The following is a 129,519-nucleotide window of genomic DNA, read 5'->3' as shown; positions in this document are numbered from 1 at the left end:
AGTAACTATGTTGCTTTTGAAATCAAAAGAAAAAAATCCTGAGTTAGATAACTAATGTTACTCGTGTTCATTAAAATAAAAACCTACCAGCAAAGTGAATAGTATGTTTAGAACAACGTCTGTTAAACAGCCAAGCCAAATGTGCGCAGCAACAAGAAAGAAGTATTTAAATCTATATTTAACATATGCATAATTAATCATTCAGTAGAAATGTGTGAGGAAATAATTGCTAATTAGGCCACCCCTGAGCGATTCTTTTACAGTTACGGGTTTTCAGTTCAGAAAAAGAGTCTGGTTTCAGATGCAAGTTGTGATGAATGTAGGGTTTTAGCCTCTTTCTAAAGGTAACATAGCAAAGTATGAATCTGTATTTAGTCTGCATGAATCTGTGATGATGGTCTGCAATTCTTATAGTCCGAAAATGATTTCAATGTAAGAGGCAGTCGATTAGTTAAGTTGGGCCTTTCTTCATTAAACTTTGGGACCTGTTTACAACAAAAAAATGTAATATGGCTTAGTGTCCATGAAAACTTTCTCAGCTGTTTTAAGGATGGTTTATTTCTATTGTTTAAAAAAAAAAAGAAAAGAAAAATGTTGGAGACCTTTAATTCATGTTTTATTGTGAGCACTTTGATCCTCATCTGAGCACCTGCCATTTAGTACTATGCCTCTTTCAAGAAGAGACTGCCAACTGTGTCAAATTGGGTAGTGTTTTATGGTCCCTATTATCTGAGTGATGTGGTATACAGATGGGTCTACTGACAGATCTCTTTTAATGCGGCCCAGGTACGCCTACTACAGACAAGAAGAGGTTTATTACAGGTGGTTTTGCGATCTGGACTAATGTACAGGGGGGCAAAGTTGAGACCATGTGACAAATTTCTTTAACTTATCCTCTGCAGAGGTGAAAGCCTTAAATTACAGTTGAGAAAGGGTTCAAGAATATCAGACCTCTTTTAATCACTAAAACAGTCTTTAAGTAAAATGATAGTGTTCTAAATGGTGAAAAAGGTAAAGATCAACCTTACCTTGGAATGTAAAGTAAAGGAAAGCGCACGGGTGACATTATAAAGCTATGTTAATACAAATGTTGTAAAAAAAAAAAAAAAAAAAAAAAAGATGATATTGTATAATAGGTTCAAATTACTAGATTATATCCCTATAAAATGACACCTCATTTTAGATAAATGTATTGTACCAAACAGCCTTAAACCAGATTTATGAAAAAAAATACTTATGAATGTACAGTCCCTAAAGCTGGGGGTGGGGGGATAGACAATGTTTATTTAGATTTTTGAAAGACCTCAAATTCAAGATCCTGTTGTCCTTGTTTGTGAACTAGAAAGCTCTTGTGTTATAAAAAGTACCTCAGGCTGCTTGAACAATTGTGTACAGTATCCAGAGCCTAGCTACACTACTTACAGAACTGTTCTCTGTTTCTGGTGTTAGTTTTAATACAAATCATATTGTAATTACATTTTAACAGGAATTTCTCCTCAAAAAATAAAATAAAAATAAAAGATACCAAGTTCAACAAAAAAAAAGAAAACCAGAGTCAGAAAAAAAAACAGTAAGAGTTAGATTTGCCATCAACCATTGTGGAACTGGGGTAGCTAGACTCTTAGGTGAAAAGTTTATTTAAGGTTTATTTAAAAAAATATTATTTTAAAGAAATATGGGACTGGATAGAATGTTAATTTCAAGATCATAGTTTTCTATGTTTCCATTTACTGAAAATACACCTATTATTAAGCTCTGCCTTGTGTAAGCACTTATTACTATAAGCTGAATAAGACATATTAACCCTTACAACAAACTGTAACACTGCTGAAGGCATTAGCCTATATGTGTGTCTACTTGAATTGAGTTTCCTATAGTTTTATCTTGTAATAAACTGTCCACATGTAGACAGTCTTTGGAGCCTTGTAAAGGTTGCATTATTATAAATGAACTGACTAGATTGCAGAGTTCACATGGAACCTCTTTACTATATTCAGTTTACATCAGTGGTAAGAATGACCTTGCTAGTGTTTTTTTTTTTTTTTTTTTTTTTATCACATTCGATTGATTACATTTTTTATTTGTTTTATTTTATTGTTTATTTACTTACTGATGTATGATCGTGCCATATTTATTTGTAAAAAGGAGATGCAGTATGTCTCGTGTTAATGTATTTTGCACAGCCGGCTCAAATTACAGTATCTTTGGAAGAGGTTTGCCATCCAGTAAATATTAATACCAGGTATTCTCTGATTCAATTTAAAAAAATCTTTAACGTGTTTAATTTACTTACAGACTTATTTAGCTGCCTTACCTGAAATTTATATTCATATTCTGCTTTTTAATAGTATATAACAGAGACTGCCAAACTGATCTAATGTTATCAGTATTAATATAACTGCCTCAAGTGCAATAAAGTACAGGTGTCTGTACTGCGGACAGGTCTTTGTGGGTAACGTATAACAGTGCAATCAATGCCAACCTAAACACAGCAGAGCACATTGCAATGCCAATGTATACACACACACACACACACACACACACACACACATACATATATATATATATATATATATATATATATACACACACACACACACACACACACACTGTGCAACACACTTACTGCTGTGCAAAAGTCTTATATATATATATATATATATATATATATATATATATATATATATATATATATATATAGATAGATAGATAGATAGATAGATATTATGAGCATCAACAATTTACTAGCCTCCACTAGCGTTTTCCACTATTATAACAACTTTGACGGTTATTAATACAGCTTAGTTTGGTTGAGAAGAAACCAAGCCTGTCTTTAGCAATCTTTAATTTAAAATAAATGAATCCAAAAAAATTAAGTGAAACGTGTTTTTATTTGATTTAAAATGTATACTTGACATGACTTTATGTAGATGGTGTGGGTTGATTCTATGGTAGTATAACAACCCCCCCCACCCCCAAATGTGCTAAATGTCTAAGACTTTTGCACAGCAGTATATATGTGTGTGTGTGTGTGTGTGTGTGTGTTATTCATTTATTTATTTTAAATCTGTTTTTAGGCATGCTAAATCGGTGCTCAATATTTTTGTTACACAGACAAGCTCCATACCCCAAATCCTCATTATATATTAAGACTTTTATTTAGGTAGTGAGAATCATTTTTTTAAATGTTAACAGTGTGTGTACAGGAGGTTTTTTGTTTAGGAAAGTGAGGCAGACCCTATCAGGAGGATTGCTTATGGACCTTAAAAATACACAGTAATTTATGCCCTGTTTTTATAAAGCAAGGTGCTATTATTAGGGCAGTAGTAGTTTTGAAAAACAATGCATGGCAAACGCTTTTTAAATGGAGTACCCTGATTGGCTGGGGGTGTTCTGACGAATAATACCTGTACTCTCCATGCAGGGGTGGGCCTAGCAATATGACTTGAGAAATGACTTGCATAAAACTCCCATCAGGGATTGGTTGAAAAATCAAATCTTATTTCAAATGTGAAAAATGAAACAGCATCACTCTGATCTAAAAATTCACAGTGTATTGTTAAACAATACGATAACAATTGATTTGAATTAGTATATATATATATATATATATATATATATATATATATATATATATATATATATATATATATATCTTCCTGATCTGACTGGACAGGACTGTCAAATTGTAAAACTTTGGAGCAAGCCTAAAAAACTTTTAAAAGTTTTGGGTAAAGTGTCACACTTTTACAATGTTAAAAATTTTTTATTATAATAAAATTATAAAATATATATATATATACATATAACACACACACACACACACACACACAGAGAAACACATAATGATTTCAGATGTTAATCGTCTTATATATGTAAATATGAAAAATTATTTAAATTATAAACAGAGCCAACACTGTTCATGACTAGTCTATACCTTTATTTAAATAAATAAAAATGTATTTCACTCTTGTATCACTTGGAAGATGACATCCTTAGAATAACAGATTGCACCATTAAACCGTGTCTGGTAATATACTTTGCTGTTAACAGTTGGGCTACACTGAAAAACTATCTTAGCATTTGGCAAGAGGATACAATTGTGATTATGGTACAGGCTTAACTCTATTGTAGTAAATGTATATAGACCTCTCTTTCATCTACTTTCTTTCCAGTTCCATTGTCAACCATTTTTCCCCGCACCAAATCCTACGTATTGTGCCAAGGTATCTTCTGCTATCTCCATAACAAACTGTTCAGTTTTACCATTTCAAGGTAAAGTTGCAAGAATCCTTCAATGTTCAATGCCAATGTAAAATATGCATATTTTTCCACTAAAATGTATTATTTTCTTATTCCTCCTTACTATCAAGTTTTCTTCTCAATGTAAATGTTAACACAGCTTAAGTGTGATTCAAATCTTTTGAAACCGGTTTGTATTATATATATATATATATATCTATATATATCTATATATATATAATATATATATATATATATATATATATATATATATAAAACATGTACATGTAAACTTCAAGTTAATATACATTTCTAAAGTTTTTGGTAAAACCATTTTTTTAAAAAAAAAATTCATGTCTGTTATGTGCCAGATACACGGTCTTAGAATCAAGTCTTACAATGCCATCGGTGGATTTAGCAATCAGAAAAAAGATAGTTGTTTATTATAATTATTTTGAAATCTTAAATATCATATCAATAATGAGGATGAATATAATACCAAATATTCATTATTTGTAAAATTATATATATAAATATATAAATATATGCTTCATTAAATGGAACTATTTTCTGCTCTCCTTCATGCTTTTCTGGGTTCTTTTGATAAAGTCTTATTATGGCATGCAGGATACTACTACTGATGTATAGTATGTTGTTTCATTGCTTTTTGGTATTGCCTTCTTCTACAGATTGATTCTTGGATTACTTTTTTAAATAGTTAATATTTTCTGCTTGCACTATTTTTTAGGATTTTATTCATCTTCTGCTGATTATAAAAGAAACGTGCTTTGGTATTTTGCCCCATCTCTCTTTTTACAATGCTGCTTATTTAAATAGTTTATGTATTGCTGATGTTCATCTGTTGTAAATAATTCTGCAATTAAAACTTTTGGAGAAAATGGAATAAGGGGTGTTTTGTGTGCTTTTAAAGGCATTTGAGAAACCAATCATCAATTAAAGCAGAACTTTGTGCATAGTTACTGTCTATAAAAAGGCCTTTTATGGATAATGTCAATAACAAGTGGTAGCCATGGTGTATGTGTCCTGAGCAAGACTATCACTAATAATAATAACTACATGGGAGGTATAATAATGCTATATTTTTTTGAACACCGCTACTTACTCTTTAAATCTATCTGCCTAACACTAGCACTACTTTTTCTACATTTGTTGAATTATGTATTTTGTACAGCACTCTGTACACCCACAGATATATAGTATGTCCTAAAATGTATCAGTAAATTGAAGGGGAAACAAGTAGGGAGAGGCTAGGCCAAAAAGCCTCTGGTGAAGATACTGCTGCTTGTTATTTATAATAATAATAATAATAATAATAATAATAATAATAATAATAATAATAATAATAATAATGCCATCAAAAGACAAATAAAACTTTTCCTTACTGCTGCTTGTTTACTGTTTAAAGACTAGATTGACAAGCTAGACAAACAGCTTAGTTGTAAGGGAGAGCGTTTATTTGGGTACACCACCAAACATCTGATGTTTACCCAAGATGCACTCTAGGTTTCTGAAAATAATGTGGGGACATGACACATTTTGGGGACATGACACTTGTTTATTGATCCAGAATGTGTGAATAAAAAAGCACTTGTGCTGAAAGAGAAACTGCAGGGGCATGTACATTGCAGGAGGTAGCCATGGTAAGCGATGGGCTTGACCTAAGCACTGCAGGGTGTTCTGTTTTAATAATTGAATAACACAAATGACCATTAATTAACCTCAACCTTAATATATATATATATATATATATATATATATATATATACACACACACACACACACACACACAATATTTTGAGGCCAACCCTGCCTAGGGTTAAATGTCCTTGCAAAGGAAATGTTCTGCAGGAATTTTTTGCAACAATGCCTGTAAGGATGTCCTGCGGGTTTGTCATGCATGTGCTCCTGCACAGACGCCGTCAGTCAATCAATCATTTTCAATCAATCTCTTTATTTTACAGGGTGCCTTTTCATGGTAATCATTAAGCATCATCTCAAAGTGCATTACAAAGTCATGCTAATGAAGGGCAGTGTAAAAATACAGTGGAACAATAAAGAATCAAGGTCCACAAGATTCAGGACAATAATCTGAACATTTACACAAAGGTTATAACATTTTAGGACAAGCTGGGAAGTTATGGGAACAAATATCACATCGGTAATAATAAAGGTAAAGGTTATAGAAAAGCCAGAGAGAACATGTAGTCAGTTTTCTGCATTACAGCGTCCAGATATTTCTGTTAGGTTAAAAAGCGATGGTAAATAATAACTTGACTCGTGTTACTTTGGTCAGTGCTTTCTGCTCACAAAGGGTATTTTCAGGGTTTAGCTGAAAAGGCAGTAGCCAAATTTCTCATTTTTCTGGCAACAGTTTATATACTACAGTGCACTCTTTGGAAGCCTATTTTTGTGGCTATTTCTTTAAAGCTACCTGTTGTAAATTGTAACAGCTTTTGCATAACTGTACTGTAGGCAAGACAAAGATCATCGAAATTCATCAAAATGCTTTTTTTGTCCGGATCAAGAAAATGTATGCGATAATCATTCTGTTAACTCGTGACATCATTACGTACAGCTGTTTGTTCGCTAGAATCCAGTCTAATGGAAACCTGTTTTTGTACAATAAGGTTTCCATGTATTTTTGTGCGCAATTTTGTAGGTTTGCTAGAAATGTGTTCGTCTTGTTGATGGAAACATGACTAGTGACTGGCAGAGTTCCAGAGTGACAGTACCATTGTGTGCGTGTCCCCAGGACATATTCAAGCTGGGATGTTCCTGTGAGGTTACATAAATAGTCTCTATTTAATAAAACATAGATTTATGAATATTTTAATTAGTTCTATATACATTTTACCGACTACATATATTTAGTGCCTTGAAAATGTATTTGGCCCCTGTCTGATTTTCTGCATTTTTGAATATTTTTGACTGAATGTTATCAGATCTTCAACCAAAATCTAATATTAGATAAAAGGGACTCTGATTGAAGAAATAACACAAAAATTTGATACCTATTTTGTTTATTTATTAAAGAAAGCCCCCCTGTGAAAAAGTAATTGCCCCCTTAAGACTCAATAACTGGTTATGGCACATTTAGCAGCAATAACTACAACCAAATGCTTCCTTTAGTTATTGATCATTCTCTCACAGTGCCGTGGAGGAATTTTGTCCCACTCCTTCATGCAGAACTGCTTCAACTCAATGACATTTGTGGGTTTTTGAGCATAAACTGCTTGTTTCAGGTCCTGCCACAACATCTCAGTGGGGTTTAGGTCTGGACTTTGACTAGGCCATTCCAAAATTTCTTGTTCTTCAAACATTCTGATTGAGATTTGCTTGTGTGTTTCGGATCATTGTTTTGCTGCATGACCAAGCTACGCTTCAGCTTCAGCTTCTGACACAAAGCAGAATTCATGGTTCCTTCAATGATGGCAAGTTATCCAGGTCCTGATGCAGCAAAGCATCCCCAAATCATGACAATACCACCACTTGGTAGGTTCTTACTGTGGAATGAAGTGTTTGGTTTATAACGGGGCCCATGTTGGCAAAAAAGTTGCACTTTTGACTCATCTGTCCATAGAATATTGTTCCAGAACTCTTGAGGATTATCCAGGTACTTTTTTGTAAACTTGAGACGAGCATTCATGTTCTTCTTAGTGAGCAGCGGTTTCTGCCTTGTTACTCTGCCATGAATTCCATTTTTGCCTAGTGTCTTTGATGGTGGAGTCATGATGACCTTAGCTGAGGCAAGAGAGGCCTGCAGATCCCTAGATGTTTTTCTAAAGTTCTTTGTGACTTCCTGGACGATTTTACGTCTTGTTCTTGGAGAGATTTTGTGAAGATGGCCATTCTTGGGAAGATTCACTAGTCCCAAACTTGGGCAATATGGAGCCTTAGAAAAGGCTTTGTAACCCTTTCCAGACTTCTAGGCATCAACAACTTTTTTTTCCAGAGGTCTTCAGGAATTTCTTTTGATCATGGCATGATATGCCTCTAGAACCTGTGTGCTGACAACTTCACTCTCATGGTAAGGGCCAAAGTTAGTCAGATTTATATTGGGCAGGGTTGGCCCAAATCAGGCCTGATTGTTAACCAAAGTATTCAAACAGCTGACCCTAATTATCCCTTTAATTGGGTTGAGTTAACGGGGGAGGAGGGGTGGGGCAATAACTTTTTCACACCAGAAGATTGCATGTTTGATTACCCTGCACACCAAAAAAATGAATGATGCACCAAACTTTGGTGTCATTTTTTCTCTCAGACTCACTTTATATACTACTACAACCCACAAAAAGATCTGACCAAATCAATGTGACACATGTGCAAAAATGCAGAAAATCAGAGAGGGGGCATATACTTTTTCGCGGCACTGTAGGTTTGTCTGTATTCTTATGAAAAATATATGTAATTGAGAGATCATTTGAATTATTACTTTTTCATGTCTTATTCTGAAGAGATAATATAAGATTAACAATTAGAAGGTAATGATGAATTGATTATGAGTAGAACCCTGGGACACTTAATATATATATATATTATATATATATATATATATCTATATAATATATATATATATATATATATATATTCCATTTAGCAACGTTGGTACCTCAGTAGAGTGTCTTTTATAACAAAAGAAAAATGCAAGTTGACCTCTTTTAATAGATACCATTTTGTGACATTTTCAGTGGAGATGCAGAATCGCATTTTCAGTGCAGTTGAAGATTACATTTAATAGAATCACTTTGTAACTGAAGTTTAACACCAAAAAAGCAGTACAAAAAACACATTGCAATTGCAGTTTACCAGTGGCCTGTATTAGAATCACATTGTAACTACAGATTAACACTAGACTGTAATAAAATATAATAAAATACATCGTAACTGCAGTTTTACACTGGACTCAAATAAATTGCAGTTTAACACCACAATGTAACGAAATGCCATTGAAAATGCAGTTTAATTCCCACTGCAGTACAGTCTGAACAACATTTCACAGCAGTGTAGATCAGAAAAGATGGTTCACTTCTTCTGTAAATTCTACATTGAAAGGGTATGCAAAGAGTTCGACCTCACTCAACGATCAACACTGACCAGACTCAGCAAGCCTTTGCCAGTTTAGGAAGGAAACTTACTTCTTGATAACTCTCTCTTTAATTTCTGGCAGGCTCCAAAAATGAGATTGCAAACATATTTTGATATTCTTTTTATATTTTGTAAATACTTTGTGAATTTATCCAAAAACATGTGAAATATGTTCTACTTATAAGCTTCATAAGTCAACACATCTCATCGAGATAAAATAATTAATGGGTAATACCAGTACAAGAGTGTAGCAACTAAAATAAATCTTAGCCTATACAATATTTGCTTAAAAATCACAGTATCTTAAATACATTACCTATTGTTAATATAGAGAAGTAAGAATTTGACTAGTTATTTATGAAACTCACAAAAAGCAGAAGGTTAGTGCAGATGTATGTATTTTCAAAGTTCCTTTAAAGCAACAAGGGGTTTCTGTTTAGAATTTAGATTGCTTCTTAAAAACAGGTTCACTCATGAAATAACATTTTCTAAAATAATAACATTGCATTTTATTTATGTATTAACACATTTCATTCTAGGTAGGTGCAACGTTAACACAAGATCTTACAAATTGAGCCTAGCAGAACATGATCTATAAACTCAGAAGCTATAGCTTTTTATTGTTGCTGTTTTTATTGTCATCATATACAGTAATGTGCATAATAATAAACATACATCTGATGCATTTGTCCTCCTCTGGTTCATATGGCAAGACCCTAATTAAAGATATGTCAAAATAAGTTAAGTCTTAACATGTTGAGATAACTCGAGATGAATTACATGTATCTCAAAATGAATAGGAAGTTAATGTGAGATATCTTCAATTAATCTGAGGTATCTTGAAATAAAAAGATAACTGACATTATCTGCAGATGTATTTAAATATTCTTACCTTATTTAAGAGTGTATTTAAATATATCTGAAAAGCATTTTAAGCCATCTTTAAAGGTATTTAACATATCTCATGGTGTAGAGATATCTCAACTAATTTATATCTCAAAATATTTAAAGATAACCTCTAAATGAATGTAAGCTATGAGACGATGTAAGTTTTATCTGACAGTAACAGACATATGACAAAAAGAAACCATCATCATTATAACTGACGTATGCGCGAACAGGGAAGTGTAGTGTTGTAGTAGTGCATTCTACTGTACTAAGGGTGATGAAAACTAAGCCCCAAGTATATCATGCACTGAACTGTGCAAGTTGACTGCATCGTTGATGGTGAGGCCCAGCATCACCAAATGTTTTGTCACAACCACCTTGTGGGTCACTGCTCCCTCTCGTGACTGGGAACAAATCAACCAGTAGTCGAGATAGTTCATTACTCTGATCCCCTACAGCCACAAGGGGGCCAGGATAGCATCCATGCACTTGGAAAACGTAGAGGAGCTAGGGAGAGGCCAAATGGCAGCACAGCGAACTAATAAACACTCCCCTGAAAAGAGAAGCAGAAATACTTCCTGTGCTCTGGATGAATGGTAACGTGTAAGTTTGCGTTCCGTAAGTCCACGTGGTAAACCAGTCGCCCGGCCGGACTGGCTTGGAGATTGTGTCAGCATTTGGAACCTCCTTTCTTTTAAGAACCCGTTTAGAAGCCTCAGTTTTAGGATGGGGCAAAGGCCGACATCTTTTTTGGGCACCAGAAAATATTTCGAGTAGTACCCCTCTCCGTGGGAGTTGGGGTCTATGAGATGAATAGCTCTGTAAAATTAGCAACATCGACATTCAGCAGACTGGACAGCTGCATAAACGGCCAGAAATTACAGTTAACAGAACTGTTTGTCCCGCCTCAGCTAACTTATGATTGGACTGCTGCAGAGAAAATACAGGTCTTTGACTGGTTGATCATATCACCGGTCTGGCTTTAGGAAAATGTAAACATGACTTTCACAGCAAGAGTGTGACTGTGATTGGCTCTCCAAAGTGCAGCTGCTCACCCCTACACCAGTAATACGCAGCAATCTATGGAATACCCAATAAAGCAACAGGCCACAAGATGGGTGTATGACGTATTTATACAATTAATTTACAGATGTGTGACAACACACAGCAAAGATAACATGCAGGACCCCCCTCCCCTCTTCATCCTTCTCTCAATCTTCATTTCCATACTTTGATGGCACATGTTGGATGCCGATATGCCTGTGGAGCAGTGAAGAACACATATAACTGTATATGTAAACACACTACTGCCATCCATCATATCAATACAGTGATAACACACATAACTGATCCACCCATCCGGTGTGTGCGGATGGGGGGGTGGGGTTGGGGTTCTGTATTATTGTAGTATTGTACGTTTGTACTATTGTACCGAACTCCAGAGTGGACTGTTACTCTGACACTATTTGAGCCAGCAGTGTGCAGTTATTGGAACTAGCGCATCGCAATTATCGTGCAGATATTGGTATATTCAGACGAATTAGGGCTTTCGCCCAATTCAAATTTGATTGCACTATGTGCATATTGATTGTCCACCTAGAATATATTTGCATCTGATGTTTCTAATTACCGATGCATTACCATATGCTAATAGGACAGTGTTAAAGAAATAGAAGGAAGGCAGTGTGCTGGACAGAGGTGAGTGCATGTTTCCACACTTGTCTGTTTGGCATGGGAATACACTATGAAAGTCATTATGATATGCACATGTTATATATGTTATGGAAACAAAAAAAGAGGCTTATTGCTTTATGTTTTTGCTGCAAATTGACTATGGTGATGCAGTATATAGGTTTTCATCGCCATCAACTTTAGGTAAACTAGACTCGCTATTGAGGTAATCGCATTGAGGTACAATACAAATACAAGATTTAATACTCATCATTATATATAATGCGATTTGGTAGGCTGGACTTCTTTGACTTTATGCAGGTTGAAGCACTGACATATTCTGGTATATAAGGCTATTCAATGTAAATTATATGAATATACTTATTTAAATGAATACCTTATAGCTTCCCATACCATAGCCTCAGATCTCATTCTTTTTTGCATTTTAAAATCCCAAATGTGCGTACTGAGGCTGGTAAAGGATCCTTTGCTTATTATGCCCCATGGTCCTGGAATGAGTTCCAGCCCAAACTAAAGCTGCAGACCCAGATATCTTTATTGCAATTTAAGAGTAAACTGCATGATTTCGTGACTGAGAGTTGTAATTTTTTTAAGTAGTTGAGTTACGTTACGTAGTTTTGTGTATTTTGATTATTGTTTTAAATGTGATTTGCCTGTGTCTTAATTGTATTTTATTGTGTACTTGTTCTTGTTGTCCGATTGACTTGTTGCTGCCTGCTTGGCTTGGTCTCACTCGTAAGAGTATTTGTGCTCAGTTTTTGCAAAGGACTGTTGGGCACAAAAGTCGTCATCTTACATATTATAGATTATAAAACGACGACTCATGCGTCTAGAAAAAAAAAACTGGTTTTCTGAATAAGTTGTCTAGAAGAGCTAGTATTCCAATAGTATCCTAATACTAAGTGGGTATTCGGTATCACGTTTGCCGAATACTGGTATCCAGAATATGGACAGATTTATTCGGAATACCCTGTTTATATGGCATGGAATAGCTATTCAAATTTCCCACTATTCCAAATACAACTGGAATCCTGATAGAACAGGACAACTGGAACAGGTGCCCGGATAGCAATATGGGTGCAGTCAATTGCACCTACCACACGCGGCAGGTGCACAACCTCATAAAAACCCAGCATTATCTCGTCACTGTTTGCTCTGGTACTGGGGAATTTAATATTTTCCTCAGCATGTCGCAGCAACGCGGTTATGAAGCGGTCGAGGTGGCAGGACACTGCTATCCCAGTAGCCAGGATACACATACAGACAGACACTACCAATTGCTCAGACAAGGCATGACTGCGCAGGTTTGTTCTGGCCAGGTCATCATGCAGCATGCGGCATAGATGAGTTGAGACAATACCTGAACACAATTTGCTCATTGCTGAGCTCCTTATATGTGTGCCGAGGCCGGTGCACCCTTTCAGCATATCTTCGCCTATGTCGGGGTTGCTGTTGCTGGGTGTGCCTTGCATCATTCACATCCACATGTCGACGGACATGCTGCATACTACCCACGTTTCCCATTGTTGCCTGTCTGTAGTCAGTGCTGGAATGGTAGTGTGCGCGGAGTTGACGCAGTCCTTTTACAATCCTTATTCTGCGTGTCACAAACCTGGTTTTGTGCTTGACGCATACCTTCAAATATACCAGTATCACGCATATTGTCTATGACTCCCCCCATATTGCGCGATGCATGCATTTTATTTCTGCACAGCGCAGAATGGATTGTGACGTGCAAAAGGACGTTTCGAATATGGCAACTTGGCGCAATTCCAGCACAACCTGGTTTTATTATGAGTTTAACAAGACACACCTGAGCTTGCTACCTATACACTGTTTTAATCAAGGATGTAGTAAAACCTGGAATGGGTGAAACTGCTATGCAATGTGAGTCTTATTTCCATCCCTGCACTTTCCTAGTAGTCCTTATAATACTGCCTGCAGGCCACATTGGGCTTCTTTGGACCCCAGGTAAGATATACACTTCGTGATTTTTTTTCTGCTGTGCAACCAAACTACTGTAACTCTGACTTATGTAACAGGAAGCGTGACAAACCTTGTACTGCTAATTTAAAATGTTTGGGTATCAAAGGCCATTATTATATAGATCCAAATAAAACAAGCAAACATTGTCAGTGTCAGGCAAATTTTACAGTGTTTACTGTGACTTTGAAAATCTTTAATCTCAAAAGATTGTAGTAATTTAGTTTTCCTTTTAAACCCAGATCAGGTTTGTAGCAAGATGTTTAAAACGTTCAGTTTTTCTTACAGCCTCAAGATCCAATAAAAATACTCAATAGAAAGTCAGGGTGTACGAGTTTAATTGCACTGGTAGTTAGATCATTAAACTAGACCACATGTACAGTAGTGTATATATATATATATATATATATATATATATATATATATATATATATATATATATATATATATATATATATATCAGAAAAAGGGTGAGTATTGTGTCAAAGCTCAAAGAACAGGACCAGAAAGACTAAGATAGAAATTGAATGGAGACAAACTTTGGCCAGAAAACAGGAATCACTTGTTTACACCTATTCTATAGGGATTCCAAGCCTGCAAATAGTGATAGCCAAAAAAATCTAAGATAGTCAGTGTAAATCAGTTAGTCAAATCTCGGATATTGTAGGGTTAATATAGTACTGTATTTCTAACAGCTTAAAGGGCGTAAGTCAGTTTGAAGTTAACCCTGATACATTTGCTTAAAGTAAATCCAGCCTTCACCATTCCAAGCAAGTTTGAAATGCATTTTAATATGCAAGTCGACCACATGGGAAGTACATTCATAACCTTTCTCTGCTCATTGGATAAAATGACTAGAGGAATGCGTCGAACGAATGTAACCCACCAATCGTATGCGAGTTCAGAGATAAAATGGGTTGTATTTCCTGAAGCGAATAACAGCAGGGACCAAACTGAGATCATGTGATGTTTTAAAAACGGAAATGAAGTTGTATGTGGAGCTTAATGGAAGCAGTGAGGTAAGTTCGGAGAGTATTAGTCAGAGTTGTAGTATGTTATACAATGTAAATGTTAAGTCTGTTAGCGAGTTATTTTACAGTATATGATATGAAAGTCAGACGTAAAGCAAATGAGCAAAGAGTAAGTAATGCAGTGTTGATAGCACAGGAGATAATATGTTGAAACTGTTGCAAACATATATAGTGTGTGTGTCAGTCATCATGTGCCAGTCATTACGTGCCACTAGTTATCTTGACCTGTCTCCAGTTCACCTGCTTCATCTGCGGTGTACGCGAACTAAACTAAAACAATTGCACTTATGTACATGTTTAATCCTGATTAATATAAAGCGCCCCTTGATAATTTAATAATTAGCAATAAGAAAATCATCCGCGGAAAAAAAAAAAAAAAAAAAAAACGTTGGCATAATTGCTTTCTGTGCATTTGGAATAAATTATACCGACACTGCTGTATAGAGCTGCGTGTATGATTTGTTGACCGTGAAATGTATCTGCAGACCATTACAGAATATGAATTAACAATGAAATATTTGTTCATAGTTAGATAAGCAGTTCTCTAGATGTATGGGGGAAAAAAATGTAGTGCGACATACATACATACAGACAGATGGATGAACGCACATACACACACCACCAATATCCCTAGAATCGGATTTTCTCAATAACTTAAAATAGTATTCTTACTACCAAGTTTCATGACCATTGGAAAAGATGATCTCCAAATAAGAACATCTGATATTTTCTGTAATTTAACTCATGTACTTAATCTGATAGTGTCAATACCAATATCTCCATCTGTATGTGTGAAGTGTGACGCACACACTGGCAATCACTGTCCGGTACAAAAATATAGCTAAACAAATGTTCCTTGCAGAAGTGAAACCTTCACACAGGCGTGGCTGTTTGTTACTTCATCTGCTTACGAACACCCATCATGCATTTTGTCTCGCTCGACCGGGGTCAAAGTGTGTCGAACCACATCCTGAGGTGGGTCAACCTGGGTACTAGTGCCGGATTAACCTATTTGCAAATTACGCTGTAGTGTAGGGCCCCCAGCTGCATGTGTGCGGCCGGGTCCACACACACAGGAACAGAGGAACACACAAGCTTGAATTTGGTTCATTGTTTCTTCTTTTATGACGGCTAGGCATTTGTTCTCAATTACAGCATACCTGGTCTGAGTCTCTCGCACAAGCAGCTTCCTGCTAATGTACAAAACCAAATATTACACGCCCATTACCTCCTGGGAAATATCCATCTCTAGTCCTACATCAGAGGCATCAGTTTGCAGGATACAATCTGTGAATCAGGCTCAATTACACATTCATTTACTTCAGTTTTAGGGCCAATTTAAAAACCTCTCCTGTCTCAGATGTGCATAGTATGCCTCTTTACATTTTAGAAACTTTCCTTTTTAATTAGGGGGTTTGAATTTTAGAAAAAGACAGGCCATGGTAAACATGTATTATGGCTGCCCTTCTGCAGCTGGAAGGAGGGGTTTATGTCCATGGTGTTTGTTTCTCTCCCTTTATAGCTAACCAAAAGCTTAAAACAAGAAATAAGCAAAGGATAGTCAGAAAAGTTATTCCCTTTTTTGTTAAACTAGATTGTTTTGTTCTATTGAATGCAGTGCTACTACTGGTCCGTAGAAGGGATTTACAAACAGTTTTGGGGGGGGGGGGAAAAACACACTTTTTTATGTATCTCTCTATCTCCATCTACCATAATCTGCTGCTATTGAATATATAATAGCTGCTGGTCTTTCTGGTAAACTAACAAAACCACTGACCCATTATCCCCAGTGGATGCTATAATATGTCCTTGCTAATGCTTTTGTACTTTACTGCCTGAGACTGAACTTTTTTTTTTTTGTCTGTGATCCATATTGGATCAATAGGGGTTCTATGTTCCCACAGATGATCAAATGTAAGTTTTAAATCACGTGATTTCTGTCGTATGGTACAAGGCAATAAAGGCATAAATAGTTTAACAGTTCTCCTACCATGGTTGTTGTGGAAGAGTGAGTATGTAGGTGGCCCCCAAAATATGGCTTGGTCCCCAACACAGGGCCGGATTAACCAATATGCCAAGAACACCATTCGCCATAATAAGCATAGGGCCCCAAAATATGGATTAGCATATGGCCCCCCACATCCTTTAGTCCAGGCCTGCCGGTTACAAACCAGGTACGTGTTCTTTTATTATTTTAACATCTTGGTTAATACTCCTTTTTTAAAAATTATATTTGCTATTGGTAAATAAATCGTGCAAGGGAAAACACAAGTTGGTACATTTGAATGGCAAACCTGCTTGTACCTGTCAGTATTATTTAATAATATTGTGGTGGCAGTCCTAAGCTGCAGAAAAAAATAAACAGGACCTCCAGCATTGTGGTTATTTTAGTTTACAGTGCAAAAGGTTAAACTTCAAATCTGTATTGGCAAAAAAAAAAAAAAGATTGATGTAAATATCTGTGCTGAGACACAAGATTTCTTGCACTGCACCTACTATAAAGTGTTTATCAGGATAAAAGTAAATGATCTTTCTGAACTTTGTCATCTGGAAAAATCAGTCATGCTTTTGTCAACCAATTGTGTATTGCTTTCTCATAATTAAACTTGCCTCATTTTAATTTCAGGTGCAGGCAGACCTCTATAGAGAACCTGGCTTGAGTCGCCTTCCAGTGTAGCATCCCTGAAGTTGCTGTCTGTAGCCTCTGTGAAGTACTTGAATAATCTGGTGTTTTGTAGGAAAAAAGCAACAGCCTAAAATGAGTTCCAGCCATGAGAGCTCTCTTACACCCAGCATTTTCGATATGGATTATTTTTCTTGGAATGTGCGCTACAAAGTAATTGCTGCTGGATTTATTTTCTATTGTGCAGTTTTTCTGCTCTCCCATGTTGTGTCATCTTGCTTCTCTCAGACTTACTGCTCCTTGTCAGCAAAGGAGAAAGTGTTTTGGGACCTTGCAGCTACTCGTGCAGTATTTGGGATCCACAGTGCAATAGCAGGCCTGTGGGCATTGCTGGTAGATCCAGTGATCTCTGCTGACAAAATAAAAAAACAGCAGAACTGGTCTTGGTTTACCCTACTCATAGCCACAGGGTTTTTTCTCTTTGAAAACATGGCTCTTCATGGATCCAATTTAGTGTTCAGAACATTTGACGTGTCTTTGGCGATTCATCATTTCTTTGCCTTTGCTGGATTTTCTGGTGCAGTGATATGGGACACAATTGGTCACTATTTACCTATGGTGACACTGTTACTTGAGATGAGCACTCCTTTTACCTGTATGTCCTGGATGCTTTTAAAGGTATGTCAATTGTTTAATATGTTCTTTTTTTCACTATTTCTTATGTAGCAGAAAGATTGGTTACAGTTTTTTTTTTTTCCTTTTTTGTGTGTGGAGAATAATGCAGTATTCAGTTACGCAACACTGCGCTCCTCTCCTACTGTGAGCATTAATTTGAGAAGACACAATATATTTGACTTTAAAATTTGTTTTCTTAAATTCACTGACGCCGTACCAACTCCAAAGGCATTAAAATAACAGTATATAAAAACACTATAGTTTAAAACTTAAACATCAGGTTTATTTCTTGCAGATAACTCGGTTGTTTTGTTTATATTGTCATATCAAATGTTAAAGATTAAAAAAAAAAAAAAAAAAAACTCATATTAGTAGTACTACTATGATAAACCCATAACCAGAATAATCCGTAAGGCTTGTTTATTTTCACATTGTTAAAGAATGTTCCACTTTGGTTTGCAAAAATTCCCTTTTGGGTATTGTTTTGTAATTTGTCTCTTATCATCGTCAGGCTGGCTTGTCAAAAAGTGTCTTCTGGAAAGCCAACCAGTGGCTGATGATCCACATGTTCCATTGTCGCATGGTGCTCACCTACCACATGTGGTGGGTCAGCTGGTGTCACTGGGATGGAATCGGAGGAAACATTGCCCTGCCTTTGCGTGTCATCTTTTTTACTGGACTGATCTTGGTTACTTTTATATTAAACCCAGTGTGGACTCACAAAAAGACCATGCAGCTTCTGAATCCAGTGGACTGGAACTTCGGCAACAAGCCAGCACCTGAAAATGGTCCATCTGCAAAACAAGATGGCCAGTTATCGAAGAAATTAAGCTAAATAACAAAGCCAATTACCCCAGTATTAGCTACAGGTCGATAGCGGTGTGATCATGTTTGAATGTTGTATATTTATACACAGGTTTTCAAGCAACTGTTTTAAATATGTTCTCATAGGTGAAAGTGTTCCATAGATGGAATTCCATCAAAATGACTTTTTTGTGACCTAAGAATTTTTATTTATTTATTTTTCTCCTGTTGAACTGTAGCTTGATTGAGACCATAGGCGCCTAACCCATAGAACACAAGGGAGGCAAACTATACTAAGTGAGAGGATGACTATATTTAAATAACCATTAAAATAACACTTCTGTTATCATTATTTATTGTGCTTATGAACTATCCCTGCACAAATTGCTTCTGAAATCACTCCTGTATTTACTGTTACTTTAAAAATGCTAGAGCCTTAAAATTAGGGATTCATAAGCCATTCAACATGAGCAAGTGTGTCCAGATTTGTTTTTGTTTATGGAATTGTGGATCTTTTTGTAAAACAAAGTAATGGAACTGGGAGTCATCAATAGCCATCCAAATGAGAAAGACTAACTCTGATATACTAATATGAATAGTATTTTTTGTTTTGTATTACTACTACACAAGTATTTGTAATGTTTAAAGTAAAATTGGAAGTTTGTTTATATTGTAGATTGATGTTACTGGTGATCTTGTAACATTGAAAAGTGTTCCAATAAATACTTTGTGTGTTAACTGTTGTTCAATAGTGTTGGTTGTGTGATGGTATGTAAGTGATTCTTAACTTTTGTGGTGATACTGGTTAAAAGTATGGCATTTCAGTTAGTTCTGGGATGAACATGGAATTTCACGTTCAGATATTCGTCCAAGATTTAGATATTCGTTCAAATAGTCGTTCATTTTCAGAACCTTATCAAAGCCATTACATGTCACATGGTATTGAAGTTGAAAAATATCCTAGACGTATATACAAAACAAAGGATGTAATACAGCAGTTAGTCTTGTATGTATTTCAGATCAAAAGATAATTAGGGCTACTGATTTTCCATTCTTGGGAATAGCAAATTCTGTTTTTCAAAATGTCCAATGTTTTGAGCTAATTTCTTCATCGTCAGGTAATATAATTTAATTAAGAAGCCTAGTTTAATTAGCTTTATTAAAGGAAGGTAGTGTGGAAAGAAATAAACTAAACAATAATTAAATACGCAGTTAATGTGCCTTTCTTACTTAGGGAAAGCCTTGCCTTGAGCGCAGTACGTAGGTCTAAGTTTTTCAGCATCGAAGATTGCAGTGGTTTGCCATTGTTGCTGTCTTATTTGCTTTCTTGTTCTTTAGTGATGACTGGCAATATGATCTTTAATGGTATGACCCCGCCACACTCGTACATGGTCAATCGAATGACAGAGTATCTCACCATCCTCATATAGATAATCAGTTTTTATTTTTAGCTCCGTTTTACTGAAACATTGCATTTTTTTTCTTTGTGGTTGCAGCCGCAATATTGAGTTTCAGGCAGAGACACGTGACAAGTCATATGATAAATTAACTCAGCTTGGCTGGGTGTAGTGTTAAAAAATTAATTAATAAAAATAAATAAATAACATTCCCAAAATGTTCTGTTCCCAATGCCTAATTCCACGATCATGGAAAATCAATAGCCCTGCAATTTGTGCCCAAAAATAAGCTCTTTAACTGCAGCACTCGTAGAGCTGTCCAGTAGCCTTGACGCGCATCTCATAGAAGTCATAGGGAGTAATCATCTATTAGTTCGAAAAAAGTCTGTTCCTTAAGTGATTAAATGTCTGCTTCGTGACTTTAGTGGTTAATAAAACACACTGAAAGGTCAACAACGTCCGTAACAACCATCTGACAGTTTTTAATCTTTCAGTTGTGTGTTAATTCAAGATCAGACCATGCTCAGCAATAAAAGTTTCAGTTCCCTGCCTAATTTGTAATGGTTTACAAGACAAGCTGGTACGGATTAAGGTGCTAGTAAAAAATTAATTAATAAAAAGAATAAATAACATTATCGGGCCGTTCCCAATGACTACTTCTCGATCTTGGAAATCAATAAGCTGTTAACGAGTTCCAACGAAGTGCAATCTTGTTTAACATAAGAAAGTTTACAAACGAGAGGAGGCCATTCGGCCCATCTTGCTCGTTTGGTTGTTAGTAGCTTATTGATCCCAAAATCTCATCATCAAGCAGCTTCTTGAAGGATCCCAGGGTGTCAGCTTCAACAACATTACTGGGGAGTTGATTCCAGACCCTCACAATTCTCTGTGTAAAAAAGTGTCTCCTATTTTCTGTTCTGAATGCCCCTTTTTCTAATCTCCATTTGTGACCCCTGGTCCTTGTTTCTTTTTTCAGGCTGAAAAAGTCCCTTGGGTCGACACTGTCAATACCTTTTAGAATTTTGAATGCTTGAATTAGGTCGCCACGTAGTCTTCTTTGTTCAAGACTGAACAGATTCAATTCTTTTAGCCTGTCTGCATATGACATGCCTTTTAAGCCCGGAATAATTCTGGTCGCTCTTCTTTGCACTCTTTCTAGAGCAGCAATATCTTTTTTATAGCGAGGTGACCAGAACTGAACACAATATTCAAGATGAGGTCTTACTAGTGCATTGTACAGTTTTAACATTACTTCCCTTGATTTAAATTCAACACTTTTCACAATGTATCCGAGCATCTTGTTAGCCTTTTTTATAGCTTCCCCACATTGTCTAGATGAAGACATTTCTGAGTCAACAAAAACTCCTAGGTCTTTTTCATAGATTCCTTCTCCAATTTCAATATCTCCCATATGATATTTATAATGTACATTTTTATTTCCTGCGTGCAGTACCTTACACTTTTCTCTATTAAATGTCATTTGCCATGTGTCTGCCTAGTTCTGAATCTTGTCTAGATCATTTTGATTGACCTTTGCTGCTGCAACAGTGTTTGCCACTCCTCCTACTTTTGTGTCGTCTGCAAATTTAACAAGTTTGCTTACTATACCAGAATCTAAATCATTAATGTAGATTAGGAATAGCAGAGGACCTAATACTGATCCCTGTGGTACACCGCTGGGGACCTTTGGTGAACAGCAATTTTCAACTTTCCACATATTCTCAATTGGATTGAGGTCCAGGCTTTGACTGGGCCACTTCAGGACATTGACCTTTTCATTTTTAAGCCACTCCAATGTGGCATTGGCTGTATGTTTGGGGTCATTGTCCTGCTGGAAGATGAATCTTCTCCCAAGTCCCAGGTCTCTTTCAGACTTCAGCAGGTTTTCCTCCAGGATTTCTCTGTACTTTGCTGCATCCATTTTGCCCTCTATCTTCACGAGCTTTCCAGGCCCTGACGCAGAGAAGCATCCCCGTAGCATGATGCTGTCACACCATGCTTCATGGTAGGGATGGTGTTCTCAGGATGATGTGCGATGTTAGGCTTGCGCAAAACAGCGCTTAGCGTTGAGGCCAAAAAGCTCTATTTTGGTCTCATCAGACCATAGAATCTTCTTCCACTTGGTTTCAGAGTCTCCCACATGCCTTCTGGCAAACTCTAGCCGAGATTTGATGTGAGTTTTTTTCACAACAATGGCTTTCTTTTTGCCAGTCTCCCATAAAGGCCAGTTTTGTGAAGCACCCGGGCTATTGTTGCCGTATGCACAGTGTCTCCAAGCTCAGCCGGGGAAGACTGTAACTCCTTTAGTGTTGCCATAGGCGTCTTGGTGGCCTCCCTGACTAGTGCCCTTCTCGCCCAGATACTCAGTTTTTGAGAACAGCCTGTTCTAGATAGATTCACAGTTGTGCCATATTCTCTCTATTGCTTAATAATGGACTTTACTGTGCTCCAGGGGATATTCAGTGCCTTGGAAATGTTTTTATATCCTACCCCTGATTTGCTTTTGAAGAACCTTGTTCCGGATTTGCTATGAATGTTCCTTCGTCTTCATGATGTAGTTTTTGTTAGGAAATGTACTAACCAACTATAGGACCTCCCAGAGACAAGTGTATTTAACCTGAAATCATGGGAAACACCTTAATTGCACACAGGTGGACTCCATTCAACTAATTATGTGGCTTCTAAAGACAATTGGTTGCACCAGAGCTTATTTAGGTGTGTCATAGCAAAGGGGGTGAATACTTATGCAATCAATTATTTTCTGTTTTATATTTGTAATTAATTTAGAACAATTTGTAGATTTTATTTTTCACTTTGACATTATGTACTTTTTTTGTATTGATCAGTGGCAAAAACTCCTAATTAAATCAATTTTGATTCCATGTTGTAAAACAATAAAATGTGGAAAAGTCCAAGGGGGGTGAATACTTTTGAAAGCCACTGTAGTTGGTTTGCGTAGTGTGCTTTTGCATGCCTTTTGTGTCTATAGGCTACATAAACACATTTATTTTCAATTGTATGTTACTTATTTTATTTGTACAGTTTTATATAATCACAATATACCTGTATAAAGATGCATTTCTGTTCAAAAGTTGTTTTTTTATTATTTTTAGTACATTTTTTTTCATTATTTTGTTTTTTTTATTTTTTTTATTTTATTTTAATTTTTAATTTTTACAAACTCGGCTGGTATATGCACGTTTTAATATATAAACCTATTTATTTTCAATTTTGTCTTACTTATTTACAGAGTTTTGGTTTTATAGTATTGTGTATAAATAATGTACCTGTATAAACACTCATTTCTGTTCAGATGTTTCTTTATTACATTTTTTCATCGTTTTTTGCATTTGCGTTTTATGTAATATGTCTGTATAGTAAAAAAATTCTGTTCAAATGCCCACTTATTTACATTATTTTGGTTGTGCAGATGCTTTATGTGATGTGGCTAGATAAAACTACGAATTAAATCAGAATGTTTGTCCTTTCTTTATAATAATTATATTGTTTTTATTACGGCCATCAAAATGACAGCTTGTGGCAGTTCTAGGTATGCCTATAACTCCAGCGGTTCTAGTGTTAACTTTCCGACTGTTCTGAGTAAAAATCAAAAATAGCCAGGAAGAACAGTCGCAAAATCCCAATTCCAACACTATGAAGAATGTTATGCAAATTAAGCAGGTACCTAATTAACATATCCCCTGCGATAAAATCTAAAGGGTTGAAGTGGTCGGATTGATTATTTTCTGTCTAAAATGGTTCCACCTGTTTCAAAGAGTCCTCTATGGAAGTGGGAAACTTTCAAACAGACCCTGTGCTAAAATAAAAACTCACAGCCCTGTCATTCTTTAGAGTCAAGCACCCTGAGGGGTCCTGCATTGGCAGTGTTGCTCACAGCCCTGTCATTCTTTATAGTCAAGCACCCTGAGGGGTCCTACATTGCCATTATCACTCACAGCCCTGTCATTCTTTATAGTCAAGCACCCTGAGGGGTCCTACATTGCCATTATCACTCACAGCCCTGTCATTCTTTGCCATTGGTTGTTTGTATGATATCCTATAATACACACAAGTGTTATTAATTTATCATAAAGTGCAACCGGGTATGGAGCATATTATGTGCCAAAATTAAAAATAAATAAAAGAAGAAATGAACAAATGTCTATATATTTATTTATGTATTTCTATATTTTTTTTCCATTTTGGCATAAAAGATCCATCATAACCGGGTACACCAAAGCCCAAGAGGGAGCTGTTCCCACTTCCACCAGCAGAGGAAGAATGCCTGCTGACCCCATCTCCACCAGCAGAGGAAGAATGCCTGCTGTCCCCATCTCCACCAGCAGAGGGTGAGTGCCTGCTGGTATCACTTCCCCTACCATCACCACTTGGAGGAGAGTAGCAGGTGCTTCCTCTGCCTCCATCACCTTCCCCTGCAAGTGAGGGAGAGCCGCACCAGTCCCCTGTAATAAGGGTAGACTACACGTCGCTCCCACCTCGTCCACCAGGAGATTACACGATTCTGCCACCTCCATCGGCAGGAGCAGAGCAGCAGGAGCTGCCTCTGCCTCCGCCACCTCCACCGCCAGGAGCAGAGCAGCAGGAGCTGCCTCTGCCTCCGCCACCTCCACATGGTGAATGCCTGCTGGGTCTTCGTCCACCAGCAGAGGATGAATACCTGCTGGTATCACTTCCCCCACCAGCAGAGGATGAATACCTGCTGGTATCACTTCTCCCACCAGCAGAGGATGAATACCTGCTGGTATCACTTCCCCCACCAGCAGAGGATGAATACCTGCTGGTATCACTTCCCCCACCAGCAGGGGATGATTGCCTGCTGGTATCACTTCCCCCATCATCATGAGGCGAGCAGCTGGAGCTGCCTCTGCCTCCATGATCATCAGGAGGAGAGTAGCAGGAGCTGCCTCTCACTTCACCAGAAGGACCAGGAATAGATGGTAACAGTCCTCAACAGCCCTTGCATAGGCTGCTGAGGGAAGCACAGAGAAAAGCCAACACCCTCTTTCCCCGAGGAAAGAAAAATACCTTGTAATAAAAGTGTGACAGAAGGAAGACATTTAGGGAGGTAAGAGCTAATTTTAGCTTTTCAGGGTTATTTGGTGAGAACGCAAGAAGTCTGCATTTGACCAGTGAACGCTTTCTTGATATTCATCTGAACTGCACAAGCAGAGGCTGTAGCTTTTTACTCAGTATCTTGCACTCTTCAGCCCTTAACCACAGTTCAGAAGAGCCATCGTGTTCACTTGCAGCAGGAGTTACAGATCTGATATATTTCCTTTGCATTCATTACCTCATTTTCCACTTTTACCCTGTGCCACATAATACAATGTAAAATTGCATAACAAATGCTCCTAATATAAACTTTTTCAGTTGTTGGGAAGCACTGGAAAAATAATTATTTATCATGGAGGCAGCAACTAAGAATCAAGCCCTGGTCTCCTGAGCTAACAGAGAGAGTGCATTACCAGTACACAATGTCCAAACCCCATTAAATATCATGTTTGTGAGTCTTTGTTACTGAGTGCATTTCACTGCTATCTGTGCTGTGATAAGTGATTACATTGCTGGGCTTTACCATTTAAACACACACACACACACATTAGGTTTTCTAATAGTATTTGTGTCTTACCAAAGAAGTCAGAAATGTGGGATTCATTTAAGATGAATATTCAAAAACTATTACAATTATTAATATTTCATATTACAGCCTGCATAATAAAACACAAATGGCCCTGGTCTTGTCATATTGGATGTTGAAGACAATACCCTTGCTAAAACACATCCAGACTTGACTACTGTAATGCCCTGCTTTGTGGTATCCGGTTGGTACATTTTATATGCTGCTGGCAGTAGAAAGTGCTTCTGCTTGGGTTCTGACAAATAGTCTAATCAACATTGGCATAAGGGATGTGAAGATTTCTATTAGTCTTGAATTCAACTGACTTAGGCCTATTACTGGCACTCCCTCAGTCTACGAGACTCAGCTGTGCTTTGTTATATACAAAGATGTTGTGTAGCAGTTTCATCAGTGACACATAAGAGACCAGATCAGTGCTGTTTCAACAACCCCAGGCTGGGAAGCTGTGTCTCATTCACAGTCAAGCCCTTCACAGGCCACACAAATAGTGGTGACTTGCTACTGAAGTCATTTAAGTAGCATCCTTTATGAACAAGCATCCTATGGAAATTAACAAGCAAACGTGTTTACGTAGCTCTTAACTGCTACGTAAGCAAAGGATAAATAAAAAAGGCAGAAAACCAGAGTACAGGGGCACAAGATCTGAAACATGAAACGAAACAGTTTTTTATCTGGTTCTTTGGATTACATAGAGACCCTCATTTCCTCGTCTCAAAGTAAGGGAAGAAACATAGGGGTTTAATTAACTCTCAAATTGGCACAACTTCAGAAATACAATAATTCAATGTTTTCTTTTAAAAGTTTCTCAGAAAATATTTCTTTTATTTTATAATAAAAGGCCATTTTTAAAATATATTTTATACCTGATCAGTATTAAAAAAACAACAACAAAGGTGTACAGCTGCATGTGTTACAAAATAAAATCATTAATGGTTCAATGTAGCATCTACCTGTTCTTAAAAAATTGAATGTCCTGTACATCATTTCTTTTTTTATAGCTACATGTTCTTTGATTGGGAAATATATATATATAATATATATATATATGTATATATATATTATATATTCATATATATAATATATATATATATAAATTTGGCGACCGCTGTGAAGACAACATCTTCTGCTGCCTTGCTCACTTCAAACATTGCATGTTGCAAAACAGAACTATCACCTTTACTTGATGAACCAGTGTTCGGCTTTGCTTTAGAACTTGTAAGCATTTCCTCTCACAATATGCCATTTAATGTAAATGGAAAAAGTCTACAACCGTTTTGGGACTGTTAAACGGTTGTTAACCAGCATCATATGTTTTTAGTTCGTTAAAAGTTATTTTACGTTGTTGTTGCAATGGTTGGAAAACGTGACAGGAACAAATTAAACAATGGTTTAACAAATGTACAAACACCAAAATACGTTACGCTGCACGTCTCTCGACTAATGTTCAGGATTACAAAATTGCGAAATCAAATTCTAGTAGTACAGTGGTCCTCAAAGTGGTGCCCGCGAAGCCAGGCCATTGTGCTGACGGCAGCTGTTCTTATATTATGGGTCGTAGTGGGAAAATAAAGACAGCTTTAAACACTTTTTTTCCAACAAAGCGCCACAGCAGTAGGTTGTCAGTGCTGCTCGCTTATTCTGTGCTTGTACGTAGTACGTACTCGACGTTTTTGTTTTGTTTTGTTTTCCTGAAAGGCTTCAGTGATACGATCAACCAATTGAATACAACGTGTAACAATTTTTTTTTTTTTTTTTTTTTTGGTTCCTGGGTAGTAAGTGTTATTTCCTAATTGCTTATGCCTCAAAAGTATAAAAATGGCCATTATTCCCCACAAACTTTGCTTTTGTGACCAGGACAGTGACATTTTGAAATGTACCTATTTTCCAGAACATTCCAGATAGATTCAGTGCTGAGTAAACTTGAAGTAACTTCTAGAACTTTCTAGAACTTTCCAGTAATATAAATAGTATAAATACAGGGGCCTTAAGCCCACCAGTTCAGTTTAGTTCCAGCTGCCTAAGTGGATACATATCAGCATTTTTCTGAGATGGCATCAAGAGGCTGCAATGGTGGAATTCCTGATGGGTCTCCAAGGCGGTTTTACCAAGTTTCCCTGCTATCTTTGCCTTTGGGACAGCAGGGACACCAAGGTGCACTACCACAGGCGGAACTGGCCACAGCAGACCGAGTTCTCTGTGGGGAGGAACAACGTCAAGTGGGAGCCACTGGTGGACCCCAGGAAGGTGCTGATGACACCACTACACATCAGATTGGGCCTTATGAAACAATTTGTCACAGCTCTAGATAAGGAGTCGGCAGCCTTCAAGTACCTTCAAGACTTCTTCCCTAAGCTGTCTGAGGCAAAGGTCAAAGCTGGTGTCTTCGTCGGACCACAGATAAAGAAGATCCTGGAGTGCAATGAATTCCCCAAGAAGCTCACTAGTAAGGAGAAAGCGGCTTGGAACAGCTTTGTCGCAGTGGTTCGGGGCTTCCTGGGCAATCACAAGGCCGAAAACTATGTGGAGCTGGTTGAGACTCTGGTGAAGAACTACGGCACAATGGGCTGTAGGATGTCCCTCAAAGTCCATATCCTTGATGCTCATCTTGATAAATTCAAGGAGAACATGGGAGCGTACTTGGAGGAGCAAGGTGAGCGCTTCCACCAGGATATAATGGACTTTGAATGCCGCTACCAAGGACAGTATAACGAGAACATCATGGGAGACTACATTTGGGGGCTGATTTGTGAAAGTGATTTACAGTATAATCGTAAATCTCGAAAAACTACTCACTTCTAAATCTTTTGTAGTCATTTTTGTATTACTTTAGTATAAATACATGTTAATTTGGATTCATATGTTGTTTTTTTCTGACTTTATGTGAATGAAAAGACACACATTTGCCCGTTTTCCCATTGGAAATAGTGATATTTTGAAATATCACTGTCCTTGGTCACAAAAGCAAAGTTTATGGGGAATAATAGCCATTTTCTATACTTTTGAGGCATAAGCAATTAGGAAATAACACTTACTACCCAGGAACAAAAATTGTGTTACATAGTGATATCTATCTGTACTGTCTCTGCGGTAGCCCAATCATAAGTTAACTGGGTGGGACTAAACTGTGTCTGTTTCAGTTATAGGTACTGACAGTTTAACCAATAGGAGAGTCAAATATCTGCCAAGTTTTACGCAGTTGTCCAATCATAAGCAAGCAGAGGCCGTTCACGATTTTTGAATGAAAATTGAAGGCGAGTGAGAAGCCAAAGGGAAAGTGAAAGATCTGACAGCTGTCCAATCATTCGTGAGCAGAGGCGGGGTGTTAATATGCCGGGTAAGCGCTGTATTTCGCCGACTGTTATTGAGAAAAATAATACATTTCATTATGCACAATTTAATTTCCTATCTCTTTTTTTTTTTTTTTTTTTTTATTTCACCATACAAAGGAAACACCCTAGTATATTTAGTTACGAATCCACTTTCTCTGACTAATTGTACTGGAGATGAGCGATCTTTAAAACACAGTAGTGTTGACAAATTTGTAAAATTGAAACAAAACGAGACGCTATCTATTCTCTTTTATTTTAGTTTATTCATGGTTATCTGTGTAAACATGCTATTTAAAAATATTTGAATTTGGTATTCTATGTAAATTATTTGAAGACTAACATCCGCTAATTTTCCGAAAATATATATATATTATAATATTTATGTATATACATTTATAATATATATATATATATATATATATATATATATATATATACTATGGGTGTGTCGCGATAAGGCACGGTGTAAGATTTGCGTGCGCGCAAACAGCCAAGTAAGATCAATTTATGTCTGTGCCCAAACTACTTTGAAGACCACTGTAGCAGTTGATGTTTCACTCCTTAGTTGCACACAGCTGTGCAAAGACAAGCCACCTCGCGGGTCACGTGTATCATTGGAATGCAACCGGCTGGGGACCGCAACACTGTGATTGAGGTGCATTTGGCCAATCATTTATTCAAAGCTACAGAGCAGCACCAATGGGGAGCGGCGGGGTGGTGGCTATCCAAGAGACAGACTATATTGGAAAAGATTGTAAAACTGGAATAAGAAAAATACAAACAATTGAGCCAGTGGCAGTAGTATGATTGAGTGGATTGTAGTGGTCAACTTTGGAACAGAGGACGGAAACAGTTAAACAATGCTTCAATGCAGCTTTAATGTGCGATAGAACTCGGTAAGTATTCCGAGATGTATATATTCCATGGTAATTGTATTTTGTGTGTGGTGTCTGTGCAAAAAGGTAAGCGAAACGGTCATTCAGAAAGTCTTGTCAATGAGATATACAAGTGGAAGGGTAGCCTGACATAGTTTGGAGTACTGTATGATTTGGTTTTAGCATTGATCAAAAAAAGTTCCTTTAAGCTTAGTTAAAAAAAAAAAAAAAAAAAAAAAAAAAACAAACAAAAAAAAACCCTCCAGTGTTACAGTATGTTCTTGTGGACGGATAACTTGTGTTTTATATTATTATACATTCACAATCACTTTTTCTTTAGTCTGTAATTGCTTTGAATTGTCTGGACTATTTGTCTTTTTAAACGTACTAAACACTGTTTTAACATCATAACTTAACTTTAATTTAGAGGAAGCAATTTGAAATGTTGAGTTGTAGTACATATATTTAAAATTCTGTTTCGTGATACAGTATTACCAAATTGCATATCTGCATAGAGCGAGGGAATGTTATTGCTGTGCAATACAAACCCAATGTAATTGGTCATCCGACTGCACTCACTTCTTAAAGGAGGTAGTTGGTTGCTATTTATTGTTTTTTAAATGTATCTTGTTTATTAAGTGATGCATATAGCATATTGATGCACGTTTTAATTTGTACACATGGCTATACAAATAAGCAGATATTAAAATAAACATTTATTGATTTGTTTGTAACGTGTATTAAACATTGGTGAGTGTAGCCCCTTTTAAGAGGCTATTTAGTAGACCAGTGTAGAGCCCCTTTCATACTGGCAGACCTACTTGGGTCACAGTCCTGCACAGTGTGAAACCACGTACCTGGGTTGTACATGGGTTGACCCAGCTTACAGCGACCGACCTCGGGCGCCTCAAAGAACAATATTTTTAGCCATATTTTTGTTGATTTGAGACACCATGAGCCAGATTGCAGCAGTGATGAAGAAACATGTGCTCTAATCAATATTTGGGTCGACGGTTCAGTCCAGAGAAGCTTGGGCAGAAACATCAATGCTGCTTCTGGGGCATTGATACACGTATTGTTTATTTGTTTCTGTCACCCAGGTCGACCTTGCTTTAACAAAAGCAGTGTGAAACTGCATAGCTGACCCGCATGACACCGGGTAGAGCATGTTGGTGTGAAAGGGGCTTGGACTAAACCTGGAAAATCTCCCTGTCCTGCTGTTGCACCATTGTAATTTACTGTATCAGTGTATCACTGCACAAAAAGAAAGACCATTACAACTCGTTGGTGTCAAATGGATTTTACTACAGTGTAGCTGCCTGGACTTGGTCTGAAATATGACCAAAATGGAATAAGTGGTCCATTAAGCCACCCACCAGCTGCGGATTAACTATACTCTTTCAGTGAGTTAGATTCATGTTTTGTAGCCGTAATGGACTATTAACTTTTAATTGTAATTGGATAATCGTGATATAAATATTTCTCCACAATATTAGCATTCTAAGTTCACATCCTAAATTTACATAATGCTTTTAGGGACATTCCAGCTGAAGAGGTCAAGGGGAGGTTGCTTGGACACTTCATTGACTTCTGTGAATTCATTACTTTTTTTTTTTTGTTGGAAATCCCTTAAAACAAACTTTAAATTACATTAACATTATTTGCCTATGATATCCCCCACAGAGAAAATAGGTCACAGTTAATTAAAATTAGCATTTTTTACCACCACGAATGTGGCTCTTTTGCACAGACACACAACTCCTTTTTCTCCATCAGATGTTGTCGAGACATCATGAAACGCCTCCCCAGAATTTGGTCAACTTGAGTTGAAAGAGCCTAGTAAGAAAGTTTACTTGTAGAATAATGCCTGACTCGGATGTTGTCAGCCCTAAAACACCCACATGCCTGGTGTCTGGTTTTCTGTTCCCAGACATTAACAGAGTTTGGTTTTTACATTTTTTTTTTTTTTTTTTTTGGGCCACCAAAAATGCAGCCGATCACCATATTTTTGGAACAGGGATAAACTGGAATGACATGACTTACTGTCCTTATTATACATTTCATTTCAGCACGTTTTCAACTGTAGTGTTATATGTGCATATTTTTGTGTATAGCCATTTTTAAAATAAAGAAAATACTGTTTGAACAGATGCTCCGAGGAAGGAAATAAGATGCCCATTGCTTAGCAGTTTGATCAGTTCCTAAGTTTAATAACATACACCTGAGCTTGTTTTATACACGGGCTAACCAAGCACATATTAAAGCCTGAAGGATGAAACTAGTGTACAATATGTCTTATTGAAACTACTGTACAATATGTCTTATTTCCATCACTGTGTATTGTAGTGGCTGTGATCGCTCATATAATTGCTTAAAGGCTTTTTGGAGTGGAATTAACAAAGCTCTGTATCCAGGTTTCTTTGGATAAGTGAACAGCCTTCAAAGTCTGCAGATTAACAGGCTCCAGTCTGTCAAGGGAGTCGCCAGTTTGGTTCGGCACCCATACCAAACATTTAAGACATCTGAAGACCCAAAACAGGCTTTAACTGCATTAGCCTCTAACAAGCACAAACCTGAACCCTGCATGCAAACAAGACTGTATTAATAACATTTGCATGAATGCATAATTCTTTGTTTTTGATGATGACGTCTGAATGAATCAAAAGAATACAGTTGTCGATCTTTTTAGTAATTTTAAAGGTCATTCCCCAATTCAATGATCTGGGAGTTTTATTTTTATTATTAAAAGTAAAACATTTTAATAGTCTCTTTTTGGAACTTTTTACTTTCTGTGGAAGGATTTTTAAAAATGTTTTTATTAGTTTACTAAGGTCACCCAGTAATGCGGTAGATATAATAGCTGTATTAGTGTGCTGCACGTAGCAAGTGAAACAAATCTGTTCAGCTGGGTGAACAGTTTGATCCTCACTCACATTGTCTGGCAGTATGCTTGTCCAGTTCGCTTTACATCACTGTGTTTGAAAGTTGGTTGCCTGTGAGATATTTGCACACATTAATATGTTTTGCAGATTTGTTGGGTCACCGAGAAATGTTATGAGAGTTGTGGAAGTGAATATTAAGTAGATATTTAGTCCAGAAGCTTTCTGTTGAATAATTTTTGTATTGCTGGTTCATAAAGCTTAATCTCTTATCTACTTTAATAATTTTGTTATTGCTCGTTCGGCATGATCATGCTGTCTAGCATATTGAAGTGTCATATAGTGATCAGCACCAACTGAGTGGTTAAGCACAGGTTTGTTAAGTATTGTAAGATAATGTTTACATTAAAATGATTGATTTCCACCGAGTCATGTGTATATGATCTGATTTGAGTCGATTTAAAAAGTGGAAAATATTTCACTTTTGTAGTTGAGTGAAGTTACATTGTTTTATGTTCCAGAGGTTTTCTCAACAAAAGTTACCAACATTTGAAAATCGGGCCCATAGTTACTTTCCTTTCCAATTAGTTTTAAAATTCAATTTTGGACCTGGTTCAAAGTCAAATGCAGGGCAACTGTTTAACAGTAGATGTTCAGTATGAAATATTTTTATGAAATGTTTTTTTACAAATGACCGTGCAGTTACATTTTCTGTTTTGGGAGCATTTTCAGGGCAGTTTAAACCTTTAGAAAGTTTTAGGCTTCTTGTGTAGACTGTAATGCCATCATTTGCTTTTCAATTCTGGGGCATTGTGACAGAAATACAATGAGTTCTGGTTGTAAGTCTCCCTCTCGACCTGTGAGGGTGCTAAATAGCCAAAGGAAAAGTATCTGGACGGGCTGGACTGACAGTTTGTTTCCGAGGTCGGGAAGTCGGTCAGCCTGGATGGAAGCGAGACTCTGTTGCAGGAACGTATTGACCCGGAAGGTAAACAAGGTAGCAGCTGCAAGCTATAGACGCAGCTGGAATCGTTTACCAAGGAATCATGCGAGGTAGCATAAAAGGGGCCAGAGAAAGGCTAATCCTTTCCTTCGTTTTGGTTGTATATGTAAACCTGGAAGGACTGACAGCTGCAGTAGAAACTGCTGAGGAATATTCGTGAGTGTTTGTTTGTTTTGAGTGTTAGTAATTGTCTTGTTTATTGTATCACTAGACAGCTAAACATTTTCCGGAGCTGTTGCTTTTTTGGGCCAGCACAAGCCAGAACTGCACTGCACGAACTGTCACCAAATAACCTGTTATCACCCACCACGAGCACTACTACACACACCAGGGACTGGTGACCGTGTTTTAGTATTGTGGGGCGGATAATGTTTATTGTTTGGGACTGTAAACCCGTTTGTTTGGCTCTGCGCATTACACATTGTTGTGTATTGCCAGAGCATTTTTCCTTTGTTGGTCACCAGACCCGGATTATAATTAAAACCCCTGTTTCCTACCAGATTACAATTGTTATTTCTTCTGCACTGCATCACCTCTACACCTGTTCACAATCACCGGCCAAATTGCCACAGGCATGAATTAGAAAATTGAATTTATCTGATGCTCCTTTCCATTCTTGGATGGTTAGTCAGTTTCCCTTCAGTAAATATTCCTGCAACCCTGGCTAATATCCATTCATATTTCTCACTTTAACAACTTAATATCACCCTTTGGAAGAAAAGAATGCAATTAGAAAGTGACATTAAAAAGTTTTATGGTTGTAATCTATAAGGCATATTCTGAAATACAGCTATAGATTAAGTGCTAGAAAAATGTAGTTTGGTTGATGTATTTAATTATATGACGGGAATCCAAGCTAAAGAACATGTGCATGGTAGTTTAACAGTTTCTTTGAAGATGTTAAAATGATAGACTGTTACACATGGAAATGAAAATAGAACTAAGTTTAGATGCACACAGTATAGGCTGTAAATCACTGTGTTTATATATAAGTTTAAGAACAAGTTTACGTGAGCCTTGGGGGCAAACAGATTAGAAACTCTGCCCTATGTGTCAGGGATGTACAGTACAGTGCTGTGATTTCATTAAGGCTCAAGCAACAGCATTACTTTTCTGGAACAGATGTTTTTTTTTTTTGTTTGTTTTTAGTAATTCAGGATATACAAACAGCATATCAAAATACTCTACATAAAAAGTTTCTGACTTTCTGGTACCAACAGGATAAAAACAGATTTATGAATCTCACAGATGATGCATCTTTAGCTCCAGCACTGTTTGACTGTATAGCCTGTGTTTTAAACAGGGTATTTGTAGTGGGTAATGCATTGAGTCATCATTTATGTGGAAAAGCTATTTTAAAGTAATTACAGTATGTGGGGAAGCTAAATATAGTAGATGTTGCCCTGAGAGGGGTTGTAACCCAGAGATGGATTGTTGAAACAAGTTGTGTCAAACTGTAATACTTTCAGTGTGATACAGTATAGGAGGTGTAATGCTGTGTCCCCCCCAAAGAAGGTAATCTGAAATGTACCTGTAGATCCTAGTTATTCAAGGGAAAATATCCTGAGAGAAGCACATTTAGTCAGACTATTGTTAGTTGAGATAGTACTTGATTGATTGATTTTCACATACCATATGTGAGGTAATTTTACTGCTTTTAATATGTAATAATGACATCACCAGAACATAAGTGATAGGCAAAGAGTCCCAGGCTTCCAACATCGAAAGCTATGCTTCCACTGTCCAAGACCCTTTCTGGACTTCATTCATGGGCAGGTTGAATGAGCACACAGGATTCAAAACTGGAAATGACATCACAGATACTGATTGCCAAAGGTGTATTTTTTTTTTTCTTGTTTCTTTTTTTCTATGTTCACATTGCTGTGTTGTGATGCTGGTATAAAATGTTACACAGTGTAACCCACTTAAGTGTATAACCTGTTTTTTTTATATCTATACACTTAAACAGAGTATACATTTTAGCAGGCTGGTGATCTGCCATCGCAATTCTTAATATTGCGTACCGGTAAGAAAATGCATGCTAACCTCCTCTTAGGTTTCTTTGAGGTTTCACTTAATTCAGGCCAATTCATTATTTTACATGAATAAGAAAACACAGAACCATCAGTTTATAACATCTCTGATTTAAATCTACAGTAAATGGTAAACAATGCGCAGTGATGCTGTGACAGAGAGCGAATGAATCCTAGTCAACACTCTCCCTCCCAACCTGTGAGGGCACGGTATATCCGGAGCAGAGTGCCCCGGAATGGATGGTTTGGCAGTTCATTCCAGGGTCAGTCGGAAGCCAGCCATCCGGGAAGGGGGCGGGTGTCGTGGAAGTTTACACCTCAAACTCTTGTGGAGCCAGATGGAGAGGATCCCTTGCGTGGACTATGAAAGCAAGGATCCATTCTTGATTGAAAGGGGTAGGAAGAGTGGATTGAGTGAGAGCTGAGACCATGTAGTTTCTGGCAGATTGAAGGCTCTTGGATAGAGTTGGGTTTAATTGAATACCAGGTGCTGGAATTGCAGGGTCTGCAATGGAACTAAAGTAGCTTCGGATATCAGTTGGCAGAACCTGGAGACCTTCATTGATAATGTGCACAGTGGGTAGATTGTCACTGAAAAAAAAGATTGATTTCCTAGTTCACTGGTGGCCCCAGAGTTTGGCAGCTGATATTATAGGGTATAATTCCAGAAGTGTTGTAGCCTTGAGGTGCAGGGATACTTTTTGACTCTCGGGGCTACCTGCTAGAGAACCACCCATGAGTCCCCCGAATCCTAGGAATAATGCATCTGTAAAAAAGGACAAGTCATGGGGGGCTGAGGTGTAGTTTTCATAGAGTGAAAGCCCATTCTAGTATTGAATTAGTGATGCCCACATTTTGATTTCCTTTCTGGATTCAGTGGATATTTTTAACTTAGCCTCCAGGCTTGATAGTATAGGATAGTTGTTATTTGGAATTGATTAATGAGGTATCCAGTTTTGCGGGAGGGAGGCATGCATCGAAATTGTTGGTGTCCAAGGTGATGCCTAGAAATTCTAGAGTGTGTAATGGGCCGATGCTTTTCTCCTCAGAGAGGGACGCTGAGTTCTGAAAATAGTGTTCTGAGCTTTGTGATTGCTTCTGCTGGGGGATCCAATAAAGGGGAGATCAGGAGAAAATCGCCAAGCAGGTGGAGCAGATATGGTACTCGGCAGGAGTAGTAAGAAGAGAAGTAGAGAAGTAAGCAGCAGTGCGCTTTAGAAAGTGAATTGAATATCTTGGGGTTGCTGCGGCAGCCGAAGGTGAGTTGTGTGGTGACATAAAACTTTCCTTCCCGACAGGTTCCAAACAGGTGACGTAGGGAAGGATGGATGGGCATAACTTTGAAGGCATCAGATAGGTCTGCTTTGGCTAGCCAGGACCTGTGACCTGCTGATTTGATTAACCTGATGGCGTCTGAAATTCGTAGTGCAAAGAAAATGGGTTGTTGGGTATGAGTGAATTTATGCTGAACGTAGAGCATCCTCATGGTGCAGAGAGATTGATGATTAACAGCTTTTTTTCCTGATATACTCCTGGGTGGCGATGCCAATGGGGTTAATCCTGAAAGAAGAGAAAGGGTGGCTGAGAATTCCTGCCAAAAACCCTTTGTCAGTCTCAGATTGAATAAGAGTACAGACTGATTGAGAATCCACAGTTGCTGAGTGGAGGTTATTGCAGTTACACAATTATGTTGGGATTCTTGTCAGGCCAGTAGAAAAGCCGTGCTGCAGACCATCAATGAGGTAACTTGTGAATAGCTGATCGGGTGATGTTGAAGGGCTTCAGTCAGTGCAGGGATGTTACTGGGGTAGAAACTGCAAGTAGCTTAGAGCGTTACACTTAGGGGTGGCTGGGCGGATGGATTGAGAGTGGATGTCACCGCAGTGACTGCATATATGTAGATTCCTACAGTATTTAGAAGAGCAAACAGATGCATTGAAATTGTTGCATATTTGCTTGGATCCGGCAAACGTGATGTTGCAGCTGTATTTATCCATATTCCTTGAAGAAAGCGGAGCTGATGCATTGGATGTATGGTGGAGTGGAAGGGGCCGCTCTGAGAGGTGGATGCTCTAGCAGTTTTTGGATACAAGGATGTAGAGTGCTGTAGAAGCGCAGACTGCGCTAGCGTTTGCTTTTAGCCCTCCGAAAACCCTGTGAATAGGTCGGAATCTGAGGCAGCCCAGTTGATTACTAAATTATCTGATGCTAGAGTGGAAGCAGCTTTGGCTGCAAAAGCTTTGTGATATTAATAAAACATCGTACCTCCATATCTGACTGATAAATTTGTAAAATAAATAAGCCAATTCCAAGCAGTGATGTGGATAAACAGTGCATAAAATGCCAACATGAATTCTCTCAAGGTCAGATTTCTGAGCAAATGGGGGTCGCTGGATTTGTGTAATGGTAAGGTCCCCATAGTCTACTGTTAAATAAAATTGAAATGAGATTTATGATTTACCTTTGCCGATGTGTTGAATGAGAGACTTTATATCCTCTCAAATATTAAGATGGATCTGCTGGATGGGATCTGCTTCAGCTGTATTTCTAGGTTGCTCCGCTACTGCTGTGAGAGGAAAGTTGGCGAGGAGGAGGGAGCACTGGTGTAGCAGAAATGTGAGTATAATACATATTGGAAAAAGCCAGGCGATCGCTTCCTACCAGAATGTTTGTTGTTTTCATGCAAGATTTGCAGGAGTTAGGTAAGCGGCCAATCTTTGTAGAACAGCTGGTCCGGGGTTGGGTCTGCTGGCTGTGGCACTTTGACTTCCGTGATCCTGTAAGAGGTCTAGTTGCAGGTTAGAGTTTGGCTTGAACTGTAGAAGGTCCCACTATTTCGCCTGAGCAAATTGTAGAGCCGTCCATGGCGTTGAGGCGATTCCTGCATAGAGATTTCCTGATTTCCAGATTTCGGAGTGGTTGTTCATGCTGGCAGTATTTAGCTCAACGGAGAACAAGGTTACGGCGTATCAAAAAACAAAACACCTGACAAGGGAGATAGGCGTGAATGGGCATTAAATAGGAATGATATGACAGCAGCCAGATGATGATTGACAGGAGACGAAAATTAGAGCCCTAGCTCGTGCCCCCTGAATTCCACTTAAAGGTTAACATTAATTAAAAAAATATATATATATATATATATAATACTGTTGAAAACTGTTGACTTGGACAAAACTGAATGAAGTGGCAGCCCCATAAAACCAAAGCAGCGCAAGAAGCAAAAAAAGCTACAGCTAGATCTCATTAGTATAGTTAAGTAGACCTATAGGAAGGTGTTTGAGATGAATTCTGTTATTCAGTTAGCAAAAATATATATATTTTTTTTTTGTGCCATCTCTCTAAAAGTTTGTCAGGCTTAACGCAAGTGAAGGACGGCTGACAGAGCATAAACAAATTTTGTTTGATTATGTAAGAGGAATTTTCAAAACATTGTACCCATGGCTGATTCATCCGTTTTACTGGGCTTTATTCCAGTTTGCAACTTAAACTTCCTTACTACATTATGTACTACATTGATCAAATTGACAATTCAGGGTCCCTTGATTGCTGGATGATGATGTTCTGTCTTAAATCCATTCAGAACTATCAGCTGTCTCATTGCTCCAATAGGGAAGCCATCATTTTTAAGTGGTGTTGAATAAAGCGCATTTCCTGCCATTTAAGTAAATTGCCTCAGGCAAAAATGTTAATATTCTGAATCGAGAAAGTCTTTTTTTCTAAAATATTTGCAGTCAGTTTAGCAGTCTTTTTTTAAACCAATGTTCTTATGCAAAAATGTCCTAAAAACAAAGGTATGAATAGTATTGCTGCATCTATTATAACTTAATACATAACAGCAAACAATTGAATGGTTTGATCAGCCTGTACTGTGCACTGCTGATTTATTAAATTTTTTTTCTACACAAAGATTGCATTTTCAGTATGCAGCAGAGCACTGTGTTTGCTACAAATGTTCTTTGTTATTCTGAGAAGTAGTTTGCAGAAAACTGAAGTGTGCCTGAATGCCACAAGCCTGTAATATATTTATTAAACACAAATTTCGGTGAAGCCAGATAGACTACATTTTCCCTTGTTCTCCCCAGCAAAATGGACTTAATGGCTGAATACATTGCAACTGCTCATCCAATTAACGGACATATGTGGCATGAAGTGATGACTCTTCCTGGGAATAGACAGCAGGTCACATTGACTTTCAATTGCCTACAAAATGAAAACAAAGTACAGGGAAGATGATGGTCTGTATTTTAACCCATTAGTACCATATACATTTCACAAAATCAGAACACAAGCTGTATTTATTTAATTTGATACATTACATTTAGACTTTTGTGGTTAACAAAACTATTGAAAGTTATAACAATATATTTTAACAATATAGTTAAAAATGCTCAAAACATTTACAAAATAGTCTGTCCTTAAATGAGCACAATGGCATTAAATGGTTAATAACTGAAAGTAGAAATGTGGGACATTAGGGAAATGTGCAATAGTAGAACATTTGGGATCAGAGGTAAAAAGACATCAAGCTTTGATACCAGATTTCACTTACAAAATTTGTAATCTGGATTAAAGCGATCTGGATTTTTTTAATCATATTTTGTGATTCGAGATTACTTTTATTTTTGGTTTTTAATCTGGTTTTTCAGAAAATATCACTGCTGGATTCCATTTATCTAGATTAAAAATAATCATGATTAAGAAATACAGTTTTCAGAGTAATTCTAATAGTTTTTAGCCTATTTATTTTTAAATGGGCCTAATTTAAAAAAAGTAAGATCAGTGATAATTGAGTATTAACACATGGGTTTATTTCTTTATTATGTTTTATAAAAAAAAACTTGGACAATTAATTTTAATGTTGCTGCACATATAAAGCATGCAAAGAATATTTATTTTATTTACTTGACAGAGTTTAAATAACTAAAACGAGACGCACAATAGAACGCATCAAGTTGCTGTTTTGCCTATGGAACCTCTACGAGCAAAAACCTGCCCCAAGGGTAGTAAATTGTGCATTCGTCTCTGGAAATTCTAAAATGATTTTTTTTTTTTACCGCTAGAGTGAGGAAACTAGCTGTGGAATCCACTGTGTTAAGGAAGCTGGCCTAAACTTGCATGTAACTGCACAAGTCAGCATGATTGTAAAGTAAGACGGATCTTGTCTCTGTACACAAACATTGGATAAGTTAATGCAGTTACTCGTTCCTGAAATGCCACCAACCTTGACTTGCTGGATAACTGCATTTTGAATCTGAAAAAATAAGGGAATTGAACACCTGAGACAATGAGATCCAATATCCAAAACATTGCAGTTTGTAACATTTCTGCAGGTGGCACACTGTTAGCACCTCACCTTTCACTTTAGTTTCCTGTATTTACGGGGGCGGGGTTTGGACCCCCCTTCCCTCTCCTCTTCTCAGAATCATTCAGCAACTAAAAACGGACTCAGTTGCTTTGTTTCAAGCTTGTGAGTTACTCATGAAACTCGATTTTCCGACAATCAAAACTGACCTTCAGATTGACTTGCTTGTTATTTGCCCTTGTCATTTTTGTTGTTTTTTTATGTAATTATTAAACTGTACAGAGATCTTGCACTGCTGTAACAGACACCTACAAAAAGTTTCAAGAAGAATTAAGTAAGCCACAATGGCAGTTTTCCTGTGTCAGGAATTTAAGAATTTCCATTTTTTTGTTTAGGTTCACAGGCCTCATCTGTGATTTGTTTGTTTGTTTGTTTGTTTGTTTACAAAATAGTGATAAAATACTGAAATCCATTCATTTTCATGCAAGGTCTCTTCTGTGGAGGATTTAAAAAAAAATGCATGATGACCTCAAATGAGAAAAAAAAAAAAAAAAAAAGAGATGGTCAATGAAAAATATATTTGTATTTTATATTTATGTATATATTTTTTCAGCTATTTAATATTCCATGCATGAAAGGGTTAACTAGCACAGTATATTGTAACTAAGAAATGAAAATATTTTATGGATGGTGTATAAATTCCTGAATAAAGATTTATCTTTGCTTTATTTAATACCACAACCTACAATGTTCTGGACCTTCTCTGTAATTTTAGGGTTTTACACTTGTTTGAAAACCTGGCAAATTTTCCCTTTTGGAATGTTATCAGGGAAGGGTTGCCGAAAATAAACGGAGAAAGTAATATTTAATTGCTGCAGTTGTTTTTGAATACAGTATTTATTTGTTTTTATCTGCTACTGACAAATCAGTTTAGGCTATCTTCCAATAGGACGTATTTGTTGTGGTTGGATGCAGAAGCGCTGGTACAATTTTTATAGTGAGGGTGCTGAACGCCATTGAACAAAACTGAAACACCTGTATATTATGGAAGCCGTGCAAAGTCAGGGATGCTGCCGCACCCCTAGTTCCAGCACCCCTAGTTCCAGCACCCCTGGTTGGATGGTTGTGTGTGTGACTGTGACAAAGTGGCTAAGTGGATACAGGTGCAGGAGTGATGCAGTGCATAAATGAAGCAGACAGAGATGATTGTAATCCAGTTTGGAAAGGGTTTGATTTATAGTTTCCAGGTCTGGCGACCAAACAATAATCCCCTGGCAGTACACAACAATGTGTACTGCATGGGGTAAACAACAACGGGATTGCAGTCTCAAATAATAAACAATAATATCCACCCCGCTATAATACATATACATTCACCAGTCCTGGGTGCATGCAGTAGTGCTCGTGGTGGGTGGTGCAAGTTTATCTCGTGACAGTGGTGAAGTGTTATTCCGGTTTTGTGCTGGCCCAAGGCGACAGCTCTGGAAACGTGTTGGCCGTCTGGCAATTTACAAACAAAACACTCATGATACTGTTACGTTCTCTGGGGTCTCTTGCAGTCCTTCTAGGTTCTAACACAAAGCGAAGTGTCCACTTTTATGCTGTCACACATGACCCCTTGGTAAACGAGTGCACCCTCCTCTCCAATCTGCGGCTGCCATTTCCCTTCCGGGTTAATGCGTTATTGCAACGGAGTCTCGCCCCCTTCTTGGCTGGACGACTTTCCTTGAACCCTGGGAATGATTTGTCAGGCCAGCCCGTCCAAGGAACTCTGTTCTCTCTGCTTGGCACCCTTGCAGGTCAGGAGGGAGATTTACAACCAAGAATCATTGTATTTCAGTCACAGTGACATATGTAAATTGTATTTTTTTTTAAATCTCGGTATGAGCTCAAATGTGCTCTTTCTGCTCTGCGTGCTGTATTGCTGAGTAGGCCGTCGCAGGCTGGGCTCAGTTGGATTCTGTAACCTCTGGCATTTATTTTGAATTTCAGAATTCTGGTTTCACTTTACAGCAAGTATACCTACCTTTTGCAGAAAAAAAAATCCAAATTGTTTGAAGTTATAGAACAGCTTAGAACATTCCTCACACCTTCCTTAACCATACTTTGAAATAAAAATAAAATTGCTTATACAGTTAATTTATTTCCTTCGGCAGGAATATGGTAATTCCGAAAGGATTCTCGGCTGACTGCAAAATTAGTGTCTCCTAGACAACCATCATTCAGCATGGATGTAGAAGAGTTCCCTCCCCCTCCACCTGAAGGTAAGGGTTGTTCTCTGCTGTGAAAAGTTTATATTTTTGTAGAAAGATGTTATCAGTATTAGTATGTTAAATGGTCCGCTTCTCTAACCCACACTTCACTTGTTTAGAAAATGAAGGAACACAGAAACACCTGCTGAAAACCAGTTATTGGTTACTGAGAAGAATATTCAAAGTGTGAAGCTCATAGTAACTTGTTCTTATAAAATTACAAGAAGAAATTCAGTTTGTAAATAACCAATCGCTGCTTTTCCAATGCCTATTCCAAGGTGCATCATTGATATAATATCAGTATTAAGTTCATTAATAACTTGTAAAATAAATGCTGTGGGAGTTTATTAAAGCAGATGATCCAGGCAGCACATGGGGGTATATCTTGTTTTTGTTGGACATCTTAAAGGGAGTACAGACCTACTTATCTATTAATTCAAAACTCCTTGGGCCTGTATGTTAAACTACATGTAAAGTTTGCTTGCTAACCTGGCTTTTATTTTTAAAGTTTAGCATTAAACTGTTGGTTGGGCTAAACATGTGCTGGTAGACATTATTTTATAGTCATCTTCATATTTCATGATCATTATGCACAGAATTCACTGTGTCCAATAACTTATTTCTGCTATATATTCTCTTGGTGAATTGGAATATGAAAACATGGCCACAAGATGTTCATATGCAAACAAGACAAGGTATAAGGCATGTCAAATTGTCCTGGGTGCGTTTGGAGGTTTGGTTAATGACTCGGTGGACTCTGCCCACCTGTTGCCGGAAGACTTGTTGCCCAAACTGATCCATCCTGTTGCTACCATTACAAAGTATACTACTGTAATTAGTGGTAGAGTTTGACCATGATAGTGCAGCTTTTTGCATCTTGCACATAGTGTTCTGTTTATCCAGTATTAAAGTATCCATGAGTCAAGATAGTTAAAATAGATCCTAGTACCATAGTCTGCCATCTTCTATTCTCAGATGTCCTATACAGTGTATTTTAATACTGTATTACTACTATTAATACTGTCTTGACACAACATATAATCAACTTTGACACAAATTGTAATCTCTCCAGTGTAATGCCAAACATCCTCAACTGCTAATATCTTATAAACCATTTGAGATATTAACTATATATTCAGTGTAATAAAAACCAGTTTGTCAAAAGCTACACTAATAATGCCCTTCACTTTGACATGTGGCCTAAAATAGCTGCAATGCAGTATAGATTATTATTATTGCTATTATTGTTGTTGGGTTTTTTTTTTAATCCTCTAAAACAAATGTTTTAAAATAGCTTTCAAACAAACGCTTCAGTCAGACCATTAACAAATGGATCCCAAACAGCCTTTTTATATGACACACATCAATTGCTGTGAAAGAGTAAACCTCTGCTTTACAAAAACATGTAGGCTGACATTCAGAAATGAAGTCTTGGATTGAGAACAGGAATTTAACAATGCAGTCTGTATTAAGAAGTTTTAAATAGTGCAGTGCACGAATTATACTGTAGAAGATTAGAAGAAAATGTGTCATCCAGCTGTATTTTGGTGTTCTTTGTTTGTGAGATGCCTACATTTCGTATAACCCAGTGCTGACTATTTGAAGAAAGCAAGACAAAGCAGTGGGAAATGAGAACAGGCTATATATTGTTATAAACTGGCAATTGTTAGCATGAGTGTTTTGAGTTTAGCCCTTGAAGTTAATTTCTGACTAAAACCATTTGCTTTAAAACAAGAATGCAACTTGGTGAATCCCTGTAAGTTAGACATATGGTTCGTTTAAAAATCAATTAATATTGTAAATAAATACATGGTCATCTTATGTTTTATGTATAGGGTAACGGTGTAAAACATTTTTTGCAAGACTTCAAACAGAATTGATAACTGTGTACATGTATATGTTTTAGTAAAAAATAAAATAAAATAGAAATGTTAGTTTTTATGTAAGAGACATTACTGATGCCTGCCCTCTACAGAAAAGAACAAAATGGCATTTTACATAGGATTCTTGAGATCCTATCTGGTGACCGTTGGGCAATTCCAGTCATTGTGGCCTACAGAATTTATTATTATTTTTTTTTATGTTTTAAAAATCCACTTGCACACGTTGTCATAAAAATACAAAGGAACATTGTGTTGCGTCAACGGTAGCAGTGTTTACATGCACAAGTCATGACAGTTTTCCTCACAATGTGTTTGCCGTACTTTTCAGGAAATGCGTTGCTATGCAGTTCTGATTTAGGAAACAATCTGCCGTACCAATGCAGATTACTGAATTCATAGTCATTTAGGGGCGGGGATATTTAAATGTCCCTGTCTGCTTACTAAGTAGTTATAGAACGACTCTGAATATCGTGAGAAGAGCTTCATGCATTGCCATGAAGATAAAAACATTTAACAAGAGAAATTAATTCACGCGTTGTCACGCACATTCTGAATTATGCCGTATATTAGCTACTTGTTTGTCTATGGCAAGCCAAATTATCATTTCGAGATATCTCAAATTGCATTTTAAGATATCTTGATCAATAAAAATGAAATAAAGATATTTCTAAATACTATGGAGACCATATGGATTGTGCTGGCTTGAAACACCAAACTGTCATTTAGGGATATCTTAAAATTAGGGTTTTAAAGATATCTCTAAATATCTTCAAATCATTTGAAGATATCTTCAAATAACATCCTGTTTTATATTTGTAATTCATTTAGAACAATTTGTAGATTAGATTTTAGATTTCACTTTGACATTATGGCATTTTTTGTGTTGATCAGTGGCAAAAACTCCTAATTAAATCAATTTTGATTCCATGTTGTAATAAAATGTGGATAAGTCCTAGGGGGGTGAATACCTTTGAGAGCCACTGTATCTATAAATGAATTTGAGATATCTCTAAATGATAATTTGGCTTGCTATAGTTTGCCTGGTTACATTTCCAACACAGAAAATTATATAAAATATAATTCATACCAGTTTTACTACTTAGAATTTATATTTGTATGTGTGTGTGTTGTGGAACACTTGAAAGCTAAATTTCATTAACTCTAGAACTGCAGTTTTATAATACATTATTTAAAATATAACCTACAATATTACATTTTTTATTTATATATAAAGCCTTTTGTTATCTGTACTAGCCCTGGCAGCCATCAGTTCCTTCATTTTGTACAAGGTAGGAGAGATTTCATTTTGAAGCTAGCCACATCGCTTCAGCAAAAGTATTTTGATCAGAAAACTGCGACGCTGCAGACTGCAGCAGCTCGGCCTGTGCTTGTAGTGTCACACATGCAAGAGAAATAATGTTACTTTCATTTTAGATTAAAAACTACTTTTTTGTTTTTACAGTTTTGTATGTGCATTGCCTGTTTACACACTAGTTTTTTTTTAAGTGTTTATTATAGTTTTTGATTTTTTGAAGTAGTGCTTTTGTATGTGGTAAGTTAGAAAATAAACAAATTTATGTTAATTGTTCATTTAAAAACAGCATTTCGGCTGTGCAGATGTTTGATATGATGTTGTCACAAAGACGGCTGGAGTGTGGGACGTCAGACCAGAAACGGGAACCAGGAAATAAACAACAGAGAGGTGGAGTTTAGTGGAGCTGAGCGAATTGTCTTGCTCAGCATTTAATAGTGCACTGACAGAAAGAAAATAAAAGGTTGTAAGACAAACAAAACACAGGACACGGCACTAGTAGCCAAAACAAAGAGATGAAACAAAACGGACTAACACTAAACAAACATGGTGAGCTTCTGTTTGAACTATTATTATTATTATTATTACCTCCTCAGTCTCCAATCCCGTTCTCCACTCACTGAACACACAACCCCACGAGCGAAAAATCATTGTAAACATGCTGCTTTTATGTAGCTGTACCGGGACTCGATTGCTAATCAATCATTCAATTGGAGTCTCGGTACAACTGCACGTGCTCACATATTATTACATTTTACTTGCACGTGAAGTGCTCTGCAATCCTCGTGCCTAAATAAATATACATTTTAAACACTTGTGTTACACAGACCCGTTTAGTATCCTGTGTATCAATAACTACACACCAAGATTAACACACAACATACAACACAAAATACACACAGGGGCGGGCACTTTGCCACAGATGTGCTTGAATAATCCTTTTGAGTTGTATCCGATAGTTTGTCTTTCATTTTAATATGGTCGGTGTTTAAAATGTACCGGCTGTTGTAGGTGTGAGTATAGTTATAGATATATAGTATAGGTAGTGTTGAAGTAGTCCATAAATGTACAGTGTGTGTGTGTGTGTTGGGGGGTGGGGGGTCTGTTTTGTACGGCCTTTCTCCTAGAGATTACGTGATAAGTCATAAAAAACCTTGATTTTGACAGCTGAAACCCTGTGAGCCACAAGCATGACTCCTGCTAGGGTTTACATGGGTTTTTACAGCTATTTTTATCGTGAGAAAGTGACTCTGCCCTTAAATTAACGCTACCAAAAGGATATCAGTTTGCTCTTTCACAGTGTATTCGCGTGATGTCACACAGTCATGATTCTAGGGTTGAAGTGCATGTAAACAAAGCCAGTGAGAGAGATGTTATATTAACTTTGGCTATTGTACTTTGAACAGTACAGTTTTTTTTTTTCCATGTTTTACATTTGTCTTAAGTATCAACCATAAAGCTGCCTGTGCTTGTGAGCTTTTATTTATTTATTTAAATCATTTTGACTATGGGCATGAAGGTGGGCCCATAAAACAGAAAACATATTTAATGTTTTAAACAGTATGTGATGGCCCAGAATACAGGCAATGTCAGTGCCTCATATATCAAACCATTTGAAGTAGTGACTTCCTGTTTTCAAGATCGTAAAAAAAGCCAGCATGCTCAATGTGTTTGTGAATGTGCACCTGACATCGTATAGAGACAGAAAACTAGGAGCTGCTGTTCTAATCAATGATACACAGCTGTGTTATTTGATGTTCTTACATGGAGTAAGTGGCGGGGTTCTGGAAAATAGTGTTACACGTCCCCACGTGTTGCTGTAGCTGTTTAAATAATGTGCCTGTATTTTTTTCTTTTCATGAACATCCTGACAACAGTTTACACTTAACTTTTAAAGTCTGTTTTCAAAGCTCTAGTGCACTTATAGTGTAAGTATTATTGCCCACATTGTCAAACGAGTAACAGCAATAATGATCCATGATGTGGTGTGGAACAGAAAAGCCAGAGCACTTATGTTTTTTTTTTTGTTTGTTTGTTTGTTTGTTTTTAAAATTCGCTACGCCTTTCTTTTGAAAGAAAAGTATGTGATAATGTTGTAGTGCAGTGGTCCTCCAAAGTGGTGCTCGCGAACGAAGCCATGCCTTCGTGCCCGCGGCAGCTGTTCTTAAATTATGTGCCTTAATGTTTCAGGTGATGAACACAAAGGACATGAGGGATCCTCACCCACCCAGAGGTTTAGGTTCTGTGGTAATGGGAGAACATCATATGCTGATCTGATGAGGAAACTGATCCTGCTCTGTTCCATTGTCCATAGGTCTTGCCAGCCGATCTTGCGTTGTTCCACACTCCCATCTCATCCATTCTCCCTGCTTGGCCTGGGAAATGGCCTTTACACACCTGTCCTTTCCTCCTGCTTTTGCACCTCATTGACTACAATCTCCTCCTCAAAGAGCAGAGTGATTAACTTAAGAGAATACACTTGAAGCTTGAGTTTGAATGTAAAATGAGTTTGTTTCTTTGCAAACAACTAAAGGCTTTTTTAAATGAAAAACATTTTTCGAAAGCTGTTTTGCATTATTTTTTAAAGAAATGCTTAGTGATTTCTAAGCAATAACTAGCAAACCAGGAAATAGCAAACCAACCGCAATAATCACAATCAAAGTTTTGCCTATGTTTAGCAACAGCTGGCTTCACAGACCCTGATAAGCACCAGTCATGGCAACTGTAAAGTAAGTTTAGTGATCTTTGGTAGAATTTCACTGCAAAATTCTTATTTTTAGTTTTTATTAGATGCTTAATTCAATATTCTAATATGGTGTGTTTTAATTTACAGATATACTGTTTAAATAAATCCAGCTTTGCAGTAAAAAGTGTTCTCAGTAATATTTACTGCTGTGGCACAACATTGATCAAAGAAATGCATTTTATGTCTATGCAAAGAATAACTAACCAAAATAAATCCTAGCTAATGGATTGCGATGCATTGAAGTCTAAAGAGATCCACTTGCTCAACCTTGATGAAGTACTTTAACAGTGATCAAATTACTCTCATCATAGAAGCTGCTTGGCTTGTGATTAAGTAGGGGTTAGCCTATGGTTAACTTTCTCTACTGTATGCCAGCAGATTGATACAGTGACTGTTCAGGAATCCAAGTACCACAGTATAACTTTTGAATCTGTGCTTATTGAATTTGGGACAACATTGACATCACAGCCTCTTTTAAAACCTACATGTCACTTTTATTTGACTAAGCTAAAGATCAGTATTGTGTCCCGTGTGTTAACAAAGTATGTGATATCCGCATGATTGTTCTGTCTATAGTTGAAACGCAAACATCCCTATCTTGCTGTGGCATGTAAATTGCTAACTTTTGCTGTGGAATTCGGAAGAACATTATCTTATGTGGGCAGACAGAAATATGTATGACTTGTTAGAGCTGTTATTTATTTAAATTAGTTTGTTCATATTATAGCCCAAGGAGATTCTACATTTCTCACCAGTAGCTGTCTAATTCAAGCACATCAATATTTTAGTAAAATCTGTCCAGTTGGCCAGATTAGACAGTGCTGGGTTACAGAGTTACTGTAATAAAATCTAATACTATTTGAACGCATTACAAAAAATTGTATTACTGTACATACACAGTACATTAAACACAATAATGCCACAAGCCTGTTTAAATCATTCCCATAGAAAGACATTCACTTATTTGTACTGTACATGGATATGGGATTCAGACACCTCTGGCATTCAGGTGTGTGTGTGTGTATACCTATGGTATAACAGTGGTTGATATTCTATATTAGCTAAGTTAACCCATTCTATACAGCCCATATTTTAAGGTTACTTACATTTTAAAGGAATAATTTTTTTAGGAAGCTTGCTTGTTGCATTACCAGTAGATTTTAAGTTTTAATTTTTTTTGGTCACACTTGGGATAGTCTCTCAGTGGCTCGACAGCAGTGCAGATAGCTCAGCTGCAAGATTATTGCTTAGAAATCACTAAGCATTTCTTTAAAAAATAATGCAAGATAGACACAGAATACCCCAGCTTTGAAGTTCCAACAGGATTCCTATGTTACTGTGGGTTTGGCTTTTAGAAACGATTGTAAACTGCTGTGCAAGATATGCCTATCAAAGATGTCTACTTAACATTTTTTTTGTTCAGATATTTGTGTATATACTTGCTGCAATTTACAACTTCCTTGTGTGATTTTTGGTGGCTAGATGTTTTGATTTCAGCCTTTAACTAACAATCCAGTTATGACTATTCGTTGCTATGGAAGCAAAAAACTCAGACCCTTCCTGTGTTTGGTCACTGCAGTAGCATCATATTGTTTTCTCGTGAAAAATCTAAACTGATGTCCACCTGATTGGGTTACAGTCCTGAAACTTGGCATGAGTTTTAGTAATGTGTTCTTGATCTCAAAATACAACTGTATCATATTGTGGGCAAAGAAATGTGTAAGTAAATCAAATAATGATCGAATGACAAAAACATGTGTAATTGAACTCTAATCGATCCATTATATATTCCAATTACAATTGTAATTTACCCCAGGCCTGGTGTACAGTTAACCATGTCTCTGTATAGGTGTGTCTGCCTGTGTAAGACAGGGTTAACTTTACATAGTGACATTTTTATGAACAAATTACACGGTACATATTTAATGCAGTTATTAACATCTTTTATCAGTTGGTGATCAGCCATGCAATAGATGACACAAGGCAAAATAAGATGTACTGGAATGTTCTGACATCTGGCGGTTTTTTTATATTGACAGAGCGGCTTCATGAATTTTAATAACAGTGGCACCATCGGCTGTGTTAACACTTTAGGGGCGTAGAATTGGAATCTAGCAAAGTCAGGGGAGAGTTGACTCAGACAGGGGTGAAAATACTGGCTATAATATATATATATATATATATATATATATATATATATATATATATATATATATATATATATATATATATAAATATCAATTTGAACTAAAATCAAAAGCAATGTTTTGTAAATTTCAATCTAGAGGATATAATGACCAAGGTTTAAATGTATAGCTTCAAAAAGCCTAAGAAACAGAACGGAACTCTCTTCTCAGAAAGACAACTAAAAACAAAGGGGATCAAAAAATCTGCTTTTCAACTGAATTTAATTATATAACTAATGATGTTAGAGGGATTATTTTAAAAACATTGGCACATTTTGAAGAGCAATCTTTCTCTTAAGGAGATTATATACGATAGTCCACCAAGAGAAACAAAGAGGGCATTAAAATTACGGATTGCTGAACACAAAGCGGCAATTAGAAATAATAACTATGACTATTCTATTGCGAATCACTATAAGGACGCTGGTCATGGCTCCTCTCCACATTCATTAAGATTTATTGGAGTAGAGAAAGTGTCTGTTTCTATCCGGGGTGGTAATCTAGTTGAATTTCTCCTGCGACGAGAAGCCTATTGGATAATTGCATTACAAGGTGTTGAAAGCGTTCCACAGGGATGCTGGCCAGTGTTGCATCCAATGCTTCCCATAGTTGTGTCAAGTTGGCTAGTAGTGGATCTCTACTCCGAATAGCTCGTTCCATCTCATCCCACAGATGCTCAGTTGGATTGAGATCTGGTGACTGGGCAGGCCACTGCAGTAAGCTTAATTCACTGTCATGTTTGTGGAACCATTCCGGGACAATCCTAGCCTTGTCACATGGAGCATTATCCTGCTGAAAAAATCCACTAGCAGATCTATACATTGCTGCCATGAAGATATGTGCCTGATTGGCAGTGATGTTCAGATATCCTGTGGCATTCAACCGTTGCTCCACTTTTATCAAGGGGCCCAATGTGTGCCATGAAAACACACCCCACACCATCACACCACCACCACCAGCCTGCAATGTTGACACGCGGCATGACGGATGTATGTACTCGTGGTTTTCTCCATACCCTAGTCCTCCCATCAGTGTGAAACAGCAAGAACCAGGATTCATCAGACCAGGCAATGTTTTTCCAATCCTTCAGTGTTTTCGTTCCTTTGCCCACTGCAACCACAGTTTCTTGTGTTTTGCTGAAAGAAGTGGAACTCTTTTAGGTGATTGGCTGCCATACCCCATTCGTGTCAAGGTACGATGACTTGTGCGTTCTTTTATGGGTCTTTTGGCACCAATGTTGTACTGGACTGTCAGTTGACTAACTGTAGCCCGTCTGTTGCTCTGCACAATTCGTGTCAGCCTCCTTTGGCCTCTTTCATCAATGAGCTGTTTTCGACCTCTGGCCTGCCGTTGGCTGGATGTCCTTTGGGTGGTGGACCATCCTTGATATACACGAGAAACTGTTGAGCGTGAAAAACCCAGCAGCATTGCAGTTCTTGACACACTCAAACCGGCGCGCCTGGCACCTACTACCATACCCCGTTCAAAGGCACTTAAATCTTTTGTCTTGCCCATTTACCCTCTGAATGGCACACTTACACAATCCATGTCTCAATTGTGTCAAGGCTTAAAAATCCTTCTTTAACCTGTCTCCCCTTCATCTACACTGATTGAAGTGGATTTAACAGGTTACATCAATAAGGGATCATAGCTTTCACCTGGATTTACCTCGTCAGTCATGGAAAGAGCAGGTGTTGCTAATGTTTTGTACACTCAGTGTGTGTGTGTGTGTGTGTGTGTGTGTGTGTGTATGACTATATATATATATATATATATATATTATATATATATATATATATATATATACCTCTGCTTCTGAAAACCACAAAGGTGAGCATGCAATCAGAAATAGGACATCTGGAGAACAGTTGGATTGGTTCATTAGTCAGTAATTTTTTTTTTATATTGTACTGCCATGATTTAAAACATTGTTTTTGCTAGCTAATGATTGTTGTATGTGATAATGGAATAGTTTCATGATGATGATAATTTAAGAAGACACACAAGAAGAGCAGAGCTAACATGATCTTGGGTAGTTATTATAAAGGTATAGAGAGGCTTGAGCGTGCTATGCTGAACATACTCGGTTTTGTGCAACTCCTCCAGTCTGGGGGCTGTGTTGGCCTTTGCTTTTTAATACAACTCCAACCAGCCCTACTCCTACCTACAGTACACAGACTGCAGCTCTTGCTTGATTCATCACCATAGAAACTCTTGTTTTCAGCTGAGAAGGCCTACATTGTTTTCCACCCACTTTCTTGTTTGAGCCTTTTAATAGTAAAAACATAAGTAGACATACAGTGCCTATAGAAAGTCTACATCCCCTTAAACTTTTTTCGCATTTTGTTGTGTCAGTGCCTCAGTTTCATGCATTTAAATGATGACTTTTTTCCACTTATCTACACACCATACTCCACACTGTTAAGGGGAAAAAAGTTTTTATTGAGAAAAAAATATATATATTAAAAATACAAAATTGAAAGATCATAATTGGTTAAGTCTCCACCCCTCCCTGAGTTAATACTTGGTGGAAACACCTTTGTCAGCAGTTATAGCTGTGAGTGTTGGGAAAGGTCTCCACCAACTTTGCACACCTAGATTTGGCATTATTTAACCATTCTTTTTTACAAAACTGTTCAAGCTCTGTCAAGTTCCTTGGGGAGCGTTGGTGGACTGCAACCTTCAAGTTATGCCACAAATTTTTGATTGGATTTAGGTCAGGGCTCTGACTGGGCCACTCAAGGACATTTACCTTTTTGTTCCTTAGCCACTCCAGTGTAACTTTGGCTGTGTGCTTTGGGTTGTTGTCATGCTGAAAGGTGAACTTTGATGGTGTTCTTTGGGTGATGCGCTGTGTTGAGTTTGCGGCAAATATAAAGTTTTGCATTTAGGCCAAAAAGTTCAATTTTAGTTTTGTCAGACCACAAAACTTTTTGCCACATGGCTACAGAATGTCCTGAGTGTTTTTTTGCATACTTCAAACAGGATTCAGGGTGGGCTTTCTTGGGTAATGGCTTCCTTCTTGCCACCCTACCATACAGGCTAGATTTGTGGAGTGCTTGGGATATTGTTGTCACATGCACACTTTGACCAGTCTTGGACATAAAAGCCTGTAACTTGCAATTTTGCCATTGGCCTCTTGTTGGCCTCTCTGATCAGTCTCCTTCTTGCTCGGTCATCTTGGTGGTGCCATACACCTTCCACTTCTTAAGTCATCTTAACTGTGCTCCAAGGGATATTTAAGGCGTTTTGATATATATTTTTTTATACCCATCCCCTTATCTGTGCCTTTCAACAACTTTGTCGCGGAGTTCTTTTGAAAGTGCCTTTGTGCTCATGGTTGAGTCTTTGCTTTGAAATGCACTACCCAGCAGAGGGAACCTACAGGAACTGCTGCATTTATCCTGAAATCATGTGAATCACTACAATTTAACACGGGTGGAGGCCACTTAACTTGGTGTGTGATTTTGAAGACGATTGGTTATACCTGAGCTAATTTAGGATTGCTATTACAAGGGGGATGGACACTTATCCAACTAAGCTATTTCAGTTTTTATTATTAATTCATTTTCTACAGATTTCTAGAATCATTTTTTTCACTTGGAAGTTGTGGGGTAAGATGTGTAGATAAATGAAAAAAAAAAAAACTATTTTAATGTATTTTAATTCTAGGCTTTAAGGCAACAGAAGGTTAAAATTTTGAAAGGGGGTGTAAACTTTCTATAGGCACTGTATCTGGTTCTCCGGACAAGGAAAGACGTAGTTTACACCCATAGCAGCTTGTCGGAGGAGGCAGAGGAGGCACTGCCTACTCGATCATTTAAAAATAAATAAGTCATTTTTATGTAATATGCAACATATTTATTTGACGCGGAGGCAGCCACCTGATCCAAATTCTCCACTCACTGCTGTACATTCGGAGGAGCCAGGACCAGGATTAGCCACCCCTAGACTAGATACTGGTAACAGCGTCATAAAGATTTAAATTGGGGAATAGTTTAGAATACCTGCTGTGCTGATCTGCTAGTCTTGTAGAAACAAATAAAGGTGATTCTTGACTTTTTAAATTAAGAATGTATGTCCTGAAAACCAATAAACAACTTTCTTCCTGTAAAGCAGGGGTTCTCAAACTGGGGGGTCACGGGCATGTCTGAAGAAAGGATTTGGTGGATTCAACTATTTATGTGTATATAAAATAAAAAAAAAAATTTTTTTTTTTTTTTTTTTTTAAATTTTTTTTTTTTTTTTTTTTTGTTGTTTTTTTTTTTTTTTTATTTTTTTTTTTTATTTTTAAAAAAAAAAAAAATTTTTTTTTTATATTTTTTTTTTTTTTTTTTTTTTTTTTTTTTTTTTTTTAAAAAATAAATTTTTTTGTTTTTATTTTTTTTTTTTTTTTTTTTAAAAAAAAAAAAATTTTTTTGTTTTTGTTTTTTTTAAATTAAAAAAAAAAAAAAAACTTTTTTTTTTTTTTTTTTTTTTTTTTTTGTTTTTTTATGTTTTTTTTGTATTTTTTTTTTGTATTTTTTTTTTTATTTTTGTTGTTTTTTTTTTTTTTATTTTTTTTTTTTTTTTTTAAATATTTAAACAATAAACTTTAATTTTTTTTTTTTCTTTAAATACATAGGACTATTTTATGTGTTTAGAAGAAGGACATAAGAGTATATATATATTTTATTTCCCTATTTATATATATATATATATATATATATATATATATATATATATAAGAATAATAAGATAAAACTTATAATTCAATACACGTTGTTGATTTTTTTATTATTATTCAAAAAGATAAAACTTGCGAATACAGTATGCTGCTGTATTGGTAAAAAGAAGACAAAACAAATAACATAAAAACATACTACCAATAAAAAATTATCTAAATGATAATGGAAGTAATAACTACATCCTAAATTATCCATCGTTTTACACACGGAAATGAAGAAAACAAAGTACACTAATAATAATTATAATATTGCAGTTACACCTAAGTTACTTGGGCATCAGATGCCTGTAACACATTTACATTAGTTCCGCCTCCATCTGGAAAAACATTTCAAAACAGGACATAAAATAGAAATGATTTTTAAAGAATAAATAAATAAATAGAAGGGGAATCTCAGGATCCCAGGGTGTCAGCTTCAACAACATTACTGGGGAGTTGGTTCCAAACCTTCACGATTCTGTGTAAAAAATGTGCCTCCTATTTTCTGTTCCGAATGCCCCTTTGTCTAATCTCTATTTGTGATCCCTGGCCCTTGTTTCTTCTTTCATGTCAAAAAAGCTCCTTGGGTCGACATTGTCAATACCTTTTAGAATTTTGAATGTTTGAGTTAGGTCGCCGCGTAGTCGTCTTTGTTCAAGACTAAATAGATTCAATTCTTTTAGCCTGTCTGCATATGACATGCCTTTTAAACCCAGAATAATTCTGGTCACTCTTCTTTGCACTCTTTCTAGAGCAGCAGTATCCTTTTTGTAGTGAGGTGACCAGAATTGAACACAATATTCAAGGTGAGATCTTACTATTGCATTGTACAGTTTTAACTTTACTTCCCTTGATTTAAATTCAACAATTTTCACAATATATCTGAGCATCTTGTTGGCCTTTTTTATAGCTTCCCCACATTTTCTAGATGAAGACATTTCTGAGTCAACAAAAACTCCTAGGTCTTTTTCATAGATTCCTTCTCCAATTTCAGTATCTCCAATATGATACTTATAATGCACATTTGTATTTCCTGCGTTCAGTACCTTACACTTCTCGCTATTAAATGTCATTTGCCATGTGTCTGCCCAGTTCTGAATCTTGTCTAGATCATTTTGAATGACCTTTGCTGCTGCAACAGTGTTTGCCACTCCTCCTATTTTGGTGTCATCTGCAAATTTAATAAGTTTGCTTACTATACCAGAATCTAAATCATTAATGTAGATTAGGAATAGCAGAGAACCTAATACTGATCCCTGTGGTACTTCACTGGTTACCTCACTCCATTCTGAGGTTTTTCCTCTAATCAGTACTTTCTGTTTTCTACATGTTAACCATTCCCTAATCCATGTGCATGCATTTCCTTGAATTCCAGCTGCATTCAGTTTGAGAATTAATCTTTTATGCAGGACTTTGTCAAAAGCTTTCTGGAAATCTAAATAAACCATGTCATATGCTTTGCAATTATCCATTATCGATGTTGCATCCTCAAAAAAATATTTCAGGTTAGTTAGACACGATCTCCCTTTCCTAAAACCATGTTGACTGTCTCCCAGGATACTGTTACCATATAGGTAATTTTCCATTTTGGATCTTATTATAGTTTCCATAAGTTTGCATATAATAGAAGTCAGGCTTATTGGTCTGTAGTTACCTGGTTCAGTTTTGTTTCCCTTTTTGTGGATCGGTATAACATTTGCCATTTTCCAGTTTGTCGGTTCAACCCCTGTGTCAAAAGATTGCACGATCTTGGTTAGCGGTTTGTAAATAACTTTTTTCATTTCTTTGAGTACTATTGGGAGGATTTCATCCGGCCTAGGGGATTTGTTTATTTTAAGAGCTCCTAGTCCCTTTAACACTTCTGCCTTGATTATGCTGAAGTTATTTAAAACTGGATAGAAACATTTAATATATTTGCTGTTTTGTTTTCTACGTCTATGATTTTGCCATTTGTATCTCTTAGACATTTAACCTCCTCTTCGATTGTTCTCTTGCTGTTGTAATATTGGAAAAACATTTTGGAATTTGTTTTAGCCCCCTTAGCAATGTTCATTTCTATTTCTCTCTTGGCCTTTCTAACTTCCTTTTTTACTTGTTTTTGCAGTTCCATGTACTCTTTCTGTGTACTTTGTTTTTGGTCCCTTTTTAAACACTCTGTAAAGTGCCTTTTTTCGCTGAATATTTTTTTTAATTGATCATACGTTGGCAGTGTGTGACAGTTAGGGTTATTTTAATAAACTTATGGTGGGCTACTGTTTTTTTTTTTTTTCTGCGGGCTGGTGGAGAACATGCATTTAACAGCTTTGAACTGGGGTAAAGCGTTAAGAAGATATGAAAAACATGGTCAGTCGGAATAGAATAATAAACATTCTTCTGCTGCTGGTGGCTTAAGGGGAACCCAAGACCTCATCTATTTTTTTCCCAATTTTTTTTGACCACGAGTACTTTACGTTCAGAACAAAAAGGCAGCTGTGTGATTGAGGTTTCCCTGTTCCAATTCATCAATTTGTAATGACAAAATAAACATTTTCTTTTCATGCTTTGCATATACTTGTTAAGCCAAGGTATTGATCTTAACAGTGAGCTGTAATTTAAAACTATCTATTTCAATTTGTATTTATTTGATACACATTCCATTAATATTATTTATAACATTTTAACATGTTAAAATAATATGCTGTTTTAATTGATACCACAAACCTATATACACAACCAGAAACATTACAGTACCCAGAACACTAATTCCAAGGCTTAATAAGAACAGGAATCTGTCTGACTTTGTTTTACCTCTGTACTACTTAATGAACCCAGCATTTCAATATACGTGAGCATCAGTTACAAAGCAGTGCTTCCGTTTCTGCAGTGATACAGAGTGACCTGTCCTTTGCTGATGAAGAAGGAGGAGAGCTGTTTGAGTTTGACGACAGCGGATATGAAATTCCTGAAGCTGACCGACAGCCTCCTGCTCCACCTTTACCTGATTATGAAATTGAAATGAAGGACAAAGACATTGACTCCGCTGAGGATAAACATAAAGATGCACAAGGGCATCTTCTCAGTAATACACAGAAAAAAACACTGACTAATGACGTCTTCACAAAAACAGAGGATTCAAGTTTCACTACAGGGTCAATTTCAGAAGGTATCTTAAAAATCACTGATACGTATTGTTTCTTTATCTGTAAATTCTGCTTTTAGTTTCTGCATTTTCAGTAAATGTCTGATCTTGTGACATTATGAGTAAAAGCAACCCCAGTTCCTGTTTCTGTACAGACTCTTCTATGCTTTATCCAGAAATGAGTTTTTATAGATAAACAAGATAATAAACTTTTTTTATTTTTAGTTTAGTTTCAGAGCATGATAGTACAAGTGATAACCTTGTACCTCCAGCCGCAGAAGCTGCCAGGGGCTCTCCGCTTGGAAATACTTATTCGGTTGTACATATAGCTCCTTTGCAGAGGCAGAGTCCCGTACAAGAGGAAAAGGAGGACGGCCAGGAAGATGCTGCCAGTGCCAGGGTCCTTAGTGGGTATTCTGTTCCGGTGCCAAATGAATACGCTGTACCGTCCGACATCCCTCTAATCCTGCCTGCTTACTCCACTCCTGTCATCATACGACACCTCTCGGTGGATGAAGAAGGTAACATGATTGCCTTTTTAGTTTGTCTCAAGATTCTGTACACAAGAAGCAGTTATGATTGGCTCTCGAGACCATTTTTATAGGGCTACATTGAGGGCAGATGCTGTTTTATTTTTAGTCAGTCTGACTCGGATAATTTTATGTTTTACCTTTCTTTTGAATTTCTGAAGCTGTAGGCATTTTCATTGGCAGTCCAGATGTTTTTTTAAAAAAATATTTTTTTCTGTTTGTGAAGTTAAACTGTAATTATGGTAGAAACTTATTCTAGCATAGTCATCTTCATATGTGTAATGAAAGCTGGATCATAACTCCTAAAATGTGACTTTTTATAACCAAGTTAAAATGTACCGTTAGCTTCTACCACTTCCTTATCACTGTACTACTTTGGGAGGACAAGCTAATTTACTGTGGCCTTTTGTCTAATTTAAAACCAATAGAAGCATGTAAATGAAAAAATAAGACATGCTCAGGATATACTCTACCCTCCAACATGCATAGGTATGTAGACTGATATAATTAGGCGATTTCTGATTTGTTACCGTATCCCACTTGTCACCCAGCCTTCTCATCCGCAAAGACGTTGTGTTTTAAGAGAAAGAGCAATGTAGATTCTAGGCTAAATAAAAATGAACAGATGCAAACCATAAGCAAGGTTTGACCATCTATTTTAAACATACAGATTTTTCAAATTGATATAGAATTTGGAATCCTATAATATTGTTTTTATTCATATTTTTCTTTTTGCATAAACTTTCCTTGTATCTCTAATCACAAGGACAGTGCCACAAACAGGAATAAGACAAATACCAGTGCAGCTTATTGTGGAAGAAAGCAATACTTGCACAATATAAAGACTGCCCTCTTGTGGCTACCTTCATCCATCAAGTAAATTTGTTATAAATCTTGAAAACACAAGGAAACGGCAACAGTGTTTGAAGCTTTTGTACACACATTAACAAGTTAACTTCTAACTAGCCTTTAAATTTAATAGTCCATGTGAATTTGTATTTTTTTTTTTTTTTTTTTTTTTTCTTAGTGGTGCAAAGGTTGCAAAGTAGCAATCCATTTAATTATCCCCGGAGGCATCAGAATGTTGTTTGTGTCACATGATTGTTAAAGTTGCTTTGCTCTGTAATTGTCTTAGTTAAAATATATACACTGAACAAAAATATAAACGCAACATGCAACAATTTCAAAGATTTTACTGAGTTACAGTTCATATAAGAAAACCACAATTGCAATAAATTCATTAGGCCCTAATCTATGGATTTCACATGACTGGGAATACAGATATGCATCTGTTGGTCACATATACCTTAAAAAAAAGGTAGGGGCGTGGATCAGAAAACCAGTCAGTATCTGGTGTGACCACCATTTGCCTCATGCAGCGCGACACATCTCCTTCGCATAGAGTTGATCAGGCTGTTGATTGTGGCCTGTGGAATGTTGTCCCATTCCTCTTCAATGGCTGTGCGAAGTTGCTGGATGTTGGCGGGAACTGGAACACACTGTCGTACACGTCGATCCAGAGCATCCCAAACAAGCTCAATGGGTGACATGTGTGGTGAGTATGCAGGCCATGGAAGAACTGGGACATTTTCAGCTTCCAGGAATTGCGTACAGATCCTTGCGACATGGGGCCGTGCATTATCATGCTGAAACATGACTTGATGGCGGCGGATGAATGGCACGACAATGGGCCTTGATCTCCTCACGTTTTCTCTGTACATTCAAATTATCATCGATAAAATGCAATTGTGTATGTTGTCCGTAGCTTATGCCTGCCCATACCATAACCCCACCGCCACCATGGGGCACTCTGTTCACAACGTTGACATCAGCAAACCGCTCGCCCACACGACGCCATACACGCTCTCTGCCATCTTCCCAGTACAGTTGAACCGGGATTCATCCGTGAAGAGCACTCTTCTCCAGCGTGCCAGTGGCCATCGAAGGTGAGCATTTGCCCACTGAAGTTGGTTACGACACCGAACTTCTTCGGTTGTGCAAACCCACAGTTTCATCAGCTGTCAGAGTGCCTGGTCTCAGACTATCCCGCAGGTGAAGAAGCCGGTCCTGGGCTGGCGTGGTTACACGTGATCTGCGGTTGTGAGGCCGGTTGGACGTACTGCCAAATTCTCTAAAACGACGTTGGAGGCGGATTATGGTAGAGAAATGAACATTCAGTTCTCTGGCAACAGCTCTGGTGGACATTCCTGCAGTCAGCATGCCAATTGCACGCTCCCTCAAAATTGAGACATCTGTGGCATTGTGTTGTGTGACAAAACTGCACATTTTAGAGTGGCCTTTTATTGTCCCCCGCACAAGGTGCACCTGTGTAATAATCATGCTGTTTAACCAGCTTCTTGATATGTCACACCTGTCGGGTGGATGGATTATCCTGGCAAAGGAGAAATGCTCACTAACAGGGATGTAAACAAATTTGTGCACAAAATTTGAGAGAAATAAGCTTTTTGTGCGTATGGAAAATTTCTGGGATCTTTTATTTCAGCTCATGAAACATGGGACCAACACTTTACATGTTGCATTTATATTTTTGTTCAGTTTACTTTTTTTTTTCTTTTTTTTTTTTTTAGTGACTGTGCAAGGGAAACCGTGGGTAAACTGTGTTCTGTCCATACAAAAACCCCCAAAAAAATTATGAAAAAATACAAACCATATTAAAGGTATTATAATTCTTCTGCAAAATAAACACCCGGCTTAACACTGTACATAGTGTGCAAGACCATACGGAGTGTGACAGTTCTACTGTATGTGATAATGTTTTAAAAAAATGTATTATAGGGTCTGTACTTTCAAAGCTATATTAAAAGCGTCAAATCTGCCATAGTGAATAAAGCAGGCCTTCAAAAGGAAGTTTGATATATTAAAGTTTTATACATGACAGGAGTACAAATTTGTATAACAAATAATGTATCCTATAAGGGAAAACCCATTTCATGTTCCAGTTTTGTCCATCTTGGTTCATGTCAGTAACGACAGTGTCAAAAAGGTTTGCTTCAGATTTAGGGGCCGATGATAGGGTACGTGCAAAGTGATTTGTGGCTACAAAACACCCATATTGCTGCCAGAAACCATGTTTCACTGGCGTAAAGTGGGACTTTAGCGGTCACTTAAAATGCGGTGTATGTAAAGAATGGTTTTCAACTGCCATTCTGCACCTGCTATCAAATTAGCACTTTGCCATCATTAATACATTGAAATGATATTGAATTGTATTCAAATGAAGAAAAGAGCATGGAATTGGGCAGGGATCTCGAAGACTAAGTGCGCGCAAACATTCTAATGAGATGTAAGGATTTTACTTTGCTCTTGGACGATTGTTGACCCTCCAAAAACATTGCACCTCTTCTGACAAGATGCAAACCATTGTAGTAATTAAGAGCTGTATAAAACCACACACCTTCAGAGACCTGTCATTGGCCTCAGGTTGACTGCTGTGGTACATTTCCTGATGCAGCGACGATTGGCTATTGTTGAGGACAAGCAGGAAAACCTTTGGAGGAGAAGCGCAAGATGGAGAAGACCCCACATGTTCAAGCCCAGGGTCACTTTGTTTGGGATGGATTGTCCTCTCCGCTTGCCTCTCCAGTGGTGTCAGCTATGATTTGATGAGCTATGATGAGTTTTGCTTTTGTTTGCCACCGCAGGTCGTGCCACCTTTTGACTGTTCTCCTGGTAACACCGACAGCATTGACTTTCACCACTAGAGGACAGCATAACTGATGTTGGCTGAGGCTTTTCCAAATAACTCAATTTCATGTTTAGTGACCTCAGCCATAAGGACAGCTCCTCCACAGAAAACATATTTTATTTCCCATGCCCTTCCTCTGACATATTCTTTTCTTTGGTTAGATTTTCATGCTCTGTGTGCTCCTAACTCCCCCTTAACTGTGGGCTGTAAGTGCGGCCGCTAAATACTAGCCCAATGTACAGGCGGTGCTCATAGCAACCCTCATTATCATGATTGCAGCTCATTATTCATAAATGCTCAGTAATTTGCATTGCTTTTAAGCTTACGTAGGCCTCAGTGCAAAATAATTGCCTGGCCGCTTGGTAACTTGGATTTTGCAGCCGCAATTGTTTGCATTGCGCCTATCCTTACATCAGCCGTTAAATGCATGTGAAGGAAGTGGTCACTGTACAAGTTGTTTGCTTTGTTTTTCATTAATTGCAGTGAAGATCGACCAGGAGTGAAAATGGCTGATGCCTTGGCAGGATGGGTTGCTGATCCTGCAAATACAGCTTGGATGGAGAGTAGGTGGAAAACTGTTTTTACAGAGTGTTGAACAAATACGTAACTATAGTTAAATTGACAGTACTATATTTATCAATCCAGCCACCACAAACACAGAATTATGGTATGAAACAAAAAACAGCCTCTTTGGAGAATACAATCAGCAGTTTTTTTTTTTCTTTTTTCATTATTGCTTAATTACAACATAATTACACTCCATCTTGATTCCTGGCGGCTGGAATCAGCAATAGAAATATGTGTAAAGCCCTAGACAGCCAGGCGCAGCGCGGCACGCGAGACATTTTGCCACCTGTATCGCTGCCATTGCTTTCATATGGTGTTGGATCAGATCAGCGCGGGACTATGGCGATGAGGGCACCACTGCGACTCGTCATGGCCGCGCAATGTTTTTTTTTTTTTTTTTTTTTTTTTTTTTTCTGATTACCGCGTAGTACCGACAATGGATTAACCAAATGCTGACATGAAATCATGAATGAAACTGTTGTCTGTGGAGGTGTCCAAGCACCTACAAGGACAGGCAAGTCAGTATTTTATACATCGCCCCCGATAAGCCTGCCTTTTTTATTATTTGTGTAGTTCACTACTATTTTTATTAAATAACTGGCTGTAAAAGGATATATTTTCTAACACTTTAGTAGTAAGCCACTTGCTGTCAGCAATGTATTGTATGTTTCTTTGCTAAGTTGATCGATCGCTCATTTCATATACCTACATGTAGATGACAGAAAAACAACTTGGTAGATTATATGGGGGGCATTACAGCTATGTCCAGAAGTTTTGCATCACACCCTATAGAACGAGTAAAGTTATGTTGACATATTGAAATTACGTATTGACAGTTTCCAGTAGACTTTTAAGATACCGTTTTGTAGATTAAATAAAATATTGAAATTATGTCCATACAGGTTGTGTGGTGTTTTTTTTTTTTTTTTTTTTTTTAATTGCCTGCATCCTACTTTCTTTGGCAATATATGTAAATTATATTCGAGTGCCTAGCCTACGGTGTGGTACTGACATCTACTGTACTGTACCATTCCATTTTTGTATATTGTAAGAAAAGCCAGTCGTGTAGTGCATACCGCTCCTGTGTGTCTGGGTGCAGAGTAACGGTATCGCACCGTGAAAATACCCAGCGGTGCCGTACCCCGCATGTCTGTCTCAGGCGTAATACTTCTGAAAGACCTGGATGAAGTTATTTATGATGTGCAGAGAGAAAACTCGGATTCTACAACAGGTCTGTTATGAAAATATTTTGGGTCTTGGATTTGCAAAACAAAGCTAACTTATTGTAAGCATGAATGAGTTCTACTGTAATGTGGGCTCATTTTACTTCCAGAGCCAGATGAAATGATTTACGATGATGTAGAACTTGGAGAAGAAGGTGGAAACAGTTCCCTGGAGAACGGCTGGAGCTCCAGTGAATTTGAAAGCTACGGTGAACAAAGTGATACAGAGAGCAAAAGCGACAATGGGATTCCAAATACTTTCCTCCGAGGCAAATCTCAAAAACACAAAATGCATGTATGTAATAATGTTTTAATGAATTATACAGTATAATAATAATAAAGAAAAAATAGCATATTCTGTATATTATTCACTGCTAGTAGTTGAACATTATTAAATTGGTATCTTTTTTTAAATATAAAAAAAATACAAAATACAATGATCTCTCGTAAGATGCATAAGATATCTAGTGTACCAACTAAACACATTTGACTGTTTAGTTCCTTGCTTTCCCAATGAGTTTAGTCTGCTTGCAGATATCTATCATCATTGACAGCTGGGGTAAGATCAGTGTGCACATTCACAAAAAGGATTTTGTACGGGTGGCCCCTGACATTGCTCTTAAGATTTCAAATTATGACAGTTCTACCTATAATTTTATATGTATGCTTCCAGTTTACAAACAAATGTATGTTTGTCAGCTGGGCTTCACACTGCACTTGCTTTTTTTTTTTTTAAAAAAGATGAGAGATCTCATGACAAACCCAGTAGAATTTCAGCAGAGTAGGCTGAAACATGAGCAGAAGGTAACTGGATAATAAGCATAGACCAAAATATGTTCCTATGGAAGCCAGTCATGAGAATTATTGTCTTTCAAAGTTTGTGGTATTTAAAGTCATTTTTACCAGGACAGGGTATGTTCTTTTTGAAACACAATTTTTAGCTATTGCAAAAGAGAATTTTTATTTTGAGAGTGGCATGGGATAATGTACTTTTTTTAAAATAAAATAAAAATGTTGCCCTACTTTTTCCTAGTTTTATGTTTGTCTCCCAGCCACATTCTTTAGTATTACATTTTAAAAGTTATTTTGCTTCGCAACAATTGTTATTTTGTTAGGAAAATGTAAATTAGTGAACTTACATTTTAGAGATAGATGACCTGATTAGATTTGTTGAAGAAGATTTGGAGGTTTTAATGTAGGCTATAAAAGACTATCATTTACCAGTTAAAGAAGCACATGCTATGTATTAGTAAAGGAACAGTACGCATTTTGGATGTTAATACAATTGAAATATTAAATGCATTGTTATACTGGGCGATTCAAACGTTACCAGACAAGTGAGATAAACACATTTACTAATAGATCAATATAGAGCTTACAGATACTGTATATACTCTGTATACAACAGTTCTTCAGTCCACTGGCTCTGGGCATTTTCATTTTTTAATATGTTTTTTTATTTATTGATTTATTTTTATCTATTTAACGCCAAGCACATCTTGACTCTTCCCAGTTGTGTGTGATACCAGTACCTTGATGATCATTTTCTTTTCACCTCTCAGGTGACCTTTGCTCCCACATGAATCTGTAACATCCTGCTTAACGTAAAGCTTCTTACTGTGAAATTGCCTTCTGTCAAATGTGGTTAATTCTTCTCTAGGCTACGTTCAATCCTCCACATGCAGTATTCAGCAGCCTAATTTGTTTCAAGACGCAGTGTCTTTGTGCTCCCAAAGACAGTGCTTTGTTTGGGGTGGAAGGAATTGAAATGTAATGAAAGGGCTTATTATTCCCCTGCAGGGGATGAATATTCATTCCAAGCATTGTGCTTTTAGTTTAGTCCTTGGCCTCTCGCAAGCAGAGACCGAGTTCTAAATTGTGCAGTGGTTTTGAACATTTTGTCATAAATACTGCTCTAGAAATGTAAAACTGACGTGAAAAGTGCCAGTGAACTTGCTTTCATTTTACATTTCACAGTGCCATCCTTGATTTTGTTTTTTCCCCATTTTGATGCATACGTTATATTGGTAGTAACCATCTTGAGACTGTAAGCTTTATAAATGTTTCCTGTAAAATGTTGTGAATTAAAATGTAATTAATACAATAGTGTGACACTTCAACTTTGAATTAGATTCCCCCCCTATAGACAGGTTAATGAGTTTTCATATTTAACAAAATATATTTTCCTCAATTCCCAGTCAAAAACATCAGTTGAGTTTAATTTTAAAATGTATATAAGAATTTCTATGAATAATATATATATTTCTGTATTTTCTCAAAGATGCAAAAGTTAATGAAAGCAGCAAAAGATGGAACTAAAGATGGGCTTGAAAAAACCAAAGCTGCTGTGAAGAGAGGACGTTTGTCTATAAAAACAAAGTCTTTTATTCAAGGTAAAGGGACCGTTATTGGTACAGTAGCTTTGGTCACTCAAACATTTTGGAAATATTAGGGAGGATTTCTTGAATTCACACAAAAAAAAAAAATAAAAAAAGTTTAATTTAGTTTTAAGTACTCTCAGCAGTTTATTTATGGGTCCATTTTGGATTTTTTTTTTTCTATGTGATTAAACTGTGTTTATCATTATCCTTTTAGATCGAAAGTCAGTTTGTCTTGAAGAGGAGCCAGGTGTTTTTATTGAAGTTGATTGTCTCAATACTGAACCTGTGATGATGCCTATGCCAGAAGGATTGACACAGCAGCAGGTTGGTTAAAAAAAAACAAACACAATATGGCTGGCCACGCTGTACAATCTGTTAGTGGTGCATCAGCCTCAGAAAGATGATCATCTCCACCAACACATTCCTCTTCAAGCTGCATTTCCCCATAGTGTGTGTGTATATCTATGTATGTACAGTACAGTGAAAGAGTTTGCCCCTGTCTGATTTTCTGCATTTTTGCATATTTTTGGCACTAAATGTTATCAGATCTTCAACCAAAATCTAATATTTGATAAAAGGGACCCTGAGTGAACAAATAACACAATTTTGATTCTTATTTCATTTATTTATTAAAGAAAGTTATGCAACACCCAATGTCCCCGTGTGGAAATGTAATCGTCCCCTTAGACACAGTAACTGGTTACTCCACATTTAGCAGCAAAAACTGCAACCAAACTCTTCCTGTAGTTATCGATCAGTCTCTCACAGCGCCGTGGAGGAATTTTGGCCCACTCCTTCATGCAGAACTGCTTCTACTCATTGACATTTGTGGGTTTTCGAGCATAAACTGCTCGTTTCAGGTCCTGCCACAACATCTCAATGGGGTTTAGGTCTGGACTTTGACTAGGCCATTCCAAAACTTTAAATTTGTTGTTCTTCAACCATTCTGATGTAGACTTGCTTGTGTGTTTTGGATCATTGTCTTGCTGCATGACCCAGCTGCGCTTCAGCTTCAGCTCCAGCTCACGGACGGTACCTGACAGTATCCTGTAGAATTCTCTGATACAGAGCAGAATTCATGGTTCCTTCAATGATGGCAAGACATCCAGGTCCTGATGCAGCAAAGCATCCCCAGATCATGACAATACCACTACCATGGTTGACTGTTGGTATGAGGTTCTTACTGTGGAATGCCATGTTTGGTTTTCACCAGACATAACGGGGCCCATGTTGGCCAAAAAGTTCCAATTTTAACTCATCTGTCCATAGAACATTGTTCCAGAACTCTTGAGGATCATCCAGGTGCTTTTTGGCAAACTTGAGACAAGCATTCATGTTCTTCTTAGTGAGCAGTGGTTTCTGCCTTGCCACTCTGCCATGAATCGTATTTTTGCCCAGTGTCTTTCTGATGGTGGAGTCATGAACATTGACCTTAGCCAAGACAAGAGAGGCCTGCAGATCCCTGGATGTTGTTCTAGGGTTCTTTGTGACTGCCTGGACAATTTTATGCCTTGCTCTTGGAGAGATTTTGGCAGGATGGCCAATCCAGGGAAGAGTCACTACTGTCACAAACTTGGACAATATGGAGCCTTAGAAATAGCTTTGTAACCCTTTCCAGACTTCTAGGCATCAACAACTTTTTCCGGAGGTCTTCAGGAATTTCTTTTGATCATGGCATGATGTGCCTCTAGAACCTATGTGCTGACAATTTCATTGTGATGGTAAGGACCAAAGTTAGTCAGATTTATATAGGGTAGGGCTGGCTCAAATTAGACCTGATTGTTAACCAAAGTATTCACACAGCTGACCCTAATTATCCCTTTAATTGGGTTGAGTTAATTACGGGGGCAATAACTTTTTCACACCTGAAGACTGCATGTTTGATTACCCTGCACACCAAAAAAATGAAAGATGCACCAAACTTTGGTGTCATTTTTTTTCTCTGACTCCCTCTATATATTACTACAACCCACAAAAAGATCTGACCAAATTTAATGTGAAAAATGTGAAAAATTGCAGAAAATCATACTTTTTCACGGCACTGTATGTATGTATATCTGTCTATTTTACAGCTTGCACTGTGTACAAGAAGGGTTCCTTCACCTGTGTTGCATGTAACACAGAGAAATGTTTTTAAACATAGTCCTGGTTGTTTTGGTATTGGTCATAACTGATATTTTAATGATGACAGTAATGTATGTCTTATAAAAGCTTTATAAGATCTATTACCTCACAAGCCCAAATTGAAAACGGTGTAACATTTTTGCAGGAAAACATAAATGTTGCATATGCAAAAAAAGATTTAATCTGCACCGAAGTAAACAAACTGGTAATCCAACAATGCCTGATATGTGATGAAGTAGAATGCTAAAAAATACTAGTAAGAGACATTATGCTTGGTTTCAAAACAGGTTGTTCGAAGGTATATTCTTGGGTCAATACTCGAGAGTGAAAAAAACTACTTGGATTCATTAAAATACATTTTAGAGGTAGGATTTTTATTCTTTTCATTGCTTGTATTTATTTAAATCAAGTTTTTTATTTTAGTATGGTGGTATTATACAGTTATTTTTAAGTGTGCTTTTATTCATACTGCACAAACCTACAGCTTTACCTCTGAACGAGTCATCCTCTCATTTATGTCTTTATTTTCTGCTGTGCTCATTGCTCTTTTTGTTTTCAATTCATGCAACTGGTCCAGTGTGAAGAGCTTTCTTTCTTATTCTTTAAGAAAAAGTGCATGAGGTAGGCCTCCTGAGCTGAGCTGTATTCCCCCTGCAACTGTAGGTTAGGTGAGGAGAGTTTAAATGTTAAAATGCCTAAGCAGCCTTCATACCTTGGTCATGGCAGTTTGCAAGATAAAGGATGACTAATCTTGCAGCTGCAGGGCAGACACTGTGTGTTTTAGCCCTCCGGAACAGACATTTCCTTTCTTAGAAAACTAGACTTTAGAGCAAATGGTCGTTTAGAAATTAATGTTTGCAAAGTTTTTTTTATTTCTTTATTTTATATAAACAGTTATATTTTGGTTTCTTGCTTCTCTTTTTCTCAACAGCAATATGAAAAGCCGCTGTCAGAAATGGATCCAAAGTTGATAAGTGATCGAAAATTTAAAATGATGTTTTACCGAGTCAAGGAGATCCTTCAGTGCCATTCTCTGTTCCAGATTGCACTAGCTAGTCGTGTTGCTGAGTGGGACAGTTCGGAAATGATAGGAGATGTGTTTGTTGCTTCAGTAAGTATTTTATTTTTTTTTCTGTTAAAGAAACTTGCATCTTGTTAAAGTACAGTATCAAAATAAAATACTGTAGAACTTTAACACTGTTGTGTTTGTTTTTATTGACCCTAATTACATAACTTAATTGTGTAATATTGTTCCAGGCATGTTTCTACTGCGTTTTATAATTTCATCCATACATTCCCAATAGCAGTGATGTCATCTTTTTGAGTGTGCAGCTGTGTAGAGGAATAACAAGTCGTCAGCATCTTGGGTACCACCCTGCAACAGAAGCTGTATAAACAAAAGATTGAGGTGTAAAAACGGACATATTTGAAACCCCCTTCCAGACACTGAATTATTTTATATGAATCAGCATTCTGTTTTTCCTGTACATTTTTTTTTCCCCATTGTTGTTAACTAAGGTTTTGTTACTGGACCTGCAACAGTAGGAAGCTCTCTTATGAATAAACGTTTTAGTCTGTTTGTTTTGGGTTTTGTGATGGGGTGGGGTGGTGTAAGATAAAGCTGTCATTTGGGGGTTATGGGTCAAAGCTTTAACAGTTACCCTGATTTCCCACCCCCAAAAAAGTACCTGATGTAAAAATATATGTAGAATTACCAAAAGCATAAACTGTACTATACATCATATACATTCACAGCTGGGGTGCTAAACTTGTGTTCTGTTATACAGTATACCTGCAGATTTACATGCAGTATGATTGGTGGGATAAACTTCATTGCAACCTTGTGACATTGTTGACATTACAAACTGGGTTCCTTGTCGTCTTTTTTTTAATCTTCCACATAAGTACAACCACGGTTTGTAAAAATGATTTATTTATTATTATTCTTTTTTAAGTTTTCCAAATCCATGGTGCTAGATGCATATAGTGAGTATGTGAATAATTTCAGCACAGCGATGGGGCTTGTCAAGGAAACGTGTGCAACAAAGCCTGCTTTTCTTGAATTTTTGAAGGTAGGCGAGACACTTTTTTTTAAAAAATTGGATATGCAGAACAGGACCATATTTTCAGTGTTTATGGTCAGTCTTTAATTGAGTATTATGCTGAAAATGTGAAATGTACTAAACTAGAACCAAACAACTACATAGTAAAAGGTCTTTTCATTAAAGTCCAGAGTAACAATTTTGAAAATTTGACCAATCTTGCTTGATTTTATAATTATTGTAATTTCCTGCTTTGCTGTCCTCCATCAACCAAACTGTAATAAATGGTCAAATTAAAGTCACTGGCACCCACAATGATTTGGTGAAAGCTGTGTTGCTGCAGGTGCATGGAGGTGAACAGTAGCTACATGGTGACCAGGCTGGCCAAGAACTCCACTTGTCAAATGATATCCTTCTGTTAGGCTAGTGAGTGTTTTTACTACTGAAGCAGCAGCATGAAGTGGGTTGATTCAGAGCTACCATGTATGTTTATTTTTGTAATAAACTTATTTATAGAGCATGTTTTTTCCTCTACTTAACTGAAAGTCTGGAGTATCTTATTAACTAAAAGCTTTCATTTCTGCAGCACTGCCAGGCTTCCAGCTGCGATCGCAGTACGCTGTACAGGTTAATGATGAAACCTATCCAGCGCTTCCCACAGTTTATCCTGCTTCTTCAGGTACTTACAAATTTTGCTATCGCAACGTGCCATGCTGTTTAGTAATGCATATTTATGAACATCTCAACTAACAAATTAAATTTGCCTAAGATCTTAGTGTCACAAACTGCTTGCTGTTTACAATGAATCATTATCCATACACTCATACCATTATTCCTTAGCATGGCCCTCAGGACTACCAATTTACCAATGTCTTGCCCTAATCAAGGATAAAGTGTGCATCTGGTGCAACAGATGGACAGGGTTATAATTTTATACATTTTAAACATTGAAAACAAGCAAAACATGGATTACTTACTCTTACTTATTTTATTACATTTTTTCAAATAAAAATTCAACCTTTGCTCATAGAACTCCAAAACATGTTTAAGAATTTTGCAAACCACTAAAGACATCTGGCCACCAGGTGGTGTTATCCAGCCATACTAATTATTTAAAACGTTTAAATTTTTTATTTGAAACATTCAATGGCTTAAAACATGAAAATGAGGAAATGTCTTTACTTGTCTCATTTCACTGGCAAACTAAATACATGTATTCTTGTTTAGGACATGTTGAAAAACACCCCTAAAGGACACCCTGACAGACTACCTCTACAGATGGCTCTGACGGAACTTGAAACATTAGCAGAGAAACTAAACGAGAGGAAGAGGGAGGCAGACCAGCGCTGTGAAATTAAACAAATAGCGAAAGCCATGAATGAGCGCTATTTTAACAAGGTACTGTGCTGCACAGATATTAGAGATTCAAATAGGGCTGGAACTTTACTGAATCATTTTGATATGTTCCTAGATAATTAAGAAGGCTTTTTCTGTGTCACACTTTGTATAAATGATACACCTCAATGATCTCCCAGGGCTGGAGATCTGTATTTATCAGTAATCCACCTGTGCTGGCTGCTGCTTATGTGCAGTAGGACCTGGCTTTGTTTTCTTTGTCCTCCTTCAATCATTAATAGAAGGAAAATTTAAAAGCAGACAGTCTGTAGTCTGGGCAGTTAATTTTGCACATGTCTCTCATAATCTTACACATTTTGTTTGCAGAAGCGCAGAACTGACAATGCTAGCCTTGAAAATATACTATATAACTTTAAAACAATTGTATAAAATGGAACTGATGTTCTATATTTCACCACATGGGGTTAGATTATTAAAGTTATGACAGTAGTAATAGTCTGTTTTAGTTTTATTTTCATTTCTCGTCTATTCTCTTATTTTTACCCTCACCTTCAAAAGTCTTTACCTACTTCCAAAATTCACCTACACAAGTGTGTTTATGATGGTCACATTGAAAGATTTTAAGTACACCTCGCCATTTAGACGTTACTCTGACACTTTTAAACTTACACTATCAGGAGCAGATCTCTGTTAAGGGCATTTGAATTCTTCCCTTTGGTGGGTGTAATAAATGGATTCCATTGTACTGTACTAATATTTTCAAACATTTGTGTGTTTGTTGGTTGATTCCTCTGTTTGTCATTTTATATACGCTGTTGTATGACCCCACTCAGTTCTCCTGATTTCTATGTCTCTACAGTTGAGACTTAACAGTGAGCTTTTCAAAGTGCAGTCTCTTTAGCTTGTTTTTCCTACTGATGAACAGTCTTTTCCTGGGCACTCTTCCACCCCCATCCAGAGTAGGGATACTGTTTCTAAGTCTGGGGGTGTACATACACTTCCCAAGTTTCCTTCAAACTGTCATTGGCCTCATCTATTGTTTTCCTTCTGCCTAGTTATACTAGTCCAGGGGTTTTCAAACTTTCAGTCTGGGACCCCCTTTTTCTGAGGAATTTCCATGTATGTCAAATTTTAACCTACACGGCTATATATTTAAACTAATGTCTGATTTCAGAACATTTAAATAAACACCTTTAAAGCTGCATTGCCAGTCAAAGACTAATTTAGTAATCTACACATTTTCTGAAATGCAAAAACACAATATATCAGTGCTCCCTTGCTATCAGACTCTCAATTATAATGCGCCTCGGATACAGCATGTCCCCCTGTGGAAGGGGTGTGGGTAATTCACTGACCAGGAGACAGACAGGTGTATTTGGAAACACCACACAGGTGCCCAGTTTTATTTTAGACCGGTTCTTATTTCTCTCCGGCAGAGGGCACTGTTGACCGTGGGCTGCCTATCAACGATGATAGACAGCACCACGGAAATACCACAGCTGGTACACGAACAGCAAGTGCACTCGCAGGTGCTCAAAGAAATAATAATGAAAACAGAAGGCGAAAAGAACAAGGGAAAATAAAACAGTAATAAAACTACAAATAAAAGGTGCTGCACTCGGCAGCGTTATCCCGTCGCCGCTACCCGCACGACCCGGATCACCGTCCTACTCTGTCGGCTATCTAGCCTGCTCTTTTACAATACGCCGGGGTCTGCCCAAGGGTTCCCCGCTCTCTCTCTTTCTCGCTGTGAATTTATTTTCTCCCGGCTGATTCCCGGTCCTGAATCAAAGCTTCCGCACTCTTGGTGCGTCTAAGTGGGCAGACCTGAGGAAACAACAGAGCGTTATTTTATAGGACCAACAATCACCCAAGACCCGCCTCCCAGCCATTCAGAGAGGGGGAAAGTCCACACACACCCTTTCCCACCTCCCCGTGTCATTGCCATGACTCACAGGCGGCTGTTGGGCGACTGCCGCCCTCTTCCTGCAGCCCGTGAACACGCCAGCAGAGTCAGCACAGATCTCTCCCTGTTACACCCCCCAATTCCCTGTACTAGTAATTCACGTAATATTTCAACAGTAAATACAGTACAGGTGTTCAAACTATAAACAACTCTGTCTCTGTCTCTTCCTTTTGATACAGTATCTGATCTGAAGAAAAGCTGTGCTGACACTTTATAACACAAACATCTTATTCAGCATTTGTTTTATAACTAAATAAATAATAGGCCCATTACGTGATTCTTTCCTAATGTATTTACTTTTTTTGCTGCGAGAGGAGCTGTGGCTTTCTCCGGGAGACACGCGCCCATTCCGTCTTTCCCTCGCCGGACCCGTTCTCCTTCTCGCACTCTGTTTGCTTGTCTGTTGCTTCAGACCGAACTCCCAACCACTGTTTAGCCAAACCTTTTTTTTTTTTTTTTTTTTTTGATTGATTGATTACATGGTGCTTCATGCATGGTTAATTCACAGAAAGTTAAATTTTTGCTTCACTATATTTGCATTAGAGAGGGAATTATTTTATTTTGTATTTTAGTCAGGTGAGTGTTATATGTCCTGCAGCGGCACCCAGACCCCCCACCCACCCGGAGATCCACGTTATAGGAAGGGAGCTCTGTAATTGTTTTGGAAAAGGTGAGCTTCAGGGTATTGCATGCTAAATCTACAAGTGTGTGATGTCCTTTATCTTCAACATAGCTATGGAACCATCAGTACATACCCTAATAATAACTCCCAGTCCAGCCCAGCATCTTTAACTGCCTCAGAACAAGTGTCATGAATAGTTTCCCTTGTAGCTGAACCTGAAAGTGGATGACAAAACAGTACATCCTCCTGCACGGATCCATCGCAAATGTATCTTGCAAAAGCTAAGAGCTGTGCAGCCCCTAACACATCAGTTGATTCAATGAGTTTGATTGCAAATAAGTCACTGTTTTTCACTTTCATGTAAAGCTGTGAATGAATGTCAGCAGCCATTTCATGAATGTGCCGTGCAACTGAAGCTTTTGAAAGGGGTATAACTTGTAATTTACTTGCGGAATCAGGTCCCAGCATTATGGTCCCAGCAACGCATGGCGCTATAAGTGAAAAAAAACAATTGGTTTGTCCTTCAGGTTGGGATGCTTGGTTTCTAAATGACGGCACATTTTTGAATGCTTCATACTTTCCTGAGCAAGTATTTCACCACAAAGAACACACTGCGGTTACGGGTTAGTCACGCATCCAACATAGGCTTTGTAATCCCCAGCTCTGGGGTCAGCACCGTGTCCAGTGGTGGCAGACATTAAAGAAAAAAAATGTCTTGGCCACGGACAAACAAAACGGATATTATATACAGTTCCGTGCATGCTTGTTAGATGTTTCACTGCCACAGACACTGATAACTCTTGCCACGGACATGCTCGGTATATTTTTCGTCATTTCTGACTTTGTTTTTGACACACGACTTCCATGTTCACATTTCTCACTGGCTGTCAAAGAAGCAGGTTTTTTTTTTTTTTTTTTTTTTTAAAAAGATCCCTATTACATAATGTAGTTAGCTGTTACTGAAACTCATCCACAAAAAAACTTGTCTTTGTAAAATAACCACTTAGATTTACGTTTTCATATGAGATGAACTCTTCTTTGCTTCATTGATTGATCCTCTCTTTTATAGTTACCAGAATGATCAGTGAGAAATGTCAAGGAATGGATCACATAATTACCATACTTAATTCTAAAGACCGACCCTTCACAGTTTAGCGTGTAACCTGCAAAAACAGCGGCATACTGTATCTGTAACTGTAACTTCTGGTATAGGCGGAACCCACAGATATGAAGGAAGTAGAAGAAAGTAGAACATACTAATTTAATAGTATTATAGGGAGGGTGTGCTGTTCTTGTAAGTCAATGTGCATAAAAGTAATACAAAAAATAAAGTTAATAAAAAAAATAAAATAAATAAAGTTGAATCTACCAAATCCTTTGTGACCCCTTCAGACATCCCCGCGACCCTTGTACTATCGAAAGATTGTGGTAGCCAAATGTACCCTAAACCGAAGATTTGTGTGTGTGTGTGTTTAAATATTTTATATACAGCAGAACCCAAGCAGTATTAGTCATGCACTTTTTTAGTCATGTAAGTTTTTAAATGCTAATTCTTAAGATGGTAACCTGCTGAAAGACATGTAGTATTAAAGGTGTTCATATCACAAGCAGAAATACATGTGCAGCCTGTATTATATTGAGCCCTACTTCATTTTTTTTTTTTTCCAGCTGCTAAGTAGTGGGAGTAGATACCTCATATGTTCTGACGACATGGTGGAAACTGTTTACAGTGAGAAGGGAGAATTTATTAAAGCCAAAGAACGCCGGCTGTTCTTGCTAAATGATGTGTTGATGTGTGCCACCGTTAACGTCAGGTATGAATCTGACAAAGAAGCATTCCAAATGTATTGTACAAAATATTGACTCAAACAGTTTGAAAGATATTATTCATTTATTTCTGCAGTTGTTTGACCAAAACATTTGAATGTTCTTGTACCTTCAAGTTGAAATTTTATAATTGTTGTAATTAACATGTGATATATCTCTTATAGCCCAAATTACCTGTATGCGTCAGACGTCGCCTCCGCCCCCCAGGAGCTAAATACGAGTGACGCATAAGGCTCTATGCCATATTCTGACATTTTTCAGCCTGCCTGAGGAAGGAGTGAGCTCTGTCTTATTTTTCCTTAGGTTGTGATTTAAGTCCCCTCCACGGTGGTTTGTCCTATGTGAAGCCTGCGTCTCTCCCTGCCCCTTTCATGGGATTCAGTACCTTGTTGCACCCAACTTTACGCTCTCTCCCTTGCTTCATGAACTGATATTAAAGTTCATTTTTTATATAGATATATATATGGTGCCTTGCAAAAGTATTCAGACCCCTGACCAATTCTCTCATATTACTGAATTACAAATGGTACATTGAAATTTCGTTCTGTTCGATATTTTATTTTAAAACATTTAAACTCAAAATCAATTATTGCAAGGTGACATTGGTTTTATGTTGGGAAATATTTTTAAGAAAAATAAAAAACTGAAATATCTTCAGTTCAATGTCAGGGGTCTGAATACTTTTGCAAGGCAGTGTGTGTGTGTGTGTGTGTGTATGTATGTATGTATGTATGTATGTATATATATATATATATATATATATATATATATATATATATATATATATATATATATATATATATATATATATATATATATATATATATATATATATATATATAATCTGTCTAATTATTTTCTGTTTTTCTTTCAGAAACCCAGTGCGTGTAGGCTGTCTCTCCTGAGTCCGCCTCTATACACAGACAGTATACTGCGCTAGCCATCTGTTTTTTTTTACAGTCAGCTTTTCACGCTATAGAGAAATTGCCAGTGTTAATGGCTTTTTAGCTACACTGCACTCTCGACCAGAGAATATTCAGAGTGTCTCTGTCGTTGCTGTGTTTTCTTTGCGGCACTGACACGAAGGCTACTAGATTTTTTCTAGTTAGCAGGCAACTGCTGGCCTTGTCTGTTTTGCAGTGCATGCTTGCAGTTTGCCAGTGATTTTTGTAGGTCTTTACCTGCACGCCACTTGTCCTGGTACCAGTCCTACCAGTGACTTGCTCTGCCGATACCAATCAGTACCAAAGCCAGTACCAATCAGTATCGGAGCCTGTGCCTTGGTCGGTACCAGAGACTGTACCAATGACCTAGTTGGAACCAGAACCGGTACCAGTCACATGATCGGTACCAGAGCTGGTACCAATGATCTGGTTGGTACCAGAGCCGATACCATTCAGAACCAGAGGCTGTACCAGTGACCTGGTTGGTACCACAGCCGGTACCACTCGCTACCAGTCACCTGGTCGTACCAGAGCTTGTACCAGTGGCCTGGTCGGTACCAAAGTAGGTACCAGTTACTTTTATTGGTACCAAGGTTGGTACCAGTCATCTGGTTAATGCCAGAATCTGTACCAGTGACCCAGTTCAGTCCGGTTTTGACACCAAGACCGCTACCAGTGCTCTATTTATGTGTACTCTGTGTACACAACAGTTTTCCACACCAGTCAGCTTACTGTCTGCTCCTGTGTGCACACATTGCACGGCTGAACTGTTTTTTCAGCCATGCAACATGCCTGGGTTTCAAAAAGCTTCACCACTTGCCCCGCAACCCAGTCAGTATTGCCAGAATGCCATAGCAGGCATTCTGGCAATACTGACTGGGTTGCGGGGCAAGTGGTGAAGCTTTTTGAAGCTATCCCTTTTTATCCCCCCCCCGCCCCGTCTTCTCAGTCCCTAGGGTTCAGACACCACTGCCTATAATCCACAGCCGGAGCAGGAGGATGCTTTGTCCCTCAAGATGCAATCATTTTGGGCACATCCAGCGACGGCCCTGCTGTCTCAAGGTCTTTGGACAGCCTATATAGGGTGCACAACACAGATAAACTGAACCTTGCCCAGTTTCCGCTTGTTGAAGCTTTCATTGCATCTCTGGTGCAGATGCTCAATCTGACCATGCTGCAAAGGGACATCTGATGTCCCAACAAACAGTGCTGCAAGAAGGCATTAGCATTTTGCACACGCCTGGGTAGCTACAGTAAAATACCAATAAAATACCAGTCCAAGCTGTTGCAAGCTCTGTCCACTAAACACAGGCTCTTGCCCCACTGGTTGGTTTGAGCTTAGACAATAACCACCTGCTCCAGTTGTCTAAGTACAATGGGCAGGAGCATGGCCACGATGGTGGAAGGCGGCTCTGGTTTTCTCAGGCCCAAGTGCCTGACAAGTACAAGGTGTCATTGCTTGATGCACCCGTAAAACTGGTTATATATTTGGATGAGAGGCTAAAACTCTCTAAAATTCCAGGAATTTGACAACGCCTTCTCCCCAAGCAGAAGTTCCAGCCTATAAGCCGGCAAAGCAATAGCGATACAGGCACCTTCAGTCAGTCAGCAGACACAGACTCATACAACCCCTTAATGCGCAGAACCACTTTCAGGGTGTGCAGCACGGAGGTCACCGCAATTACTGGCATTCTGCTCCCAAGCAGCAGCCGCAGGTGCAAGTCCCTGCGAGCCAGCAGTCCTAGGTTTTGCTGCCATGGGTCTAGGGCCTATTTTATCAGGCCCATTTGGACTGTTGGCGATCTTGCACCTTAGACATCTGGGTGCTTACCACATCAAGGCTGGTTACTCTGCAGATTTCATTTTGGCCCTCCTACTTTTCAGGGCATGATCGTAGCAATGGTCATGAAACCTCAAGACAGTATTTTAGTGTCTCGGGAGGTATCGGCCTTCCTGCAAAAACAGGCCTGCAATTGTTCATCCTCTCAATGAAGGAGAAGGGTTTTACTCCTGGTGTAAAAACGGGATGTCGGTCTCGGACCAATCCTTGACCTCAGACATCTCAACTTGTACTTGAGAGTGTGAAGTTTCAAGATGCTGACAATGCAACAACGATTGCAGTCAGTCAGGTCAGGCGACTGGTTTACTATGGTGGACTACAACACAGCAGGCTGAAAGAGAAAATGGCGCCGAGCCTTATGGCTACTCATATTTATCTCCTAGGGGCGGAGACAACATCTGACACATAGGGGGATCTTAAAGGAACAGCTTTGATATAAGTGCTTGGGTAACTTGTGCTATGAGATATATCCCATTAGGTAATGGTTACATTTCTATTTCAGGGATCCAGGGTCATGATAATAACCTAATGTTTTCTGTGGATGATGTGTATTTGTAGGTCTACCTGTGAAGGAAGTGGTATTGTTCTGTCTGGTCAGAAGTACTTGCTGAAGTGGAGTGTACCACTGAGCCACGTGGACATTGTAGAGTTTGGAGGCAGTGAAGAGCTGGGAGAAAACTCCAGATATCCTGCATGGCAATCTGGCGGAAAAGTTGTGCTTCATGCAAAACCAGGTATGTACAAGCTTTGTCCAATTAAATACAGCAATTTTTATTTTATTTATTTATTTGTTTTGCTATGTGCATGTAGGAAAGTATGCTGGTTTTAATACAGGATGTTAACATTTTCGTTAACAACCAGATATTTGTGAAATTCAATTAAGAAAATGCTCTGCTCAGTAAAGCAAATCTTAAAAAAATACAACTAAACAATATCATTGTTTTGACATTACACATCTGGTTTGTGTTTAAAAGTATACTGCACTGACCTCCTAATATTCTAATAACATTTACGTATTTATTTAGTTTTTTGTATTGTTTTTGCTTGGCTTTTTTGTTTTTTGCATTGTGGCATTGGAGTCCTCTGTATAAAGTTGTTTATTTGAATTGTTTCTTAGTATTTGCTGAGCTCTGTGAAAGAGAGCCAGTGAGATCAATAACTTGCACTATTGTAAGATCTTCTGTAGATAAGATGATGTACTGGCACCTTTGGGATATTGCTGTTGATTGGGTAATTACAAGAGGTCTTATTGACTCTTTGGATTTATTGGAGATGCATTATACTGTGAAGCTGAAGAAATGTATGCCTTAGGCCTGATTTGTGCTTCTACGTTTTTATTAGCTTATAGTTCAACACTGGGTCATTCCAGCTCAGGAGGGTAATACATATACCACATGTGGTGGAGAAAACAGTTCAGTGGTAGGTAGTGTGTGTGCTAAAGTGCCCACCCCCAACATGGTGAGAACATGTTTTGAAAAACGGAGAAAAACAAAATTCTTCATGTACGTGGTGACGTAGACAAATGCCATACAGTGGCTCTCAAAAGTATACACCCCCCCCCCCTTGGACTTTTCCACATTTTATTGTGTTACAACATGGAATCTAAATCGATTTAATTGGGAGTTTTTGCCACATTTAACTAGTATAATATATATCGTGCATATGGCTTCCGTTTTATGAATCCAGGAAAATGGGCCAGTGTGTCAAAAAGCTGAAAATTAATTTACAAACCATTTTTAAAAAAAACATAACTTTCTCGCCGCGCGTCATATTTGTTGTATCTTAGACTAAGTACCGAAGTGCTGTGTTGGTACTCGTTCACGCGGCAGATCTTTTACAAATCGAGTTTTCTACAACTAAGCAACCAATAAGCCAAAAGGAAAGAGCTGAAATCAATAAATCAAAGAATGTAATTATGAAAAAAATGAAGACGAACATTTAGAGTGGAGGCTTCATTATGACACAGAAAAAAATTGTAACATTTAGCCTTGTTTGGCGTCAGTTTCCCAGACTAGCAGATAAAACAGCAGCTTTAGTTGTTGTGAATTCAACATTTCGTTTACATCATATCCTGCCTCACAGTAAGATGTCCCGATGGATACCCAGGTACGCGATCGAATTGTCTGATTTTTTTGATTTTGGGATCCGATGCGTTCAGGTCAAAAATGCCATTCACAATCTTTCCAGGACTCGCTAGTATCACTCGGCAAGATTGGCGCTGACTTGATAGGCTACACAAGCAACAACGCTCTAAATAGGATTGCTATTATTTTGTATTATGAATATTGTTTTAATAGTGTTTATAATTATAATTAGGATTAGGGTGGGAATTTTGAATAGTTTCCTATTTGAATACACAGGGTGCAACCTTTTTGTGGATTCGATTACCCGAACATTGGATACGCTACGCTACCAAGACTAAAAGGCAAATATGTGGGCATTAAGCAAACGGCATAACAGTGTAAGCCGCTAAAGTTTAGCCGGGTTCACAAAGTGTTCAAACAGTGTCCAAGTCGAGATTTCTTCCCTCAGTACCCTATTTTCTTAGGTACAAGTTTTTTTCTTTTGTTTACTCAATTAAAATACAGAACGCGCCCGTCTCTTCTAATTAAAGCAACAGTAGCATAATATTGCGCAAACTACCAAATAAGTTTTGCTGTCGTGTATTCAGAATAAAATAAGACATATCATATAGCAACCTAAATATTCTACATCTGTTTAATTCTAACAAATAATATTTATAAAATAATCTTAGTGTAAATTTATTGTAACCTGGCCAAAATAGAAAATACACTCCAACATTACAATAGTTTAACATTACTAATTACAACTAACTATCAAGTGCTGACATCAGATGAATCCAAGTCAAGTTACATTTTTTATTGAATAACCTGTAAATAATTCAAAACAAGGATACTTGGTTGTACTTTTAAATTTGTTTACATTCCTGTTAGTGAGCATTTCTCCTTTGCCAAGATAATCCATCCACCTGACAGGTGTGGCATATCAAGAAGCTGATTAAACAGCATGATCATTACACAGGTGCACCTTGTGCTGGGGACAATAAAAGGCCACTCTAAAATGTGCAGTTTTGTCACACAACACAATGCCACAGATGTCTCAAGTTTTGAGGGAGCGTGCAATTGGCATGCTGACTGCAGGAATGTCCACCAGAGCTGTTGCCAGAGAATTGAATGTTCATTTCTCTATCATAATCCGCCTCCAACCTCGTTCCAGTTCCCGCCAATCTCCGTCAACTTCGCGCAGCCATTGAAGAGGAGTGGGACAACATTCCCCAGGCCACAATCAACAGCCTGATCAACTCTGTGCGAAGGGCACTAGTCAGGGAGGCCACCAACAGGCCTATGGCAACTCTAAAGGAGTTAGTATTCCACAGTTGAGCTGGGAGACACTGTGCATGCGGCAGCAATAGTCCGGGTGCTTCACAAAACTGGCCTTTTAGAGAGTGGCAAAAAGAAAGCCATTGCTGAAATAAACTCGCATCAAATCTCTGCTAGTTTGCCAGAAGGCATGTGGTAGACTCTGAGACCAAGTGGAAGAAGATTCTATGGTCTGATGAGACCAAAATAGCGATTTCTGGCACAAGCCTAACACAACACATGATCCTGAGAACACCGTTCCTACCGTGAAGCATGGTGGTGGCAGCATCATGCTATAGGGATGCTTCTCTGCGTCAGGGCCTGGAAAGCTTGTGAAGATAGAGGGCAAAATGGATGCAGCAAAGTACAGAGAAATCCTGGAGTAAAACCTGCTGAAGTCTGCAAGAGACCTGGGACTTGGGAGAAGATTCATCTTCCAGCAGGACAATGACCCCAAACATTCAGCCAAAGCCACATTAGAGTGGCTTAAAAACGAAAAGGTCAATGTCCTGGAGTGGCCCAGTCAAAACCCGGACCTCAGTCTAATTGAGAATATGTGGAAAGAGTTAAATTGCTGTTCACCAAAGGTCCCCATCCAACTTGACGGAGCTTGAGCAATTTTGCAAAGAAGAATGGGCACAAATTGCAGTGTTCAGATGTGCAAAGCTGGCCGAGACTTATCCAAATAGACCTGGGGCTGTAATTGCTCCACTCTTAAAAAAAATCTTTGCAGTTTTTGGAATTAACTCTGTTTTCGAAAGATCACTGCTGAGTGGGTTAAAGGGGAACTCCCTTGACATGCTGGTATTAAACATACCAGTACAATACATTTCTAAAACCAAAGTCTGTATACTGGTAATGCAGTATGAATATGCCCAATGTTGTTTGTCATGCTTTCAAAAGCATTTTGCAGAATCTTATCAAAAGAATGTGAATAAAGCAATAGTAACCCACACACATGGTTGTTCATGATGCATACAAATCAGTCCATAATTCTGGTTATTCCTTATTTGCAAAGTGATCGTGTTGTGATGCCAATGACCGTATTAATTTTGATTTTCTCTAGTTTTTTTTTTTTTGTTTTGCATTCATTTTGCAACATATGTTTTGTATTAATCTGCTGCACTGTAAAATCAATAATAAACTAATTTAAACAAGGAATTGCCTTGATTTAATGTACTAATTTTCTCATACACAGCAGTCACTGGCTAAGAGAACACCCCCTGAGAAGCTAGCGAAGGGTTCTCTTATCGAAGTGTTCTCTAAGGTTGACCACCAGACACAACATGCCAAGGCTGATCACTATAGGATTCAATAAATACAAATGTATTTATTACTTATATAATGATGCATGTGCATCAACGTATGAAATTAACATAATAAGTAAGAGAAAAGCAATAAGCAACCATGTGGTAATAAACTATAATAATAAACTAACCGACAAACTAAGTTAACAAAACACTCCTACATATGGTAAAAATACAGCAGATGCTCTAATATTAATTATGAATACTAGAATGAATTAACACAATAGTTATTAACACAGCACCGCCCTACACATGTTAAAAGTGCAACAGCAACTCTTACTCTCGACAGTCAGTTTTGAAAAGATTTGAATAAACCATTTGAGTTTGATGATGATGAATTAGCAGGTTACAAAACTGTACTGTATCAGTTTTGAATGGGTTAACAACTAATCGTTATCGGCTACTGACGTATTTAACAGCATACCGGCTATACGAATACCCAGTCAGGTCCCCAGGTATATAAACTGGAAAAAACATGTTTTCATCACTTAGCTTTGGAAAGCTTAGTCAGTCTCCTCAGGAGAGGAAGCGTCATAGTGAAGAGTCGTTTACATGTGTTATATGCACCCTGGTTAACCATATTTCAAACTAGGTTTGTCCATAACTGCCCTTTGAAAAGTTACAGTTTCATTTGAACTGCAAGTGAGTTTGGTTCATCCAAATTGTAAGTGTCTTAATTTCAGTTAAAACGTGGGGCATAATAAGTTAATATACCGAGCATCAAAAGAAACTTATCACTGTTAAAACACATTTATTTTTGAAAACAAATAAGGTGTATAAATGATGTGTATAAATGTGTTTTTTGTTTCTTTTTAATCACTCGATCATTCATCCTTGACCATGACACGCTTCAGTGACTATGACTGGAGCATATGCACTTAATCACCTAATTAGTGAGACTGTTGATTGGGCACTGGCTATGGAGTGATTTCAGCTGTTGAATTGCAAGCTTGAATAAAAGCAATAAAGAAAATCACAGAAAAAAAAACAATGTCACATCCGTGTAAAGAGCATGTTGAAGGCAGGACTAAGGCAGTGTACTGTGGCTCGCTGTCTTGGGTGCTCACAGCCAGCAATTTCAAACCTGGCGTGATGGTATAACCAGACACACTCTGACAGGTCACGAACTGGGAGACCAAGAGTCACAACACCTGCCCATGATCGACAGATGTCGTCTTAATCAGTACAATAAAAAGTCACTGCACCTGCTGTAAAACAGAGTTTGTCATTTTTGATTACATCTAGTGAATTTTATCCAAATATAAGTGATACGTTTCTTTTGATGCTCAGTGTATATAGTAGATAAACCTGAAATTATTGCTTCTAGACTGAGTGCATTATTCCCATTTCTCTAGTCCTATGGGAAGTGCTGATGTTTTGCAAATACAGTATGTGCTCTGTTTGAAACCTCATCTTCTAACTGTTATCATACACAATGATACTGGTATAGATATACTTACACTATACTGTAATATATATTTATATATTACTGTAGAGAAACAGGATGCTTTAAAAGCACAATTGCTGGGTTATACCCAGGAATGAGACACACACAGGATTTAAAGTCTAGAATGCTGTTTATTCACAAACAGGCTGTACTAATCCTCTGGCTCTGCTCGTGCAGACCCTACTGCTGGTGACCGTGACAACACTCCAGGAACAGCACTCCAATAACGCGCAACTCTTCCCGATAAAAACACTTTATATAACAACAACAATGAACAATAAAACAACACAACTATGATGGCTGCCCTCTTTTTTTTTTTTCAAAGACTGCTCTCTAGGTCTGGCAGGACAATGTGTAAAATATATTCAGAAAATGCAAAAATATGAATTGGTCTTATTGTTAGAGTATAAACTTGAATTTTTAAATTGTCTCTGGAGAAATAAGACACACATTTTCTTTGTATTGTGTGTCTTTATTTATATTATAACAAATAGTTAGGGTTGAGTTGGGCGCTCAATGTTAAACCCCTAACGTTGCACCTGAGTAACTTTGGCTGTGTTTGTCAGAATTACATACCGATTGTAATGTTTAGATCAGCTTGTAAACGTGGGGGGTTTCATGTCGGTGCCTTACGTATTTTCTGAGATTTGGATACCCGTTTTCCGAGATTTGTATACCCGACGTGGATTTTGTTTTAGCGTTTTAATAAAATGACTGTTCTGAGAGAGAATACTATTCCAAACACCTATTTATTCTGCTGTTATGCAAGAACCGTACATTAAAAATAAATAAATAGATAAAAATCCAAAACCCAGCTGCTACACTTTCACACTTTAAAACTGCCCGATTCAAAAACATTTTTTTAAAATGAATATCCTGAGGGAAAATAACGTAAAATAAATAGCTATGTGCTTTAAATGAATGCTCTCTAAATAAAATATAATGTACATTATCCAGGATAAAAACAAAACCATGGAAAATACAAATATACAAAACCGCATGAAATTCAGTTTATACTACTGTACAGTCATCATCGTTTAGCGCAAATACTGTCAGGACACTGGCGTATTTTATTTGTACTTACTGATTTCCTCATGTTAAAAAAAAAAAAAAAAAAAAAAAAAAAATGCAAGTCAAGAATCGCAACTGCAGTACAGTCAATTTGTTCTTGCAGTTTAATAGTTGATTTAAATTTAAGAGTCACTTTTAAAAAGTTCTAATTTTAGTAAATAATAAGCAATATGTTAAACATTTGCCCTCAATTGTAATATACTGTATATACATTTCTCTCATGTTCATAATATAGGCTACTGTATTGTGCATTATACATTAGGGATTGAGCTCTGTGCCCCGACACCAAATGTAAAGGTAAAGGCACACAACCAGTATTTAGGAAAAAGCGATAAAAGGGTAGGAATGTCCCAAGAAGGATGCAGCCATTGAGGCAACAATATATCTGGTGGAATGACCCTTTTAAACCCTGCAGGCTCCCTGCCAGCCAACCTATATGATTATACTGAATGCTTTGAAGTGCTACAAAATGGCAACAGTGCAAATGTAAGTTATTTACATACTTGCATTGGAATCAAAAGTGCATGTAAGTACAGTTTTGTTCTATTTGTTACCTGATTACGACAGTCCGTAGTTGCTTGTGTTGTCTGGTTGCTTTGGCTGCTTGTGTGGGGGTGGGAATGGTGAGTTAGGGTTAAAACATCAACACCACATTTCCTTTCTTTTGTGGCGATGGGTTCAACCCTAGCTGCTGCATTAACACATTTTTTTTTTTGCAATTTGTGTGTGTGTATATATACAGCTCTGGAAAAAATTAAGAGACCACTGCAAAATTATCAGTTTCTCTGGTTTTACTATTTATAGGTATGTGTTTGGGTAAAATTTAATATTTTTGTTTTATTCTATAAACTACTGACAACATTTCTCCCAAATTCCAAATAAAAATATTGTCATTTAGAGCATTTATTTGCAGAAAATGACAACTGGTCAAAATAACAAAAAAGTTGCAGTGTTGTCAGACCTCGAATAATGCAAAGAAAATAAGTTCAGATTCATTTTTAAACAACACAATACTAATGTTTTAACTTAGGAAGAGTTCAGAAATCAATATTTTGTGGAATAACCCTGATTTTCAATCACAGCTTTCATGCGTCTTGGCATGCTCTCACATTGATGTTGGGTGACTTTGCCACTCCTGCGCAAAAATTCAAGCAGCTCGGCTTTGTTTGATGGCTTGTGACCATCCATCTTCCTCTTGATCACATTCCAGAGGTTTTCAGTGGGGTTCAGGTCTAGAGATTGGGCTGGCCATGACAGGGTCTTGATCTGGTGGTCCTCCATCCACACCTTGATTGACCTAGCTGTGTGGCATGGAGCATTGTCCTGCTGGAAAAACCAATCCTCAGAGTTGGGGAACATTGTCAGAGCAGAAGGAAGCAAGTTTTCTTCCAGGACAACCTTGTACTTTATTCATGTGTCCTTCACAAAGACAAATCTGCCTGATTCCAGCCTTGCTGAAGCACCCCCAGATCATCACTGATCCTCCACCACATTTCACAGTGGGTGCGAGACACTGTGGCTTGTAGGCCTCTCCAGGTCTCCGTCTAACCATTAGACGACCAGGTGTTGGGCAAAGCTGAAAATTGAACTCATCAGAGAAGATGACCTTACTCCAGTCCTCTACGGTCCAATCCTTATGGTCTTTTGCAAACCTCAGCCTGGCTCTTCTTTGCTTCTCATTGATGAAGGGCTTTTTTCTAGCTTTGCACGACTTCAGCCCTGCCCCTAGGAGCCTGTTTCAAACCGTCCTCGCCGTGCACTTCACCCCAGCTGCCGTTTGCCATTCTTTTTGTAGGTCACTTGATGTCATCCTACGGTCGCCGAGTGACATTCGAATGAGTTGGCGGTCATCCTGGTCAGTGGAGAGTCGTTTTCGCCCTCTGCCGGTCTGTAGCTTTGTTGTCCCCAATGTGTGCTGCTTGACCCTGTTCTTATGAACCGCCGTCTTTGAAATTTTAAGGATGGAAGCAACCCGACGCTCACTGTATCCCTCTGCCAGTAAAGCTAGAATTGAACCCTTCTTTTCCTCACTCAAAACTTTCCTTTTCAACTCTTTGGGCATGGTCAATAGTTATTTTTTGATTCCAATTACTTTTGAGGTACTACTAGCACTGTTTTGCCATCCAGCTGGTCCTATTGCAAGAGGATAATGATGACCACAGGAATGGTTTTTATACTTTTCCTCGTTAAATAAGATTTGGTACAGGTGATCCCCTAATCAGTACCTCATTCAGTAGAATGAGGTGTGCCTGTGTTGGAATTCAACAGACACTGGAATGGAATGGCTGCCATACATGTAGAGATGCTGATTTAAGAAAAATTTGCAGTGGTCTCAATTTTTTCCAGAGCTGTGTGTGTGTGTGTGTGTGTATGTATGTATGTGTGTGTATATATATATATATATATATATATATATATATATAATAATATATATATATATGTATATGTAATAACTCAGAGCCAGCTGCCAAACGTTTCAATATGTTGTACATAGCTTTATCAAGGGAGCCTATGTTTGAATCAAAACATTGGAGGAATTTATAGGTGTTTGACTGCACGACAACTACTTGTTGCTGTTTATATTCAAATCCATGATTTATTCTTACTTGATGTGTTGTATATTGTGACATCATTTTTACTTATAAGTTTAAATCTATATTAATTCTAATTAACATTATTTTATATAAAGTTAGTTATATTATCATGCAATGCTGGCTCTGAGGATCAGCCTTGATTTGGCCTCCCCAGCGCATCAGCATGCACAACTTTTTAATTCATTTAGTTTATTTAATTTTAACTTTTAAATATTTATTGGAATTAATTAGTTCATTCTTTTCTGTTGTGTCCCTCTGGCATATCGTGTTCAGTCTATTTATCCATTTACTTTCTTTTATTCTTCTATATGACGCATTGTCTAATTTTAGTTGTTCTAATACTACAAACTTTACATCATTTATGTCATGTCCTTGACTGGTGAAGCGCTGTACTATTGGTTCATTCATTTTTTTTTTTTGTATTTCTAATTAATGAAAGGTGTTTCTGAATCATTTTATTTAAAGTTGTTCCAGTCTCTCCAACATATTTTATTTAATCACATTTTCCACAGGATATTCCACAAACATTGCTATTTTTACAGTAGATATTAGTATTTAGTGGATATGTGTTCTTATATTTTTACTTTTGTTCATATATTTAAACACTTTACATGTAGTAGTGCAAGTATTTGTAAAACCTATTCTGTCAACTATTTTTTTATGTTTACCTTGAACTAAAATATCACCTAAATTAGCTTATCTTTTGAATGCTACAACTGGGGCCTTAAATACTTTTTTCAATTTTTCTGAATTATGTAGAATCAGCAAGTGTTTCCAAACTATCTATTATGTATATAGAAGAGGTCAGTCTCAATTGAACCTCAAGTTTTACTACGGTATTTAAAAATTCTATTTCTTGTCCATCGAAGGTCCACCTTTAATATTACTGTGTATTTCATTTGCCATTTTATGAAACTGGAAAAGAGATTCTTCTCCATGTGTCCAAACCCCAAAAATGTCATCTACAAACCATATGTATTCTAAAGGTTCTCAAGTGTTTAAAATGTATATTTGTATTTAGGCACAAGGATTGCTCAGCACTTCACGTGCAAGTAAAATGTAATATGTGAGCACGGGGAATTGCACTTTATTAATTCACGTGCAGTTGTACCGCGACTCCAATTGAATGATTGATTAGCAGTCGAGTCTCGGTACAGCTGCATAAAAGCAGCATGTTTTCACCCACTCGGTGTTGTGTGTTCGGTGAGTGGAGAACGGGATTGGAGACGGAGGTAATAAGAATAAATAATAAAGTAATAATCGTTAAAGCAGCTCACCTTGTTTTGTTTAGTGATAGTCCGTTTTGTTTGTCTGTTTATTTTGGCTACCAGTGCCGTGTTCTGTGTTTTTGTTTGTTACCATCGTTTATTTTCTGTCTGTCTGTTTATTTAATAAATGCTGAGCGAGACCATTCGCTAACCTCCACCAAACTCCACCTCTGTCTTTTGTTTATTTTCCTGTTTCTGGTCGGATGTCCCCCACTCTGGCCGTCTTTGTGACACGTGGTGTTAGAACCGGGATTACCAGCGCCCCCTAGACACAGACCAGAGCAGGAACTGCAAAAATTCATTTAAAAATAAATAAATAAATAAATAAATAAAAATGGAAGGCTGGAGCTGGCGAGATGGCTGCCAGGATTTGGCAGACCTCCTCGTGGTCGAGAGGACCAAGGCTGGTGCCTTGCCTGTGGGGGAGTTCGGGCACCCGATGGTGTGTTGCCCCTACCAAGAGGGAGAGGAGGAACTGGCCCAGGAGAGGAAGGGGAGGAGGAGGCAGAGAAGGGGAAATGGGAAGAGGAAGGCAGAGTTTCCACCAGCAGAAGAAGAATGCTGCTGGTTCTGCCAGAGGGAGAGGAGCCGTCTCCAGCGCCAGAGAGAGAGGCCCCACCGCTGTCTACAGAGTAGTAGGGAGAGCCGCACCAGTCCCCTGCAAGTGAGGGAGAGCAGCACCAGTCCCCTGTAACAAGGGTAGACTACACGCTGCTCTCACATCCACCGCCAGGAGACTACACAGCTCCGTCACCTCCATCGGCAGGAGCAGGGCAGGAGGGAGATCCGCACCAGTCCCCTGCAAGTGAGGGAGAGCTGCATCAGTCCCTTGTAACGAGGGTAGACTACACACTGCTCCCACTTCCGCCGCCAGGAGACTACACGCCTCCGCCACCGGCAGGAGCAGAGCAGCAGGAGCTGCCTCTGCCTCCTCCACCGGCAGGAGCAGAGCAGCAGGAGCTGCCTCTGCCTCCGCCACCTCTACCGCCAGGAGCAGAGCAGCAGGAGCTGCCTCTGCCTCCTCCACCAGCAGAGGGTGAATGCCTGCTGGGTCCCTGTCCACCAGCAGAGGGTGAATGCCTGCTGGTATCACTTCCCCCACCATCACAGGATGAATGCCTGCTGGTATCACTTCCCCCACCACCACGAGGAGAGGAGCTGGAGCTGTCTCTGCCTCAATCACCATCAGGGGGAGAAGAGCAGGAGCTGCCTCTCCCTTCACCACAAGGGCCTGTACTAGATGCTGGCATTCCTCAGCAGCCCTTGCATGGGCTGCTGAGGGAAGCACGGGGAAGAACCGCCCAGCCGCAGTGGCCAAGAAGAGGGCCAACACACACCCGCACCCCAGCTTGTCCTGACTCCCTGCCTCGCTTCGCCAAGGATGCCTGTCGCGTCGCATCGCCCGGGGCTGCCTGTCGCCCCGCATCGCCTGGGGTCGCTGGAACTGCTTCGCCAGGGTTTGCAGTCAGCTCTGCTTGGCCGCAGGGGTCACTGTGGCCGGAGCCCCACCAGAGGGAGCTGCCGGCTATGAAAAAGGGGGGAGAGGTCAGGAGACCACCCATCCCCGCAGCAATTTTGCTGCAGGAGTTCTAGGGGATGGAGTCCCCCCAGAGGGAGCTGCCGGCTATAAAGGGGGGAGAAGTAACGAATATGTGACGAAGTGCCCGCCCCTGTGTGTATTTTCTTTTATATGCTGCATGTGGTGTGTTAAATGTTGGTGTATAATCATTGGTACACGGGATATAAACGAGTCTGTGTACACAAGTGTTTTAAAATGTATATTTGTATTTAGGCACAAGGATTGCACAGCACTTCACGTGCAAGTAAAATGTATGTGAGCACGGGGAATTGCACTTTATTAATTCATGTGCAGTTGTACCACGACTCCAATTGAATGATTGATTAGCAGTCGAGTCTCGGTACAGTGTTCGGTGAGTGGAGAACGGGATTGGAGACAGAGGTAATAGGAATAAATAATAAAATAATCATTGTTAAAGAAGCTCACTCTGTTTTGTTTAGTGATAGTCCATTTTTTTTGTCTGTTTATTTTGGCTACTAGTGCCGTGTTCTGTGTTTTTGTTTGTTACCACTGTTTATTTTCTGTCTGTCTGTTCATTCATTAAATGCTGAGCAAGACCATTCGCTCAGCTCCACCAAACTCCACCTCTGTCTTTGTTTATTTTCCTGTTTCTGCTCGGACGTCCCCCCGTCTTTGTAACAGTGACCTAAGTTCTTTTTCTGCTATTTCAGCAATTGTGTGTTGGATTATATCAATTGTGCTGACTATCATTCGCATAGGGTGATTTTCTTTGTGCATTTTAGGATTTCCTCTTGCTATGCCTGTTCTTGCATTATGTGGCTGCATGTATTTTTTTTATATATATTATATTTCGAATCAGCTCATTTATATAATTTTGGATGATTATTAAGCGTATGTTAAGTCAGGGAATATATTTTATATATTTTGCAATATATTTGAAGGTAGAAAATATATTTAAAAATATGTTGTAATATATTTCATCTTCATAAGGGATATCTCTTTGTATATCCCTCTCATAAGGGATATAAATTTGTCTTCTATAAAAAGCCCTTCCATTTTTTAACAGATTAGTGTAGAATGCTGCTCATAATATACAGCATATGTCTTCTTACATGGTTGGCCTTTCTTGATGAAATGTCTTCTAGTTGTGTTAACAAACATTGACTGTATCTGTGCAATCAGCGGTTGCATTTTAACTCTGTAATAGGTGTGTGTGTGTGTGTGTGTATGTATATATATATATATATATATAGGCAATTTATTTTCTTGGAGCACAGTCCAAATAATCTTCTCTGAATAGTTTCATGGAGGCAGCTACAGTAACCATGGTTACTGTAAAGGAGCATGTAGCTGTGAATCAATGCAAATAGAATGTAGTGTGAATCGGTGAAAAAACTGCAGTTGCATAAGATAATTTGAAGGAAATTTGCAGCCGTGTGTAATAAAAAAAACATGTATATATGCTTTAAGAATAGCGATCCAGCTCAATATACAGTTTTGTATATGTGTTTTCAATATTTATTATCAGGCTTACATTACAAATCTCTCTCTCTCTCTCTCTCTCCTTTGTAATATTTGTCTTATTTTCATTGAAAGGACGGGAACTGAAATACAGTATAGTAATATGAATACACTAATCTGTGACTTGTCTTTGTATTGTAGTTTCTCAAACTAAATTAAGGATAGTATTACTGGCACTGTAACAACGTTTCTTTTCTTCCCAAGTTATATACAAAACTTTGGCCTACTTAGAAATGGTGGCGTCCACATCTTGTGGTCTTGAGTCCTGTTTACTTGCAGTACTTGTGTTCCTTATAGGAATCAGGCTTGCATCCAATAAAGGGAGGGGGAAAACTTATGTACAATAACATGCATATAGGAAAGAGTCTTGTAATACATGTTCCAGCATTATTTTACAAGACCAGCAGTTACAAATATCTAACCTTTTAGTTCCAAATTCCGTGATGTAATCGTGAGGAATGGTCACATGTTCAATGAGTGTTATGATAGGTGTTTCTCACTCTTCTTTGTCCAGTTCTGGTACATCCCCCGCAGAGAATTATTGTTAGCAAATGCTGGTACATTGTGTCTCAATCTCATGAGCATTTCTATTGCATGTTCTGTTCAGCCTCACCCATCTGCAACCCTATAAGCAGGAGGAGGTCATTCTACAAAATGAATGTGACCAGATTTACTTTCCCCCTTCCAGGGAATGCTGACAGAACTGCTGCTTCAAACATGTCAAATAATGGCCATAATAATGTGACTATTGATTATCATACGGTAGGATGCAAAAACTGTCTGTACTTATTGCAATGGGCCTAGTTTTTCTGTACAAAATTCTAATCTAAAGTTTGAAAATAATTTACGTGATTTATTCCAGAGCATTCAATCATACAGTATAAACCATAAATGTCTTGTTGTCTAGATGGAAACACTAAATATTTATTGTGCAGTGAACAGTAAACACTTTGTTAGTAATACTTTTAGACAACAAAAAAAAGTAATGGAGAAAAAAATGCAATCGGACAAAATATACTATCACTTAAAGGGATACATTCTATTATTTACATTTCCCTAATGATTACATTTCTTGTATGTTTTAATGTCCTGTTATGAGTATTGTATATTATTCTCTATTGTCGATTTTACTGTGTGTGTCACACCTACATTTTTACATGTATCTAGAGAGACACTTCTCTAATTGTGATAGTATGTGTTTAAGAAATAATTACTACAGAAATTCAGTTTTGGCTAACTAAAGGGTCAATTTGTTTAACCTATAATCACTGGGATAAGCCACTGCTGGATTTTATTAGAACATTTTACATGTCCCCTGGATTGCATCAACCACCAGTACGGCGCTATCCTATGATTACCACTAAAACAGTTTCATGCAATTAAGGAGATTTTCCCGGTTCTGTAAAATGCTCACAGAAAATCCAGCTGTGGCTTATCCGGACAGGGTAAAACTTGTTCAAAACAACCTCTTCTTCTCTCTACATTTTAACCCCTGATTTTAATGTTACATACAATCAGGCACCTACCTGCAGAAGTGATACGTCAAGCATTGGAAGAATTAAAAATAAACCAGTTATGTATTCCCCCCTGCAGCTAGATAACATGTAAATATCCTGAAGAGAAGTTAAGAATACATGGAGGGGAGGGGGGGGGGGGGGGGGGGATCTTACTTTTAATAACTTTATTGAGTCTAAAAAATAAAAAAAACACATTTTATCTATTTGCTATCTTATCCTGTCCAAAATAAAGCTGCCTTTTGTGACCTTTTTTTCTGAAATAAACTTTTTATAAGCTAGAAACAGTTTGCCTGGCTTTAGATTCTGGGTCTCATTACAAACACGAGTTTACACAATCTGTTTGCACTAAAGAAAAGGCATCTTGTTGGCAATTTATGAAGGAAGCCTTGGATAAAGCTACCCTCGTAATTTTCAATTTGGCATTTGTCTGGAATATACGTGGAAAAGTGAAGCAGTGTTTTTTGTTAAGGACAGGACTGAGAGTGTAACAATGGTTACTTTGTACCTTGCTTTCAATTACTATGCAGCACACATAGAGTCTAAAGTCGTGAGAAAAGAGTTTGTCCTTTTAAAGGGGAGTTAAAGATTAACTGAATCAGGATGTATGTGCTTCAAACTTGAAAAACTGTTTTCCATTTGTACAGTAGCATGCTGTTTTTATTTGTCTTGCCACAAAGCATTGATTTTAAAGACTTGGAATTAGAGACTTTCATTGTAAATAATTAGGTCTGATGGGTTCAGAATGTTAGTCTTTTAGACGGTTTGACATTGCTGCTAATTTTATTCTAAAATAACTTAGAAAGGTGGGTGGCCAATTCCCACCAGCCATCAACTGTGCAACTTTTACATTATGCAAACCACATGCAGTTTGGAGTGAAAATAGTCTGAAAATTTCAAGTACTGGGTTTAATAAATTACAGCTGTACAGTATTCGCTGTAGTGGTCGGAATCATTTACTTCTAACTGTCACTCAACTTCAGTTTGTCTTCTGTCAACAATAATCCAAAGAAGCTACTGTACATACATGGATTACATTTCATCTCAAAACATGTGCATGGAGGATTATGTTAAAAAAAGGTTGGAATTATTCAACAGTAAAGGCAAAAGGCTTAGGTCAATCTGAGTTCAAAATGCACAAAATTAAAATGCTCTTAATCCAGTATACATTATAGTATTGGATTATTCTGTTTTTGGACTTTGGAAATTTGTCTCTTTTTTAAGTTTTGTAACTTTAAAGTCATTTTAGGATGTTTTCCCTTTTATTTCAGGCAAACTGTATATGGGTCCAGGGCAGCTGTACCAGGATTTGCAGAATTTAATCCATGATCTGAATGTTGTTAATCAGATAACACAAATGATTGGAAATTTGAAAGGCAACTACCAGGTAAAGAAGGATATTTTTGCATTTGAGGGAACTATTACGCCAACCACTATGTTGGTATTTGTAGGTTTATTAGACATTTAGTAGGCTTGCTACTATAAGTTTTTTTTTTTTTTTTTTTTTTTTTTTTTTTTTTTTTGCAAATCTCTGTTTTATTTTTGGAAGAATTTACCATCTTTTCCAAAGATCAAAGTAGTCGACACTTTACACTTCCACCAGTTTGCTTTCCACCTGCTTCAGAATGGTCAATACCTATATACACCAGTATAAAAAGAGATACAGCACTTAAGATCCAGTCACCCTGACTTTCAACATGGAGCCTGTATTAGAGATGAAGTCAGCCTTGTTGGAAGCTGAGTGACAGTTCCAGAGGTCACCAGAGGGTGGAAGGGGGGGGTGAGCAGAGGAAAGGGGGAGAGGCAGGGAGATGAGGTTAGAGGAGTTACATTTGCCGCAGGAGAGAGGACAGGGACAAGGGGAGAGGATTATGGGGGTATTAAAGATAGTCCTGGTAGGGAGCAGTAGAGGAAAGGAAATAGAAATGGATATGGGAGAGGGTGGAGCCGAGAGGGAGGCGGAAACAGACAGGTACAGGAGGAGCAACAAGCATTAAAAAATAGAGACGAGAAAAGGAAGGAAGTGTATACAAACCTGGTTTGGAGTTGGAGCGTACAGTTTGAAGTGTGGGTAGAGAGTTTGGCAGCCAGTCCTCATTGGCCTGTCCTTGTGTGGACGACCACAGTGTAGACTAACCGGCCCTTAGGTGATGAGGGCCTTCGGTGAGCTGGCGCACTAGGTTTGCTTCGGTGCTTTATATAATACCAGAGCGATCGGTCTGTCGACAGCTAGCCTTGCTGCAGGGTTGTTACTGCAGACGCCGACAGTTGAGAGCAATCGTCCAGTTTGCAAATTCTGCAAAGACAACACATATATATATATATATATATATATATATATATATATATATATATATATATATATATATATTATATTTTTTTTTTTTTTTTTTCTTTGGGTATTTTGGGTATTTCTGTTATATTCATTTAACAGTGTACAACATTTTACAGCTATGTTTCCTCGTCTAACATCTTGTCCCTTGATGGCTAACTGGAACACTGCAGCAGCACTTGCAAAACCTCTTAATCAATTTCAGATTTGTTACAAAAAGCTTTAAGTGGGCCATTTAAATTTTTTTTTAATTTTTTTTTTTTTTTAAAGCGTATCGATTTGCTGGATCAGAAGGCACACTGGGTAGGGTCTAGGCTTCAGCCAAGTACTGTAAATGGAAAACTGTTGTTAAACTAACGAAATAAAATTAAAATACCATTGATTGGTCATTCAGTTTTTATATTACAGATACATTACAGGATAATAGGTTTCAGTTATTGAGACTAAACACTTCTAAATTTTCAGTTTTAATCGATAAAAAACTATTTAAAAAAAGCCTAGATACAAAAAAAAAAAATGAAATCAATTCACGTTGACTTTACCCTTTTCCTATTAAAAAATAAAACCTACTACAAAAATAATAAATACATTTCCCAGTGCTGCGAGGGAATGTCCCGCCTTCCTGATATGCATCTGTCATTTGATTTGTTCTAAATACTTTAAACCCGCCCCCAAGTACTGAATGACAGCACATTCCTACATTTCTATTGGGACTCCGCTTGCGAGATTTAAAACAAGGCTTGTTAGCAGGATTTCAAGCTGTATTACAGTTATGATACGGAGGATTTAAAACAGAATTGTAGTGAAATGTACAAAAATGCATACACACAAAAACCCTAAAAGAATATGCCTGTGATCATAGGAATTTTGTTGTGGAAGACAGCAAAGGAAGGTACAACTTAAGTGTCCAAGTACTGTTGCGTTACTACTATACATATTTTGACTGGGAAAAAAACAACAAAAACGCTCAAGCGTTTTGGAAAGTAACCAAAAAACACTAATTTCATACAGCATATCAAAAACGAAAAGCCCCGAAAAAATGCATAAAACTCTAAAATAGTTAAAAATAGGCACCAAAAAATACAATTAATAAAACCCGAAAAGCAAAAGCCCTACCTGTAATGTATCTGTCATATAAAAATTGCATGACAAATCAATGGTATTTTAATACTGTACATATGTAATGCACAAACAAATACTGTAACAAACAAATAATCATCCAAGAGCTTCAGAACCAACAGTAAAATAAATTATACTTTTTTGGGGGCACAGGTGGTGTTTCTGATTTAACTGGGGGCATTTCTTCCCGGATGATTTAGTTTTCAATTGACATTGCATACTAGATAGTTAGTTACTTTTTACCTTAGACATGTTCAGTCACCACAGTTGAACCATCAATGGGAAGAAGATAATAATACTATTTATTCCAATAATAAAAAGACCCACAACATGTGTTCTTTAATTTTAAAGTGAGGTAAGTTCATGTCTATTTATTTTGTTGCAAAACATGAACCCTTGGCAGCTGTAATTCCTTGGATAAGACCATGTAAATTTAAAAAGCTCGAAATCTTTCTGTTTTTGCTTTACTTTTGGCTGATTTACTCGACATTCTGGTCGCATTTTAATGAAGTTGGTGCTTGTTGACTGTCACAGAAGAGATTCAGCTGGAATTGTGACACAGCAGGGTGATGCAGCTGATCACTGCAGAATATTGTTCTGGAGCTGTGTGAATGGTTTATGCAATATAAACTGTTTAATAAGAAAATGTTTTTGCAGTGTAACTTTTAATAACACAAGGTCCAGTTTAAATGTGGTTCTTTGTAACCGAAGTACGCACACTGTGCAAGTCAAAGGTTTGGTTGGCACATGTGTTTTGCATTACAGTAGAAATTGCAAATGGCACATTCTTTTTCCATTCCTCCTCTTATTTCTTAGGATAACGTCTTAAACTGGCATGAGGTTTATTCCTTTTTTTTCTCAAATTTGTATTTATCCCTTTTCTGCATGTTTTTAGAACCTTAATCAGACAGTGGCCCAGGACTGGATTTCTGGACTAGAAAGGCTGATATTTAAAAAGGAGGAAGAAATAAGAGCAGCGGATCAATGTAGAATTCAATTCCAACTCCCTGGAAAGCATGAGAAGTTAGTACTTTATGTTAAATAAGTTCAGTATTTAAAATGATGAGATTTGGTTACAGCGTACACAGAGATCATTGTAGTCTTAACAGAAAAAGACTTGATTGGGGGAAAAAATCGATTCAGAGGCACACTGGGCTAAATCTGTGTTCATTCTTTTGAGAACATTTGTTCATCTCTTCATCAGCAGTGTGTAACTATCAATTTGTAATACCTTTCTAACAATTGATGTATTTTTACAGATGAAGCAATATAGCATTACCCTTCTTTCCTAATTGCTGGAGCTGGCATGCTGCAATATGATCAAGCAATATAAAATATGTATTTTCGATTTACATTGGCATCAAGTAATGCCTGGGTGACCTTTGCTTTTAAAGAGATTAACAATGACAGTTTTGTATCTCTTTTTGGCAGGTCAGGAAGGACTACATTTTTTACAGCAGTGTTTAATACATTTACTCCCTCCATCAAACAGTCCTGGATAAGCAGTTTGCAGATGGCAAAACTAGCTCTTGGTAAGATTATCTTTCCCCAGGATCTGATTGTGATCCCTTTTTTAATTCATTGTACTGCAGCCATCAGGAGCTTGATATTTTTATTTTATTTTATTTTTCCCTCCTTAGAATGGCAGGTTAGTATAACGTTGATTTTACCTTTTTTTAAGGCTGTAAAGTATCGTGTGTGTTTTTTGTCTTTTTAGAATTTTCAGATTTTTGCTTAGCATCTTCATGATTACTTCATTGCTTTAAAATATAAATATTGTTTCTGCTTATTTATATGTTGGTAAGAGCAAGCAAAAATGGTCTATAGGTATTTCATTAATATCATTGTATGAAAAACATCAGCAACTACTGTGCACACCTGGAAGCTTTCAGATTGAGAATATCATTTAAAAAAAAAAATAGCTGTAGTGAAAATTCAAAATAATTAAGTCACATTTAGCTACACTGTGCAGTGCATTGAAATACATTTTACAATAACTCCTGTAAGAGAGAGGTTTGATGGCATGTCACACTGTATGTGGAAACACACGTGATGTAAGATCTGTGTAAATGGCAGTGTTGTATGATGCACTGCTGTTTAGAGTCTGACCCCTGATGTTTAAAGCTCTATAACTGTTCATGCAAATAAGCCTGGCTGTTAACATCTAGCCTTTTCTCTAACATTTGTGATACCTTTATGTAACTAAGAATTATTGTATGTAATAATTGGGTAGTAAAGGTATTCAGTTCAAAAAAATATTACTTTTACATTTATTTATATTGCAGAGGAGGAAAACCAGCAGGGATGGTTTTTTACAGAGGACGATGGGAATCGGATAAAAAAACAGAAACATCCACTTCTTGTTGGGCAGATTCCAGTTGTTATATCCAAATTACAGGAGTATAAGGTAAGATCCCTTTCAAGTACGAAATGTAACCGTTACTGAATGGGAATTTACCTTTTAAAGACCTGAAACCTGAATAAGATATAGCAAAGCTGCTCAACCAAGCCTGTGACGCAGTTACGCCCACCCCGAGGGTATAAAGGATTGCCTGCACAGATCTCTGTGCCATTTTTCATTTTAAGAACTGACCTGACAGGAGAGCCTATTCAGATAAGTACTTGTTACTTTTACTGAAACAGGCATCCTTCAAAACACACGTCCTCCAAAACGTGTTCCTGCCAAGCCATCATTTTTTGCACTGCAGATCCACAGGACCTATAGTGCTGGAGGACAACACAGATCTGATTGGCTCCACTGCAGACCCGTAAGCGCCATATCAGCGACAGGGGTCACTCGTCCGCGGTGAACCATGGATTCAGAGGCCAATCCACCTAGTCTTTGGACTGTGGGAGGAAACCCGGATTGCCCGGAGAAAACCCACATGAACACAGGGGGGGGAACATGCAAACTCCACACAGACAGACCCCTGAGGCCAGAATCGAACCCAGGACCCTGAAGCTGTGAGGCAGCAACGCCAACCACCGCACCACTGTGCCCCTCCCAATGGGTATTTGGTCTCTTTAAAAGCATTGTTATTATTATTTTCATCTGAGTAAACGTAACACATTTTCACAGAACATCAGTTGCTTGTTTACATACTTGGCTTGTACTTCTGAATCTAGCAGAACCTGAGGCACCGAAGAGATTAAGCCATTCGGAATATTGTTACAGGTACCCGAGAATACTGTGGCTAAGTGATTGCTAATGCTGTCGTAGTCAGAAATCATAATTGCCTCTTTTTGAAGAATTGGTGCCTTCAGGTATTTCTGGTTTCACCTCCATTGTTTCTGAGAAAGCTCTTGGAAATTGATTCATAACCAAGTCGACTACAATGTATTTAAGAGCAATTCGAAATATTACTTTGAAGTTCTCAATATAATTTGAACTGACTCTATAATGAGCAATATCGCGCAAGATTTTGCTACACTTGGACCCTATCCTAACATTTATGTCCCTCCTCTGCTTACTCGTGATTGGACACCTGTATAACAAGGGGCAGATCTTTGACTCTCCCATTGGTTAAACCTACTAAAGACCTTCAACTGTTTGTCCCGCCTCCTATGGTGGATTCAGTTGCCGCATTGTTACAGACACCTAATTTAGTGTGTGTCCAAGGATTATCTACCCCAACATAGTGTCGGGTCTTGGAGGTGATCCTCAAATGTGCCTATTCATCCAGTGTGTTTGCCGCACGGCTGGGCAAATTTAGTAGTATTCTAGTAGCCAACCAGTTCTATTTGCTGAGGTCCCTTTCTGACAGTCACAGGCCCTCACCACAACAGCTGGATAAGCTGCACCTGATTAATAAGAATCTGCTTCGTCTGTCAAGACTGCACAGACAGGCTGGAGGTAGAAATTTGGCTGTGCTGGTAGCTGCATACAGACAGCTTTAGCTTTCCCAGGCACGCATGCCTGACTGGGGGGAAAAAGCAGTACTGTTGGATGCCCCTATTACACCAGGCCATACCTTTTGGTCCTGCTGTGGATCTCTCAGCTCTCTGAGTGCATGAATCCATGAAGGAGCTGGTGCGACCACCCCTAGTGTGCAAACCAGTAGCAAACTGGCACCCTTGGCCAGAGCAGCCTGCCAACTACAAGAGGTGGTGTTCAGAATCGGCCCGCGGCTGCTCGCCACGGAGGCTACAATGGGTTTTGCCGCCCTGCGCAGAGGCAGAAGCCTCAGGCCAAGCCACAAGCCATGCAGCAGCCCTAGGAGTTTGCTGCCAAAGGCCCAGGGCCCATTTTCAGGGAGCTATCTGGAATATTGGCTTACTACCATTCAGACCAGCTACTCCCTGTAGTTCAATCACGGTCATCCTTCCTTTTGAGGCATGACTAACATCCGTCATGGACCCACAGGAACCCTGGTTCCCTGAAATAGAAATGTAACCATTAACCTTCAAGGTCACTGCATCCATGATTGCAGCAGGCTTGAAGGGAAAATGCAGCTGAGATCTGTGTGTATAGTCCTTACTACCTTTGGGGGGCGGGCATGACTGCGTCATAGGCTCGGCTGAGCAGCTTTGCTTTACCTTATTCAGGTTTCGGGTCTTTTAGGAGGTAAATACCCATTTGGTAATGGTTACATTTCTATTTCAGGGAACCAGGGTTATGATAATAACCTAATGTTCAGCAGCTTTACAAAAGTTCAATGCAGTATATTGTGTAAAAGCCTAGCAAAGATTTGCACATCACAATAATTGTGGTACATCATGGTGTGACTGGGTACACCCCACTGTATTACATATTTATTGTGCATAACATGTTGATAACATTTAAGTTTGCTTTTTAAGCATCAAATGCACGTTCTGCTTCTTTCCTACAAGGTGGCGTGTGCTGTTCATAACCCTGAGTCTTACTGTGGCTATGATAATGTACCTGACTCTCTCTCCAGGGGACATGGATGTCTGTGGGTAAGTTGAAGCCTGAAATCTTTTTGGTGGTGTCTGTTTCTAGAATGTCTGTTCAACGTTACTGTACGCAGGCAATTCTACACTAACACAGCTCCCTTGCCTTCATTTATCATAGATTGCTAGTTGTACCAATCAGATGGGACAGATATCCATTGTGACACTTCATAATTCAAACCCCAAAGTTACTGAATGTTTTAATGTGGAGTCTCGGATTGTGTCCATGGTGCACATCACAAATGAAGACAAACGGGAAGTGCCAGAAACATGTCCCGACTCTGAACCTGCAGCAAGAAAAGCAACAGATTTCCCCACCATCTGCCTGGGCATGGAGGAAGGGAGGTACTGCAAAAGCATTCTTTTTAGCGTAATTGTATTTTTAAATTAATGTATTAAGTGCATTAATGTATATAGAAACACATTAATTTTTATTAAACTGATAAACTACTACAAGGTTGTCTTTCTGTTTCATGTTACTTAGACCTGATTTAGCTGAGCTATTGAACCATGTTAAGTTCTTTGAAAAACTTGTGGCATTTAAGTTGAGAATTTGTTATTTATGTATGTTTGTTTGTTTACTTACATTGATTTTGCAATTGATTATCAATTATGCATTTAATTTAAACTTTATAAAAATTTAATTATTTATATGCCTTATTATATATATATTTTTTTAATTCCCCAGCATATCAGTTTATAAAAGTAGTCAACGTTCCAAGAAAGTGCGTCTTCAACATTTCTTCACACCAGACAAATCCACAGTTATGAATCTCACGTACAAGTCTGAGTGCCTGTATGCTGGCCTAGTGAGTGGAGCCATTGCAATCTACACCAAAAGAGAAGGTTTGTTATTGGATAGCAGCAACTTACTGTAGCAGTGTGTGTGTGTGTGTGTGTGTGTGTGTGTGTGCGCGCTCGGACATTTTTGTTCATTTTATTAACTTGTATTGGCAGTGGTTGATTTGGTTAGCCTAGCGACATTATAGCACTAACCTGTATAGTGTGGACATACAGTATTAGTGCAGAGATGTAGATTTTGCTCTGCCAGCGTGATGGTATCGACATCACACGGGTGACCATGTGTCACTCCATTTCATGTCAACATTTCTCATAGCAGCACTATGAATTGTGAAGAGGACAGCAGTAGGCACAAGGACTACTACAGTACGTTCATTAGGATATTGTTTCATAATGACTGCTTTTTTACAATACAAACTTAAGATTGTCAGTAATATAATCTTTTATTTTCCTTCTAACCCCAAGTTTTCTTGTCCACACCCATCATTAACATCTTGTGGAAATGCAGCCTATATTTAAAGGTAGCCAAAAAAAGCCAAACCACATCCGGATTTCGATTCCTATGCGAAGCTTTTAATAAATGCTGACCGTTGTTAGTTATGCAAATGTGTCTTGCCCTAAATTTCATGGGCTTAATCTACATAAATCCATTCTGTTTTTGACTCTTCAGTTTACCTCTGTCGAGAAAGATATTTACAAGGGAAAGATTTCTTATGATACAATACAAAGAAAGCATCATGTGAATGAATAGTCTGAAATGCTTTTTCCTAGATCCCTTCCATATTCATATGAACATATGCTATTTGCGATGGAGGTATTTAATTCTTCTGTCAACACACTGACATATTCGAGCCATATATCACTGTAGTTAGGCATGTGTTCTACATTCAAGCTGAAAGTAGGTTATCTGTTGGCTGGTAATGAGCTGCTCTGTCCTCTGGTTCCGCAAGCCGATCACAACGCAAGCACAGGACAGAATGTGAGCATGTAAATGCATGTCCGTAATACTACCTGTGAGAGGATTGCCAGGAACTCGACAGTTTTGTTTTTTGTTTTTTTTGTTTTTTTTTCCGTCTCTAACCAAAATAAAGGGAGCGCATGAAAAGGAACATAATAATATATGGAGTGTATCAGAAAGCATCTAATTCAAATGCAGACTAGTCATCACAAATATTAACCAGCACTTCGTCAGGACACAACAATAAATGCACATATAACTGATACACGTCAGCTCAGCCCTTAAATGGAAATGGTATTGGACACTATGTCAAAATTAAGTGCTTTTTAGTTTCATTTAACATCTCGTTTATCCGATGGACAGTAAAAGAAAATAAGAGCATACAGTTTCTTGTTTTTTTCTAGCTGTTGGAGAAAAAAAGAAACTTATGCTCCTGAAGATCTTGCTTATTTTAATGATACAACTCTACAGCCGTGCATAGTAAACAAGGCTTCTCAAACAGATCATTATAGATTTTTAATCTGTGAGCAGCATATGATAGTTTAGAGAAACAAAGAGATAGCTTCTTTCAGATGCCTACCATAGCTGTGTGTCCCTGATGGGACAAATGAAACCTATTTTTGAATCAAAGTGTTATAAAACTAACAGTCAGGCTAACTGGAACAGCAGGCCGAAAAAAAAAAAACTAACTGCATTCTGTTTTTGTGAAAATCTCTATGGTTACCAAGACAAAACCGGCAAGTACAAAAAGGCTGCAAGGACTCAACTGGAGAAAAGGTCAGATCTGTGAACTTGTTAGAAGTCTGAATGTAATCAGTGCTGCATTAGGAACTGATCACTTTTTTTCAGCAAAATACCTTTAAAAAAAAAAAAACAAACAAAAAAAAAGCAAATATTTCTGTATTGTGTGAAATTTAAATGTCATCATGAAAAAAACAGGGCATTACAAAGAACTTCACCCTTCAGCCAGAACCCTCTACAAGTGAAACTAATGAAGTAATCTGTACTTGGGCTTAATCTGATTTGTGAATTGCTAACATACATCTCCCACCAACTGCTGTAAATATTGGCCTGATAGCAGGAGCACAAAGGAATAAAGAATAGGTTCAGGGTCATTACCTGGCACTGGAGCCATTTCCATCATGTGCTATCGGTATATTGTACCATGCAGCAGTATTGAAAAACAATTTTGAAACATGTCCTATGCGCTTTGGACATCTAATCGATGATCCCTGTCTACCTCGGGTGTCCCAAGAGCATGATTCAAAGAGATTGTTTTGCAGTTTGCGCTGATCATACAGTGGAGCCCAGCTGATCTGTAAATCTCCTCTTTGGGGAGCTGCAGTTCTTGGAGGTATTGTTCTCACCTGCTGAAAGATTTCAGGGGTGAGGAAGGAAATGTTGATCTACACAGCTTGTTGCTGTGGAATTTAACAAACTGAGAAATACAATTTCAAAGTGCAGCTAAAGCTGCATCCACACTGGACAGAGCGACACAAGCAAAGTCGCTGAATGGCAATCCACACCAGACGCGACTTGGAAACGATCAAAACGACTGGAAATAAATACATGACCACGTACATGCATTCCTACTGGACATACTAGAGATGGGCCGTCTCGTTGCAAAACAGTTGTTTAGTTGCCACCCTGACCTCCAGCAACTCCACTGTAAAATAAATATTGGACTTGTAAAATCTACAGATCAGAGTTATTGAACATAACCTATACATCCAACAGTTTTATTGTTATTATTATTAGTAGTAATGTACAGTTGTAGTCGTAGTAATTTTTTTTTTTTCGTGGTACCAGTAGTACTAGTCTGATTTGAAGCCAGGCACATCTCCAGACCATAGAGGTATAGTTGAACTGATTTTCAACAAAATTATTTTATTGTTATACATTTATTTAAACAACTCCCTGCAATTTTAGTTGTGTTTCTTTGCAAATCCCTTCTTTGATCCTTTTTGTCTGTTAACTTTAAGTATTTTAAAGTCTATTATTATTATTATTATTATTATTATGCTGTTGTTGTTAAGCACGCCATAATCACCATCTTCATTTATTATTATTATTATTATTATTATTATTATTATTATTATTATAAAATATGTGTTATTAAGCACAGGTCACCACTTACCTTATAATTAGTTTTTCCTTTTAAAACAGTCTAGTGAACTTGACAGAAAATGCTTTATAAATATGGCTCATAATCTTCAAAATTATGTATGAGCTTTGTAATTCTGGGATGTGTCACACAGAATACACACGTGTTGCTGGCTTTGTTTTACAACGTATAGAATAGTAGGACCTCGATTAATATTTTTGTTTGTTTGGTGAAACCAACCAGGCATTGTCTTTCTTCTAGATGTCTTTGTAGTAGTTCAATTTACAGTCATATAATAATGGATACTGCTGCACCTCATAAATTAACTTTTTGTGTCCATGATTAACTTGTTTTCAGGCATGATTTGTTCTGAGGCATGTGTTTTGACGTGTGTCAAGGGTGTTAACCTAGCTTCTGATTGGTCAGTTTCATTCCAGTCGCGTAATGAAAAAAACATTTAAACAGGTTCTATTTTAGCGACACAAAATTCTCAAAACGACGTTGCTCGTGTCGCTCGTTGCTAGTGTGGATACTCCCATTTGGCTGCAGTGACTTCTAACTTATTTGCTTGCATCCACAGTGGTTGCAGCTTAAGATGAACATGATTGTATGTGGACATTCTAGGTAGAAAAAAAAAAAAAGATTTAAAATTAATTGCTGGCTTCCCCTCTCAGCTCTGCAAGAGCACCCCAGTCCTGACCTAAACACCACCCTGCTATTCAATACAGGGAGTCTCACAAGTGAATTGTGCTGTGGATTTCCATTGCATGAGAGTAGATGTTAAAAGTTCACGCTGATTTGAACTCTGTTCTCGCCAATATAAACACCAACTAAGACACAGCTTTACAGTAAACGAATGTGATCCATCTGCTTCTCCATCCATTTGTGTTTCCTTCCCTCTAATGATGTAAATATCTTTCTGCCTGGTGTGGATGACTGAAGTGTAATGTTGGCTCCAGGGATCAGCTTATTTTGCCTCCCCAGCGCATCAGCACACGCATCAGCACACACATCGACTGCAATGCTGGCTCCAGGGATCAACCACAGTGCGGTCTCTCCAGCGCATCAGCATGACAACCGTCTGGATTGAGCTAAGTAGGGTACATCTCTGGGGTCTTCCCAAGTAGGTACCTTCCGTCCTCTGTTTCGTTGACCAGCCCACAATTCCTCAAGAGGGCTCAACAGTGATTCTGGCGTCCCAGCTTACTTACCCGTACATCAGCATTGCTTTCTTTCTATTGTGCTAGAGATCCCCAACCAGAATCTTTCCGTCTCAACCGCAGCCAGTTGCTGCTCCTCTCTGCTACTTCAGATAAGTTCTTCACTGTACGACGCAACTCTTGGCCACTGAATCAGACATCACTGAGAAACAGAGTTGTAGAGTGTGCCACAAATCCTTGACAACCCACCTCCACTGGGTAAACTCAGACTCTCCATCCTCGCTGTTCCACTTCAGCGGCTAGTTGAGCGTGCCAAAGTTTCTTTCTGTCGTACGCCTCATCTACAGCATCCTCCCAAGGAACTGTTAACTCTACCTTGTGAACAAGGCGTGCTGATGCATACCACAAGACAATATCTTGTCAAAGGTTAGTGGTGGCATTCTCAGGTTGAAAAATTAGCCTTTGACCAACATCTTCAAGTCTCTAGCAGCTTCCAGTTGTCCTGGATGAGGTTTGGTTTTAACACCTTTTCTTGGCAGTTGGAGGAATGTTGTCTTTTGTGTGTAATGTTTTTGATGGAACTGGTGGCAACTTACTGGTCATGTTATGCTTGTCTTCCAATGCTAAGGCCAAACATTGCCACCCCTGGTCATGGTGCCAAGACATTAGTTACTTAGGGAACATTATAGCTGGTGAAATAACTTGCACATCTTTTTACTTCTATATATGCTTTAGGCAACACTATGCAGCATATTAAACATAACTCTAAGTCGTGGAAGTGGTGACCTACTTTTTTAGTATGGTTTTGAGTTCTTGGGCTGAGATAGGGGCCATAGGCTTCAATATTTACAAAGATTTCGCATCATTTAAATGTTTTTTATCAAAAAATACAGTATGATATTAATGAAGTGCCTCTGTACCGTAGTTGAAGAACCTATCATAAATAGACCTTTGAAAAAAAACATTTGTTTAATTTGTGAATATTTGTATGTATTTTTGGAACAGCTTATTTGATTAAAGTTTGCACGAGTATTTGTTTTGAGATTGTACTGAAGCATTCTACATGTATATATATATTGGGTGTGTGGTGTGGTGATCATATTTTCTTCTCTGGAAATTTATCCTTGGCAAGGGATACATATATTACTTGTATAACTTGTTCTTAACACCCTGCAGTCCTCTGCACATTTGTGGTCAGGGTGGACCAACCTAATGCTTCAGCCTACTTTGGAGATTTGCAATTTAGTTTTTCAACTTCAGAATTCAGCACTACATGGCATTGCCTAGAAGTTGGAATAATGGCAGGATGCACCATTTCTCCACTGGCTTTTACTATGGCAATGGAAGTAATTATTAGGGCATCAAAGTGGGTTGTGGGAGGAGAGCTCTTGGCTTCTGGAATGCACTACCACCAATTAGAGCATACATGGATGACATGACAATCATGACTACAAAAGTAGCCTGCACTAATCGGTTATTGGGCAAATGAACCGATAACATTGAATGGGCACTAATGCATTTCAAGCCCACTAAATCAAGGAGCATATCTATTATTAAAGATAGTGTAGATAAAAGGTTCTACATTAATAGTGAGGCAATACCCACAGTGTCTGAGAAGCCAGTGAAAATTCTTGGGAGATGGTACGACGGGGATCTGAAGGACACAGTTCCTGTGGGAGAAGTTAAGACAACAGGAAGAGGAAGGATTTCAGAGCATAGACAGCAGTGCTTTACCAGGCAAAATAAAACTCTTTCCACTAAAAATCCTCACCACTGCCTTAAAAAGTTAACTTCTAGCCCTGTAAGGCCACAATGCATAGTCAGGACAACACTGCTGTGTGTTTAAACATTCCTTCAGGAAGGTGGGGGTAAAAATGTAAAGCAAACTCTATTCTCCATAGTAGCCTTAGACTCGTAACATTTGAGATGATACCTTGTGAAATATCAGTAAATCCTTTTCATCTAAGCCTGGTAGATATGCTGTCTTGTTCATTATAACTGAAAGTGACTTGCAACAGCATTTTCCAAATATAGAACAATACTTCTCAATATAATCATGTCCTATTCCCAGATGGGTCCTGGAACTCTGATTACCCGAAGATTCTGCAGCTGGGGGTTCTCCCTGTCAAAAGTGTTGTGGCAGTGGAAGACACAATCTGGGCATCTTCAGGTGGATGGCTCTCTATTATCAGCACAAAGACGCATATTGTGGAGGTATTGCTATTTCTTTCAAATAGTTAATGGAAATATGAATTTTTTAAAAATGTTCTAATACTGTATATAATTATCATTTTGTAATTTTTGAACAAAGGTAAATTGAGTTTTATGAGGTGAATACCTCTCAATTAACATTCTGGATAACATAAAGAAATTGGCTAAATTGCATAAATCTTTTTTTGACATACAATTGTAAAACCCTTTAATCTTGAAGGATACAGTAGTTCACCATTCCTGTCTTGAAGTCCTTGTTTTAGAATCGGATTTAAATTGCCAAGGTGTGGTATAGCCCACAGGGCAAGACTAGTCTGTCCCCTTGAAACTGTCCCCAGACTCAGAAACTCCAGTGATTTAATCTTTTCACTGGCACATTGCTTTATACAGACCAGGTGCTTTGACATGGCATCTTTAAAAATTGGTACACAGCTGTATTCTACTAAACTCTTAATGAAGTGTCCAGTGAACATTCACCGTTTTCTGTGCCTCGTTGTTTTAATCTCTGGTCATATTAATGATACAAACCACAGTCAGACTGTGGCCGGGTTTCCACGCAGTACAGAAACTCCAACTTCTCTCTCCACTGTAATGACTTGTGTTACACAGCTCGCACATTCCTCATCGCCTTCAAATGCTAAAAAGCTCTACGATTGACTCACAAGACTTCAGCAGTGAAAATCCTGTTTGATGTAACCTTGCACAACTTTCTACTAGCTAAAGGCCATACCAAGCAACCCTTTATTATCTGAGATCTGCTGGAAGTAGCCCTGGCAGTCTTTGACCAAGTAGGGATAACATAAGCATACAGTGGAAGGGGTTTAGAGACCCCTTCATTCCTTTATTCGAATTTCAAATTATTGCTGTTGACTCATAAAGTGAAAGTGTTTCATAACAAGGTTATAAAAAAAATACGGAAGTTACTAAAAAAAAAATTGCAGCCCTTTTCAATAAATAAATAAATAGATAGCAAAGCTCTTTGCAAAGCACAGATTTTTTTTTTTTTTTATTACCCTAGTTATCTTCGTGTTTGGTGATCAAATAGCCAAATGCTTTAAGCTTAGACTTTTCTGTCCCTTGGCAATAAGATGCAATGCACTGTACACTAGCCTTGGGTACCTACCAAGCACAAAAAAATGCAAGTTTGCACTCCAAAATGTATTGAATAAGCATAGCTGGGAATTCTTTGCCAGTGGCTTTATTATTGCTGCAGGCTCTCAACAGTACCAGGCTTGAGCGTCCGCTTTGAGTTCAAGTAAAATCTCCTAAACCTAATTCATTGAATAAGATTTGTTTTAGAAGAATGAAAACATGAAAAAAAAAAGTGTTCAAAAAGACCAACACAGGGCTTAACATCAGTTTGCTGCATAACAAAGTTCCAGAGCGTCCCGAGTGGATTAGCATCTACTGAGAAATTTGTTCAACTCATGGACTACCACTGTACTGGATCACCAATGACCAAAAAAAAAAAAAAATGATTGAATTCAGGTTTTACTTTCTTCTGAAACAATTGAGTTACCTTGAGTACCCTTATCACTTATCATTACAAAATGCAAATTACCAAAATTCCCAATTCCCACAAAATTTCCAAAATTATCGGTGAAAAGTTACCCCTCTCAAACTTCCCGGAAATTTTGCAATCATAGTGACCGTTCAGCAATGTTTTCTTAATACAATGTGTATGAGAGGCTAATGTGGACTTGCTAAACACAGGACTGTAACATAAGTTGTCATATACTGGATACAAACACCTGCTGCAGGTCTACTAGTAACAAAGCCTGTTTCCTTTGAACCGCATAATCCTGTTCACGTCATTAAGCTCATTATATAACCACCTGCTTGATGCTTTAGAATTATCTGCTTATTGCCTGGCAGCTGAGTGGGGAAAACAAACTTTTTATGGACACACATTTCTGCACACTTGAAAATAACCATTGTAATGTGTGTTTATTTTAGAAATCCTGATGCGTTTAGTGATATAAGTGTGGGTTGACACACTGCTGACTTAGAGGTTACTTAGGGGTTGATATGTTCAACCTATACCCTACTCGGATAAGCCACATCTGGGTTTTTTTTAAGAGCATCTTACAGCACTCTTGAATCGCCCCTGATTTTATATTCATGGTTAACCCTAGATTAACCCTGAAAATAAGGGTTTGATGCCATCCTCATGCATTCGCTGGTGCCACAATAGGCCCTAAAAATTCAGATGCAGCTTATCTTGGTGAAGTATAGGCAGATCAAATCAACCATTTAGTTAGTGTACCTATTTTCTAAAGGGTTTGGTTTGAAGTGTTAGGCCTATATTTGTTTGCTTTTGCCTACTAGGAATACACAGATTTGAACACAAAATGAGTACCTTTGTGGAGAAGTAGCTACTTTTTATTCTCCCAGATGTATAAATTGCAGGTGTTCCAGTATATTATCTGGTAGTATAAGGCAAACCTATAAGAAACTTATAGTCCTTCATTAACTTTTTGACCTTCTTTTGTAGCGTCAGCTCGAAGCCTGTCAGGAGGAAGGGATGGCTATATCCCACATGGCCATTGCTGGTGTCGGAATCTGGATTGCCTTCAGCTCCAGTTCTACACTACGACTGTTCCACACAGAAACTCTGGAACCCCTCCAAGATATCAACATTGCAACTCCCATCCACAACATGCTGCCGGGTAAGAATTAGCTGCACAGTATTCTGAAATTCAAGCTTTGATTTGATTATATCAACCTTAAGTTACTGTCGCACAAAGCTTTAAAGTGTGTAATGCAAATAAACACCAGAGATAGAGGGTGAGATTTTTCCACAGCCCTCCAATTATAAATGCATTAATTGCAGGAACATTGAATGCTGATTTTCTTTTTTTTACTAATTCCTCCAAAATACAGAACAACAAAAAAGACGCATTTAAGTTTGCGAACATATTGAGTTCATTTATAATCCTATAAGGAAGTAAAAACAAGCTGAAACAGTTCTTGTGAGATATGGAGGCATGTTGTAGCTTGTTTTCATTTATATAGGATTTGGCAAACACTGCACCTCTTCATCTATTTCTTGTGGGACTACCTTTATGAATATTTTTATTTTAGAAATATAATATTTTTATAAATACATATGTTATAATTCTAAAATAAATAACCATCTTTTTTCTTTAGCTTGTTCTCCACCATTGACTGATGGTTAATACTGTATAAGAAAACACTTTCTCTCTGTCCTTTTTTTTTTTTTTTTCTCCAAATACCTGGAACTCCCTTAAATACACAGTGTTGTGTGTAATCTAAAATCTACTGTGTGTGCGTTTTATTAAATACTGCCTGTAATATGAAACCATAAATTGCTTTAGCCAATGTGACAGGGTAAAGGACCCTGTCCCCTGACTTGGCACATATCAATACTATTCGTATGTGTAGTGCTACCGTTGCTTTCTCTACTGCTCTTTCTGCAAGCTTTTGTGACTTAATTGGCTAATTAGTAAATTTGCACAGGCAGCACTAGTTACCAGTTAGGGAGTAACTAGTTGGACTCATTGGCCATGTTATGAAAGCTCATGGGGGGGGGGGGTGTACTCCACAGAAGCTGGTGGTGTTATGCAGGAGCTGGTGGAGTTTGACTTGCCTTGGTGACAAAGGTGTAGAGAAGATGTCATGCTTGCTTGTTTGTTTATTCATTCTTTTTGATTTGGTGAAAACTTGATCCTGCTAATAAAATATTATTTCCCCTTAAAACTGGCAGAATCAAGGTCTTTTATACACTTTTCCACAAAGCCTACAACAAACCCACTTGCAGTCACCAACTCAACTTCTCTTTGTTATCTAAATGTCCTGTCATCCTAAATGACACACACAAAATGACAAAGCTCTGAGAACATCACTATAGAATGCACTGCTTTTATAACTGTGTATGAAACTGAAAATACCTGTAGTGCTGTCACATTTTGAGAATAGCTGCTGAATATGTTAATCCTTCTCATGCCCTGTAACCTTTAAATCAGATCATCCAAGAATCTTCACCAATTCACACACTAGTCACATTTAAGCTAGTTAAGACAAAAATACATTAAGGCAAGTTGGATTCTACCATATCCTCTTTTGATTTCAGTCACACACCCTTTCAGCGCCACATAACAAGTAAGTGACAGATGTGAGCTGCTTAAATCAGGCTTGCCTTAGACTGCATTTGGCATTGACCTTCCTCTCCCATAAACATAATTTAATAGAGCTTTATTTACTTTAATTATACAACATTTTTATTTATGCGACATTGATTTATATATATATTTATATATATATTATATATATATATATTATATATATATATATATATATATATATATATATATATATATATATATATATATATATATATTATTTATTTATTTTCTTCCAATTTAGAATGTCCAATTTTTATATTTTTTTCTCCTCACTGCAGCGAGTCCCCACACAACACATGCATTCTGAGGGTGTGTGAGCGCCCTATGATCTCACAAGCCTAAAGCCAGAATCGCTTTTACTCTGAGCAATCCAGAACAGAGGTGGGCGGGCTACCCGTCCTGGAGAACAGAGATCAGCCCTGCCTCTTGTCCACTCTGAATGTGCTCAGTGTCTGGCCAGTAGGGTTCGCTGTTGTGCAATGAGGAGGAGTGGTCCCTGCCGGTTTCCCATCCCCCACCCAGGGAGCATTAGAGCCAATGTGACGCCCCCCTCGAGGTCCCCAGCAAAGTTCAGCCTCTATGTACAACCCCGACATGAACTGGTGCCGTCCAAGCTGTATGACTCATCTGGCTCTCCCAGCGGCAGCGCTGTAACTGGATGAGCCACTCGGACCTGATTGCAGTTTTGAAATATGTTTTTATTAAATATATTTGCAGGGTATCTTGCGTTTTAGTTTATTGTGGTTTTCACTGTTTCCATTTAGAAGCGTTCCTACAGTACATGGACAATAAATCAGTTATTCAAATGTATTTTATATTGTTTGTATATGTACATTAGTTTCTCAATCAGAATGCAGATTGCTGCAATTCCCTGTTGGATTTTGCTTATGTCTTATTCAAATGCTGGAAGTACAATACCAAGGTTTTCTTTGAACTCTATTTAAAAGAATGTTTTTTAAGGCAAATTCTCCTCAAACTATTATAGTTTACCAAGCCTCTGAGGCCTATCTTTTATGTCTCAACCAATCAGAGTGCTTCCTGTGCAATAGTTTTGTTCATAACTAGTTAGTTATGAGGGGGGAGAGGTTGCAAACTCGTTTTGGTTCAAGATGTATTGCCACCTTGTATATTTAACTTTTTGGAGTACAATAGGGGCTCTGGAAGAATATAATAAGCAGTGTGTTCAGCTCCACTCCCACTTAAAAAAACATATTTGGTTGTGCATAGGTACTGTATACATAGGGTTCCAGATTTCTCTACATTAATGAAATGTAGCAGGTAAGAATAGCAAATCCTGGGAAGAGAAGTTTGGCTGGCACCTTGACATATGATTCAGCAATTGACAAAAGCAGTGGATGATGTAATGTTCACGAATTTGCAAGCAATCATTTTATCCTGCAGTAACAGAACAGATATGCTCCAGAGAGTTGGAGGCGGGTGATTGTATAATGATGTGGTATTAAAAAAAAATTAAAATAAATGAACTCTAGAAAATTTCAAAATATCTTACATTTTGAACCTGGGGCATTCACTGTAAGAATATTTTCCTGCTAAAAGCTCCTTGAATTAAACAACATAAAGCTACAGGGCAAAGCTTTTAACAAGCACAGTTTCATGTTTATAATATTGAAAGGCTTAAGTGTTTCATGAAAAGACATGACAACTTTAGGAAACTTCATTTCCTTTGTTGTGTTTTACAAAAGGAACATCTGTAGTTCAGTTTCTGATCTATAAACATATATTGACCTTTAAATTGTCTTTTCTTCAGGCTTCATTGAGTTGATATCACCAGCATGTAAACCTCGTGAATTCAGCTTCCTTCCTTTTAATCTTTCATAATTTTTCCTAGCATAAAAGAACAAAAACATTCGGAATATTAACAGGATGTTCCCCATCCTTTTTAGATATAAATAAACATACGAAAGAACTAGTACTGAAATGTTCCTTGAAACTAAACTGTTGGTATCTGCAAGAAGGTTTTAAACATAACCTTTTGTTTTTTCCTTGTTCATCAAAACACGGTTTTCCACAATTTTATCACATACTGTCAACATGCAATACCCCTGTGTGCTCTCATACTGGTATCACATAAGACTGGACAGAAGGTGACAACATTGCTCATTGTTTCAGTGCATTTAAAATGACTAAACTAGAAGCAGGACACAACAGCACACTGTATTTCAGTTGTGTATTTTTAAAACCCTGTCTGTCCTGCAGACAAATTATCTGTATAAGATCATCTCTGCTGTGGTCCAAAAGTGTTCCAATCTGCCCTGGTTTAATTACAGTGAAGCCTTTCTCGTAATCAAGTGCTGGGTCTCCTCTGATTGGATGTTGGGAACCCTCAATGAAGGGCTACCTGTCGAGACGCTCATCTGCTTCCTTTTAATTATTTCTAAGCATCTTCCTTCATGCTTGCATCTTGAACCAGTTTGCTTTCCGGGTGTCTCCCTCCACTTTCATCATGACCCTTCACAGTTCCTCTCCATCTAGTAACCGGTACACATGCTGGGTATGAAAACCAAGACTGAAGAATTAGATCATAGGGGGGAAATATTTCTTAAAAAAAAAAAAAAAAGCAACGGCATCTTTTATCTGTGATTCAGTGCAGGAACCGTTGGCAGACTTTGACACACAGATTATTTGTCTTTAGGGAATCTGAAGTGCAACCGACACTGTTGTGTCCAGTGGCCTACTTCTCCACTCATGTATGCATTAATGTGAACAAGAGTGCTACAACCACAGCCTCCTCTTGAAAGAATGTAGAGTTATTGTATGAACTGAATAAGGTTTACATTTGTACATTTAGTATTGCTCCCATAGCACTTTTCATTTGTATTTTTTTTCTTTTTTTTTTTTTTTTTTTTTTTTAACTGATGTATTATGTAACTTATCCTTGGTTTCCAAAGCAACTGCCGGTTTCTCAGTACTTCAGCCATTTCAGTAATGTAATTGCTTGTTTATGAACAAAAAGCAAGCAGTGCTAGTTAATTCTGTGGAACATGAATAGAGATACAGTGACTATTTTTGTTACCTAAACAATTAAACAACCTATTTTTTTATGTAATATGTTTTACTTTTAATGAAATGTTCTGTTATCCACTTTAAGTTATCCACCAAGTATCATTACTTATATCTGCTTATGCACTATTAAGGCCATTTATTGTTACATGCTTGTAGTAATTACTACTTGCATGTACTGTGCGCTAAGCAATGGTTTTCATTAGTCCCACAGCGGCCTTGTGCTCCACGTGAAGCCAGCAACTGATGCCCGTTCCCCGGGATTGAACAACCTTAAGTCGGCTACTTGTGTTCTCACTCTTAGGCTGCTAACTTAGTTTGAAGTTTGAAAATAAAATGTTGTGTTTTGTTACGAAAATTATATTAAATTAACAGTAATCGAATTGTTACTGTTTTGTGTGATAATGTTTCTCTGTGTGTGTGTGTGTTTATCATTTTTTTTCACAGAAATATGAGCACAGCTGCTCAGCAGTCCTACATTTTGACCAAGACCCACAGTGTCTCATTGCCACATTAGTTCTGCTTGCAAAATTATTGTGAAGAATGTTAAGGCTCAAACAGTAGGCTTTCCTCAGTTTTTGGACTGCTGGGTAGCCAAGAGCACTTCCCTATAAATCACTGCCGTGGTAACTAGGTCCGAGACCTGCTCCCGTTCCCGCTGGTACTCTACAACGAAAAAGGTTGCTTTTTATTAATTATATTATATTACTTTTTATTAATAGCAGTTGCTGGGCTCAGCTCTGCTTTAGGTCTGGCTGTTCACAGTCCTTCCCGCAGTGTTTCGTTGTCGCTCTGGTTTCTGCTTGCAGTGCCATTGCGAAGACTTCAGGGCTCTGACATTAGGCTTCCATCAGTCTTAGGACTGTGTTGGTTTGCCTGAAGCGCTATAGATGGGCATCCCTAGTCAGCTTAAGTGGTAAATGTAGGTCCAGACTTGCCCCATTTCCGATCCGGTACACGTACAGAATAGTAAATGAGGTTACTGCACTGGTGTACCCGAACCATACTGATTGTACCGAGTGTACCACTGAACTGGACAGTACCGAAGGTACCACCACCAGGTGTACCACCGAACTGTACTGAAGGTACCGTACAGAGTGTACCACCACAGAACCGTACTGTGCTATGGTACTATACAGTAAGGCACTAGTGCTCAGGCTCCATGCTGCTGAGAACCGACTGGTTAATTTTACTGTCTGCAAGGTTCAACCTTGGTTCATCACCGCTCAGACTCTGTTCAAAGTTGGTATTGTGATACAAAAAGTGATACCATCCCTGGTCCAGTACCAGTGGACCCGGATTGAGTCTCGGCTCACGCTGTTTTTATCTTTTTACAGTACAGCGGGGTTGCTGCTTGTGTTGTCTGACATCTGGGTTTTTGTTACAAGTACTGTATACTGCACCAGCCCTGTTACAGTACGTACTGTATACAGGAGCTGCAGCTCCCAGCCTCGGCTGGGGCATTGTCTAGAATGGCATGGGAGGTGCAAGGGATGTGTAACCCCCATTGCGAACTAATGTACCTTCCCTGGTGCTAAAGGTACCAAACAGCAACTGTACATCCTTACTGTACATTGTTTGCTATTTGCATAATGCCTGGGTTTATCCCTGTGACACATGCAAGGCCAGCCTGCCTGTCAGTACCAGGCAGGCCTTGTTGACAGTCTTGTTGTTGTCTTTAACAAACTGAGACAGCAACTGTACATTCTTACTGTACATTACTTGCTACTGCATAATGCCTGGGTTTGTATCCCTGTTCCAGCAGCCTCAGGGACCAGCACAGCCACTGCACCTGCAGCCAGACCGTCACCCGGCGCAGAGGCAAGAGCCTTAGGCCAAGCCACAAGGTGAGCAGTGGCCCTAGGGTTTGCTTCCACAGGTCCAGGGCCCCTTCTCGGGAGCCATCTGGAGTATTGGCGTTAGTGCACCACAGACATCTGGGTGCTTACCATTCAGACTGGCTACACACTGCAGTTCAAGCATGGCCCCTTCCCTTTCGGGATGTGCCGCATCAGTCACAGGCCCACAGAATTCCGCTGTGGTGTCTCGGGAGGTGCAAAAACAGGCTATTCATATGGCACACCCCCTCTAGTTGGTTGATGGGTTCTACTTCATGCCCAAGCTGGATGGTGGCCTCGACCTCAGGCAGGTCAACCTGTATCTGAGCCGAAGGAGGTTCATAATGTTGACAATGCAACAGCTGATGCAGTCAATCGGGCCAGGTGACTGGTTCAGCATGGTGGACCTCAAAGACGCCTATTTCCGTATCCCCATAAAAACGGTCACACTTAAGCACCTATGGTTTGCCTTTCAGGGAACAGCGTATGAGTTCAGGGTCTTGACATTTAGCTTCTCTCGAGCTCCCCATGCCTTTTCAAAGCCAGCTCACACCCTCGCAGACAGCCTTCTATTTGGGAGTGCGCCTGGACTCCAGGTCCATGCTGTCCACTCTATCGGATGACAGGGTGCAGGGAATGGCCGTTTTGTCTGAAGCTTTTTCAGCGTAACAGAAAGTTAACAGTAGTGGTATTCCACCAGCTTCCCAGACTCTTACTTGGGTCTCCAAGTCTCTCGCATGCACCCTCTCCAAGCCTGGGTCAACAGCAAGGTTTTTCAGCCTGCATTGAACCGTGGCCGCCTGGTGACAGTGTTTCGTCACTGTCTGAAGGCGTTTTCTTGGTGGACACAGCCTGCCCATCTGTGCTTGGGCATAGCACTGGGCAGTGTCACCAGAAGAGAGGTCATCACCACTGATGTGTCCAGCCTCGCCTGGGACACTATGTGGAATGACAGGGGAGCACAGGGGGTATGGAATCACCTGCGGAAGGATCTCCATATCAGTATTTTGGAGCTGCAAGCAGTGTTTCTAGTCTTGTTGAATTTTTTTACAGGTTCAAGGGAGACTTGGAACGGCTTCTGGGTCAAGCCTTACAAATAGACAGACATAGGGGTGAGTTTCTCCCTCAATTTTTTAGTTCTATCTACTTGTACTGAGATTCCTGATGGTGACACGCAAGGTAGCCTTTAATTTAGTCTTGTAGTGTTCCAGTTGGTCTGCAGTATTGCCTTGCCAAAGCTTTGGTATTCAAACCCATTAGGTAATGATTACATTTCTATTTCAGGGAACCAGGGTTATGATAATAACCTATCATTTTCTTTTCTCTCTTTTCTTTGAGGAGAGGCTGATCTTTATGACTTATTAAAAGAATACACTTCCGAGATTACTAAGCCTGTGGGGCGTCTCTTTCTGATCTTTTAAGCTGCTTTAAATTGCTTGATAGTCATTTATTCAATTTGATCTTGTTGGAGAAGTCAGATAATTATTAAGCAGTAGGTGTTAAGTTAATGTAATGATATTTCTACACTGTTGTAGATAATGTATGGTTTATAAATCTCATGTAGTAAAGAGAGGCTACAGATGTTAACTTGTTGTTCCTGCCCTTGCTGTCAGGTGACTGTTACTGCTAAAGTTAGTGAGAGCTGATCTGCTCTTTTTACATGGCTTAGTCTAACCAAGAAGTTTGAGATAAAGAAATAGCCAAGCCTTGCATTTTAAAGTCTGCTTCTGCCACAAAAACTAAACTAATCAGTATATAGTACAGTATGTCAACTATGAGAGAATGTAATTGTGCTAACTTTATTTTTCTATCACCAGTGCATCTTTCCCTATAAAACAGTTGAGAAAGCTTAAGCCTATCAACATCAAAATGCCATTTATCCTTCTCTGCCAGTGTACAGAACACGTGAGAAATATTTAAAATATGGTGGTTGGCTGTTATGTAACTATAAATGTGGGTGTACTGAATACTTCATAACTTGGAGTGTCTGAACATACATCTTCATCATGCTATCTTTTAAAAAGACATTGGTCTAATTTTCCATGGATCCCAAAACATTTTTGAAATATTACTAGATCTGTAGTATTTTTTTTATTTCTAAACATGTAGATATTTCAGACACATACCGAGTTTCCTAGTTAAGGTTTTTAACCTCTTTTGAAATTCTTTGCCAGAAAAGCATGTCCCTTTTACTCTGAGGTTGCGATTTAGATGAGTGGTCTCAGTGACGCAGCTTCTTCTGGACGGGTAGTTTTTATGACAGCTATATCTACAATCTAGGAACATTGGACTCATTTTAAATACTGCAGTATATTTCCAGGATGTCTGTTTGCTTGCTTGCTTGTTTTTTTGCTTTTTAAAACGCAGCTGATACTTTGAATAGGGGTTTATAAGTTAGCAGCCATATTACATTTGCAACATTGCAACTTTTAAACGTTGCTTATTCACAGAGTAAATGGAATGAGTAATTTGAAGGCGCTAAGTCTGTTTTGATGGTTTTAAGCATATCAAACTTAATTTAACCCATCACAACTGACTTAAAAGCTTTGTGGAAGGGGCCCAGTATTTCAAACTTTGCAAACCAAAAGAAACAAAAAAACATACTAATTTTGTTTATGAATTGTAACATTTATGTGACACTGTCCTGTGTTTTTTTCTTAGGTCAGCAGAGGGTTTCAGTGACGAGTCTCCTGGTGTGTCATGGCTTGCTGATGGTTGGCACTAACTTGGGAATTATTGTTGCTTTGCCTGTCCCTCGGTTACAAGGCATACCCAAAGTAACAGGTGAGGTTTTGTTTTGTGTTATGTTTTTCTAACATTAATTGGTTGGCCTATTAAAAAAAAAAAAAAACAAACAAACAAACAGAAAGCATTTTGGTTTCTGTAACATTGAAAAACATACCAATGTCTGGTTTTATAAAGTATCATCTCATACACAGTAAATGTCTCTACTTGTGTTCTGAATGGGTTCCATGGCTTGTCTGAAATGTAATATTTCCCCTGCTAGCCTATGGCTATGTGCATAACTTTTGGTGTACATCCAATTTTATCTTTTATTTATCTTCTGGATATTTGTATCCTTCCTGTGTGGCACTCAAAACACTTCTATTCTACAGCCAGACAGAAAAGCATTTGTCCAGCCATTGTAAACATAAAACCTATCAGCTGTACTGTCAATATTATAAGTAGGACCATTCTTCCTAAATTCAAGATCGTTTTTCTCCTTTTAGGTTATACTTTTGTTATAGTAAGGCAGTGGATTTTGGCTCTTCAAAATCCTTAAATTAAGTACTGTGGCTTTTTTTTCCATTGTTTAATCATGCCAATAATACATATGATTCCTTAAAATAGCTTTCAGTCAAAAGCAATTTAATATGTTCTAGTTCATAATAGCAAGGGATACACTGATTATCTTCTGATGTGAAATAGAAGTTAATTAAGGAACTGGTGTTCCATTTAGGAGAGAGAATAATTGGAATATTGCCGTCCTTCTAACCTAGATAAACTTCCTGGGACTTTGTATCGGGGTCTGTGAAAGCAGTCGCTTGACTGATGTAATTTTAATGATGATGGAATAATTTGAACATGCCTCTTCCTTGAGATATTGTGCTGACTTTACCTGTAGCAGTGTCTTTCTATAATGTTTGTAATAGTTAAGACTGTTAACCATATGTAGTTTACATAGTTACTTACTGTTTTTGTTCTATTCATACTGAAACCAGTGACAGCAAGTTTTTTTTTTTTTTTAGACTTCTCTGTTGTACAGTTGGACGTTGTTGTTTTTTTTAAATTTAACGTTGTTTTAAACAGGGAGGGGAATGGTCTCGTACCATGCTCATACCGGTCCTGTGAAATTCCTCACAATGGCCACAGCTTTGAGCAGTAAGAAGCAAAGATGCACGTCGGTAACCAGCGCTCCATCCCAGCCGGAAGGTCAAGACGGAGAACAGAGAAGCGGTTCCCCTGAGGGATTGTCCTTTTTGTTGAATGTTAAAGACAGAGGGGTTTGGCTTGGAGACTCAACCAAGTCCATTGCTCAACAAAGCACCCTGTCGGCTTCTTCAGGGTCTCTGGCACTGTCTCACGTGTCGCTCGAACATGAGCCAGAGGACGGTACCATTTATGAGCTCCTGAATGACCCAAGCTTTTCACATAGTGGCAAAAGATCAAAAAAGATGACATTTAGTTCTGTGCTTGTGGTTTCTGGGGGCTTGGGCCACAGAAGAGTGAATAAGAAATCAAAGCAACAGCGGCAAGATGAGACTGTGTCAACAATCATGGTTTGGCAAATTCCATTGCTTAATATGTAAAATGTATCATGTTTTCACGGAAGAGTTTGCTTACGCTGTAATATCACTGTGACCTAGTACCACAGTCAAGATCTTTGTGTAATACCTTCATATTAGCCCATTACATCTCATCAGCTTTTTAATAGGATCTATCTTTAGCCAGCAACTCTTGTCGGTATGTGGGGGGCGTACTAATATTCATACTTTAAACCTGTGTGGTTGATGACTCATGTAGAAAGGCATTATGCACAGAAGGCTCACGAATCCCAGTTTAAAAAACCTCTGATTTTCAATATACTGAACATTTAAAAAAAAAAAAAAAAGAAACATACTGAACAACGTGTAACAGGCTTATGAGCATACAACATTACCAAATCAAATGCTAGTACCTGTTTAGTAGTCTTTAATAACATTACTGTGCATCTTTAAAATGGTACTTCCTTTTCTTAAAAGAGAGGGTGAATGAGTGTAATCCGTGCATTTTCATTTGCAACAATAACTTCCTGCTTGGGTATGATATTGCATTTCTCTGCTAGAAGCTAAGGGCCCAACTCACTAACCAATAGTTTTACAATATGGGTTTTGGGAGGAATTATAATTTTCAAATCTGTAATACTAAGATTCTTAGTACAAAAATTGGATTTGATAGGTTTATATTGTGTATTTGGTCACCAAGGAATTAACTAAAGAATACTATGCTTTGTGGTATTTCAGATAATGTTTTCTATAAAGGTAGATTAACTTTTGATAAACATTTACAACATTATTATTGTTATTATTAATGGAAAACCCACTTTAGGAATGAAGCCAACTGTTGGCTTTAAGGCTTTATTTTAGTACCATATACTGTAAGGGTAGAGTGAACTAAACAAGATAAAGGAATATAGTTTACCACCTTAGTGTTTAAGAATGAATCTATCTATTTATCTATCTATCGGCTGTGTGGTCCAGTGGTTAAAAAAACGGGTTTGTAATCAGCAGGTCCCCGGTTCAGATCCCAGCTCAGCTACTGACTGTGTGACCCTGAGCAAGTCACTTAATCTAGTTTCACCTTAATTTCATATCTTGTAAAGTGCTTTGTGATGGTAGTCCACTGTGAAAGGTGCTATATTTATATTATCTATCTACTCTTTCTCTCTCTAGCTAATATATACACATACACACATTAATTTGGTATGGAGTATTGTGGGGATCTATATTCCTGCATCTTGGCCTTTTTATATTACATATTCTGGTTATTTCAGATATAAGTGTAATATTACTTTGCATGTAAATCGGTTGATAAAGATTCATGGCAAAACAAACAATAAAGAACAATGTTGGCATTTGCATTGCTTAATTGATTAAACTGTTTTCTTTGGCCTCCTAATAGTGAAACTGGTATATATGTTATATTATTTAATACCATAATCAATGTGCACTTTAGCTAATAATAATAATCAGTATGATTCCATTATAATGCAGGCACAATTATTATTTAACCATGGTATCAGATTTGTGGAAGTTATTTCTTCTGATAAGTTTGGTCGATTTTGAAAGCACGGAGGACTGTGTTTGATTCTCTAATGACAATATTTTCAGAGCATGAGTTTTCACTGAGTCTGCATTTTTTATGCCAGCAGTAAATGCCTCTAAAAACACGTAATCAACTATATTTGTGTGCTTTTGAGAAAAATAAAAGAACTAGAAAATAATTGTGATCTACCAGAAAAAGGTATTACATTTGTTTTGAAAATACATTTCTAAATGGAAGCAAAATTAACATTATACAACAACCAGACACTGCTCTTCCACGGTTTTGCATGGCAGCCAGCTGTTCTGATTTTACTCTGTTCTAAAACCACTGTTTACTGATGAAACACTTGACTTTAAATCACACCCAACTGTTCTACTGCTTGTATTACATGCTACATGCAACAGTCCTGTCTGGCAGCAGCAAACCAAAACTGACATTCTTTTGAATTTTTTTTGGAAATGTCCAATCTCTTGAAGTCAACACTCCCTTAAGTGGTTAAACCAAGAGGTCATTCTATTATAAAGTATATGTACTCCCATTGAGACGTCTCCCATTGTTTTCTAATGTAAACATGTTTCCTACTGCCTTTCCCTGTGTGCAATTTGGCATACCCTTTCCCGGTTATCCAGTCATTATAAATGTACAATAGTGCACATGACATGGTTTATGTCAATACAATTCACACATTGTTTTCTGTTTCTTCTAATGTTTCTTATTGGTGTTTTGTAATAGTCTGTGCTGAAATACTTCTTACCTGAACTGAATAGAGTTGATCACCATTTTAATTATTTAGAAGATTTGGCCAGTAGAGACTGAGGAACTTTACATTTATTAACGTATAAGGGGTGATAAATATACACATACTCTGTGTTTTAGATTAATATACTTGAAGAATGTGATAAATATAATTTTGAGTGGCCTCTGAAAAAGTTATATGACTGGTTATAAGTTGGTAAACTAAAATTAAGTGTTGGGTTGGGTTAGGACAGCGTGCGTTCGTCTTCGCCACTCCCGATTGGCCATTTTCAAATTGGGAGAAAATATAAAAAATAATAAAATTGGCAACAACTAAATTAAAAAAAAAAGGAAAAAAACAAACAAATGCTGAATAAGACGTCTGTGTTATAAAGTGCCAGCGCAGCTTTTCTTCGGTTCAGATACTGTATCAAAAGGGAAACAGAAGTTTATAGTTTGAATAACACTGGTACTGTATTTACTGTAGAAATTTTGCTTGAATCACTAGTATAGGGAATTGGGGGACATGCTGTAGGAGTGTTATATCCGAGGCGCATTATAACCGAGAGCCTTGTAGTGAGGGAGCACTTTATATACATAGTCGATAACAAGAATCTTCTTAGGTACCAAAAAAAGTAATAATTAATGCAACTTTCAATTAACTAAACATTCATCCACCTGCTTCCTTACAAAAAAGGAAAGCTGTAACTGTAGGTAGAAACCTGGCTGCGCCCGGTAGCCGCATGCATGCGTGCTTGATGGGGACAAAGCACTGCAGTTGGATGCCCCTATTACAGCAGGGTCTACGTTTGGCCCCGCGGTGGACGTGATGCTGCAGCCCTCTTCCACAAAGGAGTTGGTGCACTTGCTTTACAAGCGACCACCCCCAGTGCACAAACCAGGGGCAAACTGGCGTCCTGGGCCCCAGCAGCCTCAAAGACCGGCACAGCCGGCTATGCCAAAGGTGATGTTCAGAATCATCCCGCAGAGGCTACAATAGGATCTGACGACCTGGCGCTAAGGCAGAAGCCTCGAGCCAAGCCACAAGCTGTGCAGCAGCTGGAGGAGTTTGCTGCCACAGGCCCAGGGCCCCTTTTCAGGGAGCGATCTGGAGTAATGGCGTCAGTGCACCACGGACACGGACAGCGTCGGGACACGAGCAACCCGGGCAAGCCCCCAGGGCCCCGATGCCATACATACAGAAATTAATTGCAAATGAGTAAATGTATTTTGGTTCCAGTTGTCCTATTCAAGCAGCCTTTAGGGCTAGAAACATTTAGTTACTAAACTAAACTGTATGCATGCAGCGCAGTGAAACTTCAGATCTCCCCTTCTTTCTTTTCTCTTTTCTTGTTTGCATCCTGTTCGCTTGGTCCCACCTCTTCTCACTCCCTATAGGCTTCTGTCCTCCCCAGGTCTTCGTAAAGCCAAAAGCTATACGTTACTTGCACCAAGTGACGTCACATTTCAGGATACCGGTATCTCCAGCGAATGAGCGATTCAAATCCTGTTGTTTACATCTTTTCCTGTGCTGTATTGAATGGTTTTAAAATTGTTTTTTTTTTTTTTTTTTTTTTTTGTTTTGTTAATTTCTGAGAAACAACTACAAAAAAAAGGAAACTGATCACTGCATGTATACTGTTATGCTCAGCTTCAGCACGGTACAGTTCAACAGTATGTTTTCATTCATTTCCTGTGCATGAAGAGACGAGAAAAATATTCGAAGAGATAAATTCACAGTAAGGAAACACACTAAAAGTGTGTATATATTTATTAGAGGTCGGCACAGGTAGAAAATCCAGAACCGGGTACCTAGATCTTTTTTCAGGTAATGATTAAAAAAAACTAAAAAAATCATTTATATATATTAATGTTTTATGTGC

General features: G+C 38.0%; 3 protein-coding genes across 5 annotated transcripts; all 3 read left to right on the top strand.

Moving 5' to 3' along the window:
* The first annotated feature begins 14,864 nt into the window (after positions 1–14,864).
* On the top strand, positions 14,865–19,782 carry cln8 (CLN8 transmembrane ER and ERGIC protein). 3 transcript variants are annotated; one of them, XM_041250524.1, is made up of 3 exons: positions 14,865–14,930; positions 17,569–18,243; positions 18,752–19,782. In XM_041250524.1, the coding sequence occupies exons 2-3, from the start codon at positions 17,701–17,703 to the stop codon at positions 19,073–19,075; spliced, it is 867 nt and encodes a 288-aa protein (XP_041106458.1). In that variant the 5' UTR covers positions 14,865–14,930; positions 17,569–17,700; the 3' UTR covers positions 19,076–19,782. The 3 variants fall into 3 exon arrangements, with proteins under 3 accessions (XP_041106458.1, XP_041106459.1, XP_041106457.1); XM_041250525.1 differs by lacking the exon at positions 14,865–14,930 and adding an exon at positions 15,877–15,917; XM_041250523.1 differs by lacking the exon at positions 14,865–14,930 and adding an exon at positions 15,924–17,116.
* Positions 19,783–30,184: 10,402 nt separating this feature from the next.
* LOC121316408 (rho guanine nucleotide exchange factor 10-like) lies at positions 30,185–63,978 on the top strand. Its single transcript, XM_041251480.1, has 6 exons — positions 30,185–30,325; positions 43,681–43,788; positions 59,472–59,750; positions 60,056–60,247; positions 62,845–62,867; positions 63,919–63,978. Exons 2-6 carry the CDS (start codon positions 43,752–43,754, stop codon positions 63,976–63,978), a joined length of 591 nt encoding a protein of 196 aa, XP_041107414.1. The 5' UTR covers positions 30,185–30,325; positions 43,681–43,751.
* A 470-nt stretch (positions 63,979–64,448) lies between these two features.
* On the top strand, positions 64,449–126,370 carry LOC121315915 (rho guanine nucleotide exchange factor 10-like). The gene is made up of 22 exons (XM_041250522.1): positions 64,449–64,525; positions 65,863–66,047; positions 68,034–68,145; positions 68,348–68,457; positions 70,545–70,622; positions 71,189–71,368; positions 72,213–72,329; positions 72,886–72,978; positions 73,527–73,697; positions 77,912–78,057; positions 81,413–81,588; positions 97,768–97,883; positions 100,843–100,970; positions 101,379–101,479; positions 102,233–102,354; positions 104,778–104,864; positions 104,980–105,203; positions 105,547–105,704; positions 111,953–112,095; positions 114,587–114,761; positions 123,758–123,880; positions 124,907–126,370. Exons 1-22 carry the CDS (start codon positions 64,468–64,470, stop codon positions 125,404–125,406), a joined length of 3,303 nt encoding a protein of 1,100 aa, XP_041106456.1. The 5' UTR covers positions 64,449–64,467; the 3' UTR covers positions 125,407–126,370.
* The last annotated feature ends 3,149 nt before the right edge of the window (positions 126,371–129,519 follow it).

This window comes from Polyodon spathula, chromosome 5 (assembly GCF_017654505.1).
Source record: "Polyodon spathula isolate WHYD16114869_AA chromosome 5, ASM1765450v1, whole genome shotgun sequence".
Taxonomy (NCBI): Eukaryota; Metazoa; Chordata; class Actinopteri; order Acipenseriformes; family Polyodontidae; genus Polyodon; species Polyodon spathula.
This window is presented reverse-complemented; position numbering and strand designations above follow the sequence as displayed.

Coding starts and splice junctions, on each gene's coding strand:
- LOC121315915 (XM_041250522.1), top strand. CDS start 64,468: ATGGCTGATGCCTTGGCAGGATGGGTTGCTGATCCTGCAAATACAGCT. Junction 64,526..65,862: donor AAATACAGCTTGGATGGAGA/GTAGGTGGAAAA, acceptor TTTTACTTCCAG/AGCCAGATGAAATGATTTAC. Junction 101,480..102,232: donor GATGGCAAAACTAGCTCTTG/GTAAGATTATCT, acceptor TTTATATTGCAG/AGGAGGAAAACCAGCAGGGA.
- LOC121316408 (XM_041251480.1), top strand. CDS start 43,752: ATGGATGTAGAAGAGTTCCCTCCCCCTCCACCTGAAG. Junction 59,751..60,055: donor TACAGGGTCAATTTCAGAAG/GTATCTTAAAAA, acceptor TTGTACATATAG/CTCCTTTGCAGAGGCAGAGT. Junction 60,248..62,844: donor CCTCTCGGTGGATGAAGAAG/GTAACATGATTG, acceptor TTTTTTTTTTAG/TGACTGTGCAAGGGAAACCG.
- cln8 (XM_041250524.1), top strand. CDS start 17,701: ATGAGTTCCAGCCATGAGAGCTCTCTTACACCCAGCATTTTCGATATG. Junction 18,244..18,751: donor TGTCCTGGATGCTTTTAAAG/GTATGTCAATTG, acceptor TATCATCGTCAG/GCTGGCTTGTCAAAAAGTGT.